Here is a 144,179-nt window from a genome sequence, read left to right as displayed (position 1 = left end):
GAAAATATTGATATATGCATATATACTATATGTACTATAAATATATTATGTACATATATGTATATATATTTGTAGTTAGAAGGGAAAAAAGGAAAGTGTGGGAGAAATATGAACATGCTGATTTTAGCTTTTACCCCTGAAGTTTGAAATATATACTTTAAATACAAAATATGATATAGAAATATAAGAATATTCAAATATACAAAGAGACTAATCAAAAAATGCTGAGTAGTAAAAATTATGAGAGATTGGAAATGAGAATTAACATCTTTATTGGAGTATAATTGCTTTACAATGGTGTGTTAGTAGTTTCTGCTTTATAACAAAGGGAAATGAGAATATTTTAATTTCATCGTTGCTAACAGTAAGGATTCAACAATACTCTCAACAATTAAAGAATTGGGCATCATAAAATGTTATATTTGTAAGGTTAGGCTTTAGGGCAAAAAGTAAACACCATAAAACTATCATAAGGAATACCAAAATGAAACAAGATGAAGAAAATACAGACCACAAATTGAAAGATTGTGTACAATGTGATAGAATTAAAACCAGACATATCTGTCATATTAGGAAACTCTGATGTGTTAAATGCACTTCTAAAAAGAAAAAGATATTGTTTGACAAAACAAAATAAATCCTGTGTATATTCAAGATATATTTAAAATTATTTAAAAATCTGCATGTTTGTCTATGGACAAAGGAATACCATGTATTATATTTCGAATGTGCTGCTGGATTTATTTGTTAGTAATTTAATTAGGATTTTTGAATTTGTATTTAATTATGTTACACTTTATTAATTTGCCATACTTGTAGGTAAAGTATATCTATCAGCCATTTTATAGAGTTCAACCAATATAATTGAGATTGTATTATACTTAATCTGCATTTATTAAGTTTGTCAAGCTTTTGAGTTGAGTTTGGGCTAGTTTTGTAAACAAGGATTTTTTTATGCTTTGGAACAGTATCAGTAGGAAAGGAATTATTTATAATCACATTCGTAGAGATTATGCAAATAAGTCATGGCCAGATGTTATTTTTGGAGGCAGATCGTTTTTTTTTATTTTTTTTACATCTTTATTAGAGTATAATTGCTTTACAATGGTGTGTTAGTTTCTGCTTTATAACAAAGTGAATCAGTTATACATATACATATGTTCCCACATCTCTTCCCTCTTGTGTCTCCCTCCCTCCCACCCTCCCTATCCCACCCCTCCAGGCGGTTACAAAGCACCAAGTTGATCTCCCTGGGCTATGCGGCTGCTTCCCACTAGCTATCTACGTTACATTTAGTAGTGTGTATATGTCCATGCCTCTTTCTCGCTTTGTCCCAGCTTACCCTTCCCCCTCCCCATATCCTCCAGTCCATTCTCTAGTAGGTCTGTGTCTTTATTCCTGTCTTACCCCTAGGCTCTTCATGACATTTTTTTTTCTTAAATTCCATATATATGTGTTAGCATACAGTATTTGTCTTTCTCTTTCTGACTTACTTCACTCTGTATGACAGACTCTAAGTCTATCCACCTCATTACAAATAGCTCAATTTCGTTTCTTTTTATGGCTGAGTAATATTCCATTGTATATATGTGCCACATCTTCTTTATCCATTCATCCGGTGATGGACACTTAGGTCATTTCCATCTCCGGGCTATTGTAAATAGAGCTGCAATGAATATTTTGGTACATGACTCTTTTGGAATTACGGTTTCCTCTGGGTATATGCCCAGTAGTGGCATTGCTGGGTCATATGGTAGTTCTATTTGTAGTTTTTTAAGGAACCTCCATACTGTTCTCCATAGTGGCTGTACAATTCACATTCCCACCAGCAGTGCAAGAGTGTTCCTTATTCTCCACACCCTCTCCAGCAGTTGTTGTTTCTAGATTTTTTGATGATGGCCATTCTGACTGGTGTGAAATGATATCTCATTGTAGTTTTGATTTGCATTTCTCTAATGATTAATGATGTTGAGCATTCTTTCATGTGTTTGTTGGCAGTCTGTATATGTTCTTTGGAGAAATGTCTATTTAGGTCTTCTGCCCAGTTTTGGATTGGGTTGCTTGTTTCTTTGTTATTGAGCTGCATGAGCTGCTTATAAATTTTGGAGATTAATCCTTTGTCAGTTGCTTCATTTGAAAATACTTTCTCCCATTCTGAGGGTTGTCTTTTGGTCTTGTTTATGGTATCCTTTGCTATGCAAAAGCTTTGAAGTTTCATTAGGTCCCATTTGTTTATTTTTGTTTTTATTTCCATTTCTCTAGGAGGTGGGTCAAAAAGGATCTTGCTGTGATTTATGTCATAGAGTGTTCTGCCTATGTTTTCCTCTAAGAGTTTGATAGTTTCTGGCCTTACATTTAGGTCTTTAATCCATTTTGAGCTTATTTTTGTGTATGGTGTTAGGGAGTGATCTAATCTCATACTTTTACATGTACCTGTCCAGTTTTCCCAGCACCGCTTATTGAAGAGGCTGTCCTTTCACCACATTACATTCCTGCCTCCTTTATCAAAGATAAGGTGACCATATGTGCGTGGGTTTATCTCTGGTCTTTCTGTCCTGTTCCATTGATCTGTCTTTCTGTTTTTGTGCCAGTACCATACTGTCTTGATTACTGTAGCGTTGTAGTATAGTCTGAAGTCAGGGAGCCTGATTCCTCCAGTTCCGTTTTTCGTTCTCAAGATTGCTTTGACTAGTCGGAGTCTTTTGTGTTTCCATACAAATTGTGAAATTTTTCGTTCTAATTCTGTGAAAAATGCCAGTGGTAGTTTGATAGGGATTGTATTGAATCTGTAGATTGCTTTGGGTAGTAGAGTCATTTTCACAATGTTGATTCTTCCAATCCAAGAACATGGTATATCTCTCCATCTATTTGTATCATCTTTACTTTCTTTCATCAGTGTCTTATAATTTTCTGCATACAGGTCTTTTTGTCTCCTTAGGTAGGTTTACTCCTAGATATTTTATTCTTTTTGTTGCAGTGGTAAATGGGAGTGTTTTCTTGATTTCACTTTCAGATTTTTCATCATTAATGTACAGGAATGCCAGAGATTTCTGTGCATTAATTTTGTATCCTGCTACTTTACCAAATTCATTGATAAGCTCTAGTAGTTTTCTGGTAGCATCTTTAGGCTTCTCTATGTATACTATCATGTCATCTGCAAACAGTGACAGTGTTACTTCTTCTTTTCCGATTTGGATTCCTTCTATTTCCTTTTCTTCTCTGATTGCTGTGGCTAAAACTTCCAAAACTATGTTGAATGAGAGTGGTGAGAGTGGGCAACCTTGTCTTGTTCCTGATCTTAGTGGAAATGCTTTCAGTTTTTCACCATTGAGGACAATGTTGGCTGTGGGTTTGTCATATATGGTCTTTATTATGTTGGGGAAAGTTCCCTCTATGCCTACTTTCTGCAGAGTTTTTATCATAAATCGGTGTTGGATTTTGTCAAAAGCTTTCTCTGCATCTATTGAGATGATCATATGGTTTTTCTCCTTCAATTTGTTAATATGGTTTATCACATTGATTGATTTGTATATATTGAAGAATCCTTGCATTCCTGGAATAAACCCCACTTAATCATGGTGTATGATCCTTTTAATGTGCAGTTGGATTCTGTTTGCTAGTATTTTGTTGAGGATTTTTGCATCTATGTTCATCAGTGTTATTGGCCTGTAGTTTTATTTCTTTGTGACATTCTTGTCTGGTTTTGGTATCAGGGTGATGGTGGCCTTGTAGAATGAGTTGGGGAGTGTTCCTCCCTCTGCTATATTTTGGAAGAGTTTGAGAAGGATAGGTGTTAGCTCTTCTCTAAATGTTTGATAGAATTCGCCTGTGAAGCCATCTGGTCCTGGGCTTTTGCTTGTTGGAAGATTTTTAATCACAGTTTCAATTTCAGTGCTTGTGATTGGTCTGTTCATATTTTCTGTTTCTTCCTGATTCAGTCTTGGCAGGTTGTGCATTTCTAAGAATTTGTCCATTTTATCGGCATAGAGTTGCTTGTAGTAATCTCTTATGATCTTTTGTATTTCTGCAGTGTCAGTGGTTACTTCTCCTTTTTCATTTCTAATTCTATTGATTTGAGTCTTCTCCCTTTTTCTCTTGATGAGTCTGGCTAATAGTTTATCAATTTTGTTTACCTTCTCAAAAAACCAGCTTTTAGTTTTATTGATCTTTGCTATCGTTTTCTTCATTTCTTTTTCATTTATTTCTGATCTGATTTTTATGATTTCTTTCCTTCTGCTAACTTTGGGGTTTTTTTGTTCTTCTTTCTCTAATTGCTTTAGGTGCAAGGTTAGGTTCTTTATTTGAGATGTTTCTTGTTTCTTAAGGTAGGATTGTATTGCTATAAACTTCCCTCTTAAAACTGCTTTTGCTGCATCCCATAGGTTTTGGGTCATTGTGTCTCCATTGTCATTTGTTTCTAGTTTTTTTTTTTATTTCATCTTTGATTTCTTCATTGATCACTTCGTTATTATGTAGTGTATTGTTTAGCCTCCATGTATTTGTATTTTTTACAGATCTTTTCCTGTAATTGATATCTAGTCTCATAACATTGTGGTCGGAAAAGATACTTGATACAATTTCAGTTTTCTTAAATTTACCAAGGCTTGATTTGTGACCCAAGATATGATCTATCTTGGAGAATGTTCCATGAGCACTTGAGAAAAATGTGTATTCTGTTGTTTCTGGATGGAATGTCCTATAAATATCAATTAAGTCCATCTTGTTTAATGTATCATTTAAAGCTTGTGTTTCCTTATTTATTTTCATTTTGGATGATCTGTCCATTGGTGAAAGTGGGGTGTTAAAGTCCCCTACTATGAATGTGTTATTGTCAATTTCCTCTCATATGGCTGTTAGTATTTGCCTTATGTATTGAGGTGTTCCTATGTTGGGTGCATAAATATTTACAATTGTTATATCTTCTTCTTAGATCGATCCCTTGATCATTTTGTAGAGTCCTTCTTTGTCTCTTGTAATAGTCTTCATTTTAAAGTCTATTTTGTGGGCTTCCCTGGTGGCGCAGTTGTTGAGAGTCTGCTTGCCGATGAGGGGGATGCGGGTTCATGCCCTGGTGCGGGAGGATCCCACGTGCCACGGAGCGGCTGGGCCCGTGAGCCATAGCCGCTGAGCCTGCGCGTCCGGAGCCTGTGCTCCGCGACGGGAGAGGCTACAGCAGTGAGAGGCCCGTGTACCGCAAAAAAGACAAATAAAATAAAGTCTATTTTGTCTGATATGAGAATTGCTACTCCAGTCTTCTTTTGGTTTCCATTTGCATGGAATATCTTTTTCCATCCCCTTACTCTCATTCTATATGTGTCTCTAGGTCTGAAGTGGGTCTCTTGTAGATAGCATATATATGGGTCTTGTTTTTGTATCCATTTAGCCAATCTGTGTCTTTTGGTGGGAGCATTTAGTCCATTTACATTTAAGGTAATTATCGATATGTATGTTCCTATTCCCATTTTCTTAATTGTTTTGTGTTCGTTATTGTAGGTCTTTTCCTTCTCTTGTGTTTCTTGCCTAGAGAAGTTCCTTTAGCATTTGTTGCAAAGCTGTTTTGGTGGTGCTGAACTCTCTCAGCTTTTGCTTGTCTGTAAAGGTTTTAATTTCTCCATCAAATCTAAGTGAGATCCTTGCTGGGTAGAGTAATCTTGGTTGCAGGTTTTTCTCCTTCATCAGTTTACATATGTCCTGCCAATCCCTTCTGGCTTGCAGAGTTTCTGCTGAAAGATCAGCTGTTAACCTTATGGGTTTTCCCTTGTGTGTTATTTGTTGTTTTTCCCTTGCAGCTTTTAATATGTTTTCTTTGTATTTAATTTTTGACAGTTTCATTAATATGTGTCTTGGCATATTTCTCCTTGGATTTACCCTGTATGGGACTCTCTGTGCTTCCTGGGCTTGATTAACTATTTCCTTTCCCATATTAGGGAAGTTTTCAACTATAATCTCTTCAAATATTTTCTCAGTCCCTTTCTTTCTTTCTTCTTCTTCTGGAACCCCTATAATTCGAATGTTGGTGCGTTTCATGTTGTCCCAGAGGTCTCTGAGACTGTCCTCAGTTCTTTTCATTCTTTTTTCTTTATTCTGCTCTGCAGTATTTATTTCCACTATTTTATCTTCCAGGTCACTTATCCATTCTTCTGCCTCAGTTATTCTGCTATTGATCCCATCTAGAGTATTTTTCATTTAATTTATTGTGTTGTTCATCATTGTTTGTTTCATCTTTAGTTCTTCTAGGTCCTTGTTAAATGTTTCTTGCATTTTGTCTATTCTATTTCCAAGATTTTGGATCATCTTTACTATCATTATTCTGAATTCTTTTTCAGGTAGACTGCCTATTTCCTCTTCATTTGTTAGGTCTGGTGGATCTTGCTCCTTCATCTGCTGTGTGTTTTTCTGTCTTCTCATTTTGCTTATCTTACTTTGCTTGGGGTCTCCTTTTTGCAGGCTGCAGGTTCATAGTTCCCATTGTTTTTGGTGTCTGTCCCCAGTGGCTAAGGTTGGTTCAGTGGGTTGTGTAGGCTTCCTGCTGGAGGGGACTAGTGCCTGTGTTCTGGTGGATGAGGCTGGATCTTGTCTTTCTGGTGGGCAGGTCCACGTCTGGTGGTGTGTTTTGGGGTGTCTGAGGACTTATTATGATTTTAGGCAGCCTCTCTGCTAATGGGTGGGGTTGTGTTCCTATCTTGCTAGTTGTTTGGCATAGGATGTCCAGCACTGTAGCTTGCTGGTCGTTGAGTGAAGCTGAGTGCTGGTGTTGAGTTGGAGATCTCTGGGAGATTTTCGCCGTTTGATATTATGTGGAGCTGGGAGGTCTCTTGTGCACCAGTGTCCTGAAGTTGGCTCTCCCAACTTAGAGGCACAGCACTGACTCCTGGCTGTAGCAACAAGAGCCTTTCATCCACATGGCTCAGAATTAAAGGGAGAAAAAGTAGAAAGAAATAATTAGTAGAGGTAGAAAGAAAGAAAGAAAGAGAGGAGGGAGAGAGGGAAGGAGCAAGGAAGGAAGGAGGGAAGGAAGGAAAAAAAAGAAGGAAGATAAAGTAAAATAAAGTAAGATAAAATATAATAAAGTTATTAAAATAAAAATTAATTATTAAGAAAAAAAATTAAAAAAAAAACGGACAGATAGAACCCTAGGACAAATGGTGGAAGCAAAGCTATACAGACAAAATCTCTCATGGAAGCATACACATACACACTCACAAAAAGAGGAAAAGGGGAAAAAAAGGGAAAAAAATCATAAATCTTTCTCTCAAAGTCCACCTCCTTAATTTGGGATATTCGTTGTCTATTCATGTATTCCACAGATGCAGGGTACATCAAGTTGATTGTGGAGCTTTAATCTGCTGCTTCTGAGGCTGCTGGGAGAGATTTCCCTTTCTCTTCTTTGTTTTCACAGCTCCCAGGGGCTCAGCTTTGGATTTGGCCCCGCCTCTGCGTGTAGGTCGCTGGAGGGCGTCTGTTCTTCGCTCAGACAGGACGGGGTTAAAGGAGCCGCAGATGCTGCGGCTCCGGCGCACTCAGGCAGGCGTGGGGGAGGGCGGGGCAAGGCGTGCGGGGTGGGCCTGAGGCGGCAGAGGCCGGCGTGACGTTGCACCAGCTTGAGGCGCGCCGTGCGTTCTCCCGGGGGAGTTGTTCCTGCATCCCGGGCCCCTGGCAGTGGCAGGCTGCACAGGCTCCCCAGAAGCGGGGTGTGGATAGTGACCTGTGCTCGCACACAGGCTTCTTGGTGGCGGCAGCAGCAGCCTTAGCGTCTCATGCCTGTCTCTGGGGCCCGCGCTTTTAGCCGCGGCTTGCGCCCGTCTCTGGAGCTCCTTTAAGCAGCGCTCTTCATCCCCTCTCCTCGAGCACCGTGAAACAAAGAGGGAAGAGAAAGTCTCTTGCCTCTTCGGCAGGTCCAGACTTTTCCCTGGACTCCCTTCCGGCTAGCCGTGGCGCACTAACTCCCTGCGGGCTGTGTTCACGCCGGCAACCTCAGTCCTCACCCTGCGCTCCGACCGAAGCCCAAGCCTCAGCTCCCAGCCCCGCCCGCCCCGGCAGGTGAGCAGACAAGCCTCTCGGACTGGTGAGTGCCGGTCGGCACCGACCCTCTGTGTGGGAATCTCTCCGCTTTTCCCTCCGCAACCCTCTGGCTGCGCTCTCCCCTGCGGCTCCGAAGCTTTTCCCGTCCGCCACCCGCAGTCTCTGCCCGCGAAGGGGCTTCCTAGTGTTTGGAAACCTTTCCTCCTTCACAGCTCCCTCACACTGGTGCAGGTCCCGTCCCTATCCTTTTGTCTCTGTTTATTCTTTTTTCTTTTGCCCTACCCAGGTACGTGGGGACTTTCTTGCCTTTTGGGAGGTCTGAGGTCTTCTGCCAGCGTTCAGTAGGTGTTCTTTAGGAGTTGTTCCACGTGTAGATGTATTTCTGGTGTATCTGTGGGGAGGAAGGTGGTCTCCATGTCTTACTCTTCCGCCATCTTCCCCTCGTCCCCTTGGAAGCAGATCTTTAAAAAATTTTTCTAAAATTTTACATGTTCATTACTCTACAGCTATTTAAGTTTTCTATCAATTCTTTAGTCAATTTGGACTTTTTATAGTTTCTCTGGTATTCATCCATTTCATAGAGGTTTTTCAAAGTTACTATCACAGTTATATATATAGCATTCTCATACCTTTGAAAATATCTGCCATGTCTATATAGTCATTTATATATTCTGGATATCATTTATTCGATTTTCTCTCCATTTTCCTTAACTATATTTGCCAAAATTGGTATATTCTGTAATTTTTATAGAACTTGGTCTTGGATTTAATTATTGATAAAATGTTCTCTAATTTACTGATTGCTGATTTGATCTCCTAATTATTTCTGATTTTATTTTTGTTTTATTGTTTTCTTTCTACTTTACATTGAATGTTCAGTTGATTTTTTATTCTCCATTAATTAAAATATTTAAAACTATAAATTTGTTTTCACTATATCTCATAAATAATGATGAGTAGTGTTTAAAAAATCATCTTCTGTAAATAATCTTAGTAAATGCCAATTTTGATTTCTTCATAGAGTGTGGAGTTGTTTCAAGGAGTATGATTTTTCCCCTTCCTGTTCAGTATTAAAAGTAAAGTTTTATCATGAACTGCTAGTTTTAATACATTTAATTCAAATAACATGGCCTACAAAATCGATTTTTTTGTGCTAACTGATGTTTCATGTACTGTCTGAAAGCTGATTTTTAAAAAAATAATTAGAAGTCAGTGGGCACTAGCAAAGAAAGTATGTTTACTTTTTATAGGTAACAAAACTTATAATATAAACCTTTCAATTAAACTTGTTAAATATATCAGTAATACTTTCTATGTCTTCACTTTTTCATCTAGCTCTCTGATAATGCTTTTTTGTTAATCTCTCTTCTTTTTGTCACCTAACACTGTGTATGCTCCTATTAAACAACTGATGAACAAAAACAGTATTTTCCTGACCTGAGGCTAAGCAGAAAGAGGGCAGAGCTCTGTGGATCTCCCTTCAGACTTCCAGCTTAAGTAGTTTATTTGCCATGTCTACTAAATGGCAACACCAGTACCATGTGGAATCTACTACTTCTCTAAGGGGCTTGAAATTGTCTACAGCTGTATTTTGGAAATGAGAAAAATATTCATGGAGCATGTACATGAAAAAACAGAACAGGATTTTCAATATACATTTGAGGGGGAGGAAAAGGTTTCTATTAAACCTGTTTGTTTTTATAAACTTCTGAACCTGGAATTTGACACCTGGAGAAATGTGGAGGGTGCAGGGGGAGTGAAAGGGGTGATAATTCAGATGCCGTGGATTACTACCTGAATATTTATCAATATTGTTTCCTTTTCTTCCTAACCTGGAAGAAGTTTATATTTTATTTTCTTTCCTGATGGGGACTTCCCAGGTGTAATTTCTTTGTCTTCTTTAGGTGAAATTTGCCCTTCTCTTTCTCCCACAGTAGAAAGGCTGCAGGGCTGGGGAGCACTAGATTACTGAAAGAGCAGAGTGGATGGTGAGTTATTTATAAAATATATCTCCCTTACATTGATTTTTAATTTTTAAGATCAAACTAATGACAAGGCAAGGAAACCCTTATTATCATTACCAGACAAAATGTAAATGTTATTATCTCTGGCGGTGTCAAAACAAAATTGCAGTGGTTAGAGACTGATCCGAAAAAGGAGGCAGGGATGATGCAAGTTAATGCTTCTTTTAATAAAGCTGGGGTCAAAAGATTCTGCCTGTGTTTGATGTGACATGTAATGAAGATATAAGTCTGTCATTTGTGGTTGCACAGAGCAGTAGAGAAATTAGAATAGTGATATAATTTTAAGAGATGGATGAGTAGATTGAAGTCAAGAAATAACTTAAAGGTAGCAGATCAAGAAATAGGGATCAAATTATATTAGAGTAATGGATGATCACCAGAAGGTCTAAAAAAGTTTTTTGTTTGGTTTTTCAAGTGATTCCTTTTGGGGAGTTAAGGGATAGGGTAGCAAATTATTGATATAAACTAAGATCTTCTGTGTATTTGTTTAAAAATTTTAAAAGCAAAATAGAAAAACAAGCTACCCTTTATAAATTGTTTCTTCTTCTGTCTGACTCAAATATCTTAAATGAAAATCATTGAAACAAATGTAACAATAGTAATAATAAAAATAAAATAACAGGGCAACTCTTCCACTAGGAGGTAAACAGGACTGTGGTACCAAGAGTTTCTTGACTGTTTTTCAAACCCTCTGGTCAACCTTTTCCTATGTTTGTAAACACCCTCCCTCTCAACTTCATGTAGCTAACTCTTATTTAGCCTTCAAATCTTAGCTTCATCTGAAAACTTCATCTGATACTGCTAATTTGGCCCCTAACAAAACTTGAAAATCTTTTTTAAGGTTCTCTAGCAAAAGCAATTGAATTTGATTTTTAATTCACAGAGAAATTGTGGTATATCAGTTATTAATACCTCAATTCTGTTCATTTGGTATGTATGTATGTATCTACCATTCATACAACAAATATTTATTGGGCATCTGTGTGTACTATGGTCTTTCTCATCAGAGTTTAATACATTGGGTTGAGAAAATAAATATAAATAGGCAAACAGATACATTTGTTATAAATATTAGCAAGGATGCTTTGAGAGGAGGAATGTCTACTTTACATTGATTTGTCACTGAAGCCTTCTCTGTGGGAGTGAGTTTTGTGTTGAGGCCTGAAAAATGAGAAGTAGCCACCTATATGTGGAGTATTAAGATGAGTATTGAAATAGGTAGAGGGAACAGTGTCAGCAAAGACCTTATCCTTGAAAAGAAGTAGTCATAATCAAGAAGCTGAAGGAAAATCAAGTTGACTGGGTCATAGTGAATAAAGTGAGCCTTGATGATGAGTGTAACGGAAGTACAGGTAGTGATCTGTGCTCACAGGGCCCTGGGAAGGCACTGTAGACATCTGATATAATCTTCAATGTGATGGGGAGCTGTCCTGGGGTCAAACCAGAAATAATAATCCAACCTGCATATTAACAAATCATTCTGGCTTTCCTGTGGGGAATGAAGTGAGAGTGGGGTAAGAGTGGAATCTTACAGATCAATTATGACTGTACTGCTTAGAGTAGAAGAGAGATCATGTCAGCTTAATTTAAAGAGATGGATAGAAACTAGATGGGTTCAACACACATGATAGAGGAATGATCTCTCAGATTTATCCTCCTACATTTCACTCAGAATAAAATGTAGTTCCCCCTCTCTCCTCTCAGTGCCTAAACTCTTCCTATCTTCTAAATTTTGCCCTATCTCATATTTAGTACTACTTTTTATCTGTTATCTCTTCTCTATCACGTCTTCTTCAGCCACAGCTTCACTGATCTTTTTCCTTCAGCATATACACGTATCAGGTCTCATCTTTCCACAAACTTCTTCCCCTTGTAGTGCACTCCTCCTTCCTTCCCTCCAGAATCTTACTCTTCTCTGCTTTCTACCAATCAGGCTTCTGACTAAAATTATGTTCCCTAGGCCCTTGCTTCATCCCTAGATGTCAAGTTCAATGTATCATTTTTATTTAATATCTTACTTGATCCCTCTATGACAACATGAACCATTTATCTCTTGTATTTTGCTTTATTTCCATGATGCCTATGGCAAAGTTCTTTTGCCATTTCCACCCCCCTGTATTTTTCATGGATAAATACATCATTTATGGTGTCCCTTCACCTCCCTGCCCTTAACTACTAATACCCCATTGTGTTTGATCTTTTCTTCCTTTCTTCTCTCATTCTGTGAAATCTCTCTGGATTGTCTCCATAATTCTTAGGTAGCCACTAAGACTACTTATTGTTGATGGATTCCAAACTATCATTTCTTTTCCATTATTCTTTATAGTCACTGACTACCATCCCTTGTTTTTCTTCCCCACAGCTTAGTAATATGCACTTTCTCTTTTCTCTGCACTTTGATCAAACTAAATATCTAAGACTCCCACAAAGATAATAGTGGGTGGAAAATTCATGTTAGCACAGAGCCACCCAAGGTATGTGTAGCAACAGAAGCAAATGAATTAAGGTTAAATTGTTTGCTTCTTACTTCCTGTAGGAGCTTGAGCTGATTGCAGATATTGGCAGTTGGCTGGACACTACAAATGCAAGTTCCCCCTAAAGAAAATGTTGAGACTTTGTAAGTTAGTTGATGTCAACTTCTCTAAAATAACTTTTATTTGCTTTTTAACAACTTGAATTTTTAAATTTCTTATTTAAAGATCTTTGGAAGTTTTAGTTTTGGGTTTTAGAAATAGATGAAATAGCTATCTAGGTGCTAAAAGAATTCTGTCTTTCATCAGGAAATCTTCTTGGACCTCTTGATAATTAGTCTCTTTCGTTACCTTGTAAACGCAAGGTAAAGGCAAAACCCTAAAGGCAATGATTGATAGATTTTTTCAGAGCAAACATCTTTATGCCAAAAACATGAGAAATGAAACTAAAAAACAAATGGAATAATTTAAAAATATATTGGCACAATATGTAACAGATAAATATTTTTACCTTAGTTTATGAGGTACTCTTAGAAATAAAAAAGGAAAGAAAAACAATCTGATCAAAAATAGGCCAGTGATACAAACAGACGGTTTATATAAAGAACACCAATATTCTGTGAATATATAGAAAACATTTAAATAAAGACTAAACAAAGGCACAGAAGGAGACAGTACAGCAAAAAGAAAAATAGCACAGCATCTCCTGTTCGACTGCCTGAGTATAGAGCTCAAATCCCTCACTTACCTCTTTCATACTTTTAGGTAAAAAACATTACCTCTCAAAGCCTAGTGTCCTCCTATTTTTTTCAAGTTGAGGGGAAATTCATATAAGATCAAATGAAACATTTTAAGGTGAACAATTAAGTGGCATTTACTGTTTACAATGTTGTGCAACCATCACGTCTATCTAGTTCCAAAACATTTCATCACCCCGAAGAAAGCCCTGCACCCGTTAATTAGTTAATCCCCATTACCTTCTACCCCTAACCCATGGTAACCACCAATCTCTATGTGCCAAAATATTAGTAACAGTTATTTCTGGGTCCTGGGATTAGTTACAATGTTATTTGTGTTTTTTCCCTTACAAGTTTTCAAATGTATACTTATTATTTATGATTTTTAATAAGGAAAAAGACATATTGTCTGAAAAAATCTTACTAACCTTAAGAAAACACTTTCTCTCAGAATCTACATGTTACCCTTTTAAAACAATCAACTTTTACTTTTTTTTTTTTTTTTTTACCATTTCACTTTATCTGGAGAAATAATTCTCCAGTGGTATGTGTTGTAGTGAGTTATGGTGAAAAGAAGAGGAGAAGAAAGTCTCTTGTCAACTTATATAGTATCTCTCTATATATTTTGCTGGAGCTAAAACTGTTCAGCAGAATGCTCTTCAGGAAAGTTTTTTGAAAAATAAATGGAAGTAACCACAGCAGCCAGGTATAGGAACTTAAATGGGACAAGGCTAACAGGAATGCCAGGAAAAAGGTTATGATACTTAACAATGGAAAAACTAATAAATTGTAGCTTAAGTTAATAAACGTAGGCTAAATTAGTTATAACTGCAATTTTAAAAGTCTGTTCAGTATGTAAGTATGTAAGGTGGTACTGAGGAAAGTAAACAATTCCTGCTACAACATCACATTTTAAATTTGAGATCAATGACTGCAAGAGGAAAATAGATATTGCTGGCCTCTGTTTACAAATTTTTGATTAGGAAAATTACATATCCTGGTGAGGTATTCTATTAAGAATGAGAATTCCTTTAAATGTTACTATTCTTAGTTCTCTTTTATTCCTCAAAATATTGTCATTTTTTAAACAGGAAGCTTACTAATATACTTGTGTAACCTGTGTATTTATTTGTTTTGAAGTTTAAATAACTCTGTTTTCCGAATTTTACAACCATTTCTACAGTAACTTGTCAATATAGACATTAAGTGGTACTTAAATGATAGGCATGAAATGTACACTATGTTTAACATGGCTGAGTTAACAATACTGGAAATCTTTGAATTTTGATAATCTCCAGCATTCTATACTTAGTAATTTTTTGGCTACTTGAAATATAGTTAATTTCTTCTACCAGAAGTACATTAGAATGTAAATTAGTTAATACTTTATCTCATGTTAATGTGGTATGTCAAAAATGAACAGAGTTTGAACCTAAAAGCCTGAAAAAATTACAATGTGGCATAGTACAAATCTCAGAATTGTCTCTTTGTAAGATTTTCACCTTTCGATACTGTGTGGCTATTTAAAACATATGATTTAGATTAGTAACATAATATTTTTGCTAATACGGCTCTGATTCCGTAAGCAGTAATAGATAGGCCTGAATTCTATCAACCTAAGGAAGGTTTAGAGAGGTATATACATTTGTTGTCAATGTCTATGTCATTATTTTTAACCACCCCACATGGCACCAGTGACCCTAACGTACTTGTATTTTTGTGGAACTGCTCGTACTCTCTCAGATCTCTAAGACTTTTTGTGTATATAAATATATATGTGTGTGTGTATATATATTTATATACAAATATATGCATGTGAGTATATGTATATATACATATATTTTCCTCTTTATTCTGTATCCTGTTACACTCTTTATATTTTTTGTCCTCCTCTTCTTAGTATTGCTTGTCCTTTTTGTCTGATTAAATTTTTATCTGTTCAACTACTTTTTTCTCATGCCTTTTTCTCTTTTAATTGTGTTACTTGGAAATGGCATAAAGCTATGTTATGTTTTTTATGCCAATATGAATGTACTTGATTTTTAATGGGAAATTTTAGTCTATTTTTAATGTAGTGCAATAAATAATAAAACTGATTTTATTTTTCAATAATTTTTAAATGTTCATCATTTATTTTTCTTATTTCTTATTTTTTTCCTTTAGCCAACTTTTGGTGAAGTGATCAAATTGTTATTCATTCCCTTCACCCCTCTTGTCATTTTGGAAGTTTTATTTTACTTTTTCATTTTATTTCTGATTATATTCTCCTTCCTGGTACTCATAGTCAAATACACAGTTTACTAACATATTAAAACAATGCCCTTTCCACCTACTCATAGATTCCATTTTCTTACTGCTTCTTTCCATCAAGTCCCAAAATACTTTTACCTCTTCCTCTTCTGCTTGCCACTATCAAAGATTTTGCTGAGACATTTTGGAATTTTTGTTCTAGATTATAATTAGTTTCTGCCTATATTGTTTTCTCCCTATTTCAAAAATTCTTAATTAGTATTTATAAATTGTATACATAGATTATTAATCACATCCATATCTATCTATGTATCACCTATCAAATCTATGTTTATTGATAATACTACTTATTTTCCTTCCCATCATTTCCTATTTTGAAAATTCCATTCTGAATTATTACTGTCTGGAAAGAGTATTTTCTTTTTTTTTTTTTTTTACGTCTTTATTGGAGTATAATTGCTTTACAATGGTGTGTTAGTTTCTGCTTTATAACAAAGTGAATCAGTTATACATATACATATGTTCCCATATCTCAAGAGTATTTTCTTAAATAGTTTCTTTGGAAGAGGCATATGAGTGTTATATTCTTTACTTCTTTGTGTATCCACAAAGAAGTACCTGACAGGGAAATGCTGTCTTGGATGAACACAGAATTCTTAGTTTAAACTCTTTTTTTTTTTTTTCTCAGTGGTCCGCTGAGGTGGTGAGAGCCCAATGACATTCTCTCTCTCTCTCTCTCTCTCTCTTTTTTTTTTTTTCATTCTAAGTAACTAATTCTTTTGGCTTGAGAGTTTGTAAGAGGTTTCTCCTTGTCTGTACTAAGTTATGCCTTGGTGAGTGCCTTTTCGCATAGATTCTGTCCAGAATGTATTGAGCCTATCTGCAGTCCAGGTTCTTCTACAGCTCAGGGACATTTTTTCATTCCTTTATTAGTTTAATTATTGCCTCTCTTCCTTCTGTTCCTTTTTATTTCCTCTAAATTTTCATGGTTCTAATATTTAGCCTCACAAATTCATTCTCCACATCTTTTATAATTTCTGCTCATTTATCAGGCCATCACTTTGGCAATTAACAATATCATACACTATTCAGTCAGTAAAATCACTAATTTTATTATATTTGAAAAAGCGTGCTTTTTAGTTCCAAAAATTCTATATTTGGTGCAGTCCTTGAATCTTCTTAATGTTCTTACTCTTTCTTTTCAGGTTTTATCCTTCTCTATGATAGAGCTAGTTCTGAGTGCACTGCCTTTTCTTTTTTTCCCTGATGTCTACTACCCGTTGGTACATTATTGTTTAACTTTATCAGAAATGGCAGCTCATCTCTAGTTTCTGGGATATACCCTCTCAGCAGTGCTGTGGTGGCTGAACTCTGTTCCTGTGACCTGGCCCTGCAGCAAGAAGAACCTCTCAGTCTCCTAGGGGTTCTGCATGTGGAAACCTCTCTGCTCCCTGGTCTTTTCACACTCTTCAGGCTTAGAAGTAGAGAGGTAGAGAACACCCAGGTCAATTTCTTCAGCTCTTTAGGGAGAAGTGAGGCAAAGCACAGGTGAGGGAACAAACATTGCCTTTTCACAGGGTGACAATAGGGGAATTCATAGGTCTCTGAGCATCCACCTCTATTCCTAAAGAGCTCTTGGCAGACTTCCTGGGGAGACATTTCTCTTCCACTTATTTCTCAGTCAGGATTCCATGGAGCTGGGGCCTCACTTACATCCTCTTGACCTTGCCTACCTGCTATCTACAGCCAGAGGTAGTAACTGAGGAGAAGGAGGTAAGAGTTGATGTGACCAGGATAGACTTAGTCAAACCGTCACCTTTTTAGAATCCCCTGTGCACTTTTGGGTTTAGCTCTTTACCCCTGAACTGACATGTGCTAACTATAATGTTGGACTTAACCTAAAACGTTTGCATATTAAATCATGAATTTTCTTGAGTTCAAATTATAAGCTGACTACAGAGGCTTGAGGAGGCCTGCCAGGAATGCAGCTTCTGCATTCTAGGAGCAAGACAGATTCTGGGAACAATTAACAGCACAGTCTAAAAAAAAAAGGACATGAGAAATGTGTTCTGCTAATTATTTTCTTTAATGACTCAAACACACACTTATTGAGTACCTACTATTTACTAATGAAAGGTTATTAAACACACATTAATAAACCTCATCGAGGCACCATTTGGAAGAGGGTGATGACCTGCACTTCTCAGTGTGATTTTCAGAATTGTGATTGTAAATGCTGGATCCATCTCTTCTTGGAAATGCACATAATGTTTATTATTGTTGTCATTGATAAAGACCATAAGGTTATTGCCTAAAAATAACTGGGTTTACATACCCATTTTATTACACAGTGCTTAAATATATACATTATGTATTCATTCCAAAAATATTATGTAACTATTTGCCAAATACCCTACAATAGTGAAAAGCCAGACCCTTTTGTTTACCTCATGGGTAAACACAATGTAGATGTATATCACAATGTGTGTATCTTTCACAATGTAGATGTATGTCAAATCATCATGTCATGTATTTTGAGTGTTACAATTTTATTTGTCAACTCTACTTCAATAAAACTGAAAAAAATAATTTAAATTATTACAAAGTTTAACCTGATACATGCTACTAAGGAACACACAGAGACAGAAAAACCAAAGATAACCTATTTTAAAAATGGTCAGGAAAAGTATCTTTGAGGCGTATGTAAACTGAGACCGAGAAATGATGAGAAGTAGCAGGTTAGGCAGATGTGGAAAGAGTGATGTTAATAGAGAGAACAAACATACAAAGCTCCAAAGATGAGAAAGAACTTCGGCAGTTTAAAAAAAAGATAAAAAAAAAAAGACAAAACAGAGTTTCAGGGACGTGGTATATAGCAGGAAGAGTGGGAAATAGAAGAGACTGTAGTCCAGGCATTGATATACCTTTCAAGCATAGTAATAAGTAAGGATTTTATTCTATGTGCAATGAAAATCCCATAAAAATGTCAAGTGTGGGATTCATATAATCAGATATACATTTTTAAATAAACTTTTTGTTATTAAGTAGAAACAGATTGGCAGCATCATGAGAGTGAGTTTGGTCCAAGAAGTGGGGAGATTGGGGTAAGGAATCAAGATCAGATTGGCTTAAATCCTTTACTTCAGATTTGTATTTTGGCCCAGAATTCCTTGGAGACTTTCAGGCCTATCATCTTAAATTGGCTTCCTCTCACCTTTTCTTTGTATTGAAAAATTAGGAGACTATGTAATAGTCCAGACAAGAGATGCTGAAAGCCAGACTTAGGTAGTAACAATGAGTATGGACACCAGTGGGCTAAATGTACATTAATTTTGCAGGTTAAATTGACAGAATCATCTAAGGTATTAGACACGAGGTTGAGCACATGATAGATTTCAAAGATGATATACAGTTATTTCCAGACCTAGCAGCAGGATAGATGGTTATGCCATTTTCTCAGATACGAGAAAATTGGGTGTAACCTGTTGAGCCGAATCAAGAATTCATGTTTTATACTTATTAAGTTTAAAAGTTTGTGACATTTAAGGGATAGATCAAGTAAGTGTGTGCATTTGTAAGCCTGCAGCTCACAGAGAGATCCAGCCTTGAAGTATACATCTGGGAGCCATTAGAATAAAGATGATCTTTAAATCCATGGGGATGGATTAATCTAATCATGCTACTTTTCTACTGAGCATCTTTTATGGAGTAGATATTACTGTAGGCCTGGGGTATATAGTAGTGAGTAGTATATAGATTTGTGCAAGTTTCATCACAGTGGGAGGTAGACGACAGTGTAGAGCAAGGCCGGGAATTGAATCTGAGTAACACATTATAGAAATCTGGTTGAGGAGGATTACTGAGCATAGGAGACTAAAAGGAGTTGGTTAGTGGGTAACAGAAAATTCAAGAGAGTTCCGAAAGAGGAGGTTTTCAGAAAGGAGAGAGTTGTTAACTGTGTTGAGTATTGCTAAGCAGTCAGTAGGCTAAACAAAAGAAAGAGTTCACAGCTTGTCAATGGAGATTGCTGGTGCCCTGAGAAAACTCGTGATAGTAATGGTAGGGCTGCCAGGTTGGAGCAGGGTAGGGAGTGAATGAGTGGGGAGGAGCAGAGGCCCTGAGCGGAGACATTTAGACTTTTTTTTTTTTAAACTAAAAGATTTCTGGAAGCATCATCTCCCATTTTGGGGAAAAAAATTAACCTGATCATCCTGTCTAAAATATCATTTAGAAACTTTTAAAATTTACTTTTATACTGAGAAAGGACAGATGAGAAACGTAGAGACCCTTTTTTCACAGGAGATCCATTAAACATTTTCATAATATTTACAGAATTTTGGAGGGTTTCCAGATAAAGAAGGATAGGATTTGCTCACATTACGTTAGATAGTTTTTATGGTGTTGCAAAATTATGATTAATCAGTGATATCTCTCTAAACTGTAGTGATTTAGACATGTTTATTGTAACAATCCCTAAGACAGAACAGATTCACATTTAAAAATACTCAACATCTAATGGTGTTGTGTACATGTTTAAGATAATTGCAGTGTTCTATAGTATTTTCTCTGTGAGGCACTTTAGACTGACTGTTGTCCATGTATTAAAGACTTCCTTTGCTTAATGGTGAGCTGTAGTGTTAGATTACCAAGTAAGAGTGGGAGTGCATTTAACCAGTCCATAATCCGCCCTGATGCTCTGTGTGGATAATCACAGTAAACGTGCCTTACCACGGCAGCACTGTGCAAGCCACTGCAGTGCTTAATTTTGACAATTTTTGTTTTTGTTTAATGATATATATCTTTGGAGTGGTTAAACAATGTTTAAGTTGGGGTGATAACTAGTTCAGCGTTGTATATGGCTTACAATAACAGAATTAGGATGCGATAAACATGCTAGACAGAGAAAAATTTTTTTCTGGTGAAGGTAAATACACACCCAAGAAATATTGCCAAAGGTTACAGTTAAAGCTGTAGTATTTGATATTGTACCTACACTTAAGTTGGATATTTTAAAATTATTGCAGTATTCCTACAGCTGACATGTTCATTTTCCCCTTACATTGATAAACTGGAAAATGTATAGTGATATCTTCCACAATATTTTCTAGGTGAGGCAAGTTGACATACAACATGTGGGTTGGAATAACCTGGAGTTGCTTTGCCCAAGGAATTGATGGGAATAAATTTTCAGAATTCTTTTTTTAAAAAATATTTATTTATTTGGCCATGCCAGGTCTTAGTTGCAGCATGCGGAATCTTTAGTTGTGGCACGTGGGATCTAGTTCCCTGACCAGGGATCAAACCCGGGCCCCCTGCATTGGGAGCATGGCGTCTTAGCCACTGGACCACCAGGGAAGTCCCAGTTTTCAGAATTCTTGATCAAAATGCTAGCTCTATATTTGCAGGGTAAATGGAGCTAGAATGAGTTAAGAAAAGCTTAGCTTCCTATTTAATTTTAAACTTTTAAAATAAGATAGTATGTGCTTTTTAGGTTTTCAGCTTGTTTTCATGTATTGAGAAAATACGTACAATTCCTAACCTATGTATTGACTTCATTCCCTAAATTCATTTATGGTATTATTTGGAACTGGGGATAGGTTTGTCAGCAAGAATGGCTTAAATAGAGTAGTTATACTCTAGGTCAGCTTACAAAGTTTCATTGAACTCTTACAATAAGAGAGATTTTCTTCCCTTGTACAATAAAATATAAGCACACTGGAGTGAAAAAAAGCAACATGAAACATAGCTTCTTATGTCACAGAGCATATGCCTGATTGGAAAAGAATGACCCATACATAAATACACCAGTAGCAGTACAAATGCCAAGTGAGTGACATGTTGAAATTATGTTTGTGGCTTGAGTGGCGAGAGCAATATGATCATAGAATTTAGAGTAAGTTTTGAGAGTAGGTATATTTTGAAATGAACCTTTGAATAATGAGGAGAATTCAGGTACATAAGAGGAATGGTGAGCATTGCAGGTGGCTGGAAAGAAACAAACGTTAATGAAGATAAATAAGAGGCTTGGCTTGGTAGGCTTATGAATTAGATTTGTAGGCAAAGCTATGAGAAAGTGAAATATGCAGAGAGCTAGAAAAGGCCAGTGACCTCCCTGCCCTTCCCCTACCCTTCCAGTGAACTGAACTGGGGGTCCCTTATTTCTCTAGGCCTATTTTGGTTGTGTCCTCAACTATGTCAGGCAGAACTTCCACCTGAAATCAGGTGTTGATGTGACTCTTTCCTTAGAACACTTGCAGTGGACCTAAAACACATACTTGGCTTTGAGAATAGCCTTGCCTACTTCTTAGCTGCCTGAGAAACCTGACACTAAGAAGAGTGAAATGCTTCCTTTTCAGGAGCAGCTGCCCAGCTACCTCACCTTTACAGTTATGACGTGATTTTGGTTGTTTACTTGCTTGTTTTTAATGTAGCTCTCTATTTAAAACAAAATGGCTACATAGTCTTCTCTGCAAAATTGGAGATTAGTAGTTTAAATTTAACATGTTAGGGAATATTGTTCAAGGCACTAAGAGAAGGCTGAGGACTTTCATCTGTCCTTGCTTTAGCTAACATCCGTACAAGAGGTAAGATACATAACTGCATTCACAGTTGCATCCTCTTACATGTTTGAGGCATCATAGCTGCTCTAAGTGACCATGAGCTTATTGCACTAACTTATTTTATGACACTGAGATATCATTCTGCTAAATGTCAGCGCATCCCTTCTGTGAATGCATGTGACAGTGTATCTCCCCAGGAACATATTCTTCGTTTCGTTCATACTTGAATTTTTAATAATCCCAACCAGATGGACATCTGCCTTCTTCTCTAAATAGCAATGCTATAGAGTTTGCTTATCCTGGGACTTTTTAACATTTGTGATGAACTCTTTAATGATCAGTAGCAAAGAGATCCCGGAGTTCATCTTGTCAATTAGTAGTACAGCTTCTGGCTAGTGTTAGGTCGAAAATAATTGATTTATATTTCAATTCTATACCATACATGTGTTCTCAAACAAAGGTATTTGTTAATCTTACTGCAAAGAGGCTTTCCAAAAAACACTCTCTAAATTGCATCTGTTTATAAAGCGAGTCAGGAAAGTAGATGTTTACATTTTATTCATGTGGATGATTAAGAGGATCGTTCTTATCCTAATTATAGCTTCTTGTTATAGTATTTGCAAATGTACTAACATACATGATTTTCTCCTATGATTCTGTGTATCTCTAAGATAGAAATTTAAATGAAGTTGGATTATAAATGAAAGTAGGTGTAACATATATTGGGACACCATCAAATATTAGCAAATGAATACTTGGCTGTAGATTTTTACCTCTGATTTGCTTGCTGTCATAGACCCATTAAGATTTGTTTGACCACTAGTGTAGTGAAAAAAATATTGACTAAGAGGCAGTAGATCTGGGTTCTAGTTTTAATTTTGCCACTATGTAAGTATGCAACCTTCAGTAAGTCATTAATTTACTTCTTTCATTTGCTTTTGCAATCAGTCTTTAATCTGTAAGGTGATTTACTATACAATTCCACGAATTGAAATTTCGTCTATTTCCTTTCCTCTATACTGGCATTTCCAGGGACCTCAATGAGCAAGTGGCATGTGCTAGTCTTCAATAGATCTTACTTGAATATATTAAGTTTTATCATTTACATTTTTAAATGTTTTTGAACCAAGATATAGTTCTCTGGGCATTTCCATATCAATGTCTTTTAACTCCACTTGCTGAATAATAGCCTTTGTCAACCTTTATAAGAATTTATGACCATAACTGGAAAAAATGTACATTTGGATTTTTCCATTCACCCTTGTAAATAAATTATGCTTAAATTCTAAAGAAGAATGTTTTAGGTGTTTTGGGGCCTGAGAGGTGCTGGTGGAGCAATGAGATACTGTGTCATCCATCTCCTTCTGTGTACTCTGCTCTCTATTCTGATTAAACATGATCGTTAGCAATTTTGATGAAGAAACAAATGGTGAAGTTATCAGATTTATCCATAAATATGCCAAATGAAAGAACCAAACAATACACTTGAGAATCGTGATTTATCTCCAGAGCATTTCCAGGAAATACCAACAGAATATACAAAAGAGAAAAATATGTCAAGGCCTGAATTTTGGTAGAACAACAAAATCAACAGGACAAACCCAGATTTATAAAGCCAATTTTAAAAAAGCTTCACAAGGAAAAACAGTAAGATGCTCTTAATTATCCACAAAATAGGCTGCATTAACATAAATAGACTATTTCAATGTCAGAAGGGGATATTCTTACTTGTGCCACATCTGGAGAATTTCATTTCATTCTGTGTTTAATTCTTGAACTCAATAAACTTTTGTATAACATCATATCTAAAAAGAGAAGTTCCCAACCTTGGTTGCCCTTTAAAAGTACCTTTGAAGCTTTCTAAAATAAACTGTGGTAGAACTCTACACTAGGTGATTTTGATACAGAAGTAGTTCTGGGATATATACCAAACAGCTGCATTATTTTTATGCAGATACATAGCCTACATAGCCAGCATCAGCTGGTATAGGGGGAAGACATAATTGTCAAAGAGACCTGGATAGGAATATAAAATTAATTAGCTTGGCCTTATATGATAATGCTAATTATAAGACTTAACAAATAGTGAATAATTTCAATGAGTTAAATTGTTTACGTATATTATTGCATTAATCATTATAAAAAATTTTTTTCTAATGATAACTGAGCTTCAATGATATGAAATAATTTTCCCCAAATGGTGTATTTAACAAGTGGCTTCTTTGATTTCAAAGATTCTTTTCTCATTTTAGTTATTGCATTATATCACTAGTAGATGACCTGGGATAATGGAAGGAATCGCAGTTCTGAGCCACATTGGAAGTAGGCCTGAAGCAGGGACTCTTAGGCATTGGGTCACAAAGGACACTGGAGCCCTACTGGGTACGGGGAGTCAGAAGGAATCACAGTTGCAGCCACAGAGCCCTAGTGGGAACAGGGTGGCCAGGGCAGAGCTGGAGAGGAAGGCCCAGCAGCAGAATGGTACCCACTTGTCCTTATAGTAGAAGTCTTATAGGAAAAAGGAAATGTAAAGGAAAATCCTTTTCTCATTTTGCCTATTCTGGGCACCAGAATCAAAACTTCAGTTACTAGGTAGAGTTACTTGTGTTGGGGTATCCAGTTATTCCTAAGGGCTGGTCCTTAACACCACAGCTAAGGAGATGCATGGTTCCAGCCTGGCTTTTCTTTTGTGTCTCAAGTCGATCTGGTCCTACATCATCTGTGCTGGAATTTCTGTTTTGCGCTTTATGGTCCACACTATTAACTAAAAGTGTTCTGTCTGCTTCATGACCATGTGTGCGTGTGTGAGCACATGCACAATTCTGCATACCCTCTTCTGACCTCGGGACTCTCTCTACACCTTGTTTGAAACTATTATAGCCATGAACACGGTTTAAAAAAAAAACTATTTTGGGTGTCAGCACTCGTCCTGAGATCAAGACAGTTCCCCATATGGCAGCAGAGCATTCTTCAAATCAGTGGAAACAGTAACTCACCTTACCTCCCGGAAACCAGATCGGTGCAGAGGTGACTGTGTTGTTATCAGAGAGCTGGAACAGGACTTGGAAATCAGGATGGGTTGGCAAAGCAATTCGATGCCACATTAGCTTAGTCAGGACAGGAGAGGCTCAGAACGACATTGTTGATGCTGCAGTGGCAGTAGCTGGTTAGTTCAGCTTGTTGTCATAGGACTAACAGGGAAGGAAAAGCCTGTGGAGGGGGGAGGTTTACACACTTTTTCAACATTCAAATGGTAATTGGCTCCATGAAGACACGGGTGAACTTGCTTTGACCAAGTGACTCTAAGCTTCTGTTTGAGCTAAAAGATCATGGACTTTAACGGGAATCTTGATTTCTCCACTGATATGTATGACCCAGGAAATAAAAGTTACACAGAGGACATGAAAGCACATAGAAGACATATTATTTTTCTTCAAATAGCTTTTATTCTCGGTATATTTAATATTAGAAAACACTTTGTTCATTCAGGAATTGTATTTTCACAGTACACCACTTTCTTTTATGTAGTAATATGTAATTGAATTATGAAGAAAAATACATAAAATTTGCTTTTAAGAAAGTGAAACATTTCTGATTAGTAAGTGTTATCATAGTGGTGGGAAACTATTTCAGAGAAAGAATGACTGAAAAACAAAACCAAACACAAAAACAAAACAAAAATGAGGAATGGGCACAAGTAATTGTATATATATATTTATTAGAAAGTAACAAAAATAACCGTGAGGTCCTGATATACTGGAGCCATTTTGCAGGGAACTTTTGATAAAATTTGAATTAATGTATGAAGACACACTAGAAGGAAATGTCTATTGTGGCATTTGAAATATAAGATTTATGGTTCTCAAAATGCTGCTGAAGCCAAACAAATATACTTATTCATTATTCATTTTTTTGCTGGTTGCTATGTTAATGTTGAGTGTCAGTAAAAGATTCTGATGCAAAGGCCTTGATTATGCCTTCGATGAGTTTAGTGACTTGTTGAGGCAAACTCAGTTCATACTTGAATGCAATGTTTTCCTCAATAAATTCATGTCATAATGAATATAGAGGCCATAGAGATAATGATTGATTCTTCTTTTGTGCACAATGTGCTATTGATTTTTCTTTGTTGGCATAAATTAACTTACCCCTTTAACTTCCCAAGACAAAATAAGCTAACCCACCTTCTTTTTCACTGGTGCCATATTAGAATGATGTATATCCACTGACAGCTTTTTTTAAAAATATATATTGCTACAATAATTTTATTAAATACTCACAAATTACTAATAAAAGTACTTAAATCACTGAAGTTGGTGGTAAGTGCAATATTTATATTTGACAATTCCAAGGAAGATAAACTTCCCCATAAGATAAGAATGCTAATCTGTGTCTAAATTGTGTGTGTGTGTTTGTGTGTATGTGTTGAAATATAAGGAGAAAAAAACATCTTAGACTTAGTGAAGTTCTGAATACCTTATAATATGAAAGTTGTGCTTTAGTGGGTTTTGAAATTGGATTTAGAGACTATTAAGGCAAAAGATCAATAGAGATGGATTATTTTATATAGAGAGCAGGCATGTTATCATTGCTTAAAGGATTACCCATACTGTGCTGCTAACTTTTCAACAAAGTATCCTGGTATCATTGAAATAGAAAAGTACATTCTTAAAATTTCAAATCATATAATTGATAGTTCTTGCTATTCTTTGACCCTTTAACAAGTAAAATTACATGAACTCAAGGTGAGGGTTTCCATCTGTTTCCAAGTGGTCTTTTATCATTCTAATAATAAATATAAGGTATCGGGGATTCTAGAATAATAATGAAAATAGCGTTTTCACCTGGTTATTGCCAATTTCTAGGAGTCCCATTAACATTGTAAGCTATGTGAATGGTCACTTATGGAAGTCTCTAGTGTATAACACCCCCATAGGAGTATTTTGCAGTTGTGATTATTTTTTAACAGAAAGTGATGATTTTCAATTTATTTTAAAAATCTGATTTCACTGTATATAGGGCACAATATCATAACATTTATTTTCTTTTATCTTTGAGGCAATTATTCGCTAAGCAGAGGACATGAAAATATCTGGAATACGTTTAACATGACCTCTTGCACATGTAGATTCATAATTTCTCTCTATCTCCTCCATCTCCTTTGTGTAGCTCAAAAATAATGTTATTACAAAGTTTGTAACTGCCATCGATTTCCTCTTCTTTGTCTCCATCTAGCATTCAATGCATTGTCAACTGCCTTTTGGTAAATTCTTTTCCTGTATATTTTATACTGGCCCACAACAGGCCAAGCAGAACAGACAGATGGTATTCATTCTCTATTCAAAACTATTTTTCTGGTAAATATAAATTCTAATACCCATACAAGGTTGCAGTCTTTCTGCAGGGATACAAAGAGAGTAAAGCACATTGAATTTACCTTGACTGTTGGCGTTTCTCTTGATTAGATGTATACTGGGCTCATGTGGAAGGTTTTGGGAATCTCGTGCTATAAATATTAAGTACTTCTCCCAATGAAGAATTATGGGGGAAAGCTTGCAGCTTCTATATCTGATCTCTAGAAAAGATTATCTACCTTACTATAAGACTCTGAGTAGAATTCCATTAATTTTTTTTATAAAATAGCTTTGTGTTTTCTCTTTGGAATACTTAACAAATATAACTCAAATATTTCATTTTCTTACTTTTCATTTGAGATTTTTTTAAATCAAATTCAATATAATATTTCCAAACATCAAAAGCAAAATGATAGCATAACTAATGGGAGAAGAACAGAAAAACATTTTTAGAATTAGAGAACATTAAATAACTACTGATTAAAAGAAAATTAACCAAGTTCCCTGTAGAGACTTCAAATATTTTTGTCAAAGAAAAAATATTTTGTTGGCTATTTTAATAATTTAAAAATATTTTTAGTATTTAATCACAGCTATATTTAGTATGTGTACATATCTGCATGTACATATTATGACAGTTATAAAATATTTAGTTTAACTTGACTTCTCTCAGCTTAAATCGTCATTCTAATTTCTTTCTTTCCTCCAAGTTTTCCTGTGCTTTCTGAAGCCTGATTTGTGGTGGCTCACCTATCTTTTTTCATTGTTTGTCTGTTAAGTTACCATTGCTTGAAACCTTTGCATCTTAAACAAAAACAATTTCTATTATTTCCTGATGAGGCAGATTCTTTGTGCTCTGTTTCAGAACTTGTACCACACCAGTTCTGAGATCCTTATACTTCATCTAGGTTTTTCCTCAACTGCATTCTCCTCTTTTCTGGGTAAAGAGAGCTAGGAAAGGTACTCAGTTCTTTCATCCTTGTCTTCCTCTACAATGCCTTTTAAAGTCCCAAATCTACAGATAACATGCTCTCTGAACAAGTCCCTATATCCTTATAATTTCTAATTTTAAGAACTGCCCTTGATACTAAGTTTGGCTACCATAGTTGTATTTTTTATTAATTCCCTGAATTCCTACAGAGTAATAAACTGAGCACTTAAAGTGTGCCTGGCACTGTCTCAGGTAAGTTAACTTCTCTGGACTAGTCAGTTGTAGCAAAGGAACAAGGCAGATATCACAGTACTGCTGCATAGTTAGGAAGTGAGGATAAATCTCCAAGAGAAGGGGAAAGTTAAGCAGACAGTCCTATAAATGTCTAACCCAGGAGTTTTCCCTTGGCTTTGTTAATGGAGTGTGTCAAACTATTTATTTATTGTTTCATTTTTATTATTGATTCTAATACATTTTTTTCTGTTGACCATGGATTATTAGACAAATATCTAACTATAGAAACAGGGTCAAGGTAATTCTATCCTCTTAGCATTGTTGTTTGGCCTTCTTGCCTCACTCCATATACTCTGGTGGATCTCAGCAGCTCTAATAATCTCGTCCAGATTTTTCCCCAAATCTGAACTTCCAGCACAAATTTCTCCCAGGTGATAGGCCCATATATCCTGATATTCCTTTGTTTCCCTCATGTCCCACATCAAACTCGCCATGTAGTCCTATAAATTCTACTTTTGAAAATCTCTCCTCCCACTTCCATTTCCAACCTCATTCCCTATGCTTTAGTAAACAATTTAATTATCCTTTGTCTGTACTATCGAAAAGGTTTAACAATCACTGCCCCTGATTCCATTCTTATGGGCTTCTACTTTACCTTATACATTAAGACATCTTTTTCCATCACAGAAATGGTCTCTACTTAAATCCACTGTTACTTGGATACAGGCTCAAATCCAAATTAAGTCCAACACAATTTCATTCTCAAATATCTCTCCAGTCTTGACTGTTGCTCTAACTGCCTTTATAAATCTCACTCTATCTATACTAGATGTAAATAGTTCTGATATATGAAACTTCTCTGCTGCTGATATAACTGCTCTCTTTTCTTGAAGAGAGTCCTTGCTCTTTTTCCTTCTGATGGCAGGAATAATTTTAACGACTCTTCTCCTACTAAGAGCTATAACATAAGGTATCAAATATAATGCTATGTAATATTATCTCATATAAAGCTGATGCTCTTGTTATCTCCATTTTTACTATTGAAGAGACTGAAACATAGAGAGGTTAAATAACGTGTCCGAGGTCAGAAGCAGGGAGCATGTCAGAGCTGACATCTGTAATAAAAGTAATGTATGCTGTTATCACTGAAGGACTTGTCCACATTAATTTAGTGCGGAGATGTGAAGAATTTAAAATGAAGAGCTTAACCCCCAATGAAGTGTATAAACTGAGTATAAACCAAATGCAAGGAAGTACTAGAAGAAGCAATTATTATTATTTGTGCATTTGTTTGGGTCTTAATCCTTGGCTTAGAGACCCACAAACTTTGTGGCTTAATTTAAAATAGATAGAATAATAGACTCAGTTGGGTAGGCAGTACATGATAACACAGAAGTATGTGACAGAATGCAGAGACACAGCTCTGATAAAGGAACAATAGTTACTGTCTCAATCATCTCCTTTGTTAGAACAGAAGCTCCAAACCCGGTATTGTAGGCCATACATAACTCTCCTAGATGGGAGTCTTCCACCTAAAATACCTACATGGTGGTTCTGGACCAATTTCAGAAATAAGAACAGTTCTTTTTCATATGGGAAAGGTAGGAGTCTGTCCCTCATAGAGAGAATGACGTGTATTTCTGTTTTACCAAGTGGACAGGCAGATTGTGATATTTTACTTTTAGCTAAATTAATCCCATCGTTATTTCACTTTTTTTCTGAGAAAGAAAAAAATAGGAAAGTGGTGTTTTCTGTTTCTAATAAGTAGTTTCTTAGAACACAATGAAAGAAACCTTGAGTAAGATTTGAAAATGAACTTTAAATATTTCATATATATTATCTTTCTTTAAAATTCATGATGTTTTCTTGGCACCTATCATAGTAGAAAAAGGTTTCTTTTTTATTTTTGACAGAACACTAAATTGCAACTTTGAGGGTATTTTTGTAAAGCCAGATAGCACCATTATCTAGTAGAAAATGTATTCTTGTTATATTTATGCCACTCTTGGAATGTAAAGGATCACCATAATACATCTGAGAGAAATAAATAGAACTATGAATACAATTTTTTTTTTTAATTGATTACCTCTAAGCACAGGCATTGCAGCCTTCTGGCTGGACTTGCAATGCTCTCCTTTCAAGTCAATACATAGCTCTCCAGATCTACTTATTTCTATAAAATGGTCAATGCATTGTTGAGCAGACTCTGAGTTTTGAAGACAGAGAGGCAGTATGGCATTTCAATTGGAATTGTTTTGACTGGAGGGTTTGGTGATTAAGCTGGTTACTTGTGGAAATATATTGATTTCATGATGTATTTTCAGGAAGTGATTTTTCTTTTCTGAAACACTGTGTCATCATGTGCTACTTAGAATTTCTTCTCTTCCCAAAGGGACATGGCACAGCTTTCAACGACTGAAATGAAGTTGTAACAATGGAAAAAGTAAATATTTTGTCAGTGTTATATTCAACCCCCTAAATGTTAATAGAGAATCTGCAAATATGAGTTTGTGTTTTTCTTGATTCTTAAGGGCTTATGAAGTAAGCATATTTCAGCTTATTATGCGTTAGCCATACTATGCAGAAAAGCATACTGTGGTATATTACAATTTTAAATTACAGACAGCACATGAAATGTATAAAATACTTAGTTTTATACTTGGCATAGAATGTTGCTTACATTTTAGATTAGATTTTTTCCCTTTTTTTCCACATTTCTCTGCTTTAGAAATCGTTCTTTAAAATTGACTATTTTAAATGAATAGTTTCATGATCTCTTTTTGAATACTTACCTTTGGAAAGAAACCAACATATATTGAACCTGTATTATATGTCAGGCACTTTAAGATTACATTTCATTTAATAGTCATAGGAATTATTTGAAGTGGACATCATTACTCTTTTGCAGACAAGAAAAAAAAGATAAGACTCAAAAATGTTACATGGGACTTCCCTGGTGGCGCAGTGGTTAAGAATCCACCTGCCAACGCAGGAGACATTGCTTTGATCCCTGGTCCAGGAAGTCCCACATGCCACGGAGCAACTAAGCCCGTGTGCCACAACTACTGAACCTGCACACCACAACTACTGAAGCCCGTGTGCCCTAGAGCCCACGTGCCACAACTACTGAGCCTGTGTGCTGTAACTACTGAAGCCCGCATGCCTAGAGCCCATGTTTCACAACAAGAGAAGCCACCACAATGAGAAGCCCATGCACCACAACGCAGAGTAGCCCCCACTCGCTGCAACTAGAGAAAGTCCGCGCGCAGCAGCAAAGACCCAACGCAGCCAAAAATAAAAAAATTTTAAAAGAAACATTACATGTCAAGACTCATCCAAATAATAAGTACAATAATATAATGGTAAAATATGACATATTTGGGGGCACATTCAATACCCAGTCTAATCCTTTTCTCTTTTATCTTCATTAAATGGAGACTAGACATTTAAAATACTTTATTTTTCAGCCTTGCTTGCAGCTAGGGGTGGCCTAATGACCCAGTTCTGGTCAATGGGATGCAAAAGGAAGTTTCTGTAGAAGGTGTCCTCCTTATCTTTATTTTTCTCTTCTGTCTGAAAACAGATTTCATACCTGGAATTATGCAGTCATTCTGAGATCACATGAAAATTGCCAATCGGGAAGACAAATAATTCTGCAATATTAGGTCTTCCTGGAATAGTTACATGAGATCTTGGTTGTCCAGCCAAGGACTTGATATTGCATAAGAAAAACAAATTGCTTATTTTTTGAAAGATCATGTTTATATGACTTTTTGTTACTTTAAGCCCAACAAGTCTTTGCTAAGTGTTAAGCCCACTTCTATTGTTGGTTTCTGTGGAGGGTAGGGGAGGGTTCAGAGAATGTATCCCCAAAGAAATTTTAGTCCACATTTAAAGAATTGTTAAGGAAATTAGATAATAGTTTAAATGAATCAAATTAACAAATTACCAAGCCTCTGTTGTGGGCTGGTCACTTAGATAGCGAAGCACAGGATGTGATTGAGTTAACGTGTTTTTTGTGTTTGTTTGTTTGAACTTCCTGTCTTAGCTCCGGTGTAGTTGAAGAGGTGAGGTTTTTGATTTTTAACTGACTCCAGGCAGCTAGGTCTGGCTTAGAAGAGAAGGCACACCATGTCTTGACTTTTCTCTGAGCATTCATTTTTATGATTTCTCTAATTTATGTAACATTTCTCTCTCCCCCATCTCCTTCTGTCTCTTCTCCCTCCCCATCCTTTCCTTCTTCTTTTCTACATAATCAGGATTTGTTGATTCTAGTTTATGTTCGTTTGCTGTCCTTTCCTCCCTTTAAAAATGTGTGAATTTCAGGTTTGGATTCATGGCTTTTTGGTAATCTCTATATTTTGTGTAATTTAATATTATTCTTTTTTTAAAATATAAAACGTAGAGCCAACTCTTCTGGATAGAGTAAGTGACCACCAGGAGATACAGGGTTATGAATCTGGTTATTCTTGCCTGTAATTTGTGAATTGTAGTTTTTTCAGAGAATAATCCTATCTGACAATATGTGAACACTAGAGGAAGTAGGCAACTAAGAAGGAATGATTAGATAATTAACTTTTTCAGAAAGATGCAGGATTACAGTTTTCAGTAAACAAACACAGCCTCCTATCTGGACAAAGGCTAGGTTAAAAATTCACTACTTTCTAGGACGGTAGTAATTTTTTACACCATTTTCATCTCTTCCTCATAAATTGTACAAAGATGGGAGGGTCATGGTTCATCTTCCAGTTTCTCTTTCGATTATAGCAATTTTAAGGCAAATCAAAAATAAGACCAAAGAAGCTGACAGGGCCCTTTAAAATACCTTCTTTTCCATTTAAATGCAGTCTAAGAGTCCAAAACAGAAAGCCTGGGCTTTTGAAACACAACTGGACCAGGTGTGTGGAGACATTTTGAAGGCTGAATTAGGTATGAATGTTTATTAACGGGCTGATGGCTTTGGGGTTAGGGTATGATTTTATTAGATAACAATGAGGTCAGTTATGGAGCAAAAATGTAATGTTATGCTTGTAAACTTGTTTGATAGATAAATAATTGCAATGACATAATATCTGAACAAAGGAATTCAGTTGGCATTTTGCCAGGCATCTGAACGAACAATAAGCTCCATGTTGGTTTTCCTTTTCTCCCCCCTAAGAATTATTTAGATAGGTGTGGTGGAATGGAGAGCAATCTGGGAGAAAATATTTGAAAAGTGAAAAGAAGCAATTATTATCTATTTTCACTATTGTGAAGCTATAAGAGAGTCTGTTGTTTGATTAGGAACAATCAGAAGAATTACAGTAAATTATTTTAATGTTTTTCAGTATTAAGTGAAATTGGGATTTTTTGGGAAATACTAAAACATTTTGAAAATAAAAAAATTAATTCAACAAGTGCAGTGTATAGTGTGAAGATTTTTACCTCCTCAAAAATGTTATAGTTCATTATATTACAATGGAGAATTGAGGTTAACTTCGTTACTGTGTGTCAATTAATGATACTTGTCTTTATTTCTCCCATGTGCCTAGTGATATTTTATGCCTTGTAATTCACAGCAGTCATGGAACTGCGATTACCTTTCATTCTCAATTGTTCCTATCACAATTTTAGTAGTAAGTATATTGCTTTTAAACACAATTCTTGTACTACCAAATTTTTAAAAGACCAGTTTACAGAGTTTTAAAATGAAATATAAGTTAATAGGATGTCCAAAAATAAGGCTTTTTAGGAAAAATATAAATTAGAAAACAATTTTCAAATTGATATTTGATTATTAACCTACAATGTACCAAGGCAAGGATTGTAATAATTATCATACTTTTATTAATCAAACAACCTATTTACAAATATGTTTCCTGAGAAAATGCAATAAATAAGAATGTTTATGGAGAACAACTGATTAGGTAGCTATAAAGGATGATATCAATTGAAAAGATAAGAAAATTACTTTATTGCATAAGGCATGTGAGAAGCCAGCCATGGAGTCAGCATATAGTACTGTATAGTACCCCACTAAAAAGCCTACAAAAGGCATTGGTCATGAAAGGCAAGAAGATATACAATCTTTTTGATGGCTAAAATAAAATGAGGAAAATACAGCTTGGAAATAATGTTCAGAATTCTTTTCATGTACGAATGTATGATAGTTTGCTGAGAACTCAGTCATGGCTGAGAAATCATGATTCTTTTATAATGCTTTCTTTCTTTCATGCTTTAAGCAACACTAATTTACATATTTATATCTTCAAATCTCAGCTTGTGCAATTCTAAAGCAGAGCTAACACTTCCCTTTTAACCTGAAATCATGAAATCAAAGCAGCATCTGGGTAGGAACCAGCTTTAGAATTGAATTAGTCTACTTTTTTTTTTTCATTGTGAATATTTTTGCTCACTGTAATTTTATTAGCTCATAATGAGTCAGTCAACTTTAGTCTACTTCTTGGTCTGATGACCAAATTCCCATTATTATTCTCCTGCTAAGGTGATTTACAATTGAACTCCTTTATTGATGGGGAAGTCTGTCCTATCTTTGAACTTCACAGACTGTTGTAGGAAGAATGTCTCTATCTTAACCAAACATATACTTTTATACATACTTTCCTATAAAACCTAGTTCCACATCATGGGGACATCGAGAACATATTTGGTCCCTCCTCCAGACAATAATCCTTCAAATAGTTAAAGAATATAATTTCTTCCACACTCCCGCATTCTGATTTTCTCAAAATTTTAAACTTTATATTTTAGAATAATTACATTGATATTTATACAACAACCTTGCTGGGATTTTATAGGAATTACATAATCCTGTATATCAATTTGTGAAGAACTTATATCTTTACTATGTTGATTCTTCCAATCCAGGAACACATATGTCTTACTACTTATTTAGATCTCCTTTGATTTCATCAGTTTTTTTCAGTTTTCAGCATACAAGTCCTGTATATGTATTGTGAGATTTACACATAACTATTTCATTTTTTGAGTGATTGTAGATGATGTGATGTTTTTAATTTCAGAATCTATGTTTTCATTGCAAGTATATAGAAATATAGTTGATTTTTATATATGTCTGCACCAATAGTCGAGTTCTCTGCAAAGAGTAAGTTTTATATCTTTCTTTCTGCTTTTTGTGACTTTTATTTCCTCTTCTTGCCTTATTGCCCTAGAACTTCAAGCCCTACATTGAATGAGAGTGGTGAGAAAGGACATATTTGCCTTATTCTCAATGTTAGTGGGAAAGCATTCACTGTTTCATCATTTAAGATAATGTTAATAGATTCTTTTGTAGATGATTTTATCATGTGAGGAAGTTCACCTCTTTTCCTATTTTTCTGAGAATTTCTGTTGTGAATAAATGTAGAATTTTATCATTTACTTTTTCTGTATCAGTTAATATAATAATGTATTTTTCTTCTTTATCTTGTTAATAAAATAAATAACATTGACTGGTTTTCCAATATTGAACTTACTACTCATCCCTGAAATAAACCTCTTGGTCAGTATTTTTCTTACACATTTCTGAATTCTATTTGTTGGTACTTTGGAGTTTAACGAATAAGATTTTTGTACTATTATTAAGGCTCACTTTTTTTTTTTTTTTTTGGTGCACTCATGACTTTTATTTGGTTTGCATTGTCGGGGTAGTATTTTTTCTTTTTTAAATCTTTATTGGAGTATAATTGCTTTACAATGGTGTGTTAGTTTCTGCTTTATAACAAAGTGAATCAGTTATACATACACATATGTTCCCATATCTCTTCCCTCTTGCATCTCCCTCCTTCCCACCCTCCCTATCCCACCCCTCTAGGTGGTCACAAAGCACCGAGCTGATCTCCCGTGCTATGCGGCTGCTTCCCACTAGCTATCTATTTTACATTTGGTAGTGTATATATATCCATGCCACACTCTTGCTTTGTCACAGCTTACCCTTCCCCCTCCCCATATCCTCAAGTCCATTCTCTAGTAGGTCTGAGTAGGTCTTTATTCCTGTCTTACCCCTAGGTTCTTCATGACATTCTTTTTTCTTAAATTCCGTATATATGTGTTAGCATACGGTATTTGTCTTTCTCTTTCTGACTTACTTCACTCTGTATGACAGACTCTAGGTCCATCCACCTCATTACAAATAGCTCAATTTTGTTTCTTTTTATGGCTGAGTAATATTCCATTGTATATATGTGCCACATCTTCCTTATCCATTCATCCGATGATGGACACTTAGGTTGTTTCCATCTCTGGGCTATTGTAAATACAGCTGCAATGAACATTTTGGTACATGACTCTTTTTGAATTATGGTTTTCTCAGGGTATATGCCCAGTAGTGGGATTGCTGGGTCATATGGTAGTTCTGTTTTTAGTTTTTTAAGGAACCTCCATACTGTTCTCCATAGTGGCTGTACCAATTCACATTCCCACCAGCAGTGCAAGAGTGTTCCCTATTCTCTACACCCTCTCCATCATTTATTGTTTCTAGATTTTTTGATGATGGCCATTCTGACTGTTGTGAGATGATATCTCATTGTAGTTTTGATTTGAATTTCTCTAATGATTAATGATGTTGAGCATTCTTTCATGTGTTTGTTGGCAGTCTGTATATATTCTTTGGAGAAATGTCTAGGTCTTCTGCCCATTTTTGGATTGGGTTGTTTGTTTTTTTGTTATTGAGCTGCATGAGCTCCTTATAAATTTTGGAGATTAATCCTTTGTCAGTTGCTTCATTTGCAAATATTTTCTCCCATTCTGAGGGTTGTCTTTTGGTCTTGTTTAGGTTTCCTTTGCTATGCAAAAGCTTTGAAGTTTCATTAGGTCCCATTTGTTTATTTTTGTTTCCATTTCTGTAGGAGGTGGGTCAAAAAGGATCTTGCTGTGACTTATGTCATAGAGTGTTCTGCCTATGTTTTCCTCTAAGAGTTTGATAGTTTCTGGCCTTACATTTAGGTCTTTAATCCATTTTGAGCTTAGTTTTGTGTATGGTGTTAGGAGTGATCTAATCTCATACTTTTACATGTACCTGTCCAGTTTTCCCAGCACCACTTATTGAAGAGGCTGTCCTTTCTCCACTGTACATTCCTGCCTCCTTTATGAAAGATAAGGTGACCATATGTGCGTGGGTTTATCTCTGGGCCTTCTGTCCTGTTCCATTGATCTGTGTGTCTCTTTTTGTGCCAGTACCATACTGTCTTGATTACTGTAGCTTTGTAGTATAGTCTGAAATCAGGGAGCCTGATTCCTCCAGTTCCGTTTTTTGTTCTCAAGATTGCTTTGGCTAGTCGGGGTCTTTTGTGTTTGCATACAAATTGTGAAATTTTTTGTTCTAATTCTGTGAAAAATGCCAGTGGTAGTTTGATAGGGATTACATTGAATCTGTAGATTGCTTTGGGTAGTAGAGTCATTTTCACAATGTTGAGCATTCAGCACCACCAAACTAGCTTTACAACAAATGCTAAAGGAACTTCTCTAGGCAAGAAACACAAGAGAAGGAAAAGACCTACAATAACGAACACAAAACAATTAAGAAAATGGGAATAAGAACATACATATCGATAATTACCTTATATGTAAGTGGACTAAATGCTCCCACCAAAAGACACAGATTGGCTGAATGGATACAAAAACAAGACCCATATATATGCTGTCTACAAGAGACCCACTTCAGACCTAGAGACACATACAGACTGAAAGTAAGGGGCTGGGAAAAGATATTCCATGCAAATGGAAACCAAAAGAAAGCTGGAGTAGCAATTCTCATATCAGACAAAATAGACTTTAAAATAAAGTCTATTAGAAGAGACAAAGAAGGACACTACATAATGATCAAGGGATGGATCCAAGAAGAATATATAACAATTGTAAATATTTATGCACCCAACATAGGAGCACCTCAATACATAAGGCAAATACTAACAGCCATAAGAGGGGAAATCGACAGTAACATATTCATAGTATGGGACTTTAACACCCCACTTTCAGCAATGGACAGATCATCCAAAATGAAAATAAATAAGGAAACACAAGCTTTAAATGATACATTAAACAAGATGGACTTAATTGATATTTATAGGACATTCCATCCAGAAACAACAGAATACACATTTTTCTCAAGTGCTCATGGAACATTCTCCAAGATAGATCATATCTTGGGTCACAAATGCTCACATTTTAATCAGCATCCTTTTTTTTGTGAAAAGCTCTATATTCTATTTTAGGAACGTATTATGGAGTACAAATATTTTAGTTCTTCATTTATATTACACTGATGCTAAAGCAAACTCATGGAGAAATAAGTAAATGGATTTAAAGAAAAACTATCTATTAGGTAGTAAATATCTAATAGGTGAATATCAGATAGTCATGAGTATGTAAATGAAAGCAGTTTTCCCCAATTACTGGACAAGAGGAAAAAGGTCAACTTTATGTATACAGCATCCTTTTGTGGATGTGGATATGAGTATTTGATTGATTTATTTCTTGTTGCTAGCTTTGTATATAGGACTTATAATGTACCAAGTGCTATTTAAAAATACTAATTCATTTAATCATATATATAATCTGTAAGATATTATTATTATTCCTGCTTTTTATATTATTAACTAAATTAGTAACAGGAAAGGAAAACAAAATTGAACCCTAAGTATTTACTCATCACTTTTTCTTTGCTGCCATAAAATTACTTAGATATTTATGCTAATAGAAAAAATGTTGAGGGTGGGTTTTTTTTGTTGTTGTGTGTTTTTTTGTTTTTGGTTTCAAGAAAAGTTTTATTACCTTTACAAAGCATCATCGTTTTACAAGACAAAATTTTAAATAGGCTTGCATTTCCTGAAAATAAAACAGCAATATGAAAAAGGGACATAGAACCTAAGGTGATCATTCTCAATTCATTCAATAAATTTTCTCGATCCATTTTTATTAAAACTTTGGTGTCACTCAAAAAATAAGGCTGGGTAATAAAAGTAAGGGATATGGGAGGAATACTAGTGGAAATAGATGTTGGAATCATACTTTAGAAGCAATTGAAAATGATATTTTAAAAGAGAAACAATGAAATTAATATATTTTGATATCTATCATGCTAAACAAGGAGTTAACTTATATGTGGCTTCAGAAAGAATAATCTTTTGTTCAGTCATTCCATAAACTTAGTAAACATCTGTTGTGTGCCAGGTACTTTGTGTGGTTTGGGAACAGAATTGGGGCTGTGACAGGGTTTTACCTTAAAAATGCTCTAAGGGAAGAAAGACATGTGAAAAGAAGAACCATAATGCAATGTGGTAACTCCCGTAATAGAATACCATGCACAAAGTGATGTGTTTTGGCCAAAGGGAAATAGTTACGGGGAATCAGATTTTTGCCAAATATATTAACACTCTTTAAAAAATAGAGCTATTTCTTTACAAAAGGAACAGGCTGAGGAGTAGTAGTCCATAAGTATGAAAACATTCAACCAGCACATTGCTAATCATGTAAAAAGTATTGGAGGTTGATTTCCTCCACTGGTTGGGATTCAAGACTAGGAGACTTCACCTCTATGACCTCTCGACTCCAAGATTCTGAGGGGAGATTATGAAGTGTTGTACACACTTGTCAGATCATAGAGAAATGTCTTAAGTAAAAAGCGTTTTAACAAGTGTTTATCAAAACCTCTTATGGGCCTCTCTCTCTAGTTGCTGCTGTGGGAAATACAGATAGCTTAAAATTGCATAATATTCAGGTTGAAAAGTATCCTTACTCATTTAACAAACAAGTATACTGCATTTCCACTAGACACTAGATGTTTTGCTATTTTTATTACTTATGAATAGCTATCACTTTTTGAGATCCTAGGGCACTCCACTGGCACTGTACCATGCTATTACTTAACCCTTTCAGGGTGGCTGTATAGTAGAGATAGTCTCCATTACAGATAGGGTGATCACATTGATATTCAGAAAAGTTTAAAAAATCACCCAAGATTACCCAGCTGGTAACTGGCACAGCTAGGTTTTAAACTCAATTCTACTAATTCCAAAACACATAGTGCTTGGCGACAAGATAGATGATCCGTTAGAAAACAATCTAAACCACACTAAGCATTTGTGCAATTACCGTGGATGATTCATATATTGGTTACTAATACCAGATAATATTTTTTCTTACAAACTTAAATTATAATTTCATATATTCTAATACTTTCTAACATGTCTTAAGCCCTTGATATGCTCCAGGCATTATTCTAGAGCACTTGCACTTAATCATCACCATAAACCTATGAGGAATTTCCTTGCTCACCATCTAAATTTTAGAGAAAATGTTATCCTTAGTCTCATAGCATTATTCCAACCATGAAAACTATCTGTTTCTTTGAACCCCCCTCCTTCACATACACACTACCATGATGTGTATATTCTTCCAGATAATTTATTAAATTTTGCTATTCATTGTCTCTATTCTTGAAGGCATGAAGCATGTAAAATGCACCACCATGTTATTATCCACATTTAAATAGTATTTTGTTCCTTGGAAATTATATGCATTAAGAAGAAACACTTCAGTCTATTGCCTGAACTTGCCATATTAAGCTTAAATAACTTAGCATATGATTCTCATGACTTGTGATTAACTCTATCATATTTTTAGCCTTATATTTGCTCATTACCTGGATAGCTATTTAATAAAAATTATCCTGAAATTATTCAATCACTATTTATCACCACAAAGCTATTTTCCTACAGAATCAACACAAATATATTTGACTATTCCTGAACTTAATATTGGACTTGTAACTTTGATGACTGAATCTATCAAAATCTTAAATGCATATTTGGATTTTTTTAATGAAAGAAGAACTATAAAATTTCTGGAATTTTAATAAGTATTTTGTTATTAAAACTTTCCAAATTTTACATTTATATACATCATATTTGTACTCTAACTGCAGTATGGCATTTTATAATGGAAAGGATTTTAATATCAGTGAGCTCAAAGAAGTTTAGTAAAATTAAACAAATATAGATATTTTATCATATTTGGTAAAATAGGAATAATGTATCTGGGTTGAAGGTTTGGAGCAGAATTAAAACACAATACACGTAAAAAGTTGTTGGCAAAGTAGGCAACCAGTAAATACCTTCTGTTATATTATGGACGAAACTGGTCAGACATTTCAGCCCTGCAGAATGGCATAAACAGTGACCTATATGACATTTATATATATATATATAGTTTCTGTTTCTCTGGAGAACCCTGACTAATACACTAATAAAAGTAAAAATACACTCTGATACTTGTGTGGTCATATGTTGACTAGAAGTTGGTAAACACATAAAACATATGTTTTCTAAAGTGATTTTTACCCAAGGCACTAATGTTACAAGATAGGAAAAAATATTTTCTTCATTACAGTAAGCCAGTTAGGCCCCTGGAAGGATTACTGGTGCTAGAAAACAAATCAAGACCCTGGGCACTTACCTAATCTATGTCCTGCTCTGTTCATCTGCTTCATCATTTTCTCTCTGCAATCCAACTTATTTTGTCCCCCAAGCACACAGCAGTAAACAGGCTTGATTTCATTGTTCACATGCTCCTTCAATCCAAATGGCCCATCCTGGGTTAGGTTCCAGTTTATATCCAGTGGGTTGCAAGATATATTGTCATATTCCCTGCTGCTACTGTTGTGGGTTAGGTAGTGAAAGAGGTAGTTTTGAAGTGGGCAAACCCTGCAATCAATGGCCACTTACATTTCAGTGCACCCCTGAAAGCCCAGCCTCCATATGTCCATTACCTAAATGCATACATGTCTAAAACCTACGAGGTTGAGGTTTGACCCTTATGATCTTTCCATGGCATGCGCCTAGGTAAAGCACACCAGTAAATTTCATTTGAATTATCTGTGTGAATACTGCGGTTTAGAGCAACTAATACTTTATTGATGTTTCTTTCACCCTCTCTTTTTCTCTGACTTCAGTATCATCTACTGCTCTATGAAATATTTGTTTGTTCTCTCTTTTGAACAATTTTATCCACTACTGCAAATACGCATATGGAGTCATTTCTTGGCTTTGGAGATATGTTCTGTTGGTTATCACATTGTTTCTTCATGTCTGACTTTATACAAATAATCTGAGGTTACTAGGAACCATTGTATCTCAGAACTTTGCCCAATATGCTCATTTCTTTTTACCATGTAAGATGCAATTATGAAAAACCCATGTCTCAGCATTTTCAGAGTTTCATTTTAACTCTAAGGTCTCCGAGGAAAGAATAAGTTTACTGCACTGAACTTGAAAGGGGGAATACTAGGTTAAATGGTTGAGAAAGAATTAAACCTGTAGCCTTTTTCATATGTTGGATCCAGTAGTAGACTTCCTTCGTTACCAGAAGATAATAGCCCAAGCTGAGTGAATCGAAAATTTGGTTTCCTGGGGACTGCTGTTTTTTCTTGATGGAACCCTGTATCTGGGTCAATCAAATATCTAATTTAAATGTTTTTATCATAAAGATATTATTCAGTGCTCTGACTCTGGTGTGCAGAGTGTGTCCAGCTCGGAGTGTATGCTTGTCTGATAACCCTTAGAGCTGACTCTGAAAAAGCCAAGAATGTGTGGAGCAGGCAGGGGAGGCTATTGGTGTTTCTGATCTCTAATCCACTAAGCTGCTATTAGGTTTTAGATCAGTTTCTTTAACACCACAAGCATCCCACCAGAGTGCCAAGCATGGCCTCTACCACACACTACACTAATGGCAAAGCACAGAGTTAGAGACTGGTGATGCATATTTATATGTCCAGGGACCAGAGATTATCAAATAATGAATCTGTCCCTTAATTAATAGTCAGTATAACCCTTTCATATTTCCAAGTTTATTTTTAATGCTCTCTGTAATTGTATTTTAAAATGATGACAGTAAATTTGAGTAGAACTAGAGCTAAAATATTAGTATGTGTGGACTCCTGTATGCTTTCTGCATTTACCTATTACAAGGGTGGGATTCAGTGACTCCTTAGAAAGCAGCAAAAGATCTGCCTAGTACACAAATCACAACTTAAACATTCAGACCCAGAGGTGTGATGAGGCTTTTTATGTGTCAGGGTTTGCAGCACTACTAGTCTAGTTTGTTGACTCCTGTATATTCTTGTCGGTTTTCCCCTCATTTTTGATCTATAAGATCTATACTGATTGTTAGTATGTGAGCCTTGAAAAGACTTTGGTTTTATTGAAAATTTAGGATTGAAAATCAGATGTGATTTGGGAAATGTATTTGGAGATAGAATATACTGTTTTTCTCAGGAAACATAAGTTCAGTAAGCTTCTTTGAACCATATGTTGTTATTTTTAAGAACTTATTTAGTACTTTCTAATTCAGTTCATTCTTCTTATGCTATTAAGAAGAGTCTCCTTTGTTTTCAATTTTCTTGATTAGTGTTAATAATTGGCATAGTCTTGGGCCATAATTTTAGCAACAATTGAATGCACAATATGATATAAATATTGAGATTGTTAGTGAAATAGATCGATTTTTATCAACTCTAAGCATTTAGTTTTAAGTTCATAATGCTTTATTCAGGTTTTACAAGTTAGTACCAATTTAGAAATTATTTGCAAATCAATTTAATAAGGAAACCAAGTTCATATTTTAATGTACTTACTATAATTATAAAATAAAAGAAGTTGGCAAACCCATATGTCATCATAACAACATATTAGACATAGTTGCATAAAATATTGCTTCAGAGACATAATTTACTGTGAAAGATCAATGGTGAGAGCATGAAAGCTTGGCAAATATATGGCTTTAATTAATAATCAATAATAATGATAACAACAATAATAAATTTTCCTTCACAGTTGTCATTCCCAAAGGTATGTAGAAGCCTAAGTAAAAATAAGAAAGAATAGATTCACTTTAGAGAAGGCAATACTCTTTGTTCATATATGCTTTCAAAATTTCAAAGAAATGAAAGCAAATAAGATCATTTTATGTACAGGAATAGCATCATGTTTATATATGAAAAATTTAAAACATCTCTACATACATCAATAATAATCTGTTCACATGTTAATCATATCAGGATAGTTAAAATGGCATAAATTAATGTTCAAGATAACTAAAAGTGAATTTACCTTTTGTGGTTCTATACAAAAGAAAAAGAACAGATACACTGTGGCATGTTATTTTTACATTTGAAAAAACCAAGTTGATTTTTTAAAATGCTGAAAATTCTTTTTTGCTCTTTCTGCCTAACTATTCATTATTTCAATAAATTTGCTCTAATTCATAGAATCATATAAACTCCTAGTGAGTCGGAAGCAATGGATCTTTTGATTTGAAAGAGTTTACACTTTTATTAAATAATTCTTAATTATTCTGGAAGATTAAGATTCACAGACAACTCTAAAGATTTAAGTTAAATTAAATTTTAAATTAATTTAAATTTGAAATTAAATTAAATATATTTGCTATCCTGCCAGCTAAAAATACATCTGATAACTTATTTTTGTATATCCTTCCAGACTATATTCAAAGAACTTTTTCATTTTTCAACCAAAAATATAGGTACAGTACACATATTGTTTTATAATTTGTATTACCATTATATTGGAAACATTTTATTAAAATATAATTCTATAAGATTCTGAAACACACGGAAATTATATTTTGAATAGTATATTGTAATTCAATACAGTAGATTTTTCACTGTGTGACACTTTTATTACTGAATATGTAAGATAGTGTTATTTTAGTCACTATTATGAATTCCATATAAAAATCTAAATTAAAATAATTTTATTTGGTGTTTTTGGTAACTTTACACAGAATGTAAAATAGCAGTAAAATGTTTTTTACTAGTTAGTAAAATAAACACTAATTAGCATATTTCTTTTAGAAGTAATAGGTAAGAGAATATTTCTTTGAATCTGCCTGTTGGTTTTATCAATATTAAGGTCTTTTCTTTTTCTTAGACTCTATCACTATCAGAAATATTAGGAGAAGAACGTAACCAAAAGTGTTTTTCTATGTGGTGCTTGAGGATATGACTACTAAGAACTTTGAAATGTGTATTGAGCCTTTAACCGTTTAAGATTTGAATATTTGAGGTTAAAATGAAGAAATCCTAAATTTTAAAAAATAATGAAAATAATCTTAAAAAATGTGTTAATGAGTTCAAATGCAATGTTTCATTAATTATATCTTCACTCATTTAATAAACAAATATTGCTAATATCCCTATAGCATGCCAAACACTGGAAATAAGCCTTTAAAAAAAGATGGCTATGTTTTCTGTTGAGACAGAATCTGAGAGAGGCATACAGAAAGGAGAACTGAAATTTGTAACATTGTGAAAGGGAAGAACAGGGTCATTTAAACTAGATACAAGTAAGATTAAAGGAATCAGTCCTGGAGGAAGAAGCTCTGATGGTGGATTAGAGATATATGCTAGGCAAAAATGTGGAAAGGAAAGCATGTGTTAGGGAGAGAGCTTCAAGTGTGGAGGCCCAAACAACAAAGGATTTATTTATCGAACTCCAAGATGGTAGAAAGACCAAACGACTGAGTGTAAGATGATGGCTCTTTATTGTTGAAGTGGAGTTCCAAACCGGGGCCAGATCACATGAGGCCTTATAAACTGTGTAAAGGGTGTTGACTTTATCAGAGGGGCTCTAAAGGTCATTAGAGAGTCTGAAGGGAAGTGACATGGTCAGGTTTGCATGTTATAACAGTGACATGGGATTCAAAATGGAGGGTAGATTGGAGTGAGACAAATTAAAGGAAGAAAGATTAGGTTGATTCAACAACCCAGTATATAAAAAGCAATAATTTGCAGTGTTATAGTGGCATTAAAGGTAGAAATAACTAGATCAGTTTGCATGCTGGGGGAGGGTAGATAAGAAGGATTCCAGATGGCACCCAGGTGTTTTCATCTAATCTCCTACATAGATGGTGATGTCTTTTTTTTTTTTTTTTGCGGTATGCGAGCCTCCCACTGTTGTGGCCTCTCCCGTTGCGGAGCACAGGCTCCGGACGCGCAGGTTCAGTGGCCATGGCTCACGGGCCCAGCTGCTTCGCGGCACGAACCCGTGTCCCCTGCATTGTCAGGTGGACTCTCAACCACTGCGCCACCAGGGAAGCCCCATGGTGATGTCTTTTATATAAAATTCTAAAAGGAGAAAGGACCAGAAAATTGCATAAAGTTTCAATAGTATATTCATGGCATCATATTGGACTGAAATAGCTATTTAATTGCAGCAAACTTTTGTCATATCAAAATATTGTTATTAACTTAATTATTTAATTGTTGGTAGAGTTAATTTTGTTTAATTTGTAACTCATTTTGATTTACAAATGATTTATTGACTAGCAGAGATGAAGCTGTGGAAGAGAGACTGCTCAATAGGAGTTGTGGCTGCAAAGGAATGCAGATTCCACCTCCACTCAGCCAGGCAGGTGCCACAGGGGATTCTGAAGGTGGGGTAGGGCGGAATAAATATGCTGGCCTTTCTCTTTGCCTGCCTTCTGCTCTGCTTTGGCAGAACTGTTAGGAAAGCCACGGGGCAAGAGGGCCTAGGTGATATAGCTCATTAACATAGATCAGTTTCCTAGGGCTCAGAGATCACAGAAAATAGAAATGGGAAAAGGGTCATAAGATGAAAACAAGCGTACGAGCAAAGACGTATCTGCTTACACGCTGAAAGGAAAAATTTTCCTTCTACTCTTCTAGGTTCTTTGCTGGTCTAGTAATTAAATTGACATAAGACAGATTAACAGGAGAAAAATAAATTTAATTTCATATATATGGGAGTCCCATAAAAATATGAAACCCAAAGATAGACAACTGGGGCTTATATGCCATCCTGAGCTAAGGAATGAGATTGGGGTCTGGGGCTTCAGAGGGCAGGAGGGCAATTCACAGGATGATAAAAAGAGCAGATGTTTGGTAATCATATGTTTGCAAATAGATCTTTCAGATAAAAAGTTATCTCTGGTAATAGCTCTCTTTCTGGACCAGGCCCATAACTAAATCCTTTTAAGCAGTTAGAAAGGTAAAATATTTTCTTGACTCTGCTGGGTCATAACTGCCTTCAGCTCAAAATAATCCACTTGCCAAAGTGGCATATTTTGGGGTGACATATTCTGCTCCCCTTCAATACCAGCCACATATTCATTTTTTAATAGTGTACTGAAAATGGTTTCAGTTACTAAGAGTAAAAAGCAATACTATGACTTAAGCAATTTATAGTTAAGTTGACAAGTAGCCACACAAATATTTAAAATACACTAAGGATTAAAGAATGCTTAAAAAATACGTGCAGAGGTGCTAATGGGATGTGCAAAACATGTCAGAATGGGGATCAACACTCAACGTGATTTGCCTTGGGCATTACATAATCACAGGGAAAAAACACTATACACTCCTAAAGACAGAAATTATTTAACCAATAGTATAAAATATGGCGGAGTCTCTACACCAATTTTCCCAGAGAAGCAGCGATGTGTTTAATGCATTTTTATTGCTACTAGCCACTATTTTTTCTCCTTATACTTAAAGTTGTCATTGTTAAGATAGAACCTATTTGCAATGCAGTGTGCAGACAGAATATCACCTCTGCCTGTCTGAGCCTTGCTCTCTATTCAAAGTACTTAATTTTGACTCATCCATTTAGATGCTTTGTCAAGTGCAAATTGTTAAGTTCTACGTAGGAAGAAGGCTGCGGGGGAATGGTTTATTCCCTGCCAAGTTTTAAATAAATGATCACAAATGGATATTTTCTAATTAGTAATGTCCCATTTCTCACAAAATCATTGAGTAATAACTACCTAGTCTTAACATATGTTCACAGTTGATAGATGCTGTAAGTTACAATCTAATGTGTATGATCCTCGGTGAGCTACTCATGCTGGCAAGACTGACTCATTAAATAAACATATAATCAGCATATAGAGAGTGTTTAGACAAAAATTATCTCTGATACCTTATTTTGAATTTCTGATACCTTCACTTCTAAGAATTTAGCATTTCAGGTGCAGAGCTGGAGTTATGAGGTTTAACCTGCAGAGCATAACAATATGTAATATGTGCTGATATGTAATACTTACTTCATTGCTACTTTGTGAAAACAAAATTTCCTAGCTGAGAATTTGCAGTAAATATTCATTTCAGTCTTAGAACAACAACAAATATCTTACATGTGAACAGTGTCTTATGATTAATAAAAGGCTATACCAGGTACTTTATCATTTAGTCTTCACAGCTCTGAGAAGCAGTTATCTTAATTCTGTTTTCAAGATGAGAATAATGATGTTAAGTGACTTGTCCCAAATCACACAGGCTTCAACTTCCAAGGTTATTTTCTTGCAGTTACCCCAGCTACCCTAATTCATGTCCTTACATCATGAGTGAACTAATAATAAAATTGATACTGATAGAAATAAGGAACTGAAATAAAAGTAACTTCAAAATATGTTTTGTCTGTGGTTAGAATTCACAGCTCTGTTATATTGGAAAGCATACTTGGAGTTAGAAAAAACCTGAGTTCAAATCACAGATCTGCCACTTAGTGGATGGTGGACATTGAGGAACTCTGTTAACCTTTGTCAGTCAGGTTTTCTCATCTCAGTGACAAAAATCATAATATCTATCTGCCAGAGTTATTTTGAGGATAAAGTGAAATAATACAGGAACGTGCCTAAAGTGAAACCCACTCAATATTTAGTACATCTCTTTGATGTCCTTTTTCACTGTAAATGTTCATAAAATTGTCTACTGGCAGGCTTTATGAATTATCGAATTAGCCTAATTAGGGACAAGGATAGTTAACAAAATTGATCCCAGAGACTGATGGTCTTTCTATACCTTGGAGCCATTTCCACCTTTTCTGTAATATGGAACGAGCAGTTCCAAGGACAGTACGTTCCAAATTATCTTTCTGGTATTTGAAAACATCAGGAAATGTTACCACCTAAGCTGTAGGATTTTCTGAAACTGTAGGAAAGAAACTAACATGACCATGATCCCTAACATGGCTAAAAGAACAGTCTCCACTCAAACTCCACGTAGGAAGAATGTAAAGTGGTGTTGTGATATTAATGCTTCAGTAGCAATAACTGCATAAGTTGATTTTATTACAATGGACTGATATTTTAATCAGTCTTGTAGTAGAACAAGGTAGACAGAGATGCTGATTACGCTAACTATCAAAAACCATTACATTGCAAGCAAGGAGATGGTGAGAAGAATTTGCATTACCTTTTCTTTCTGATTTTATTCATTTCTTATTTTCCTCCATATTTGCATTGGGATCAATATTTGCTGAGCTTGTAATGAAATTAGAAGAATCATTAGCTATTAGGAGAATTAGCTTGGGTTGCAAGAAAAGAATAGAAAACTAATGAATGATCTGACTTGTCACCAAACATCTATAACTCCTCTGAATTCTTTATATAATATAAAATCTAAAATGTAAGTAAGAAATAATTAAGGCATATACACATATATTTTATCATTTCAGCAAATATTTTTGAAGCCCCTTAATATGTGTATAGCAATGAGCATTGGTTGTCACTTCTCTGCATCATAATATCTCTGCGTTTGATAACAAAATGTAGAAAAAGGGACTTCGAGCTTGACTTGACTTGATATATGTGTGTTATTTAGGCTGAGGTCTAGTCATCTATGTATGATTGAATCCAAAGTAATCAAACTGAGACATCACTTATTGGGCACCAGTGATTAGAAATGTATTATTCTAGCCACTGTGGAGGATACAATATGTGCTGAGAGAGGCAAACAGAAAGAGAGAAACCAAGTAACTTAAGGTAAAGAAGAGGAATGCCCCTAGGCTAAAAATGGTCAGTGAGAAAAAGAGCTTGTCTATGAGAGGGCAAATAAGGAACTCGTTTTGGAGGCTCTAGGAGTTGCACAGAGTCTACTAATACATTCATGAGAAGAATGACCACACCCCCCAGTTTGCTGGGACAGATCCAGCACAATTACTACTAACACCCTCTTTCATTTTCAAAATTATCCTTTCTTACACCAAAATTTTTATTATAACTTGAGCTATAGAGAAGTTTTGAAATGTGTTTCTTTTCAGTGTTTAAAGGACTGCTGTCTTTTCTGCACAGCAACAAAAAAGATTTTTTATTTTGGGGCCAATATTATTAAGATTTTTATAATAACTAAACATTTTAAAGTAAAATCAATCATGGAAAGTATTAGCAATATTATTGCCTTTTGCTGCATATATGAATTTTAAAATATTTTCTTCCTTTCTCACAATCAAGATAAACAGAAAAATCAGTTTTCAATTTGTGGAGTTTAGAATGTTAAATAAGATCTCTATGTAAAGCAATAATCATATTTTTGTGACTAGAAATATAGCTAAAATGAACATTCCAGATATGTGATGCATTCCTGCTCAATCATGATTTGTAAAATTAGACAGGCACCCTTTATAAAAATTAAACCTCTGAATAGGAATCAAAAAATTTGAGATGGTTCTGTGTGTCCTTGGGCCATAACTTTTATTCTCTAAATTTAAGTTTCCTCATCTTTGAAATGACAGGGTTAACATAGATGATCCTTAAGGTCTCTCCCAGCTCTAATAGCCTACTAGTTGAAATTCAAATAGGTTAATGTAAATTTTACTCTTGGTAGTGAAACTTCCTGAGGTGATTGCTTAAAATAATTGAGAAAGTAAAGGATAAAAGTCTTCAAAAGAAATTTTAGAAATATGTCTGAAAAATGCAGTGATAGACTGGAACCAGTAGACAACTTTCTTTGTTGGGACATATTTAATATGCACTAATATATACTTCTTGTTACTTTACTCTTAAACATTAAATTGCATCAAATTACTTGAGCTGCTTGTTAATACCCAAATTCTGAAACACACTTCTAGAAATTTTGAATGCAGTCATAATGCTATACAAGCAGTGTTTTCTTTTTTCTCAAGTAATAGGTCCAAAATATTCTACTGCCTTAGACTGTGTCTTTCTAGAAAGAGATTCTGAGCTGAGGATTTGAATGCAAGTGATTTATTAAACATATGCTTCCAGGAGAAACCACTGGGAAGTGGGGGGAGTGGGGAAGCAGGGCAGGGAAGGGCACCCCCAAGTAAAGATGGAACTTCAAGACAAGTCTCAGACCTAGCATAATCCACAGGGGAATTCTGGAGTACACCAGAGAGTTTTCCCAGCAAAGGACCTGGACTTTTGTATTCTCACACCAGTCAGTCATTGGCTGTGAATCAGTAGGAATATGGGGGAGGAGTGAGAATGAAAATGTGTATAAACTTTTCTGCATTTCCAGTTCATCCAACTGGCAGGGCACTTTCAGTGCCCAAGAGTGATACTTTGAAGACATTTCCAGGTGATGCATTTTAGCAGCAAAACAAGCAGAAGCTGAGAGGTGGGGCACAGTGCCAGTAAAGGGATGTGAAGTTTTCTAGGTGGCACATCAAGAATGTCCACTGCAGCTGTTTATCTCCCAAACTCTTTTCATGGTCAAACTAATGTGAGAAACCTTACATTGCTATACCTCCTTCTGAGATTGATGATGCATGATAGCATATTATAGTTCTTAAGTAGTAATGCAATAAAGAAACTTTTTGTTTCCTTTTTCCAATCCAGTATTTCCGAAATGAATTTGACTGATTTATCATATAACTACCATATGAAAGTTGGTAATTTCTAAAATAAAACCATAAGAATTCTGAGTTAAAGAGGGAAATTTTACTAAATCATAGCTTTTTGGTCCAAGTGGCATCTAGTAGCAGCCTCTGAAGTAGACTAGCTACCCACTAAAATACTTATTAAGGCATGTATATACACACACTTATATCAACGGTAAGGGATGACTGTCAACATATTGTATTAAACTGTGAGGGATTTCCTCCAACTAAAGACCTTGAGGGAATGGGATTGAAAAATAAAATTGTTAGTTTATATGGTTTCTGCCTGCAATTTGTTAGCAGAGATATTCTGCCTTTTGGCTCCTACATTCAAGATCTATACCAGTAGTAAAAGTAATTGACTGTTTCTCTTCTGGGGGTGTGCCACTTATTGAAGCAAAGTGTAAACCTTAACCCTTCCCCATCTCATCCTTCAGTATAAATTTGCTTTTCATGTTTAGTCAAAATCTGCAACACTGAGGGGAAAACCTGGACAGGAAGACAGAATAGTTGATGGTGATGCATTACGTCCTGGGAGTGTAATAATACTTAAATCTACTACTTATTTTCATTTATGTGGTATGCCCAGTGTTAGGAACTTTACATGTGTCTTTTCATATAATTTACACAACCAACACAATCATCCTGGGAAGTGAGTGATTAGAAAACAGATTTAACAAGGTTAGGGAACTTTCCCAAAGCCATAAAACTAGAAAGTGATAGGGTGGTGATTCAAAAGTAGGCCTTTCTATATTCTCACTAGACCATGCTAATTGTAGTTAAGGCAGTCAAGATTAGCTTTGTCACTAATGTATAATAAAGATTTTGGTAATGCAAGTGGCCTGCCTATTTAGAGAAACAAAGCTAGAGGGAAGAGAGCAAGATAAGTCTGAAAGACCTGCCTTCAATAAGAGTATTTTAAACAAAGTAATTTCATTTTAAAATCTAGAGTCTCATTTTGTTTTTTCAGTTAGCCATCTGAAGGAGCAGGAAATTAAGAGATAACAGGGTCAATAGTATTCATATACATTGTTTGTTGGCAAACGCAGGTTTTGGGTATAGCTCTCACCTTTCAAGGAGAGTTGTACAAACAAACATGGCACTATGAATTCATGTTGTAGAACATCAGTAAAAGAATATCTTCCTGAAGACTCATAAATCCCTGAAAATGATTTCCTGTAAGAACTAGAAGGAAATTTTAAAACCCTGTTTGGTATCTTTAATAGGAAATAAGAAAGAATGGCTTCTATGATAAAGAAACAAATCAGGGACTTCCCTGGTGGCGCAGAGGTTGAGAATCCGCCTGCCAACGCAGGGAACATGGGTTCGAGCCCTGGTCCGGGATGATCCCACATGCCGCGGAGCAACTGAGCCCGCGCGCCTAGAGCCCGTGCTCCACAACAAGAGAGGCCACCGCAATGAGAAGCCCGCGCACCGCAAAGAAGAGTAGCCTCCACTCGCCGCAACTAGAGAAAGCCCAAACATAGCCTCAACACAGCCCCCGCCAAAATAAAAATAAATAAATTAAAAAAAAAAAAAAAAAAAAAAAGGAAGAAACAAATCACATGGAAGGAATAGGTAAAGATATAAAGCCCACAGCATTTTGTGAAAAGAGAGATAGTAACATAGAAATGTTTGCAGGGAAGCTAAAAATGCAAGAGCAGAATTGACACTGTCAAATGGTACCAGTGTTGTAGAAGAAAATAACTGAGTCACTCTTCCAAAGTCATTTTTCCAGAATATTCAGAGGAAAACAAGATTAAAACAATGACAGAGAAAATGACACATAAGGATTCCGAAAGCAAAGGTTTAATATAAGAGTTGTTTGTTTCCCTGGAGATAATACCAGAATAATCACAGAAGCAGGAATATAAAACTGATTTATTCCTGACCCATTACAGAACTCAGGATACAGATAAAAATAACAATGTTGCTACAAGAAAAACACACAAACACACATAAAGAGATCTACATCTAGAAAAATACTTGAAACATTTTCAATTTTAATGATAAAGAAATTCTTATATACATTGAAGTAGAAAATTCTGCTTTTCTCCAGAATACAAGTCATACTGAATTCAATCTTCTCTTTTACAACTTAATATCAAATTGGATATAAAAAGTTTATAGAGCTTTAACAGAGAAAAGTTTTCAATTCAATACATTTTATATCCAGCTGAGATATATTTAAAATGTGAATGCAATAATAAAAATTTTCACTTAATACTTAGGTTCAGACAGAATGCCATTTTCACTTCTTAAAAATGTTATTTAGAATCATATTCCCATTGACTATGGAAACTCAAAATAATAACTCAAGACTTTGGAAATTTACAGAGAAAAGCTGAGTAGAGTTTTCACACATAACAAACAGATCACCAACCCACATTATGATATTTGGGAAAATCACCATTTTACCAAGCCATGTCTATTTATACTGACCATTTGATTCAACCTGTAAGAAAACTGAGTAGTTGCCTCCTCCATTCATGGATGAAACTTTAAAGTAGAAATCCAATGAATTATTATCACTTATGACAGGCATAAACTGGACTATTGTTGAACCCCCCCCCCAAATTCTTTAGGAATGAACTCTCCTACAGATAGTTTTCCACCATTCAGAAATCCAAATAAATGTGATTACAATTATGCTTAAGCATTGGGAATTATTAAGCACACACACAACTGTTTCTAAGGCATACAAAAAGAAACACATTAATTGTTAACACTTTTGTCTTTTGAGTGGTGGGAATATGTGTAACATTTTCACTCTTTTTTTTCAAATTTTCTGTAATGATTAGGTTTAATCTAAATTACAAATAAATCTCACATTAAAACAAAAAGCAAACAACTACAAAAAACTTACTTTCCAAAAATCCAAAATTTAAAAAAAAAGCAGTTTTGGATATTTGGATTTATGGTATTGTCATAAGTAATTTGGTAAAGTTGGTTTTCCTTTTCCCAGTTTTCATCCAGTGAAGTAGGTGTGCTTCTCTGGGCAGGGAGGATTCTAAAGATGTCCTTCCAAGATTCCCAACTCCTGCTCATTCAATCAAACACTAGTCTAGGTACTGCTGTGAAGGGACTTTGAAAATGTAAGTAAGGTTACAACCAGTTGACTTTAAGATAGGGAGATTTTCCTGGATTATCTAGGTGGGCACAATGTACCCACATGAGTCCTTCAAGAATAGAAGACTATGGGGCTTCCCTGGTAGCACAGTGGTTGAGAGGGTTCGTGGCCCAGTCTGGGAGGATCCCGCATGCCGCAGAGCGGCTGCGCCCGTGGGCCATGGCCGCTGAGCCTGCATGTCCGGAGCCTGTGCTCCGCAAATGGGAGAAGCCACAACAGTTAGAGGCCTGCATGCCGCAAAAAAAAAAAAGAAAAAAAAAATGGTAAAAAAAAAAAAGAAGACTGTGGCAGAAGAGGAAGGCAGAGACTTATTTAAAGCAGGAAGAAGCAGGAGAAATAAGATTAGAATTCTCTACATCTTTGCCGGCTTTTAAGATGGAGGAGGCCATAAGCCAAAGAATGCGGGCAGCCTCTCTACAACATGAGAACAACCACTGGCCTATGTCCAGTAAGGAAAAAGGGACTTCAGTACTACAGCTGCACAGACTGACTTCTGCAGAACATTCTGCTTGAACGTGGAAGCAGATTCACCCCTAGAGCATCCAAATAAATAAAACAGCCTGTTTGATACCTTGACTGTGCCACTGTAAGCTCTTACAGTCACACTCAATCATACTATATTCAAACTTTCGGACTACAGAACTGTGAATAATAAAATGGGTGCTTTTTTAAAAATATACTTTTTATTCTTAGAGCAGTTTCAGGTTCAAAGCAAAATGGAGCGGAAGGTATCCCCTGCTCCACAAATGCATAGCTTCCCCCATTATCAACATCTTCCACTAGAGTGGTGCATTTGTTATGATTGATGAACCTGCACTGACACATCATAATCACACAAAGTCTAAAGTTTACATGAGGATTCACTCTTGGTGTGTAACTTCTGTGGATTTGGACAAATTTATAATGACATCTATCTACCATTATAGTACCTTATACAATAGTAATGTGTAATGTTAAAACTGCCCTAAAACTCCTCTATAGTCTACTTATTCATCCCTCAACTCCCTAACCCCTGGCAATGGGTCTTTTTTTAAGTTGTGAGAATTTGTTGTAGCGGCAATAGAAAATTAATACAGGTCCCAATCTCTACTTGAAAGCTGGCAGCTTATAGTCTTTTACTTGATTCAGTCCTTCTATTTTTAATTTATGGGTGCTTCTTCATGGGACTTGCTAAAGAATTTAAGGTTAAGCTGATAAACTAACTTAAATTAAGGCAAAATATATTTAAATAAGGGTGTTTGTACCCTGACCTAAAATGGTGACTGTTGCAGGGAAATTCAGGTATATTATTCACTTGGCAAACATTTTACACAAGCAACTCTTTTATCATCTCTTATGTACTAACACATATGCACTACCATGCATTTGCTTGAAGAGCCAACACTGATTGTCATAGTTGTTCTACTTGGACCAGGATGACATGGTGTTTTTATATCTGAAATTGTCTAATTCTCTGGAAAGTGAAATTTTAACTGTTGTGAGATGATCAATATGTATTACAGATATACATGTTTATTGAAAACCTTATTAACAGGGATTCCCATTGCCAAATATCTTTGTTTCCTAAAACTCACTTCTAGGTTACTTTAAAAAATCACTTCACCAGTATATTTGGAATGTGGTTTTACATGTAGAGATTTATGTATTGTGAAAATAGAAGTATGGCTAGAAAAAGTTAAAGATACAATAAATGGGTCCCATAGGAAAATGCTTACAGTCTTGGATTTATGGACATTATATTTTCTGGTCTTTCAAACTAATTGACTGATTAGTGCTGCCACTTGCATTCCTTTAATCTGTTAAAATGCAGCTGCCCATAAAAACAGTGACTAGATTCAGACTAACATAATTATCCAATTCATTTAGCATCTGTTCAGAAGGTTAGCCTACAATATTAAAATTCGACAAAATTATCACTAATTTCACAAGGATTTTCACAAATTCTCAATTTGCATATGTACATTTTCGGTATGTGATTAACTAGACCAAACCTGTTCCAGGCTTCTACTTTGAAGTCCATATTTTCAATTAATAATGTGATTCTAAGTGCATCATTGAGTTGAGTTTTTAATATAAACTCCAATAATTCAGACAAACTTTTACTTAGTTCCCCAAACCACTTGAAAACTTTAAGCCAGCTAAATGGTTAGGGAATCTTTTCAGTGGTTGCCTCTACTGATACATAATGTTATCACTTTCCTGAGGAAGAGATGGAGCCTCATAGAGAACCCAAACACTGTGATCCTTAACTGATTTTGTCCCCCTACCTCCTTAGGTCTGTCCCCAGTCCTGAGTCTGATTTGAAGATCTGAGTGGCACAAGCTAATTTTAAAGGATCGACATTACTACACATCAAAACAGTAAGTACTGTAAGACTACCTTGAATCAGTCATGCAGCGATGAAGGTGAAGTATATGTAATTCAAATTTTAACTAGATTTGAAGAGGCAATGAGCAGGTATTGGTCAAGAGGGGCAATACAGCATCTCTCCTGTGGAAGAAAGAACTGGAGATGGATATTTTCCAGTGCCAAGGAGGGACAGTGAGCAGATTTTCAGTTATAAGATATGGTGGTAGGTGGAAGATAACTGAAATCTTGAGATGTGTGTTCATCAGACCTTATTGCTTCTGCCTCATTTCCTGCTTGACCATGAAGGAATAAGGATCCAGATAACCCCAAAACTATGTCATGGTTGTCAGAAGCCTACTCGTTAAAAAAAATGGACAACGGCCTTTTAAAAAATATTATGTTTTATGGCTAAAATTAAAGGAAAACACTGTACTGAGGATGATAAACCTATCAGTATTAAAAATGTATGTGGCTCTCGCATATGGCAATACTAGGTGAAAAAACAAGCAGAGAGTCAAGATGAGGAAATTAGCCATTAGGCATATTTTCTAGGTACTCTGACAATTATGCACTTAATGAAACTTTTCTGACTTCTGATTTACATTCTTTATAAGAGAGTCAACACCTTCAGAAACTGTCTGTTAAAATAGATAAAAATAACTCTGCAGTTTTATCATCACTTCCTGGATCTGATTTGTAATTCTCATGACAGCTGTTTCTTTTTTGTTGCTTCCTGACAATAGTGCTTGTCAGAGCCTTGAATTCTTAAGTTCTAAATCAAGAAACTCAAAGATAAATTGTCCTTCTGGATACTGTGCTGAGTTAACATGAAATGACTACATAACTTAAGTGTTTGTTGCACTGTGTTTGGTCACCAGATACAATTGAGGATACTTTCAGTGTTGCCAACGTTATATTAAAAAATAAATTATTCTTTTTCTAAGGTATGTGTAACCCAGCTCTTTTCAATTATGTAATGAACTGCTTCCCTTAAGGTTACTTGACTTGTCCAAATATTAATATTTCTCTCACAGAACGCTGTGATGCTCTTAATTATAGTCTTTCCAGTCAGGTCTTGCTCAAGCTCTGTAGGCTGAGTGTGGAATTCATTAATGAGTTGCTCTTCATTGTGTAGATTGCCTTTATACTCCTAAGAAGGTGGCATTATTATTACGTTTTTCATTTAAAGGCGATTGAGTATGTAAGGCTCATTGCTGAATTATACATAGCAGTAGGTAAAAGGAACTTAAAATGGCTCTCTCAAATTAATATAAAGTTCCACTGAAACGATGTCTATGTAATGGCAAAAAAAAACCAGATTAAATGATTTCATGAAATGTTTTCTGTTCTTTGACTAAAAATCACCTAGTTTGATTTATTTCTACTGCTTCTTTTAAACTAATATATGTGAAGGACTATAATTATGCTTATGTTTCTCAATGAAATCTTTTATTTTGAGATAACTATAGATACACATGCAATTGTAAGAAATAATACAGTAAAATCCATGTATTCTTTACCCAGTTTCCCCCATAGTAACATCTTGCAAAACTATTGTACAACATTCCAACCAGGATATTGACTTTGATACAGTCAAGATTAAGAAGCGTTTCTATCTCAAGGATCCATTGGTTGCTTTTTTATAACCACACCTATTTCTCTCCCACCTCACCCCCTTCTTACCCCCTAGCAACCACTAATTCATTCTCCATTTCTATATTTTTGTCATTTCAAGAACGTTATATATATGCAGTCATATATAAATGTAATCTTTTGGAATTGACATTTTTCATTCAGCATAATTTCCTGGTGATTCGCCACATTGTTGTGTGTATTAGTAGTTCATCCTTTTTTTGTTTGTTTGTTTTTTTTTGTTCATCCTTTTTATTGCTGCTTAGTATTCCATGTTATGGCTGTACAACAGTTTGTTTAACTATTCACCCATTAAGGGCGTCAGGGCTGTTTCTACTTTTGAGTGATACAAATAAATAACAAGTAAAGCTGTTGTAAACATGCATGTCCATGTATCTGTGTGACCAAAAGCCTTCATTTCTCTTAGGTAAATTCCTAGAAGTGCAGTAGCTGGGTTTTATGATAGTTGAATGTTTTATTTCTAAGAAAACTACCGAAATGTTTTTCACGGTGACTGTACCATTTTATACTCTCAGCAGCACTGTGTGAGTGATCCAGTTTATCTGCATTCTTGTCAGGTTTTGGTATTGCCGCTGTTTTTACGCTGGCCATAACACAGGCTGATAGGTTGGTAGTGGTACGTCATTGTGGTTGTAATTTGCATTTTATAATGGCTAATGATATTGAACATGTTTTCATGGGCTAATTTTCCATCTGTATATCTCTTTTGGTTTCCTTATGTCTTTTGCCCATGATCTAGTTGGATTGTTTGCTTCTTTCACTGTTGAGTTTTGAGAGGACAGCCTGAGTTCTAAAATTTAAATCTAAATATAAATTTTAGAGCCACTTTCAGCTTGTGGTTAGAAAAATCAAATATGTGAGGTAAACACAAGCAAATCAAAAATATCAAGACTGACAAAATCACTTAGTGCAAAAAGAATAACTCTAGTCCAGGGGTCACATCATTTGGGAAGTACAGTTTGCCATGATCAAATGCTATAAATGACTTTAAGTAGATATACATGAGTTGGAAATCATTACATGAATTATGAAGTAATTGGGACAACTTTATAAAACTTCTGAACCAGGTGAAAAAGGGAATATATACACTACAGAAAATTTAGAAACACAAAGAAGGATAAAGAAAACAAAAAGTTACCAGTATTTCTACCACACGAAGATAACTACTATGGAATCAGTTTATTTATTCCAGATTTTACACCCAAATTATACGTATGTAAGTTGGAATCATACTCTATACACAATTTTGTATAATAAGTTCCATATTTTAACTTATGTTACTCTCTATGCCCTTAAATATTTTTCAAACATAAATTTAATGGCAATAATTTATTTAATCATTCACCTATTTTTGGACCTATTTTGGACATTTGGGATTTTGATGAATAAACCACATTTGGTCTTTATGTCAACTTTCACATTAAATCTCCAGTTGATCTACAGTTGTTTTATTTTTGTATGGCATAAAGTAAGAATCAAAATTTACTTTTTTTCATATGATTTTCAATTGACCATCCTTTCACTACTGTACTGCCTTAATTCAGGTGAACATAAAGATGTGGGTCTATTTCTAGACTTTATAACATTCCATTTATTTGTCTACCTTTGTGCCAATATTACATTGCTCTTATTGCTGTAGCATTACAATCAGTCTTAACACTCAGTAGTTTAAATTCTCCAACTTTGTCTTCTTTAAGATTGATTCATCTACAAATTTTAGAATCAGCTGGTCAATTTCTACAAAACCCTGAAATTTTTGACTTGGATTTCATTAAATTTGTAGATCGATTTGAGAAGACTGACTTATTTACAACTTGAGTTTTCAAATAACTAATATAGTATGATATATCCATTTATTTAGATGTTTGTTAATTGTTCTCCATAATATTTGAAGAATTTTGCCAAGTGCTTCTTCTACATTTATTAAGATGATCATTAAATTGCTCTCCCTTTTTCAGTCAGTATGACACAATATATAGATTGATTTTCAAATGCTGAGCCCACCTTGAATTCCTATAATCAACAATGTTTGTGATATGTTGATATAATCATTATTAGTTATCAATGGAACTAATTTGCTAATATTTTGATTATAATTTATTACCTTCATGTTCATGAGAGAAGATGGACTATAGCTTTGTCAAGTTTTGGTATCAGTATTATTCTGACCTCATGAAACAAATTGTGAAATATCCCTTCTTTCTCCATTTTTCAAAAGAGTTTGTATAGGATCTATAATATTAGTGTTATCTCTTTCTTAACTTTTTGTTTGAAGGATTTTTTCTTTGTTAGAAAAATTTTAATAACAAATACAATTTATGAGAGATACGGGAGCATGCAAATATTTTTTCTTTTACCAGTTTTGATATATTGTGTTTCTAAGGAATTTGTCTGTTTTCCCTATATTGCTGAAGTAATGCCTTTTCTGTCTGTAGCGTTGCTGGTAGTGTGCCTCTCTCTCTCTCTCTCTCTCTCTCTCTCTGTTATTCTTATTTAGTCTTAAGTTTTTGCCTTTAGATTTTCTTTATTGTATACTTCTATTTCATTTTCTCCTGGCATTACCATTATTATTCCAGTTTATTTGGGTTAGTTTTACTGTAGTTTCTTGAGAAACAAGGTTGGATATTGATTTTTAACCTTTCTTATTAAATATGTCCTTAAAACTATATTTCTCTCTAAGCCCTGTTTTAGCTACATTCCATCCATTCTGATATGTTCCTTATTATTATCATTAAGTTTAAAATATTTTCTAATTCTTATTCTGATTTCTTTTTGTTCAATAGATTTTCTAAAAATATATAATATTCCAGCAGGTTGGACTTCTTAATGAATTTTTAACTGATGTTCAGATTAACTCTGTTGTGGTCAGAGAGTACTAAAACATTTTAATTTTGAAATTTGTCGAGACTTGTATCCTCATCTAGTATATGGTTAATGTTGTTAAGAGTTCCGTGAATCCTTAAAAAGGGTGTGAATTCTGTCATTGTTGGGTGCAGTGTTCTAGTTATATTTTTATAAATTGCTTTATAGGTAATATATTTATTTTCAAACAGAATTCCAAAGGGCAATATTTCATAAAAAAAATCTATATCCTTTTCCTTTAACTATGTGAAATTGAATGATGAAAGGATTTATCCATCATCCTTAATTTAATGTGAGAATATCATTGACTCCATTTCTTAGAAGAAATTCCTCCCTTTATATCCTAAAGACGTCTTTGCAACAATTTAATTCAGATCTTTGCATCATTTGATAAGGTAGTGTTAAATCTGAGAAAATAGGGCTATAGGTTGGACTCCATTTAGAAAATGCTATTTTGAGAATAAACCCAAAAGTGTCATTCTTTAAAAAAGAGAGAGAGAAAGAAAAAGAAAGCTAAAAAAAAATTATAAAGAGAAATCTTTCTTCCATCTCGTTGTCACTCTTGATAGTGCAATCTAGATTGAGGTGCAGAGTTGAAAGAGAAATAATCCATATTTACCCTTTGTTGTGCAATTGCACAGAAAAGTGGAAATAGAGATGTCATCACCTCTTTGCAAGAACATGACCTTGCTCCTTCTCTACTTGATTGCTAACTAAATTCTAAAAGCACATTGGTAGCGATCTGAGAGCTTGCCATTATCTTCTGTTAAATGTTCTGCGTGTCATAGTGTAATTCAGAAGGCTCATGTGATCACTCTCACCTGATAATTCTGAATGTATTAAGCCTGTTTATGCCACCATTTTCTGAGCTTCTCTTCTTTTTCCTACTTCATTTTCCTTTTTGCCACAATTCTCCCTCACACATCTGACACTTTTCCTTCTCTTTGTTACTCAGTGAAATGGAGCATGCTTATGCTTCCCTATGGAAGGTGCTCCCCCTGCCCCCAACCCTGATACAGTCAATTGTAATCTATTGCTACATTATATGAATTCCATTATTTTTCCACTGTGTTAACTTCAAGTGCCTTAAGCTGAGTTTTTGTACCATGGGACCAAAAGAACTAGAGTTTGTGAAAGTGAACTTATCATCAAAGTTATATATCTATAATTTAATAGATTGTTTATTCATTCAGGTGTCTGTAAGATTTCCCAGGGAATTTCACAAGTTATGTCATTTTAATAAAACCCATCATATCTAATGTTCAAGGGACAATAAACTAGATTCTATTTAGAACAATCAGCAATGACAAACACTGGAAAGATAAGACATTCTAAAATGAATAAGAATTCAATGAAGTTTTTTAAGACATCACTTTCTAACTTGCCTCATTTGCATCTCTTTGGACTCTTTCACATTACTGTATTTACCTGAGTTTTAACAGTGCTTCATGTTCCTGAAATTGAAGACATTTAAAATTTATTTTGGTATGAAGTCCAATAGCAGGCCTTATTTAAGATAATAGTTAACTAAAACCCTGGTGTAAACCATAAAATCAAGCTCTAAAACTACATTTTCTTTCCCAAAAAACAAAGAGAGGCCATGGGAACTTATAGAATATTGTAGGAAAGTTTCATAAGTTCATTCCCTTCTGGGGTCTTAATCATATATCCCAAATACTATCCATAGGATGGCTTCACAGATCATCATGATTCACAGTCTGAAGGTTCACTATTTGGGATCTCCCTATTAAGTGCATTGGCTTTTAAAAATCAGCCATGACAACTGCTATTTTCTCCAGTGTTAAAAGATGAATGCTACTTTACTTAAGTAAAGACGAAATATTTAATCCCTTCACCCCTTAAAAATGACTGTCTATTATCAAAAAGGCATAGAGAAAATTCAAATCATAGTTACACTAGAACATGGAGAGAGTTTAATCCCATTTATATGACAGTACTAACTTAACTGCAAGGTCAGGTACTATCTTTAAAATCTGTTTTGATAATACTCACCACTGCTTTTCTGCCTATTACCAATATTGTAGCCAAAGTATTTACGATCCTTCAAAAGAAGGGCTTCTATTCCCTTTCCTTTTTCTTTTTCCCTGTCTTCTCTTCCTTTTCTGTTTCCCTTTCTCTTTTTAGAAAGAGATTTAGATTTAAACTTTTAGGTTGTTTATCATAGCTGGCAGTAAGTTAGTCTGGTGATTAAGTGGCAGAGAGAAAAAATTTAGGCATAATAAACCATTTTCCTATACTCATTTCCTTTGTAGATTAGTTTTTGCTGTCAGTCTATTTGTGCATGACGATAGAGCAGAATGGAAAGGAGCACGAGACTGGATGAACTGGCTTTGATCCATCTCTGATATTATTTAGTTGAGTAACATTATCTGTCTATGAAGCTCCTTGTCTTCCAAAATGGGGACAATTCCTACCTCACTGGGTTGGTGTAAACATTGAAAAAATATTGTATGCAAAATTTAAAAAGACAGTTATTACTATCATATTTTATAAGTGGTTAAAACTAAGGTTAGAGCAGCAGTAGAAGAAAGAGAACCAATTCAATGTTATTCATTAATTTGTTAACATCCAAATAATGTAATAAGAATTTTTTACAGATTAGTGATTATAAGTTTAATACTACTAATTGTATATATATGTGTGTGTGTATAAATATCTTAATTATATATAGTTGAATGTACCATATTCACTTAAATTGCTAATCGTTTCTGAAAGGAGAAAGATACCTCCAAAATCAAAATTACTGTAATGTGGCAATTTACCTTGAGCCTTGTTTTCTCCAGTGCTGTAGTCTATTTTGGTAAGTGCACAAAGATGACTAAAGTGAATGTGTGACAAATCTTATGTGAAAGTAGGGCAGGCTATTCTCAACTGAGAATAAGGCAGGCTGCATTGCCTACAGGTTAGAACATATGATGCCACATCAGATTGCCACAGCTTCATCACTTACTAGCTGGGTGAATTTGACAAGCTATTTAAACATTATGAGTCTCAGGTTCTGCATCTGTAGGATGGGGACAAAAATAATATCTATCTCTTAGAGTTGTTATGAAGATTAATGAGTTATTAAATGTGTAGCACTTAGAACAGTTTCTATCAAACAGTAAATACTTAATACATTTTAATTATTACCATTCTCAGATTTTTCAGCCTTGGTTGTCACTGATGCTTTAGAATATATGACTCTTTTACTCTATTCTCTACCAACCTGTCTCTTTCCTCTCCAAGGCTCTTACTGTCCGCTCATCTTCCTGTTTCCACCTTTTCCTTGGCTGAAAACAGATGAAATCTTGATTGTCCTAGCTGAAAAGCAGGACTCCCTTACCTCACCAGGCCACAAGTGGGAGCTGAACTGTTTCGGTATGAATGATGGAATTGAATGGATATGAGCAAACTTCATGTCTCATTGTTATTTGTGGTGTCAGATATGTTTGTAGACTCCTTCCATTTGAAATGTCCTCTTAGGTTAAATTAAAGGTTGAAAATGATACTCACGGTCCTCTGCCTCAAGCACATTATAAATATTGTAACTTCTGAGGAAGCTTCTCTGGGTGCTGTATAACTGCCTAGATGTTTTGGACAGCCATAGTTTGCAAGGCATACAGTGACTGTTTTAATAACACCCATCCCTGCCTTACGGCTACTTCCAATATCCCCTACCCTTTCATATACATTGTTTTTCCTCAAGCATATGTTACATTCTAAGCTATTATATATTTTGCTTGTTTATTTAATTTTTAAAATTTCCATCTCTACCCACTGAAATGTAATCTTCATGAGAACAGTGATTTATGTCTGTTTTCTTCACTAATATATTCCCAGAGCCCCAGAAAGGCATCTGGCACATAACAGGTATATCAGGTTAACAATGCCTCTAATTGACAAAAGTCAGTTTATTTTTCACAAGAACTTTACACTTTCTTTGCTTCATCTCGTATAAGAGTATTATTCATTCATTCACTTACCATTACTCAATCTTTCCTAATGGGTGTGTAATTGATACCTCAAATTCATGCCCAAAACTGAACTCTTAATTTTCCCTGTGAAATTTTACTCCACTCACATCTTTCCAATCTGAGTAAAATTCAAGCTATTCTTCCAGTTGCTTAGATCAAAAAACTCTAGGGTCATTTTTGACTTTTTTTTTCTCATACTATATATCCCTTCCAAAAGCAAATGCTGTTGACTCTACCTTCAAAATATGTCTGGATTTTAAACATCTGTCATCACCTCTATTGCTATCATAGTGGAGGCCAGCATCTTCTCTTGTCTGGGTTATTGCAAAACATACCTAACTGGTCTCCCAGCTTCCATTCTTTTTCCCTAGACAGACTCAGCCGTGAGATTAATCTGTTTTAGTCAGAACAAAACACAAAGCCCTTCGAGCATTTACAAGATCCATTTCAGTGCTTGGATCATCTCCTAATAAATTCACCACTCACCTAACTTTCAGCTACATTGGACCCTCTTCTATTCTTGGATCTTACCAAACACGCTCCATCTCAGGGCTATTTTGTTGTCTTCTCCTTTGGCATGGCATGCTCTTCTTCCAGACATTGAAGGAAATTTCTTCAGATTCAGCGAGTAGATATTACATATAATTTGACCTATGGCTTTTAGATAATATATTTGCAAAGTGAAATGGAAATTCCCTTTATATTTTTATGGTCTTGCAGCAATAATATGCTTGAATGCTGCTTAGGTTAGACATTATTCAAGCCCTAAAACTGCACTAGAGAAAGCTGTAAATGATTATGCAAAAAAAAAAAAAAAAAACAACAAACTCAAATGGCCAGATATGTCATGTGTAAAATATGGCAAGTATAAGGGAAATCCATATTTACTTGTTTTACTAACTGGATCTATGTTTCTCACATTTGAAACGATGTCTACCAGCTTCTAAAATTACATACTAGCTCCTCTAGATTGATTTCCTCTTTCTTTATCAATTATTGGACAATTGGCTACCAAAGTATAGAATTTATGAACTGCTTTATACAGTTATTTGCCAAATGAAAATCAGTATCTGTGGAAGATGATGTTTTGCTGCTGGTGTTGATATGGACAGACTAACAATCTCAGGGTCTATGAGACCTTTATGATTGGTAGTGCAGTATATTATTGAGGGTACTCTCTAGGGCCAGAGAGCCTGGATTTGACATCCATTTAACCACTTACTAGCTGTATACCCGTGCAAGTTGTTTAAACTCTCTCAGTTTTTTCATCTATTAAATGAGGATAATAATAGTAACTTCCTTAGGGATTTTTAAGAAAATCACAAGTGAGTTAATAAATGCAGGTCTCTTGCAACAGTGCTGACCTACATAGATATGTACTCAGAAAAATGGTATTTATTATTATGTCTGCTTCTCTTTCCTTTTAAATAATATTTTTTGGTGGGGAAAACATCATAGATGCATACGAGAGTCTGATGGATTGTTGGTTTCTCTCATAAAAACTGTACTCAGATATATACACACAAAATTTTACATACAATTTACACAGGTTTGCAGAGGCCCCTGAAGATCACCAAAGAGGCCCCTATTAGATCACCAGATGTCTCTATATCCCTGGTTAAAGTTTTGCTTAAGGTGATAAATTTTAATCCAGTCACATCAGTAATCATGTTAAATATGAATAGTCTAAACACAAGAGTTAAAATACAGAGATTTCCATATTGGCTAAAAAAGCAAGATCCAATTATATGCCATCTAAAGGAAACCCATTTAAAAAATCAAGCTATTAATCACTTAAATGAAAAAGGATGAAAAAAATTACACCATATGTATGGGAAAGGTTAACTCAACAGGTCTGGATTGTTTAGACCCTGCACATTCCAAAGAAACGCTTGTTTTCATTATTGGCCTTTGGCTGGCTTCTGGGAAATGAGCTCTTGGAATGTTCTGTTTGAAAAAAAGGGTATTTTTGTGGGCCTACAACTTTGGGCTATGCTGAATTAGTTGGTTTAGATAGTTTGTGCTAACAGTGTGATTTGTGGTGAATATCTACTTTTGCTCTGGGGTTCTGGATCTTGAGGAATTAAGGTCAGTCATATAGGTACCATATGCCCATATGACAAATACCCAATAAAGTCCTGGAAAACTTGGTTAGGATAAGCTTTTTGTACATATTGCTAGACATCATTGCTGAAGGAATTAAGAGTGTCCTATGTGAATCCACTGGGAAGGGTCACTTGGAAACTTGTACCTGGTTCCCTCTGGACTTCACTTTATGTACCTTTCCCTCTCTGATTTTACTCTACATCCTTTCAGTAATAAATCATAACCATCATCACAAAAACTTGTGAGTCTGTGTGTCCCTAACATCATTGGGCCTTAGGGTACTCTTATGAACCTTTAACAATCCATGCAAACACTAACCAAAAGAAAGTTGGATTTTCTGTATAATATCAGAGAAAGTAAACTTTAGAACAATACCATTTATTAGGGATAACAAAAGTTAGTACATAATGAACAAGAGGCAGTTCTCCAAGAAGACATAACAATATTAGATGTGTATATACCTAACATCTGAGTTTCAAAATAAATGAAGTAAAAGTTGACAGACCTAAAAACAGAAATAGAAAAATCCACAATTACAGTTGGAAATTTTAACACTCCCCTCCTAGTTGAAGGATATAAAGTTAATAAATGAAAATCTATTTCACTTCTATATAATAAATGTAAACAATGGGAATTTGAAATTTTAAAAATCTTTAAAAATTGCAGTATCTGTATGCTGAATACTTCAAAATACTGAAGAAATAAATAAAAATACCTAAATAAATGAAGAGATGTTACTGTGTTCCTGAACACTTGTTCCTTGATTGGAAGACTCAGTATTGTTAAGATAGCAGTTTATCTCAATTTTGTGTACAGATTCAATACAATCCCAATGAACATTATAGCAGGTTGGTTTTTGTTTTGTCTTTCTGGAGTAATCAACAAGCCGATCCTAAAATTTATATGGAAAAGCAAGGGACTGAAATAGCTAGAACAATTTTGACACAGAAAAATAATTTGAAGGATTTACATCTCCCAATATTAATTGCTTAATATAACGGTACCTATTTGAGACACTGCCTCCCTGCAGTAGGACATCTGAGAAGTGCATTTTCATGACTGCCAAGATGAAATCATGCATTTGTCTCCATTTCTTCTCAAAACTTCACTGAAAGGATTATAAATAAATAAAAGGACAAAACCCCACAGAAACAAAGAGATGGGAGGGAAGGATGATTTATGTCAGCAACATTTTGGAACTGGAAAGCAGGTGATAATTAACCTAGCAGACAAGAGAAAGCTAAAATTTGGACCAGTATGTGTATAAAGCTCACAAGAAACAACATAACTATTTTCATGGTAACTCAGATGTTGAAGGGAATAGGTAGCAATAAAAACAGAAGTGCAGGGTAGATTGAAAACAGGAAAAATGAATATAAATATTTAAAAAGAGCACTTAAATTCACCCATCCTTTCCCTATACCAAATAGTCATGAGACCTCCTCCTCTGAGCCTCAGCAGTAGGCTATAGATTACCTGCTGAAGAACCTGAAACAGATGGACTGACATTGGACTTGGGGATATCGGGAACAATTTGAGGGTGGAGATAACAGAAGTCTACTTACTGAGAGGTGAGAACCAACCTCCAACATTCTCTTCTCAGGTCCCAGAATTCTAGCAAACATGCTGAACACTTGCCCAATCCCAACTTGCAGCTGAGGAATTTCTTTCAGATGAAAGCGACTGGTTTCAAAAGAAAAGGCCCCCAAAGAAAGAACCAAGTCTCTCCTAATTACTCCCCAGTTAGGCTCATCAATTTCCAAGCCCCATGAATGCATATGGAGTCCTAACCTGCTTTTCAGATCCTCACTCTTACGTATGATCTGACAGCAAAGATCATTACACCATCGAAGAAAATCTCTAATACAAAAGACAGAGAAGAAAACAAGCAAACTAAAACATCATGGAAGTAAAAAATGAAAGTAGCAGAAGAACACTTTAAGAAGATTAATAATTCAGAAAAGAGAATACATTACATCCATGAAACAACATATACATACATATTTACACATAGAACATTCAGAGAACAAAAGAAATTCGTTTAAATTATCACATAGCAGAAACTAACATTTCCAAAAGAATATTTAAGAAAAATTTCCCAGATAAAAGAGTGGGAAAAACAAATGAAAAGTGGGAAAGAAAAAAAACCACACTGTGGTATTGGTAAAAGTATGGACACATAAATCAATAGTATAGAATAAAGAGGGCTCATAGACCCTCACTAATATAGTTAAGTAATTTTTGACAAAAGGTAAAAGTGATAAAATGAAAAAGCAATAGTATATTTAACCAATGGTATTGGAAAAATTAGACAACTACTTTTCAAAAATAGAATTTCAATGCATAACTCATACCTTACACAAAAATTAAAGTTCAAAATGAATGATGTCTAAAGAAAAACATCAAATATGAAGCTTCTAGAAAAAATGTAGGTGAAAATTTGGGTGCATTTGTGTAATACAAATAGATTTAAAGTACAACACCCAATGCATGATCTATTTTAAAAAGTGGTAAATGAGATTTTATTACAAAAATTTTGCTTTGTGGAAGTCACTATTAAGAGAATGAAAAGGTCAGTTACAGATTGGGAAACATTTTCAAATGATATGTCTGACAAAGAATTATATCCAGAATATATGAAGAACTCTTAAAAACAACAATAAGAAAACAAATAACCCAAACAAAAATAAATGAAGAAACGTTCTGAACAGAAATTTCACCAAAGAAGATATGTGACTGGATGATAAAGACATGAAAAGATGCTCAACATTATTTGCCTTTAGGGTACCAGAAATTAAAACCAGGAGCTACCACTACACACCCATTAGAATGGCAAAACAAAACAACCAAACAAAGAAGCAAACCCCTATCATTATCAAGTGCTGGCCAGGATGCCAGACAACTGGCATTCATTGATAGTAGGAATGCAAAATGATATAGCTATTTTGGAAAACAGTGTGAGGAGTTTACTATAAAATTAAACAAAATTAACCATACAATCTTGCACTCCTACTCCTGGTATTGATGAAAACAAAATAAAAATATATACTGTCAAAAATTTTTATGTGTGGGCTTCCCTGGTGGCGCAGTGGTTGGGAGTCCGCCTGCCGATGCAGGGGACACAGGTTTGTGCCCCGGTCCGGGAAGATCCCGCATGCCGCGGAGCGGCTGGGCCCGTGAGCCGTGGCCGCTGAGCCTGCGCGTCCGGAGCCTGTGCTCCGCAATGGGAGAGGCCACAACAGTGAGAGGCCCACATAAAGAAAAAAAAAAAAAAAAATTTATGTGTGGAGTTTATAGCAGCATTATTCATAATCACCAAAAGCTAGAAACAACCAAGATGTCCTTCTACAGGTGAATGGATAATGAATTATGAAATATCCATGCATTGGAAGACACTTCAGAAATAAAAAGGAAAGTGCTATCAATTTACAACCAGATAGTTGCCTGTTAAGTAAATGAAAGAAACAGGACCTGGTAGGCTACATGATAGGTATGATTCCATTTTATGACAATTTGGAAAAGTCAAAATTGTAAGCATGGGAGATATGTAGTGCTACAAAAGAACAGCACAAAGATATGTAGTGCTACAAAAGAACAGCACAAAGGAATTTAGGGAGTGTCAAAAATTAGTATAATGGTTCTGTGTGGCACTGTGGTAGTAAACACAGAACTCTATGTAGTTGTCAAACCCCATAGAACTGTACACCAAAAAGAGGGAATTTTAATGTCTGAAAAAGTTTAAAAAATAAACCAGGATATTGGGGAAACCAAAACAGAATGCAAATTGTGGCAGTGAATCTAATTGTATTTCAAATAAATGATATTAGCACCAGAAAAGAGTGGGAAAGAAAGGAGTGGACCCAGTAACTTTAAAAAAAAAAAGTATTTTCACTGGATACTGTAAGACTAATGATAAAAAGAATAGTATACAAATACTGAACTCTAGTTGGTAAAATTTGTTTCTCCCAAAGGTATATGTTATCAATTCTGAAACTACTTTACCTAGACAACAAATAAGTAAATATTTGTAGGTAATAAAATTCAGGTATTGCACTATTGGAGAAATGTTACAAATAAGAAAAGGAGGAATTCTACATAAACCTAGTGTATATATTCATAAATATCCACACGTAGATAGGTAAAACAATTCCATAGATGCTTGTGTATGCATGCATGCTTGTGTATACTTGCTTATGCATACACACACACACACAGAAATAGCTAGAAACAGCAATATATATGTGTGTGTGTGTATATATATATATGTTTGTGTATGTATGATATATATGTTTGTATGTGGGTCTATATATAAATATAGACACACACATATATATGTAATTTCCTAGCTCTGTTCACTAAGATTGTCTAGAAGCAGTGATAACACAGTAGCAATGAATAAGCCTAATATCCTGATCTTGGTTTCTAAAAATCATTCTCCAATTTAAAAAATGGTCTTCTTGGAGAAATAAATGAATCCAAGGCTGGGATAGGCAAATTGCTAGATGATCCTGGAGCATCTTATAATATTAGTTATGAGGAAGTTCTCAAAAACCAAAAGTATAGGGGCATATTAAAGAGACACAGGAGTAGATCTGAAAGAGTTCCCATTAGCCAAAGTTGAAAAAAATTGAACAACTAAATAAATAACCACAGTTGAATTTTTCCAATTGTTATACTTATTATATAAATTTACAGAATTTTATATAATAAAATAAATATCCATCTTATTGATATAAATGGATATTGAAAAAACAAATAGATTGGAAAGAAGGAACAGCTCTTCCTTTCAGTTTAAATCTTCTTAATAAATGTAGATGAATGAGGGAAATAGAAAATCACTATTAGAATATCATTGCAGTAATTGATGCTGGCAAGATCCGCAGATAAATGGTAAAATTAGTGGACAAAAGTTTAAGGAGAAACAGGATATTTGCATACCTTCTGTCTTAGTCAGGGTCATACAGAGAAACAGAACCAATAGGTCTTATCTGCAAGCTGGAGACCCAGGAAAGCCAGTAGTATAATTCAGCTTGAGTCCAAAGGCCTGAGAACCAGGGGAGAAGACAGTGTAAATCACTGTCCAGTGGCTGGAGATGATACGAGACGTCCCAGCTCAATCAGTGAGGCAGGAAAAAATGAATTTTTTCTTCCTTTGTCTTTTGTTCTATTCAGGCCCTCAATAGGTTGGTTGATATTCACACATACTGGGGAGAGCAAACTGCTTTATTGAGTCCACCAATCCAAACACTAGTCACCTAGAAACACCTTTACATATATACCCCAAAATAATGTTTAATCTGATCACACCATGGCCAGTCAAGCTGACACATAAAATTAACCATTATAGCTGCAAAATGTTTCCCCCCAAATATTTACTCAGTGCGAAGGGAAAAATTAACTTAAAATAGAGAAACCAGGCAGGTATCACATTAACCAAGTGGTTAAAGTTAACACCGCAATAGTAAGATATATGAACATTATGTACCCCTGATATGATACAGTGACTTCTCTCAAGGGCACATAACCTCTGTGGTATGCTTGACAAAAATTTATAACTTCAATTTTATGATGAGAACACTTTAGAGAAACCCAAATTGAGAGACAGTTTGCAGAATGCCTGACCCATGTCCTTCAAAAGTGTCAAGGACATGAAAGACAAGGAAATATTGTCACAGATTGAAGGAGATGAAAAAAAATGACAATTAATTGCAGTGGCGTTCTTGGTCAGATTCTTGAACTGAAAAAAGCATTGGATAAAGTCTGTAATAATTAATAGGATAGTGCCAATATTAAGTTTTTGGTGTTGATAATTGCATGATGGTTATGTAAGATGTTAACATTAGGGGAAGCTGAGTGAAGGTTATTTGAAAACTTTCCATACCATCTTTGCAACTCTTCTGTAAGTCTAAAATTATTTCAAAAAGAAAAGTGTTTTAAAAATCCTTGCCTAGGTCCTATCATTTTTTGTCCCTTTCAAGATCTTTTGACACGTTTAAGAACTAGAGGTTTATCCATATGACAAAGGACCTCACCTGGAGATGAGAGAACAAGTTATTTTCAAGTTGGCTGTACTTTTCATTTCCCTTCTTTTCTAATATTTCTCTTTATTTTTTTTATCAGTTTTATAATCCCTATGAAATTCCAGTTGGAGGTAAATCAAATAAGCTGATCTCACAATGTGTCTTTTATTTATTTTATTTTTAACATATTATCATCATATCAGTATTAATTTTAGTGCTATACTAAGACCTAGGGCACTTGATACCTTGGTAGTCATTTTTCTAACCAGTGTTGTATGAATACTAAAAAGGAGAAAACAAACATCTACATTTACATAATCTCCTAATTTGCAGTTAAAAGTCCTGTACCCAATTCTAATGTGAACGAGGAGGGTATTTTCTCCATACCACCAAAACGCAATTTTCGGAGGCTAGCTGAGTGTCCTACAATTCAATTTAATTCTGACATTATCTACCTGGAGATAGTGGCAGATCCCACAGGTTATGGGCTCAGTCCTACAAGACTGCCCACCCCTCCACTTCAGAGGCCAGTTTAAGTCTAGGTTGTCACCTATACTTCTAACAGGCTACAGACTGGAGGTTCCAACACACCCTCCTTGGGTTTGATTAATTTTCTAGAGTGGCTCACAGAACTCAGAGAAACACTGTACTTACTACATCACCAGTTTATTATACAAGGATATAACTCAGGAACAGCCAGGTGGAAGAAATGCACAGCGTAAGGAATGGGGAAAGGACGTGGAGATTCCATGCTCTCCCAGGGCCCACTCTCCCCAAATCTCCACATGTTCACCAGACTGGAAACTCTCTGAACCCTATCCTTTTGAGTTTTTATGGAGACTCCATTACATAGGCATGATTAATTAAATCATTGACCATTTGGTGATTGATTCAACCTCTACTGCCTTTCCCCTCCCTGGAGGTGGAGGGGTGGGTGGGACTGAAAGTTTCAACCCTATAAACACAGAGTTGGGTCTTTAGGCACTCAGTCCCTATTCTTAGTTTAACTATTGCCTCCCAAAAGTCATCTCATAAACATAAAAAATGACACTTTTATCACTCTCATCACATAGAAAATTTCAGTAGTTTTAGGAGCTCTGTGACAGAAACAGGACAAAGACCAAAAATACCTTTCTTTTTTTTTTTTTGCGGTACCTGGGCCTCTCACTGTTATGGCCTCTCCTGTTGCGGAGCACAGGCTCCGGATGCGCAGGCCCAGCGGCCATGGCTCAGGGGCCTAGCTGCTCCGCGGCATGTGGGATCTTCCCAGACCAGGGCACAAACCCGCGTCCCCTGCATTGGCAGGCGGCCTCTCAACCACTGCGCCACCAGGGAAGCCCTTTTTTAAAAAAAATTATTTATTTATTTATTTATAATACCTTTCTTATTATAAACCACACTGTCACAACAATGTAATTAAATGATTTGATTGACAATGCTGTGTGCTGAATTTAGGTCATGCATTCAATCAGTTTGCACACCTGTAAAATGAGAGGGTGGGATACATAAACTCTATGGTCCTTTCAGTCTTAAACTTATGTCAAACATTATATATGAATGTTACTGGAGATGGTTGCATTGATTTACTTTGTTTAATTTATTTGGGCTTAGAACTTCTCAAACTTAACAGGTAATTTTGTATATTTGCAAATTATTCTTAGTCAAGCACTTTGCAGATATCCTCATCAGATGAGTGAACCTATTATTCTTAGTTTTCCTATTTATGTTACTGGTCCCATGGGTCCAGACATATTTTGTTTATCATCAATGATGACACTACCATTTTCACGCAGTTCTGTTCTCATGCAGCTACTTCAAGGATATATTCTGGAGCCAGTTTGCCTTTGGCTTCATGTTTTATACACCATCTGGAAACTTCAGCTGGTACAGAATTTTAACCCTCACTATTTTTTTTTTTTTTTTTTTTTTTTTTTTTTTTTTTGTGGTACGCAGGCCTCTCACTGCCGCGGCCTCTCCCGTCGCGGAGCACAGGCTCCGGACGCGCAGGCTCAGCGGCCATGGCTCACGGGCCCAGCCGCTCCGCGGCACGTGGGATCCTCCCGGACCGGGGCACGAACCCGCATCCCCTGCATCGGCAGGCGGACTCCCAACCACTGCGCCACCAGGGTAGCCCAACCCTCACTATTTAAAAGTAATTGTTCATGTAGTCTATGCAATTACCACCAATATCAAGGAAATATCTTTATCACACATTTCCCATTTGAGAAGGAGGAAGTGTAGAATGGATACTTTTAAACAACTCTATGTGTTCCTTCATCTAAAACATTCTTCTAGGAGCAACAGATTTACATTTCTGATAATAATGAATAATTGGCTTTTGAATGATTCCCGTAGTGTCCCCACTGAAAAATTCATTTTGAATGTGAAAAAGTAATTTGTCAGCAACAAAAATTGTAAATGTTTTTCTTTTCTTAACTTGGCTAGAAGAGGACATAAAAAAAATAAAAGAAGACATTGATACTACATGTAAACCCTATGATTGAAATATTAAAATTACATGTGCAGGGCACAGTGATTAGATTTCTGTAATCAGTGCCTGAATGTGCATTCAGATATCGCCCCTTACTAGCTGTGTGATATTGGACAATTAGCTTAACATATGTAAAGCATTGGTGGCTAAAGGGGCTTTTACAAGAATTAAGTGAGATCTTTGACTTCAAAGCTTTTAGCACAATCCCAGCACATGAGAACCTAAGTATTAACTAGTATTGTTGTAGCTGGGATGCTTAAGATGATGATAATTAATGAGGATGCTACCAAGCCATTTATTAACATATTGCCTTTGAGGTAGTTACTGTCTTGCTTTTGGAGAGGTGGTAACCTGTCACTTTGTCGCCTGATTCACAATTTGAATAACAGCTGTTTCAAGTAATTTAACTTGTTTAAGGAAATGTACTGAAACAATTCAAATTATACATCCAAGAGTCAACAAGAAATGATCACAAAAGAGACATAAGTCTTTCTCCATCTCTCTCTCTCTCTTTCTCTCTCTCTGTCTTTCTCTCTCTCTCTCTCTCTGTGTGTGTGTGTGTGTGTGTGGTTCTGAGTATTTGTGGTGGAGCAAGAAATATTGATTAACTTTAGTAGTTAAGAAGGTATCTATTTTATTATTTTTTACTCAGAATATATCTCCCCAAACTGGAAGCACCTAATTATTTAGTTGATACATTATTTCTCAAAGCTAGTGATCCAATAAAAGGAAAGTACACTTTCTAATTCCTTGGTGTATCTGAGCATCTATTCCTACCTCATTGGCTCAGGACAGCCCTCAGGTGCACATATGACACTTTATTGACACTAGTGACCTATAAGCCATAGATGCAACTTCTAAATTATGCAGTTCATTGTTTAGATTGCTGGAATTGTGCCTTACTCTTGTTTTCAGTTATATCAGAAGTCCTGCTTTTACATTTGAGATTTGATTCTGTCTCTGTGGGCTTATTGTTTGTGGTAAAAAGAAGGCCACTCGTGCTTAGAAACTTCAGGAATCAATCTTGAGTGTTTGAAATATTTGCTTAAACATTACTTGCTTAATCAGGCTTTTAGCTGATTGCTACACAGTTCAGTGTTTGCTTTATGTAGTTCTAGAGGGTACTGTTATAAAGCACTCTAAAGATTGCTGCAGAAATGTACATTATTATCCATAGGTCTTATTTCATTTGGTCATACTCTCCTATATGCATTGGAGCACAGTAAGAAATATTTAAGACATTTCTTTTCAAACCTCCAAGAAAAAATAGGAGCTTCCAAGATAATTTTCTGAAAGAACTCATTATAGGTATTTGAAATTGTAGTTAAAGTATTTGTGTCATACCTTCACTTAAGTCACAACTTTAAAATCTATTAACAATCATTTTGAAGTACTACTGATGTGTCCTTGAAAATGAATCAAAATATGACAAAATAACCAACAAATCAACCACAGGTATCTCAATATTTGTGATAATTACATATGAGAGAAGGACTCTAAAATTTAAAAGTCTGATTAGCTATTAACACCTTATCAGTCAAATCATTTGAAAATATTTTCTCCTATTCTGTAGGTTGTCTTTTCATTTTGTCAATGGTTTCCTTTGTTGTTTGAAAGCTTTTAAGTTTAATTAGGTCCCATTTGTTTATTTTTGCTTTTATTTCCTTTGCTCTAGAAGATGGATCCAAAAGAATATTGCTATGATTTATGTCAAAGAGTGTTCTGCCTATGTTTTCCTCTAGGAGTTTTATGGTTTCTGGTCTTACATTTCAGTCTTTAATCCATTTTGAGTTTATTTTTGTATATCAGGTTACAGAATGTTCTAATCTCGTTGTTTTACATGTGGCCATCCAGTTTTTTGAGCACCACTTATTGAAGAGACTGTCTTTTCTCCATTGTATATTCTTGCCTCCTTTGTCATAGATTAATTGACCATAAGTGCATGGGTTTGTTTCTGGGCTCTCTATTCTGTTCCTTTGATCTATGCATCTGTTTTTGTGCCAGTACCATACTGTTTGATTACTGTAGGTTTGTAGTATAGTCTGAAGTCAGGAAGCATAATCCATCTAGCTTTGTTCTTCTTGTTTTCAGTATTTGGGGTCTTTTGTGTTTCTGTACAAATTTTGAAATTATTTGTTCTAGTTCTGTGAAAAATGCCACTGGTATTTTGATAGGGATTGCACTGAGTCTGTAGATCACCTTGTGTAGTATGGTCATTGTAACAACATTAATTCTTCCAATCCAAGAATGTGGTATATCTTTCCATCTGTTTGTGTCCTCTTCAATTTCTTTCATCATCTTATAGTTTTCTGAGTACAGGTCTTTAACCTCCTTAGGTAGGTTCATTCCTAGGTATTTTATTCTTTTTGATGTGATGGTAAATGGGATTGTTTCCTTAATTTCTCTTTCTTATAGTTTTGTGTTACCATATAGAAATGCAACAGATTTCTCTATATTAATTTTGTATCCTTCAACTTTACTGAATTCACTGATGAGGTCTAGTAGTTTTCTGGTAATGCCTTTAGCATTTTCTATGTATAGCATCATGTCATCTGCAAGCAGTGACACTTTTATTTCTTCCTTTCCAATTCGGATTCCTTTATCTCTTTTTTCTTGTCTGATTGCTGTGGCTAGGACTTCCAATACTCTGTTGAATAAAAGTGGCAAGGGTGGGCATCCTTTGTCTTATTCCTAATCACAGAGGAAATGCTTTCAGCTTTTCACTATTGAGTATGATGTTAGCTGTGGGTTTATCACATATGGTCTTTATTATGTTGAGGTAGGTTCCCTCTACACCCACTTTCTTGAAGAGATTTTATCATAAATGGATGCTGAACTTTGCCAAAAGCTTTTTCTGCATCTATTGAGATGATCATATGGTTTTTATTCTTCAGCTTGTTAATGGGTATCACATTGACTGATTTGCAGATATTGAAAAATCCTTGCATCCCTGAGATAAATCCCACTTGATCAAAGTTTATAATCCTTTTAATGTATTGTTGGATTCGGCTTGCTAATATTTTGTTGAGGATTTTTGCACCTATATTTGTTCATCGGTGATACTGACCTGTAATTTTCTTTTTTTGTGTGATATCTTTGTCTGGATTTGGTATCAGGGTGATACGGGCCTCATAGCATCATTTCAGAAGTGCTCCTTCCTCTGCAGTTTTTGGAATAGTTTGAGAAGGATAAGTGTTAACTCTTTTCTAAATGTTTGGTAGAATTCACCTGTGAAGCCATTGGGTCCTGGACTTCTGTTTGTTGTGAGTTTTTAAATTACTGATTCAATTTCATTACTGGTATTTGGTCTGTTCATATTTTCTATTTCTTCCTGGTTTAGTCTTGGGAGATTGTACAATACTAAGAATTTGTCCATTTCTTCTAGGTTAACCATTTTGTTGGCATAGGGTTGTTTGTAGTAATCTCTTATGATCTTTTGTATTTCTGTGGTGTCAGTTGTAATTTCTCCTTTTTCATTTCTGATTTTATTGATTTGGGCCTTCTCCCATTTTTCTTGATGAGTCTGGCTAAAGGTTTACCAATTTTGTTTATCTTTTCAAAGAACCAGATTTTCATTTCATTTATCTTTTCTATTGAGTTTTTAGTCTTTATTTCATTTATTTCTGCTCTGATCTTTATGATTTCTTTCCTTTGACTAACTTTGAGTTTTGTTTGTTTTTCTTTCTCTAGTTCCTTTAGGTGTAAGCTTATGTTGTTTATTTGAAATTTTCTTGTTTCTTGAGGTAAGCTTGTATATAAATATTTACAGAGCTCATATAATTCAACATCAAAAAAAAGATTAAAAAATGGGCAGAAGACTTGAATAGACATTTTCCCAAAGAGGACATGTAGATGGCCAACAGGCACATGAAAAGATTCTCAGCATCACTAATCATCAGAGAAATGCAAATAAAAACTAAAATGAGACATCACCTCACACCTGTCAGAATGACCATCATGAAAAAGAACACAAACAACAAATGTCGAGGATGTGGAGAAAAGGGAACCCTCATACACTGTTGGTGGGAATGTAAATTGGTACAGCCACTGTGGAAAAAAGTATGGAGGTTTCTCAAAAAACTAAACATAGGACTACAATATGACCCAGCAATTCCACTCCTGGGTATATATTCAAAAAAATCATAAAATACTAATTTGAAAAGATACATGCACCCCAATGTTCATAGCAGCATTATTTACAATTGCCAAGATATGGAAGCAACCTAAGTGTCTATCAGCAGATGAATGGATAAAGAAGTAATACACACACACACACACACACACACACACACACACACACACACGATGGAATACTACTCAGCCATAAAAAGGAAGGAAATTTTGCCATTTGCAGCAACATGGATGGACTTGCAGAGTATTATGCTAAGTGAAATAAGTCAGGCAGAGAAAGATAAATACAATATGCTATCACTTATATGTGAGATCCAAAAAACAATCTAGTAAATATAGCAAAAAAGAAACAGACTCATAGATATAGAAAACAAATCAGTTTTTTGGTATTAAGAGGTACAAACTATTAGGTATAAAATAAGCTACAAGGACATATTGTCCAATACAGGGAATATAGCTAATATTCTATAATAACTATAAATGGAGTATAACCTTTAAAAGTTATGAATCAGGGACTTCCCTGGTGGGCCAGTGGTTAAGACTTCGCCTTCCAATGCAGGGGGTGCGGGTTCGATCCCTGGTCAGGGAGCTAAGATCCCACTTGCCTCATGGCCAAAAAACCAAAACATAAAACAGAAGCAATATTGTAACAAATTCAATAAAAACTTTAAAAATGGTCTATATAAAAAAAAAATCTTTAAAATAAATAAATAAAAAGTTATGAATCACTGTATTGTACATCTGTAACTTATATTGTTCAGCAACTATACTTAAACTAAAAAAAATTTTTTTAAGTCTGATCGGCACTTTCAGTCCTCATGTGTAATAATGAACAAGGTAATAGATGCAAGCGTATACTATAAAATTACTTGAAGTCATCAATACATACGTATGGGTTAAAGTTTATTAATATAATAATCTCTTCTATTAATTAAAGCTAAAGTAACAAATTGAAATAATTTATTTACATATATCCAGTGTATATGCAAGTTTATTATTTCATTTTAGTAAATAATTTTTTCCTCACTAGATTGTAAGCTCCATGAAGATAAGAATTTTTATCTAATGTATTCAATGTTGTATCTACAGTATCCAGAACAGTTCCTGTCACGTAGTAGATGCACATTAAATACCTGTTCCATGAATGAATGATCTAATAATTAAATGATCTAAAAATCGAAGCTTTTTGCTTGCTGCAAACCCAGGGCTACTATGAAATCAGCTCACAGCAGATGTTCAATAAATGGTGCCCCGCTTGGAGTCTGCCCACGGGTAGACGCAGGCACAATGCAGACCTCCAAGTGGCAGTTTACTGAACACAGATGGTTAATTCTCATGAAAATTTGCCAGATTTTATAGAGTTCATATTAATAAAAAAAGTTTTTTTCTTTTCAAGGTGATGATATATCTAACAGATAAAATAAATTACTCTGACAAGAATAAGCCCAGGCTTACTGAAGAATCGAGTAAAATATTATTCCTCAGTTCTCAGGCACTATTTCACCAAAAGTTACAGGTTGTTTAGGAAAAGTTGTTCTATCAGAATTTTCATACCAGACGTGTAATATCATTTTGTTTGTAAATATAACCTCTTTCTGTGAAAGATGTGCTAAATGCCCTCAAGTTAATCATTGATCAGAGGGTACAGCTCTTATTTCAGAATGCTAAAAAAATACCATTTCATACTGAGAAAGCAACTAATATTTTGGTGTTTAAATAAATATGTGGCTTCCTATATAAAATTAATTTTAAATGATCACTCTTGCCTTCAAGAATATAGAGAAAATATACCCAATAATATATATGAATTCTCAAAAACTATTTTCTGCCTGAAAAATATTATAAAAATGTTTGACTCATTTCCTATACTTATTCTTCTTATATCAGACCAATACCTTTTTTTTAGGTACACTGAAAGTCTTTGCCATGTGAATGCTGCCCCGTTGTCTTTTTCCCTATATAAATATTGTTTCTATTTTTATACTTCTATTTCTACAGAATCTCTCAGATCCGTTTTTCCTATCTATTCCACTTGTTTTTGACCCAGTTCACACCCTGTTCCATAGGCTACTTTAGTAACCTCCTGGCTCATCTTCACTGTCTATCTATCTCTAGATCTATAAACATCATCATTTCTCACCGGACCCTCAGGCTTCAACACTCCACATTTTCATTCTTCTTCTATGTTAATCTTGTCTACACTACACCCAAGATGATCTTTTAAAAAGTAAGTCACATCTTGTTAGTTCTTGGATAACATCTTTCTAGTGAGTTCCCTTTGTGCTGAGAATGAAATCCAAACTCCTCACCAAGGCCCGGATGGTTAGGAATATGAGACCTCTGCCTTCTTGCAGTTAATGCCCTGTCCCTCTTTCCTTATAATCCAGTTTAGACTACAATAAGGCTAACAACACCCATTTTACAGATAAGCAAATGAAAGCCTAGAGAGGTTAAGTTTATCTGAGATTACATAACTAATCAATGGCAAAATGAGGGCTCATCTCAGGTCTATTTGACTCCAGAGCATTCCCTCTCAAACAGTGCTACAAAACTCTGATTTCTTCCTCTGTAGAACTTTCCTTGATACACTCCAGACAGACTGAACTTTTACTACAACTTATAAAAGACTGCTAATTATAAATGCATTTTTTCCCTGCAAACTGTGGGCTTCACAAGGCATTTCCTACTACATTTTTGATACAATGTCTAGCACATAGGTGATGGCTATCAGTTTTTGAATAATTAATGTATTATCTGGGCTATAATTAATTAACAGAAAGCAGAATCACTATAGATATGTTGCAAAGATTTAAATAAAATAAATTTCCCTAAATGCTAATAATTAATCATAATAGACAATTGAGTAGTGCAAAATGCTTTCATTTTTTTTTCATTTTCTAACAGTCGCCTTTATTATTTTAGCATGTTCACTTAAAAGAAGAGCAAAACAGAATTCTAGAAAATACTTGTTCCAGAAGCAAAAGCATAAAAACAATCAATATTTAGTACATGGCAAATTAAATGCTATGAGAGATTTTAATAAATGGAAAGATCATAGGCTGCCTCTGAAGGTATTTTGGTTTTCTTGTCACTCCAGTTGGTCAAAAAAATATAAACATGTGACAAATACATAAAAAAACATAATTTTACTGACATCCAGGATTCAAGGAAGTAGGAAGAAATTTCATAAAATATGTTAGTCTCGTATGCTTGGACAAAATAATCTTCATGTGATAGTTTAATGTTTCAGCAGAGGAGGAGGGTATTCTAGGCAAAGTAATTGTCATGTTAATATCTGGCTCAAAGAGAAATCTTAAAATTTAATTTTAGTAGGGATTGATTATTCATTTCAAAAGCAATGTTTGTCCGCTAGATGGTGAAGGCAAAGATGGCTGGATGAGGGAGGGCATTTGGGTCAGCAATATCCAGTAAAAATCCTTTATCTCACTATTGAGGAGTTGTGATTTGATTAGAGGCAAAATGGAGGGACTAGAAATTAGTAGGTGTGGCTCTAGTTTCATTATATTGTTAGCCCAGGAGTCTCTTCCAGTGTTCCTCTTCCTCACCAATTCACTTCTGTCTTTAAGTGAAATTTACCACAGGCATTTTTAACCAAATAGATCCTGTCTATATTAAGAGTAAAGATATTCCCATATATTTACACTATAAATGCTTCCAAAAATACTGATATATAATAATACAATTTAGATAACTGAAACATTTTCACTTCTCCTAATTTTTATATATACTTCATCAGTCCACTTAGCTGATTTAAGGTGACGAGTATGTTGTCTACTAACTATAAATGGATTAGAAGTTCTTCAGGTTAGTCTGAATCCTCTAATATTTTACCAATCAAAGTGTGTTTCTCTGAGCAGCAATCAGCTTTACCTGGAGTTTGTTAGAAATACAGAATCACAGCCTCACCTAGCCCAGATGATTTGCATTGACATTAAAGTAAAAGATGCTCTGTTCTAGACAGGGCATCTTTAGCCATTTGTGGTGAAAGACCAGTAGTGTGTTTCCCCCAGGCCACCCATTCCCAACAATTGTGGACTTTTTGTAAAATGCCATAAAATTTAATTTCTAGAAAAATTAAATGGCAAACAATGACAATCATATTTTAAAGTGTCAGGCTTTTCCATGTGTATGTGCATACATTTAATTTTGTAATCTTACTTTCCTTCCTTCTTAAACATGTATGAATGAATATGAAAAAAATACCATATAAGAGAAACTTTAAAATAATGGATAACGTAACAATGCATAACTATATTAAACATAATACCATTTATGGAGTGTTTCTTTGTGCCAGGCATTCATTGTGTTCTATATTTTCACATATTATATCATTTCATCCTCACGATTCTTTCAGAGTAGGTCCTGTTCATGTGCCCATTTTACAGATGAGCAGTTTCTTTTGAGTTAAACAATTTGCCCAAGGTCTCACAGCAAGAAAGTAGTGAATCCTATATTTGAATCCAAGTTCTATATGACTTGAAAGCCTGAAATTTTGCCTTCCCTAATGCCTCAGTCTGATCTTTCCAAAGAAGAGAGAAGTTCAGAGAAAAACTTGTATGCTGCATTATTTCTAGAAATCCCAAGTGTTAACAAGAAAGTCAAAAGAATATTGCTACATGAATCCTTTCCCTCCACCATCTAGGCTCATTTTTGTTATCCTCACTGTATTACAGTTGGTCGCAGGGATCTTGTTAAACAGAAATAAAACTACTGATTTTGGGGAGTGGGAGGGATGCAGAGTGAGGGGTGGAATGAGGACGGTTCATCAATAGTTAGAATAAACACTATAAATTAATGCTCAAAGGAGGAAAAATCTTATCTTGAGCTTTTATAATTAATGCCATTGCCAAAAAGCTTCTGTAAAGTGTAGAAAAATGTAAAACAAAAGAAATTTGAGGAGACCATATACAACCTGGGAGCGGAGTTATTTGAGTAAAAGTGTATGCTTTCAGCAAAAAATGGCACAAAAATTATTAACAGACTCCACATTTAGCACTTATTTCTGATTTAATATTGAATTGAAATGGGCTTCTTATATCTTTTTTTTAAACATCTTTATTGGAGTATAATTGCTTTACAGTGTTGTGTTAGTTTCTGCTGTATAACAAACTGAATCAGCTCTATGAATATGTATATCCCCATATCCCCTCACTCTTATGTCTCCCTCCCACCCTCCTTATCCCACCCCTCTAGGTGGTTGCAAAGCACTGAGCTGATCTCCCTGTGCTATGCGGCTGCTACCCACTAGCTATCTATTTTACGTTTGGTAGTGGATATATGTCAGTGCTACTCTCTTACTTCGTCACAGCTCTTCCCTCTCCCTGTGTCCTCAAGTCCATTCTCTACGTCTGTGTCTTTATTCCTGTCCTGCCCCTAGGTTCATCAGAACTTTTTTTTTTTTTTAGTTTCCATATATATGTGTTAGCATATGGTGTTTTTTTTTCTCTTTTTGACTTACTTACTTCACTCTGTATGACAGACTCTAGGTCCATCCACCTCACTACAAATAACTCAATTTTGTTTCTTTTCATGGCTGAGTAATATTCCATTGTATATATGTGCCACATCTTCTTTATCCATTCATCTGTCAATTGACACTTAGGTTGCTTGCATGCCCTGGCTATTGTAAATAGTGCTGCAATGAACATTGTGGTACATGTCTCTTTTTGAATTATGGTTTTCTCAGGGTATATGCCCACTAGTGGGATTGCTGGGTCTTATGGTAGTTCTAGTTTTAGTTTTTTAAGGAACCTCCATACTGTTCTCCATAGTGCCTGTACCAATTTACATTCCCATCAACAGTGCAAGAGGGTTCCCTTTTCTCCACACCCTCTCTGGCATTAATTGTTTGTAGATTTTTAAAAATTTATTTATTTATTTATTTATGGCTGTGTTGGGTCTTTGTTGCTGCACGTGGGCTTTCTCTAGTTGCAGTGAGCGGGGGCTACTCTTCCTTGTGGTGCACGGGCTTCTCATTGCAGTGGTTTCTCTTGTTGCAGAGCACAGGCTCTAGGCACGCAGCCTTCGGTAGTTGTGGCTTGTGAGCTCTAGAGCACCGGCTCAATAGTTGTAGCGCATGGGCTTAGTTGCTCTGTGGCATGTGGGATCTTCCCACACCACGGCTCGAACCCATGTCCCCTGCATTGGCAGGCGGATTCTTAACCCCTGCACCACCAGGGAAGCCCCATGTTTGTAGATTTTTTGGTGATGGCCATTCTGACCAATGTGAGGTGACACCTCATTGTAGTTTTGATTTACATTTCTCTAATGATTAGTGATGTTAAGCATCTTTTCATGTGTTTCTTGGCAGTCTGTATGTCTTCTTTGGAGAAATATCTATTTAGGTCTTCTGCCCATTTTTGTATTGAGGTGTTTGTTTTTTTGATATTGAGCTGCATGAGGTGCTTATATATTTTGGAGATTAATCCTTTGTCAGTTGCTTCATTTGCAAATATTTTCTCCCATTCTGAGGGTTGTCTTTGTGTCTTTTTTATGGTTTCCTTCACTGTGCAAAAGCTTTTAAGTTTCATCAGGTCCCATTTGTTTATTTCCATTTCTCTAGGGGGTGGGTCAAAGAGGATCTTGCTGCGATTTATGTCATAGAGTGTTCTGCCTATGTTCCCCTGTAAGAGTTTTATAGTGCCTGGCCTTACATTTAGGTCTTTAATCCATTTTGAGTTTATTTTTGTGTATGGTGTTAGGAAGTGTTCTAATTTCATTCTTCTACATGTAGCTGTCCAGTTTTCCCAGCACTTATTGAACAGGCTGTCTTTTCTCCATTGTATACTCTTGCTTCCTTTATCAAAGGTAAGGTGACGATATGTGCGTGGGTTTGCTCTGGGCTTTCTATCCTGTTCCATTGGTCTATATTTCTGTTTTTGTGCCAGTACAATACTGTCTTGATGATTGTAACTTTGTATTATAGGCTGAAGTCCAGGACCCTGATTCCTCCAGTTCCTGTTTTCTTTCTCAAGATTGTTTTGCTATTCGGGGTCTTTTGTGTTTCCATACAAACTGTGAAATTTTTTGTTCTAGTTCTGTGAAAAATGCCATTGGTAGTTTGATAGGGATTGCATTGAATCTGTAGACTGCCTTGGGTAGTATAGTCATTTTCACGGTGTTGATTCTTCCAATTCAAGAACATAGTATATCTCTCCATCTGTTATATTACCTTTAATTTCTTTCATCATTGTCTTATAGCTTTCTGCATACAGTTCCTTTGTCTCCTTAGGTAGGTTTATTCCTAGGTATTTTATTCTTTTTGTTGCAGTGGTAAATGGGAGTGTTTCCTTAATTTCTCTTTCATATTTTTTGTCATTAGTGTATAGGAATGCAAGAGATTTCTGTGCATTAATTTTGTATCCTACTGTTCTACCAAATTCATTGATTAGCTCTAGTAGTTTTCTGGTAGCATCTTTAGGATTCTCTATGTATAGTATCATGGCGTCTGCAAACAGTGACAGTTTTACTTCTTCATTTCTGGTTTGGATTCCTTTTATTTCTTTTTCTTCTCTGATTGCTGTGGCTAAAACTTCCAAAACTATGTTGAATAATAGTGGTGAGAGTGGGCAACCTTATCTTGTTCCTGATCTTAGAGGAAATGCTTTCAGTTTTTCACCATTGAGAATGATGTTGGCTTTGGGTTTGTCATATATGGCCTTTATTATGTTGAGGTAGTTTCCCTCTTTGCCTACTTTCTAGAGAGTTTTTATCATAAATGGGTGTTGAATTTTGTCAGAAGCTTTTTCTGCATCTATTGAGATGATCAACTTCTTATATCTTTAAAGCTACAATCAGATTGAATTATTTTAAATGACTTATTCCAACATCATTTGAGGGGAATTGCTCTCTGGTGAGGATTATACAGGCAGGCCCTCTATAGCTGTTCTCTTAGTGACATGGCTCACTGGCATCTCCTCTCAGACTTGAGAATTGAGCTAACAACTATAATAAATCTATTCTTAGCAACACCTCTGGTAGAGGGTTTGCTAGAAGCTGATGCAGTCTGAAATGTGATTGTTGATGCTGTTCATCCAAGACAGTCACCATCTCACCTGTCATGGATAACTGTCACTGAGCTATAATTTTACATATAGCTCATTTTATTTTTCTACTGTCATTCCTTTTCTTTGTGGAATAAAAATATTATACAACATTTAGTAGACTAGAATTAGTGATCTATCTGCTTTTTAAATGGTATGTTAATAAATAAATGTGTAGAGACCAACATTTCATTCAAGAAGTAAGCTAATAAGAGTCACTACTGTGATAGTACTCCTACCATTTATTAATTCAAGAATCGTTTGATTTACATTACCCAAATCCTGCAATTACCTAGACAACTACAACACAGACAGTATTTTCTTACATGTTATTTCGACTCTAACAATTAAATTAGAAATGTAGTATATTAATTCTCAGAGCCCTCATCCCTTACTTTTTTTCTAACTTTGTTAATTAATTATTAATTCAAAGATGGTCTGGTTCAAGGAATATTGCACCACCCTGACCAATGGATATTTATGCAATATGAATGAGGTGCTGAAATTTTTAAGAATGAGGTGCTAAAATTTTTGTAAATGGGTATTTACAAATATGAATAAAGTGTGGAAAGCTTTGAACATTCAGGGTTATGGAAATCTGTAAGTTTGTTGGTGTTGATTAGTCAATAGAGAAAGTACAAAAGGTAGAGGTGGTGGGTTAAGTACCTTGAAAATTACATAACTTATAACTGGAAAGTAACTTAGAGGTAATTTAGTTTCAAACTCCTCAGTCTTCAGGTTTGGAAACAAATGCAGAAAGATGAAGTGGTCTATGAACTAGCTAGTCCAATATTCTTTCTTCTCTTCTTTGATTGGCACTATTCATCTTGACAACAACAAAAGTCTAATTAGAACCATATTGTACTTAGGGAACTTGGTTGTAGTTTCTGAGAATATAGGATTTATTCTGAGGGTGTGCAGTGTCTAGGGTTTTCTTTGTTCCTTCTTTTGCTTTCTCATTTGTTTAAAAAACTTTGTTTTTCCAGTAATATATGAAATCAGGCTGTCTGTCTCTCTATACAGCTGTATCACTATTTTGAGGTCTTTTTAAAATTTTTAATGTTTTCTTTTATGTGCATGTCTGGTGCAGCCAGTACTTGAGGCTATATCTTAATGGAAGCACCATATTATGAATCATTACAAGTCAGAGAAGTTAGGAGATACTACAGAACCAAAAATAGAGATGTATTTTAAAAAGCAGTGCTGAAGGTGTCACAGAAAGCTATTGTTCACAGCCAAAATAAATAACTGTTTCGGAACAGAGGAAATTAGTGACTGAGAGCACTGAGGAATGCAGATGAAAGCTATGTGGAACCCTGGGAATAGCACCGACCCAGCCCTGACTTCACTATTAACTAACAATGTGACTTTACGCATGTCACTTCAAATCACCAGTCCTCAGCTTTCTCACCTCCACAAAGAAGAGACTGGATTGGAAAGTCTCTATGTTCCCTCCCTCTAAAATTTGGATTTCAGGTCTCAAGTTTTCTTTTCTTCAACTTTATATACTGGATGGGACCTGGAAATAAATTAATTATTTTTAGGTCACTGGCACCCATCAGATGTCTGGGTATAGTAAAAGACAAACTGTTGCTGGAAGAGTTCACATACGGATTTTGAACATAAGTACACATAGTCATGAGTAAACATACTTTAAACCATAATTGGGAAGAAAAGTAAGAAAGCTGCCTAATCATGTTAAATATCATAAACGAATGGCTGGATTGTTATTTTTAACCAGAATTTGAGAGCAAAGAAATACTAGAGTCTATAAATTATTTGAAGCACAAAGAAACTGGTTTTTGTCGTTGCCCTCAAACTTAAAAAAGAAACAAATACAGCTTGCAAAATGGATCTTGATTTATTCAGTACAGAGAACAATACAAAAAGTGATGGAGAGAATCAATATTTCCTTCTTCTCCAATTATGTTTTGCCTTAATGTCACATCTGGGACAGCTGTGGCCATCTGGCTTCACTGCATAGGGCCTGAAATTTAACCAGATACAACATTTTAATATTTTACAGTGTACAATCTTTATATAATCATAATGATATTGAGTGGAGGTTATTATTAACTCCATTTAATAGGTGAAGAAGTAGGAAATTTTATCAATTTTCTCAGTGTCAAATAGAATGTAAATGATGGAACAAAACCTTAAATCTCTGTCTTCTAACTCCAGATCCCTGGTGTAAGCTCCCTAAATTTCCTTGGCATTAAAATTCACTTACATCTGAAAAACAAGACCAAAATCAGCTGCCTGGTCTTAATACAGTGAAAATGCTCTTGGGCTTCCCTGGTGGCGCAGTGGTTGAGAGTCCGCCTGCTGATGCAGGGGACACAGGTTCGTGCCCCGGTGCAGGAAGATCCCACATGCCACGGAGCGGCTGGGCCCGTGAGCCATGGCCGCTGAACCTGTGCGTCCGGAGCCTGTGTTCCGCAACGGGAGAGGCCACAACAGTGAGAGGCCCGCGTACCGCTAAAAAAAAAAAAAATGCTCTTGCTCTTAGAGCACCAGAGTCGTTTAGTTTTGTTCCTACTACATGAACTAGAAAGGCAGTACTACATACCTTAGTGACAGTGAGGTAAAATGACTTGTGGCACTATGCTTCCGGAGTGAAATGAAATTATAGAGCTGGAATCTCAGCCATCAAGTATTTTAAGGGACAGTGAGATTACTCTGCTTTAACCCTCTTTGGCACAAGGGTATGTGCCAAAATATTTTTTAAAAATATAAAGGATATTTCTACCAATCATGCATATTCTTTCTATTCAGTCTTGCATTTACATAAATCTATTTCTGAAGGAAGAGTCTTGATGATAATTTAAGTGACTGAATTAATTAAAATTTAATATGGTATTTTTTTTTACTTGAAAGGAGTTTAGAAGCTATTCCAAATTTATCTAATCCATAAATTCACATTTATAGAATCTATTAAGATACATTCTGGCTATATAATAATTTTCCATTTTGGATCGAGAAACATGAACTATAATTGGTATAGCACACTGATTTAAAACTTTATAAACTCCTTTCTCTCTTGGACCTAGTTGACAGAGAAGCACATTCATTTAATCTTTATTAGAAACTGGAGTTGGCTTCCAGTATCAACATTCTTACAGTTCATCTCATTCCTTAATGTGATTTTTCTAGAGAGATCAGAGGTCTTGACTTGTGTAAAATAGCAATTACTGTATTTTTCACAGTTGTATGGGTCTTTATAGATTATAAAATGTCACATATCATGACGACCTTCCAACTAGTCAGTCGAGGGGTATTTATTTTTTGTCCATATTTGGAGTTTCAAACAAAACAAGCAAAAACAAATAAATAAACTTCCACCACCACCACCAATACAGAGCACTCTGAATTTGAGACCATAATACAGTTGAAAAGCCTCAGAAAGAACACTAGAAAACATGTCTTCTATACCCAGTACTCTCTGTACCCCTCTTTTGATCCAGCCTCCTAGAGACCATATCTTGGTATCTGTGATAGATATCTATGGTGTCTTTGGAGCTAGAAAGATTGAGTGTTTATAATTTTCTCTAAGCTTTGTTTTTCTCATCTAAACAATGAAGTTAAGATTTAGAGTGTATTAAAGAAACAAAATATCTTATAGCACTTGGAACAAAATGTGGAGTATAATATACTTTCAGTAACTTATAAGTTACTAACATTGTTTATGATTGCATGGTTAATGTGAGGTGCATTACAGTATAATGGAGAGACTTGCTCCAGAATTTGGAGTTTCTGAAATGCTGTCCAGGAAGCACTTTATAGGCTGAGTTACATGCGTAAATTTTGCAGACTCCTTAGAGAACAGGTCTCAGGATAAATAAGCAAGGTTGACTTATCTCTGGTGGAGAGAATATGAAAGGCAAATGAAAATAATTTATTGCTATTCCAAATATAAATTCTTATGCTAACTTGTACGTGGTTCTTTAGTTGCTTAGAACTAATTAACAAACCCTACACACCATTTTGTTTTTTTCTGAGGGACCATCAATACAGTAAGTACACATATTGAAAAAAAAAAAAAATCTATAGATAGAAAACAAAAATTATGTAGAAACAATAGAACCTGTAATAATGACCAATAATCTTTATTTGTAAAAAAAATTTTTTTAAAGATTTTTGTGGTTTTGATGTGGACCATTTTTAAAGTCTTTATTGAAATTGTTACAATATTGCTTCTGTTTTATGTTTTGGTTTTATGGCCCCAAGGCACGTGGGATCTTAGCTCCCCGACCAGGGATCAAACCCGCACCCCCTGCATTGGCAGGTGAAGTCTTAACCACTGGACCACCAGGGAAATTCCAATGACCAATAATCTTTAATTTGTTACATTAGACTAGCTAGGCTTACATTAGTCTATTTTAATACTATTATTTTTCACTTGATCTTATTTCAACCCTACTCTTTTTTTTTTTTTTTTTTGGCGGTACGCGGGCCTCTCACTGTTGGGGCCTCTCCCGTTGTGGAGCACAGGCTCCAGACGCACAGGCTCAGCGGCCATGGCTCACGGGCCCAGCCGCTCCGCGGCATGTGGGATCTTCCTGGACTAGGGCACGAACCCGCGTCCCCTGCATCGGCAGGCGGACTCTGAACCACTGCGCCACCAGGGAAGCCCAACCCTCCTTATTTTTTTTTTTTTTTTTTTTTTTTTTTTTTGCGGTATGCAGGCCTGTCATTGTTGTGGCCTCTCCCGTTGCAGAGCACAGGCTCCGGACACGCAGGCCCAGCGGCCATGGCTCACGGGCCCAGCCGCTCTGTGGCATGTGGGATCTTCCCAGACCGGGGCACGAACCCATGTCCCCTGCATCGGCAGGCAGACTCTCAACCACTGCACCACCAGGGAAGCCCCCCAACCCTCCTTATTTTTAATCCATGAGTCTGAAGACACACATTGGAAGGGTAAGATTGTACTGATAAAGAGGTTAATAGGAACCACAGAGCACAGATAATTTTTCATTATTTAACTCCAAAGAATCTGTTAGCCCACTATACTCATGCTATCATTTGGAAAATATATTCCTTTTAATATACATAATGCCAGATCCAATAATTTTAAAAGTGTATATTCTTATATATAAATGTTTAAATTTTCTGTCTGTACTAATTATCAGAAAATTAAGACATTTCCTTAATTTTAAAAATGTAAACTATTGATGTTATATTATTATCTAATTTAGGAACCCTGTGAGAAAGAATGGAAAGCTGTTGTGTTAAAAATCTGGTCCCCCTGGATTATAGGTTCTTTGGAGATAGAGATTGAACTATAATTTATCATTATAGTTCAAATGTCCAACGTAACACCTGTTATATGCATAGTCGTGGATTAATATTTGTTGGATTTATCCTATTAAGATAACCACCTCCATATGATATGATGTCTTTTTATGAGTAATTCAAGATCTCAAATGCGAACAGTAGAAACTTCTGAAAACAGTTATTTAAGAGTTTACTGATTAGGGAAGCCCAACGGTCAGGTCTAAAGGTCACACAGCCTGGAATAATGCTCATATCACACTTGCTGGGTCTACCAGCCACTGTAGATGCAGACCCCAGTGCCATCATAATTGCCGCTGACCTAGGTGGCAGAATTTCCATTTCACTGCCCTGAAACCTGCATGCTTCTATGGCTCCTATCTTCCCCAAATGGGTTCTACTCGGTTTCTGCTTCTTCATATTGCCCACTTCTGAATTAAAGTCTCAAGTAGTTGAGTCTGAATTGCAGAGCCTAGGTCATATACCAGTACCTTGGGTACAAATAGAGGTTGAGAAACTGGCATTCTGGCTTCTGCTTGAGTTGGAAGTATGTAGGATGCATGAAAGGGGGATTTTTCTCAAAATAATTGAAAAAGTGCTATATTACAGGAAACATCACACATTTCTGCCACAAGTCCTTGCCTCTCCACCCTCACTCCATACCTCCTGGCTCCCTATGTTTTAGTCATAATTGTCTTTTTTTTTAATATCTTACCAAAAGGATTTTTTAAAATTAATTTTTATTGGAGTATACAAAGAGAAAGATCAAGATAATTTTCAGCTTTTGACATTCAAAATATAACAGGTAAACAGTCTTGCAAACCACACTGTTGTAGTGAGAAAGGATTTGGATATCTCAATTCATAGATTTTCCCTATGGTATAGTGGTAAAAACGCACTTAAAAATGAGGTTATTATTCTATGGCCTCTAAGGCCTTCATATAATAGTAAGATACAGCAGGGGAGAGGAATAAAATAAAGCAAACTGTATTCTGGCTCTAGAGAATGGAAGAGAGAAGAGGGAAATCAAGAGGGGAGGGGAAAGAATCCTGTATCCTGATTTTCTTGTCCTCAGCAATTAGAGAAGTAGTTTAAAGAAACTAAGGGTAACACTGAGAGAAAAGAGAAGGTATTCTCAAGTAGCCACTTGGAATTCTGTGCAAATAGGCTTCCCTGAGGCAAATAAAAAAGAAAAGTAGCACAGGTGATCAGGCAAAAGGAGATTCTCTGTTTTAGGTTTTCCAAAGCTGTTCTTAGTGTCTACATGTGGATACTGAGCTAAGAGCCAGTGGACCTACCGTGGAAGGTAAAATGACTCCAAAACAGGCTAGGGAAACAGGATACATTAAGTACAAATTAAAACAAATAGTAATAATAGATAATACTAAAATATAGTAATAATATTAATTTTTAAAATAGTAATAATAGATAATATTTATTGAGCACTTAACTAAGTGCCAGGCATGGTTCTAAGCACTTTAGGCTTTTCTCATTTACTCGTAACAACTCACTGAAGTATAACCTCCATTTCGCAGATAATGCACCTGAAACCGGGAAGGTTAAGTGTCTTGCCCAAAGCAACACAACTAGAAATTGTGTCAATAAATGTGCACTACATTTATTCAGGTGATATATTTTTTTTCTTTTTTATATACATATATCCCCATATCTCCTCCCTCTTGCGTCTTTCTCCCACCCTCCCTATCCCACCCCTCTAGGTGGTCACAAAGCACTGAGCTGATCTCCCTGTGCTATGCGGCTGCTTCCCACTAGCGATTTTACATTTGGTAGTGTATATATAAGTCCATGCCGCTCTCTCACTTCATCCCTGCTTACCCTTCCCCCTCCCCGTGTCCTCAAGTCCATTCTCTATGTCTGCATCTTTATTCCTGTCCTGCCTCTAGGTTCTTGAGAACCTTTTTTTTTAAGAGTCCATATATATGTGTTAGGATACAGTATTTGTTTTTCTCTTTCTCACTTACTTCACTCTGTATTTTTTTTTAATTTTTTAAAATTTTTGACAAGAGTTTTCAAATTTGAGATCACTGCAGTTCTTTCAGGGCGAACCCTAGTGCCTTACTGCTTTCAGATAACTCTAGTAATTTCCTCTCCTATTTTACCTATATATTCTCAGTGATAGCTTTCTTTTCAATTCTAAGAAGGAAAAGATAAGAACATCTTGAATATCTCTATATTTGAGGGTCTCAAAAGAGTTCTCTAGATTTTTCCCATTCACCATTATGACTTCAAAAGGGAAGGGGGGCGTTACTTGGAGTTGCGCAGTACAGTTACAAGTTCTTTGGCTTTTTTTCTTGACCAACACTTTTTAAAATATTTCCGGTGCTAAGTGTTGCCTCTTCATTTTTTTCTGTTTGTGCTTATTTCTTTAGAAATAGGAGAAAGTTTTTCTGATAAGACTTTATACTGCCATCATTAAATGAAAGTTAGATTTTTTTTCCAATGGGAAAGATTAAGCGAGTTTAAATAGTGATGAATATGCTTTGATAGATAGGGAGAGATGAAGTTACAACTTAGGGAATATTTGATTACAATAATAATAAAGAATATACATAATTCAAAATTATAATAAGCAACATGATTTTTGGAGATAGTTAGCTTATCTTGACTAATACAGGAACTGTATTTGTGGGGAACTGGACCTAAAGGAGGGGGAAGGGGCAGATATGTAAATGGCTAAGTGGTTCATGGTAGATCCTAGGAGGAAACAAACTGGGTAAATGGCTAAATATCCATGAAATATAATGGTAATACCTTTCCTAAAACTATCACCTGTGAAAATTAGAAAGCAAACCAAATGCTTACTGAGCTTGTAGCTCTAGGTAAAAAAAAAAATTTAGTAATGATTTACATTGGTTTTTATAGGCTTCAATTAGAAGATAAGTAAAAGAAAATATGAGTTTAAAAATAAGAATTGATCAGATAGGGAGTAGAAATGAAAAGAACTAAAGAGTATTCAAGAACTTGGAGTTAAAAGACTTTGGAAAGAAAACTTCTAGATGTAGTAATAGATGAGGTTCTAATAGATTTTGAGTAATAAAGACCCAGTAGGACTTCTTCAGAAAGAGTGACTCAGCCTGTGGCAAAGAATGGATAAAGGTTTTGTCCTGTTCACACAAGTCTATTAGCCACCAAGCAGCTGCAACAAGTTGAAAGAAAAGTTATGGAGAAAAGACTGTATAACTCTGTGTAGGAAAATAACATTTGGGTGGTGGTTACTGATACAGGGCACTTTCTGAAAGCAAATGTATCAGAAGCTTACTGATTTTTGCAGGGATTTGTATTGGTAGAAAGAAAATTAGGGCCACATTTTAAAATGCCTGATATTGATAGTTGAACCTTAAAATAATCCAAAATCAGGGAGGAGGATGCAAAGCAGCATCTTCCTCATCAGTAGATAAAGGAAACTTTCCAGAGCATGTGTCAGGAGAAAAATGGATGCAGTAAACCACACAGAGAGCAGAATCATGACCAATTCAAGGAACTGCCCAACCCCCAGAGTAGAAGTTTTTTTACAGTGTTTATACAGAGGAATTTCAGAATAGCTGTGTTTTGGTGACTTGCCTGGACTCTTATTCCTCCCTTTTCCAGAAGGGAATGAGTGTTGTCTCTTCTTTGCCATTTTAGCTCATAGACTGATGCAATCAAAGAGCCACATCCAGACCAGATACTGGACCATGCATTAACCAGAGACCCTTGACTTAGAGCTGGAGGTATTAACTGGGCCTTTGACTCATTGGAGAGAAAATGTCGTTTTCATTTGGAAAAATGAGAGGGACAGACATTTGTGAATGAGAAGAGTGGATTGTGGCAATAATATTGCTATGAATTCAGCAAACTGATTTCGTTCTCTTCCTGGGTACATGGCCAAACCACGTTTTCCAGGTCCTTTAGAGTAGGTTTGGAACATGACTGAGCTTAAGCTATCGGAAACTGAATGGAAGTTGCATTGTTATCTCTAGGCCTTACCCAGACATGTCTCTCACCTATAATTAGGCACCTCCCACCTCTACTGACCCCAGTGAATTGTGACATGAGCAGACAAAAACGTTTAGTGTGTCAAGTCACAGATTTGGGAATTATTTATTATATTATACAGTTCCTATAATTATTAAATGATAGTCTAAAAAATTGCCTAATCCAAGACCTAGCCCTTCATAAGTCTTCAAAACTGTTAATTATTTGATATCAAATACTTTAAAATTCTAAGATTAGAGTATCATGAATGACATTTAAAATTAATGCACATAAAGAGGATGGAAATTAGTTATTGGGTGTGCTAGAAACAGGATAACTTTTCTAATTGTTAAAGAAATAGTGTAGAATAAATGCAGAGCATTTTTATTTTCCCAGAAGTCAAAATTTAAAGCAATGGGTGGAAATCACAAAGAGCTATGATTTGATTTAACTAAGAAAACACTTAAGACAATAAGAGGCCGTCTCCATTGTGGCAGCCAGCTCAATCTAAATAGCTACATTCTGGAATAGACATCTCTCAAATACTTTCCAACACTGTCTTGAAATTCTGTTCCAGATTTTAAATAGTTTATGCAATTTTTAAGAAAAATACATAAATATTGCATATATGTTACACACTTTCTACAGAAGAAAGAAGTTAAATAAGGAAATATTAAATTCTCAAAAGTTAGTGTGAGGGAATATGTCCCAGAAAGCATTATAAGAAAAAAAAACTACTGGACATATGACATAGTATTTTAAATGTGTTTCAAAAAATAGAACTTGAAAAACGTTTTAATGGAATTATAATTGATAACAGAATAAATTATAAGTGAATTTTTAAAAAGTGGAATTTTATTGAAAATTATTAGAAGTTTTAAAAATAATTATTAAAAAATCAAAATTATTAAAAATGTCAAAATACAAAATCTGTTCTCAAAAAATAAAACTCAGATCTAGCAATATTTCACTATTAATGGAATTAGAGCTCTGTCTTCAATTGTTCTAATTACTATAGGAAGTTGCATAATCTACTACCATCCTTGCAAATCCAGTCTTATTGTTAACAGAAAGTTCTCATTCAAATTTTATTCTTTTCAGTTTAATTGTTGTGTCTGTGTATTCTCTGATAATGACTGAAGTACTTTATAATTCAAAAAAGCACAAATTTAAAAGTTTCCTTTTTTAAAGAGAAAAATCCTAACAACTATGATTTTCTCACCATTGCCAATATTCTCTAAATACACTACACATTGTGAGCACTATTAACTTTCATATATTGAAACACATACGTCTGCATTTATAAATAAGTCTAGGTGATGTACTGTTTAAGAGGATTAATCCTTTATTGACAACTGATAGAAGAGGTCACCAAAAAATAAAAAAGCAGGCTAGCACATGGACACACCCAAGACACAGGATATAAATTTCCTCTAAAGTATTCCCAGTATTGGTCTCAGAAATATGATAAATAGTTTTTATTGTAACATATATGTCATATCACGTAATCTTTAGAATATAGTGCACATATCTATAAGTGCTGATATATGAAACACTGAACCAGGTATTTGTTACCATTTCCAGCTTTGGAACATTGAAAAGGTAGTAAAAAGGATTTAACATATTCTTAAGAGAAACATTTAAACAGGACACAGTGATAACTACCCAAGTTATAAAGCAACTGAACTCCAATGGCTATTAATTTTGCTAAGAAACAAGGAACAACTGAAGAACATAAATTAAATTGCAGCCAACTAATGCAAAGAGCAAAAGGGACAATTTGTCCTACAGAGTTTTGCAGAACATTTGTGAAAACCCTCTACAGCATTACCTTACATTATTACATTGTATTGAATATTGATTATTCTAGAGCAAAAATACTAGCTGAGAATTATGGATGTAATATTCCAAGATGAAAATAAGGCTATACATTACTAAGCAGTCTGTTTATATTGCTGATTTAATGACCTCCATCATTATTTATACTCTTCTGGAGGCAAAGCATTCTCTTCTGAACCTTGAGCCTCCTCCTTCACTATAAAATTGGATATTATCTTTGTGGCTGATTGTGAAAAAATAATTCCAAATTCAACCTATAAGAAATAGGCTTTGAGGAACCAGAAAAAAATAGTCTGCAGTTTGTATGCTCTTGTTTCTTGTCCATTTTCACCAGTACTGTGTGCTGGGACACAAAACAAATTATTAAAATAAAGCACCCAGAGACAACATAGGGAATTTTAATATGGCTTTACTGTATGTGGATTACCAAGAAGTGATTTCATTTAGATAATTTCACACTAATTAAAACACTTGCTATGACTTTAAGTTTATGCAGTGAATTAATTTACTTTTTTTGACTGATATTATTTTATATTTGTATAACCCAAGAAATTAACTTTAAAACTATTAGGAATATAGAAATATTCAGTAAGCATCTGATTAAATGATTAATTAACAAAAATTGATAGATTTTCTATAAACAAAATTCTAGGGAAAATATAATGGGAAAATGTTCTATTCATAATAGGTCAAATGATCAGAAATAAATTTATAAAGGAAAATAATAGAGTGTAATTTGTAAAAAGGATTGAGTGTGTGATGAAAATGTTACCTAAGTCAGGGAGGAAAGGTGTATCACTCAATAACTATAACAATAACTGGATAGAACTTTTCAAGATGGGGTAAATCTCTACTTACTTTTTTTAAACCACAAATAAATTAACAAATCAAAGACTAATGTCAAATATAAAGAAACCTTAGAACTAGATAAAAATAAAGGGTAAATTTTTTTTAATAATATTGAGGCAGCAAAGACCATTTTAAGTTAGTTTCAAACAACAGAAACGTTCATAAAATATTGACAAATTTGATTACAAATGAAACATTTTTCCAAGAGAAAAAATATCACAAACAAGGCCCAGATATCAAATGTGAAAAAGTATATGTACAAAATGTATTACAAAGGATCAATCTCTCTACCTTGTGAAGAATTATTATATTCATTAGGAAAGGAATCTATAGCTCAATATAAAAATGGACAAGGGGCACACAGAAGCAGTGTGTAGCTTTTAATTTATCGTTTAATTTATTTTTTTCAATAAGTAATATATTCACAGGGATCAAATCCAAATGATACACGATGCTAAACTTTGAAAAGTCATTTCTATCCCTGTGTCCATGTACACACCATACCTCTGCCCTCTGAAAGAAGCAAATTTTATTAGTCCTTAAAATGTATCTGTTCAGTTTTTATCATGTAGACATAAGAAAATGCAAATATATTTAAAAATACCATATAATATCCATGCTTCTATACCATACTTTCTTTTTCTGATGTAAAAATATAATGTGAAATTTTTCTTTTATTTTACATAGGCGGCATTTTCATTCTTTAGAGAGATTTACATATTCCACTATATAAATATACTACTGTTTACTTAACTTTTATATAGATGGGCCTTTGGCTTGTGTTCATATTTTGCTATTATGAACAGGAATTCTATGAAGAAAGATGTACATAAATCATTTTCTATGTTTATTGGTGTATTGGTAAGATATATTTCCCAAAGTGGAATTCCTGAGTCAAAGAGTAAATGTAATTACAATTTTAAAAGATACTGTCACATTTCCCTTCGTTAGAAGTTGAACTATTTCACACTCCTGCCATCAATCCCATCAATATAAGAGTACCTCTTTTCTCAAAGGCGTGCAAATAGAGTGTTGTCAAACGTTTAGCTCTTGGACAGTCTGTAGAGATGATATATATAGTGTAATTCTCCTTAATATGAATGAGATTGACTATCTTTATATCTTTTAGTGTCATTTGCTTTTCTTTTGTGTGTGCATTTACCTATATGTACATATATGAATATATTATGCATTTGTTTTGTTTATTTTGCTTTTTTCTCTTAAATTTGTAGACGATTTTAATTTCCATGTAGTTAAAGACTAAAATTTTCTTCTGTGGCTCCTGGGTGGTTTTTAGTAGCTCCTGGGGCATGGTTGGAAAAGGCCTTCCAATTCCAAAGCCATAAAATAATTACCTCTGTTTTCTTTAACTACATTAAGGTTTCATTTTTTCAAGCACTTTAATTATTGACAGTTTTGTAGATTTATACCCGTGGTTTGGTATGAGATATGGATCCAGTTTTCATCCTCTTCTAAATGGCTCTCCATTTGTCTAACATTATTGAGTAATAAGTTCATATTTAACACCAATAACTTTTGGTACAAAGGGCTTTTTGGTAGCAAACTGGTGCACAACCTTGATTATACTTTTAAAAAGTATATTTAAAACAACGATAGAATGCACTTTATATTAAAAATTTGATAATAGATGATACTGCTGATTGTGAGGGACAATAGGTATTTTCATACTTAACTGATGGAGGGTAGAGTAGTGTAGCCTAGTCGGTGAGCAGTTTGGTATTTATATCAAACAATTTATGTGAACATACATTTTGTTTTTTGTTTGTCTCTTTTTGTCTTTTTCCTTTTGGCCTTGCCACGCGGCTTGTGGGATCTTAGTTCCTTGACCAGGGATTAAACCTGTGCCCCCGCAGTGAAAGCACCAAGTCCTAACCACTGGGAAACCGGGGAATTCCCTATGCACATACATTTTGATACAGCAATTCTACTTGTAGAATCAATATAATCACATATATATGTAAAAACAACATGCTTTACCATTAACAAGAGATTCATTAACTCTAGTAAGATACTTTCATTCAATGCTATGCCAAGAGCTGTTGGAACATAAATGAAGTGGCTCTATATGTATTGGCATAAAATTATTTCCAAGAAATATTAAACAATAAATAAATATTCAGAATAATATGTATATAGAATGCTAAAGTTCATGTAAGCAGAATTATATATGTTTATAAGTATATATGCTTTTAAATATATAAAGCATATGATGTTACGAATATAAATATGATTAACCATATAGGTTATTATTATTACTATTATTATTATTAGGCTTGTTGCCATAAATATGAAGACTATGAAAGGCAACAAAGAAACTGGGTCTGATGTTTACCTCTGAGAAGAAGATTGCAGAATTAGGCCCTGCATAGAACAGAGGTATATCTTTCTTAAAATAAACTTTTTATTTTAAAATAGTTTTAACTTTACTAAAAAAAATTGCAAAGGTAGTACAGAGAATTCCCATGTATCCCACAATCAGTTTCTTCTATTTTTAACATCTTAACTGTATGGTACATTTCTTGAAATTGATGAACCAATATTGATACATTTTTACTAACTGAAGTCATGCTTTATTCAAATTTCTTGTTTTTCCTTAATGGTCTTTTTCTGTTCCAAGATCCCATCCAGGATAACACAATACATTTACTTGTCATGACTCTTTAGGCCCCTCTTGACTCTGGGTGTTTCTCAGACTTCCCTTGACCTTCAGCACTTTTGAGGAATACTGGTTTGGTATATTGCAGGATGTCCCTCTGTTTGGGCTTGTCTGATGGTTTTTCCTATGATTAGACTAAGATTTGGGTTTTGGGAGAGGAAGACCACAGACATATATTTCCACTGTCATCACATCACATACTATCATACTATCAGAATACATATTATCAACATGACTATCGTTGTTGATATTAACCTTGATCACTGGGCAAAGGTAGTGTTTGCCATGTTTCTTCACTGTAAATTTATTTTTTCCCCCTCTTCGTACTTAGGTCTTTAGAAATAAGTCATAATGTTCAGCCTACACTTAAGGAATGAAGAGTTATGCTCCACATCCTTGGGTGTGAGAGTGCTTATATACAATGCTTATGAACAGGTGATTTGTCTAATCTCCCCCAGTCATGTGCTTAGTCATAGCTGCATAGACTCATGGATATTTACTTTATACTTGGGTTGTAATTTAATACTATTAACTGTTCAAATTGTTTCAGCTTTCAACATTGGGGATTTTTTTAGTTGGAACTGTGCCGCATTAACATACCCCAAAGTGGGTTTGTTTGTCTGTTTGTTGAGTTCTTCCTTACTTTCTGGCTCTACAAGGTGCTGCAGGCTAATCTTGTTTTCTACCTCAGTCCCAGAATCAGCTATTTCTCCAAGGATTCCTGACTTTTTTTTATTGGAGAAGGTGTTAAAAACCAATATTGGAGAAAGTGCTCCTTACCATTGGGCTGGTTTTACTTCTAGGGCCTCTTAATAAAAAGGACAAAGAAATATATGTATACTAATCTGTGTACATACATGTACCTATAAAGATGTCTATATGTAAGCATTTGAATCTACATCAAGGTATATGAAGCTAAATATGAATTCTTGGGGAGTCTCCAACTTTAATTCATTACAACATGGATCGTTCTAGTTCCCTCCCCGTACTTATCTGTAACTTTCCACTCCAAACAATAAGTCTTTTTCCCATCACCCACCATCCATTTCCTTAATTATTCAATTCATATATGCATGTATAGCAATGTCAGTATTATTAATCTGTACCCTCACGGCAACAACTTTATCAACTAGAGTTCAGTTATTATGCACAATGCTTTTTGCCTTTAGTCTTATAGACTCCACTCATTTCCAAAGTTAATAGGTGAGCACCTTTCCCTCCCACACTTTCAGTGTTATGTTGGCTGCTCTGCGACTTTTATAGCTCCATATAAAATCTAGTTATAGTTTGTCAGTTTCCACAAAATAACTTGCTGGGATTTTTATCAGAAATATACTTTTAATTGTATATAGTTTTGCAATTTCCTATTTAATTTTTTCACCCTGAGCATGTATTCCTCTAAATCAATCAACAAAAATTCTAGTTCAAGGAGATCATACCTGAGTACTAGTCTCAATTTTACAAAATTTGATTATATGGTATTTAATTAGATAAAAGTTCCTCTCTCAACTTAAAAGAGACATCTTATGTATAAAAGAAAAAAATCAAATAATAATGATGAAATAGTCAAAATTTAATTGAAATTCTAAATGTGTATCTATATATTTGTATATCGTGCTTTTGTCATGGGATTAGCAATGGAGAAGAATAAAATCCATGATTCCTAACCTATATGCATTGATAATCTAAGAAAAGAATTATAAATATACAGTACATGAACATTCAAACTCTATGAGCACAGGGATCTCATCTGTCTTTTTCATCCCTTAATTCTCAGGACCTACTTGTTCCCAGAACATGTTTTCTGAATGGAATATAGTATCAAAAATTACAGGTTTTCTCTTAAAGATACTTTCTTTTTTGTGTGTGTGGTACATGGGCCTCTCACTTTTGTAGCCTCTCCCGTTGTGGAGCACAGGCTCCGGACGCACAGGCTCAGCGTCCATGGCTCACGGGCCCAGCCGCTCCGCGCGGCATGTGGGATCTTCCAGGACCAGGGCACGAACCCATGTCCCCTGAATCGGCAGGCAGACTCTCAACCACTGCGCCACCAGGGAAGCCCAAGATACTTTCTTTGTAACATGGTACGAGTCTGTATATGCTATTTTCTGTTATTTTAAGAGGATAACATTTCAACATAATTTTTTTTAATGTATGCAGTCACTTCATAACTTTTTAATCTCTACTTTCCATACCAAGTGAGTCAAAACATGACTAACTTTTATCTCATGGTATGGCATAAACAGTATTGAAACAGAAAGACCTTATCTTCAAAAAGGGTTTGAAGAAGACTGATAAGGTTATTGACTGTAAAGAGGGAAGTGGTTTCTGATAGGTAAATTAGGAAATTCATTGTTGGAACATTGGAGAAGAGGTCTTAGGTGTATAAAGAAAGTATGGTAAACCATAGAAAACTCAGTGACATATGCGAAAAGAAAAGTGAGTTTAATAGTGATATGTGGACAACTGTTACCTTTTTAGTTTTACATCCAAACACTATTCTAAATTTAAGGGTAGCCCTCATTGTGTAAGTTGTGGTCAGAAGTAAACTCTCCCATTATTAGAAGCCCTCAAAACTAAATATTTTGTCTTAAATAACTATTGGGAAATAAGATACAGGTACATAATTCAAGTTTCTATGCTTCTCTTTGGGGCTTTGAATCTTGAGGGAATAAGCCAAAGACACAAGGTCATTTGAAACATCATCCATGGAGGTGATAGCAGTGGCGATGGTCTAGTGGTGGAAGCAGAGAAGTGGCGAACTGTCTGATAGTGGTGTCATCAATACTGTGTTAAATGAAATATTCTTGGGTATAATTTTGGATGAGTTCTCTGATGACTAACCTCTTTGGTCCCTAACCATTTTACAAGCCTGGTTCTCTAGCCTTCCTGTCAAGTTTGTGAACCTTGAAATATCATTTCAACCCCTTATTTTCTGCTTCAATTAGTTTGTTGATTACTGTTGCTTGCAACGAAGAACGCTGACTGAAACAAAACTCTAAAACACTGAAAAGGGAAGACAAGGAAATCACTTTAAAAAATCCCTTCTGAGGATATACTGCAATGCTCACTAGAAAACCTCGCTGTGGATAAATGTATCAAAACACACTTTTTTTGATAGATTGATAAATCTATCAAAAAAATCAAAGCACTCAGTTCATTACTCAATCATTTGAAGTACAACCTGTTAAATGGTATCTTTATTTAGAATATGATGTTAGGGACAAAGTATGACCCTAAGATTGGCTTTAGGGAGAGGAGAGAATGTGGGGCTACAATAAAGGAAGTTAGATAATTGACAGCAAAGGTGCTTTACAGAAATATCAATATAGAATTTCAGTAGCAAGAATGAAGAATTATACATAGTTTATACTGCTTTTGGAAAAGTTTCAATGTGCAATTAAAGGGGAAGGAAAAGAAATGGAATAGTCTATTATTTTTGAAATTAAAATCCTAAGAAAATGGGATCCTTATGTGGTTGAAAACAGATACAGCTGGGGGAAAAAAAAACAGATACAGCTGAATAAGCTATAAGAAAAAGAAGCAATTTTTTTCTTTAAATTTGTCTTTCTTAATTGTGTGATTGTGTGGAGTCTCTATGCCCGTTTTGTTCCTGTCTTCTCTGTAGTTATTTGTGCCCTTCCTTCACACAATTGTCTTTTTCTCCCATACCTCTTTTTCCAGTAATTAAATTTCTCCATTGTTAGTCCTCTTCTGATCCACAGGTTCCTGTGGCCAGTTTCTCAGTACTTACCCTCCTCACCTATTTCCGGTGGGCATGTCCTGTTCTAATGAAAAAACCCCAGTGTGTGGCTCTAAAACAACTCTGTTGGACTCATTACCTCCTGCAGTGAGCAAAATCAGTGCATATGGGCACTGCTTAGTTCTTCTATAGACTAAAGACTTCAATACGGTTAGGACACAGTTTGCTGCCCAAAGGAGGAGTTTACAATGCTGTTTGATCCTACTGAATAAATGTTCAAGAAAAGAAATGTAAGCACACGTACATGTTTACACTCCATTTGAAATGCTCTCCTTTTCTCCCCACCTGCATCTCGCTCTGTAAGTAACCAGTGGTCTTCAGCATATGATGCTCAAGTAAAGTCCTTATTTTCCCATGAAGATCTGTAAGACTTTTTCCAGCTTAGTTGAGAGTGACCTTCACAAACAAGATGTAGTATATAATATAAGTTTATTACTTATGGTATCTACATGGTATGAAGAATTGAATAGGTAGTTGTACCATGCAGAAAAACAAGTGACCAATGACAATTAGTCATTTTATATCCATCAGAATGTAAGAATTAATATGTCAAATGAAAGCAAGTGTAGCTGTAGAAAGGAGAGAAGGTATATATTGTATTTAATTGTAATTTTATATTCTCATGTTTGTTGAAGTTTTAAAAAATATCCTATGAAGTGACTTTAAAATTTCTTTGTTCTCTTTCTGCTTGGATTGGTTTTCTTCTTTTTTTTAAAAAAAAATTTATTTCCATTTATTTTTGGCTGCGTTGGGTCTTTGTTGCGGCACGTGGTCTTTCTCTAGCTGCAGCCAGCGGGGGCTACTCTTTGTTGCGGTGCACAGGCTTTTCATTGCGGTGGCTTCTCTTGTTGCAGAGCATGGGCTCTAGGCACGTGCATGGGTTTGGTAGTTGTGGCTCGCAGGTTTAGTTGCTCCATGGCATGTGGGATCTTCCCAGACCAGGGATCAAACCCATGTCCCCTGCATTGGCAGGCGGATTCTTATCCACTGCGCCAGCAGGGAAGCCCTTCTTCATCTTTTTGATGGTGTTCGAAGTGTTCTCTAAAGGTTTTATTTTAATAGTAATACAAATGAATTTTCCTATTTATAAATTTATTATTTTCATTTTCTATGTGATGTATTTTGAGGAACCGAAGGTTTTAATTTTAACATAGTCATATATATTAATCTTGTCCTTTATGGTTTGCAAATTTTGTTTCTTGCTTAAGAAATCCTTCCATATTCAGATATTTTCATGTATTTTCTTCTAAATATTTTTAAAAATTTAACATTTATAAATTCAATCCATATGGAGTGGATTTCTGGGTATAGTATATGTAGATGTCCATTTTCATTTTTTCTAAATAAAAAATTATGTCACCATCATTAAAAATCCCTTATTTTTCTACTCACCTGCAATATTAGATAAGTTATAAATCAGTTTGGTTTATAATCTATTTCAAATTTCCATAGATCTTCCTTTGATCTATTTTTCTATCCTTGTACTCAGAATACCTGAGTGCTCTGATTCAGTAGCACTTTATAATAATTTTTGATGTCTAGTAAGACATATTGCACCACTTTTTTCTTGTTCAAGATGGGGTTGGCAATTATTGGACTATATTCTTCCATGTTCATTATAAAGAAGAAGTTTATCAAGTTTCATAAAATATAAAAACTACCTAGGGCCAGATAGTAGATAGTCTAGTCTTCGTAGACCATATGGTCTCTGTTATAACTACTCAACTCAGCTATTGTAGTGTAAAAGTAATAATAGACAGTGCATAAGTAAATGGAAGTGTCTGTGTTCTGAAGAAAAAAAAAAAAGAAGTGCTATTTACAAAAACAGGTGGAGGGTTGGATTTGGCCTGAGGTTACAGTGTGTGCTGATGGCATTAACATGTAGGCTTGGATCCCTAAACAATGTATTACTTAGTTTTCCCTTTTTTTTCTTTTTCACTTTGTATAAATGCAATCGTAATATATTTATTCTCCTGAGACTTATATCTCTCAACATTGTTTTTCTTTCATCATATTAGTGCCTGAACCTGTAGCCAGTTCAGTCTCTTTGATGTAATATTTTATTTAAATGCTGTTACATTTTTCTAATAGATAGGCATCATTTGATCTGTATATGTTTTCATAATACTAAGTATTTTTTCTTTCCTATTTCTATCTGCCCAACTAGTCTTCAAAATGCTAAATTGGGCCAAATTGTGACCCACTACCAGTATTCCAAAGACATGAAACATAGTCTCAGATGAGATTTTCTGTTGCGTTAAAAGTGCTTCATGACATGTGAAAAAGAATGCTAGAATCTTGGATAAAATTTAGAGATTAAGGTAAAGATTAGGTTATTTTATTTTGGTCCTCATTTCCTTAAGTAAAAATGTAGAAATATTTGAGTGTAACCTTGACGTGTCTCCTACTTTTGGAGGTGTTTGGGAATTTTGTTCCCAATATATCCCAAGTATATTAAATGGGACACAGTATTTATTTTCATAAGGGTTGACCAGACTCAAAAATTCTAGAGGATCCTGGTATACTGGCTGGGACTCTTTTGGATGAAACAGAGGCATATGGATGAAATTTTCAATAATCAAATGCATTATGTAGAGAAACATATGAGAGGAATCATGCACTGCAAATCTGGGGCACACAAAATGGTTCTTTTACCTTGGTGAGAGCACCAGGTGCTGCTTTGGGAGACACACTCAGAAAAAAGGATGTTTACCCTCTGCCTCATTGAAAAAAAGACCATCAAATCCTTATTATCCTGTTGCACAGACACTTTCCCAATTGAATGAGTCCCTGGGGAGATTGCCAAATGAAAGGCTGTGTCACCACAGTAAAAGGCAGTCATTAGTATCAAGTCTTATTCTATCCCCAGATAATGGTTGACTACCTCCTCTTACCTTTAAGAGTTTAAGACCTTCTCCTACTAGCTCTACTCTCTGTACTTGCCCAGCTTTCTATATTAGAGCTTTCTCTCCATCAGTCTCATCTGCTTTCAGGCTAATCTTGTTAAAGATTGTCAAAATGTTTTATATTACCTTACCCATCTGACCAGGATCCCAGTATAAATCCTCCTAATTTTTTTAGACTGAATATGTACTGCAGTGAGTAAAAAATAATACTTAAGAGAAAAAGAGTTATAAAGTTATATCTGGAGACACATAGTTAATGAAGTGTGTTGTGTACCTTTATATTGAATCCATCTGTATTTGTCTGTGTAGGTACAAAGTAATCTTCTAATGTCAGTTTATTTAGCTTATTTTCAGTTTATTTAATTTCACCTCCATTCAAACTAAGGCTTGAGTGGTAATCTTGTGCTAGTTACAGATTTTCTTTATACAAAGATGGCATATGCATCACATAATTGTTTCATTGATCCACTCCAAGTTTCAGTGAATATATTTGTTCTACTATCATGGATGATTCTCTTGTGACAGAAGAACCTATATTAAAAATAGATTGTAAAACACCTTTTTTGAAATTTCTTTCTCAAAATTTTGTTCACCTTTCTTTATCACCTTTCCCTGAACCCTATTTTTTTTTTTACCACCACTCTACTTTCTGCTTTGTATATTATGCTAATATATTCTAGTTATCATATTGTATGGAATTTTGATTAGGAATTGTTTATTTGTATATCTTCACTTTTCAGTAAACTCCTTTTCTGAGAATAAATTCCTTATTTAGCAATTCCAACAAGAAGAAAATACTTGAATTCTCATCTCAATGAAGTTGAAACGCATTTTTAAATTGTCCAGTAAGAACAGAACTCTTATCTACCCTAAATTGAATCTTGAAGTTTTTTTCACACTTTACCCTCTGTTGTATGTGAGATCAAGCCTTTTCTATTTACTCAAAATGGCTGACTAGGCTAAACATAGTGAATACCCTTGAGTGTCCCCAGGGCATATGTGCCCTCCAACGCATGATTCTTCTGCCAAAAAGTGACTAAACCGAATTGAGTCTGGAAATGATCTGCTGCCACATTTGACATACTTCTCTTTCAGATAACAATAAAATATACTTTGGGGAATCCTGTAGTAAGTTATGTTTAAAAAAAAAAAAAAAACAGCTGGGCTTCCCAGGTGGCGCTGTGGTTGAGAGTCTGCCTGCCGATGCAGGGGACACGGGTTCGTGCCCCGGTCCGCGAAGATCCCACATGCCGCAGAGCGGCTGGGCCCGTGAGCCATGGCCGCTGAGCCTGCGCATCCGGAGCCTGTGCTCCACAACGGGAGAGGCCACAACAGTAAGAGGCCCGCGTACCGCAAAAAAAAAAAAAATAAATTTAAAAAAAAAAAAAAAGCTTATAGAAAAAAAGAACCCCTTATACCTTCAGAAGTATTTAAAATGTTAAGTTTACTTCTCTAGTTTCTTAAATCAAGTATTGTATGTGTTTTTGAATTTTCAAGTTCATATATTTTGGAATCAGTGTTTTTCATAAGTTAAAACTGATGCTTAGATAAATGAGCATACGATGAACAAACAAAATAAGCATGACCTCAAAGTAATACTTTTGAAATCCTGCATTTCAGAAAAAAAGATTGTGTGAATGCCATCTTTTCACACCTTAAAAAACTAAACTTGAAGACTGCTGATGTGTTCAGATTGCAAAGGCTCGATTGAAAGTGATTTTGCTGGTCCTTCCCCCATCCAAGCCATTTTTCACCCTTCTCTACCCTGCTCTGTTCACCAGAAGGCTCACACCTACAGGGCTTTTCACCTGGGTTCCCTTGCTTTCTGGCTTCCTGTTGATGTCAGGGATAGCAGGCACTGGCAGGGGATCCCAGGGAAGGAGGGAGACATGAGTATTGTTTTTCCTCCTTCCCCCATGATTTTGGCGGTATTTTCTGGTGATAACTGGATTTCTATAACTACTGGCACCAGAAGAATGATGTCACAGGATTAAAGGTTGAAAGGAAAAAAGATGGAGAGCAGAGGGAAGAAGAGGCCTCTTAGTGGTGGTATGGTCAAAGAGGCGTTTTGGGGGTAAAACAAAATATTTCATTAGAATTGCCCCCTAGCCTATATGACTTTCTTGTATCGGTCACAAAAAAATCCCCATTCAAGAGGATGATTTTCAAGAAGGCAGCTCTCTCAGAGGATATGGTACAAAAAGGCTCTTTTCCTGGTCTAGACCGATGCAGTCTGTCATGAGGGCTCAGCTTGGTGAGAGAAACATGACCTGGATTTTGATCCCCATTCATCACCTCCGCAGTGAGCCTTTGTGTATTGCATTCTTACACCACTGCACCCTGGCTGCTCTGTGTCTAACATGGCTTTTACCAAATTGATTGCTGTGTGACATGAAATCTGTACCCTCTCTTCCATTTCCTCTACGAAATATTTAATAAACACCATATTGTTCAAAAACATATAAGTATCTGTAAGTCTATTTTTTTTCTTCAAAAGGAGCTCAAAGAGGGTAATGGGGTGATAGCTGACATTTAGATTAAATAATATATAAGTAATTATGTAGACAGCTAAATCTCCAGAGTATAGAACACAAATTCTCTTATTGATGAATATGAACTGAAGCCTCAAAGCTGTGGATACTCCCTGATATTGTAAGCAGAGCTACTAGACACATTCCCATATGACTAGTGCACATTAGATCTGATGTCATCTCTGGTCTAAAAAGCTGTGACCAGGGAGATGGTGTCCCTTGGTATAAACAAAGCCACCTAGAACTCACGTCTTCAGTAGGAACTGGAGGTAAGGCGAGACTCTTGCTTTAGAAGGAACTACAAGCAGAGGGGCAATCAATTATCTCTACCCCGTGTTGAAAGTAAAATCCCTAATAATCTCCTCACAGCCTTCCCTTTCTTTCTTGCTCCCTGTATTGACTGACTGATGCTTTTATGAACTCTTCATATTACATAATCTCAAAGCTTCACAGTCCCTATGACTTAGAACACTTCTGAGCCCTTCTTCCTCCAGATTTAATTTCTTGCAGATGTATATCTATAGAATCTTTGTAGTGTACACTTGCCATTTTCCCCCTTTTCTTTCTGAAAATATCCAAGTTCAAATTTTCTTTCCTTCTCACATTCAGTACTGCAATATACTTACCGAGCCTAATCTAATTTCTGTATTTCTACTTCATTTTTCTGTCTTTTAATCTAAACCCAAATATAACTGTTCATATAAATGGCACAGGTTCTAAGGACCATGCCAGACCTACCTAGTTTGATGTTCACAAGCTAGTGTGTTTCATATAAACCTCTAGGTGAGTCTCATTCAACAGCACACATGCTGGTGATCATATACTACTGCTGCACTGTGTCCCATGCATCATTCTCAGATAAATCATCCTTAATCTCAGATTCTGGGCTAAACAGCATTTAATGCCTTTCTTTTTGAGAGCTAATGAAGTTCAGGTTTTAAGGCACTTCATAATCTGGTTCCAGCTCATAGATAAGGAATGATCCTCTTGCACTTACCCTGTGTTTCCCTCAAACAGAAAGACTTGCCAACGCTCAAATAATCTCTAGGAAATTCCCACCTATTTCCTTTTATACTGTCTTCCCTTATTTGTTGTCTAAGAAATGTAATACCATCCACTCAAAATATAGTGTTGTCAACTTCTGTATTAGTTCTGTCCTACCAAAGGCAAGCCCCACCAAAGGTAAAGTCATGCTTTGATATAGTTTGCACTATGTTGTAGAATGTGGTATGGGTAAAAAAAAATAATATGGGATTAAAAACTGCATTCTACCTCTGGTTTGTCACCTAATATTGAACAAGTCATTTAATTTCTTACAGTTTTTTTCCTCTAGTCCATAAATGGATAAGAAACACGTACACTGTCTACTGCATAGAGCAATTGGGGAAGATCGGATTAGATCTTCTTTCACACCAAGAATCCAAATGCCTGGGTTCTAATTCCAGGTCTGTCACCTCCAAGGTCTAACCTTGTGGAAACTACTTAAACTTTCTAATCCTCAGTTCCTTCATCTGTAGTGTGCATCATAACAACTCCCATGTCAAAAGATTATGTTGAAAATTAGATGAGATGATACATGAAAAGCATATAGAACAGTATCTGCCAACTAACTGGTGCCTAGTAAATGATACTGTAGTAAGGGTTTATAATTTTCTTTTCAACCCTCTTTGGCATCTGGCATAGTAAATACAGACTGAATAAATATTTCTCAAAGTAAAAATGTTGAGTGAATGATTGGATAATTTATTTAACTCTGATATGTGACTGAGTAATGGATTTGGCCTGAACTGGAGGCTAACATGATTATTAGGTACAGTAGAAAAATAAGATAGGAAAAACAGAGCATATGTCCAGAGATGCAGTCCAGTATGAAATCCAGATACAAAGAATTATGAAAACTACAGACTGTTTGAATTTGATACAGTAGTCAACTGAAAATCATTATGACTAGTTGAGAAGGGAAGCAAGATAGATATAGAAATGATTCAAAATATATATTTTTGCAGCAAGAAACTGGATGGATTGGAAACAGGAAGACACGCATATAGGCAATAGGCTTTCATAGTTAATATCACCTTTTGCATATACAACTTTCAAAATAACTTAATGGATTTCATTATCAGAATAGTTACAAATAATTGTAATTAAGCTAATTTCTTTTTATCTTGCATTGTCTTGGTGAGTTGCATATAAGAAAGAAGATTTTGGGGCTTCCCTGGTGGCACAGTAGTTAAGAATCCACCTGCCAGTGCAGGAGACACGGGTTTGAGCCCTGGTCTGGGAAGATCCTACATGCTGTGGAGCAACTAAGCCCATGCGCCACAACTACTGAGCCTGTGCTCTATAGCCCACAAGCCACAACTACTGAGCCAGCATGCCACAACTACTGAAAGCACGTGCGCCTAGAGCCCGTCTCTACAACAAGAGAAGCCACTGCAATAAGAAGCACGCACACTGCAATGAAGAGTAGTCCCTGCTCACCGCAACTAGAGAAAGCCTGCACGCAGCAATGAAGACCCAATGCAGCCAAAAATAAATAAATTTATTAAAAAAATAAATAAAGTGGAACCGCAAGTTCATCTTCAAAAAAAAGAAAGAAGATTTTGTTAAACTGATGTAGTTTTATGAAAGAAATATAAATTTCATGTTAGAAATTTATGTTTTATATGCTTTAATATAATTCTTTCTTGCTGGGTCATCATAAAATTTATAGTATGATGCATTGAAAATCCTTCTTATTAGTACATCTCAATAATTAGAAAATATTAATCAGTAAGTTACTACTTTTGAGTACAACAGTAAAAAGATTTGCTTTATAGCAAAACGATCAGAATACTACTCAGTGGTGTTGTAAGAAAATGTGAGGAGTGTAAGGATTTGGTGAAATACACCTAACCAAAAATTATTTATACTGAAAATAAAATCTATAATTTTAAAGAGTTTACAATATATATTTTATTGAGTTATTTGAATGCATTATTATTCTTTATTCTAGTAATACATATGTAACCATCATTCCCAGAAAAAATTAATTTGCTTTTTAAATTAAAATTTACAATTTTGGAATCACATATTGATGAGAGAATTGTATGCCTTCAAAAGGGCAAAGTGGTAAGTTGTTTTCCACAAATCAGTTCTCACAAATTCTGACACTCACATCTCCTAAAGAAAGTCTTTTCAGGAAATCAAATATTGATATGACCAAACATTTTAACCTACAAGTAATAATTTCATTGATACTTTTAAGTAAAAACTACATACCCAGAAATAATTGATAATTGTGTCAAAAGCCATCACTAATTCTTTCAAATTTTAATGTTTCCAGCAGTCTTCTTAATACTTAAGATTCCAGGATGTCTATTAAATAAATATGTGCTTCATAAACATAGTTAATATAATTTTCACAATTATTTAGTTCTCTGTTGAGACTTGTGGCTATAAGTTTGTCTGTATATTTGTTTCTCCCCATTTTTCTCTATTTCTCTCTGTCTCCTCTCTCTCACTCTCTCCACACACACACACACAGAAACACACACACACACACACACGACGGAAACACAAATATTCATACATAATTTGAATATCATACTGGACTTTTTAAATAATATTTTTAAATCACTCTCAAAATAGTTTAGGTCAAATTTTCTTTTTTGGTTAGGAAGTGCACTACCACTATCCATTTCAAATGATGCTATGCTCAGAGACGAGATGAATAAAAAATTGGTAAGAATTGCTAACCATAGTAAGGCCTTTGTCCTTGCCTATATTCTTAGACTTCCTCTGATTTCTGTAGTATTTTGCTCATCTCAGATAATTCTATTTTAAGGTCAGTGTATCTAGTCAAATTTCCTAATCTGTATGTGTGCCTAAGTCAGCTATTAAAAAGAGTTGGGAAAACTGCAATAAAAAGCTAATTATTAACAATGGCTTAAGAAGGTTCCCCTCCACTCTTGGCCTATGCTTTTTGCAGGACTCTGGAGTTTTCTACTGGTGTACTCTGATCCAGTGGATCTTCTTATTTGGGGGTGCAATAACCAATACAGAATACATGGGTGGGTCAAGACTCCCTAAAATTGTATGTAAAATTTTGTCTTTATGCTTATATTAATATTTTCAGAAACAACTTTCATCAAATACAATAACCTCTTTGTGATCCAGAGTAAGGTGAAGAACCACAGTCTAGCAGAAAGGAAGAAACTAGGACATCTGGCAAAACAGGGACACAGCCCTCCACAGACCCATATTTCCTTGAAAATTGCCCGTTTTTTCTTAGAAATCATACAATTTTTACTTTCTGTTCCATAATATCTCTGTGTTTATTTAATATAATATATATATTTTTAAATTACCTCATGAAAGTTATTGGGTGAACCTCTGTTATTTACATAAATTAAGCTGGACAATTTCTATCTCCTTCTGAGTTCTGTTAAAGAATGGCCCAATATTGAACCCTTTCTGGCTCTTTAGTAGTCTGCTGACCTGTGGGAGATCATAAAATTTTTCATTGTGCTCCTGGGCACCTCGAAGAATGGGGTGAGGTTTGCACCATACATTCAGGGTTTCTAGGTTCCTTAATGTCTCTTTTTTGTGAACACATTGCTTCCCATTATTCCTTTAACCCTACTCTCAATTAATGTGATTAAGAAAATATCTAGCTAATTAACTTACAGAAATTAAAAGAAAATAATTATCTAGAAATCTGTAGTCATTTTCTCTGACAAATTCACTCCCTGGAAGAATACTTAACAGATTATACATGTCATGTGAAGAATAATAATTAGTATGTCATTCAGTTCACTTCCAAAAACATTTTAGGGCAGATTATTATATGAGACAGTGCTCCCAAGTATGGAAAGAGAAAGTTGAGTAAGACACAGTTAATGACTTGAGGGAATAGGCTGTCTAGAAAGAGAAACTGGTATGGAACCAAGTAATGATCATACTATGCCATAGCTAATGGTCCATATTCTGTTTTTCTTGATTCTTACTTTTGCCTCAGTAGTAGTTTTTCTTTTGTCTATTCAGAATGACTCTCTTTTGGGAGAAGTTTTTCTCTCCTCTTTATCTACAGTGGAGAGCCTAGCAAAAACCCCCAGAAATTTGTCATATGTGATCTCTTCTTTCTGCTCATAACTTATTTGACCAAGTTTGGACAGTTGACTCAAGCTGAGCTGAATAGATGTTTCCTTGCAAGTTGTTAGAACTGCAAGGTTCAGAAGTGGCTGTAAGTGGCTTATGACCAAGTTAAGTCATGTAAATTTGGAAGCAGTGGTTCATACTCTTACAGCCCAATGACTAGAGAAAGTCAGACACAAAGAAAGAGTGGAATATGTACACAAAATAGGAGATCAGAGAAAGAAAGTTCTGATGGATTTATTTTTTAGCTCTACTGTTTAGTTACATTCTTCAGAAGGCAGGAAGACTATGGCACCAAACCAGTGGCCTTTCCATCATGTCATTCTACCTCTGTCCTTGTGACCAAGGCAAGAAAATTAACTTTTTGTACACCAGTTTCCTCATCTATAAAAAGGAAATTAGTAATAGTATATTACTCCATAGTAATACTATATATTACTATAATAATTATAGTATATTATCCCAATGGTAATACTATGGGGTTTTTCCAAAGATTAAATAAGCTAATATATGTAATGAGCTTAGAGCAGATTTTGGCACATGGTAAGCACTTGATAAATGGGAACTGATATCATTATTGCTTTTACCATTGGATTTCATGGGATAACTTTCACTAATTAAAGTGAACTACCTCTTTTATTTCCTTGAGATTGTTTCTGTAACAAAAAGCTCCAAAAATTGCCCTTTCTATAGAGTTTTATCTTGGCATTGGTGTTTTTAATTTAATAGGCACCATGGGAGACAGCTCAGGCTGATGGAAAAAATTAACCTTGGCAAAATAGTTCTCTGAGATTCATTTTTTCTCTTTGTTAAATGCAGGTATTAATAACTATCGTGTAACATTGTTTTAGGATTAAGTGATTTACAGTGTCTGTCACTTGGCATATTGTGAATAAGCATCTACTATTATGATGTTTATTATTTCCATAGATTTATTCTTTTTTTTTTTTTTTTTTTTTTTTTGCGGTACGCGGGCCTCTCACTGTTGTGGCCTCTCCCGTTGTGGAGCACAGGCTCCCGACGTGCAGGCTCAGCGGCCATGGCTCACTGGCCTAGCTGCTCCGCGGCATGTGGGATACTCCCGGACCGGGGCACGAACCCATGTACCCTGCATTGGCAGGCAGACTCTCAACCACTGCGCCACCAGGGAAGCCCTATAGATTTATTCTTATTCTTGCTGTATTATTAACTGGTTACTAACTTTATTGTTGCCTGATTTGCCTGAATTTTGAGTTATTTCACTTAGAAACTGAGGCAGAGTTTTGTGTTTGGGGCTCTTTAGTTAGTAATTTTAGGTCTCAAAAATAAGTACTGCAATAAAAGAATTAACTAATTTTATCCATTATGCGTATTAAATGTCTAACGTTTTTGCCAATTTTCCAAGAATGACAGTTAAAGTAGGATTAATATTGATAGCTATTTAATCATTTCCTTACAGTTCCTACTCTTAATACATTTCTAATTCAATATATTAAATTAAATAAGTTAGTAATTGTTATTAAAATTTTAAACTTCTTCTAGATAAGAATTAAGATATTATGGTAATCAAATAGACATTAATAATAGTTTCCATTTTCTCTCTGTTTCTTAGATTCTTCTTTTCATGCCACTTCTATTTGTCATTCTAGTTTCATCTTTCTGGTTGCATATTTACATTCAGGATTGCATTATTTTATTAGATATTAAATCATCACCTGAATTAACATATATTAAAGTATACTTTTATAATTTTTAATTAAATGATTCATACAGTTTTTTTGTACCATAAATCTAATAAGCCCAATTTAATAGAGTCCCTTTTGGTTTCTTATGATGTTTTTCTGTACCCGTTAGTCTCATTCATATACAGATGGATACTGAAAAGAGAGACACGATTATTTATTTTTCTATTAATGTAATAGCCCCAATACAATTAAGATTTACCAAACGAGATGCCTTCCAGTAAGAGATGCATCAACAATCGTCGCCAATTGCTTCCTTAACATGTACTCACTTTCTTTTTGCAAAGACTTTTTCAAACCTTCCCATCCTCTCAACTTCCTGACAGAGAAGCGCCTCTTGTACAGACAAGGTGGAGGCCGTCAGAAGGCCAAATGCCTGATATTACCTCCACTGGGCAAGTAAATCCACTCTCTTAAACTTACCCATCATTTTCTCCTTCTCTGTTGAAAAAATAGTCTCTTTCCCATCATTATTTTGCAACCTGAGTCCTCACACCTCTCTCCACTTTGATTATCCCTTCTCTCACTTCTGCATTCAGCTCATTTGTTTCTTTTCAACAATCTTTACACATAATCAAATATTTCTAATCCAAGCATTTTTAAAGATATCAACAAAAGGATTAGTAAAAACAGTGAATACAATAGTCCTTCCAGCTGCTACTTGATCTCGCCCTACCTTTACATAGTCAACTTTTTGTAAGAGTGACATATATTTCCTATCTCCATTTTGTCACCTATCACTGAATCCTTAGCCCTTCCAGTTTGATTTATATCTCTCATTCCATTCTAACGTGATCTGTAATGGCAATGCCATTAGGTCTAATGGACGTTTTTCAGTATCAATCTTATGTTAACTTTCAAAAGCATTTGACATTATTGACCTTGGCCTTCATCTCTAAACACTTTATTACCTTGGCTTACTTGATATAACACTACTTTAGCATTTCTTTTTCTATTTCTTTATGTGTACCTCTCTCTCTCTCATAGGCTTATCTTCTACAAGCCCCTAAAAGTTGAAGTTCTTCAAGTAGTTTCCTTGTACATTCTCTCTTTTCACTCCATATCTTGTACCCACTTAATTGCATCCATGCCCATGGCTTAAATTTTCACCTTTATATATTTATTTATTTTTGGCTGTGTTGGGTCTTCATTGCTGTGCACGGGCTTTCTTCATTGTGGTGCGCAGGCTTCTTGTTATGGTGGCTTCTCTTGTTGCAGCACACAGACTCAGTAGTTGTGTCTCATGGGCGAGCGCAGGCTCCATAGTTGTGGCACATGGGCTTAGTTGTTCCACGGCATGTGGGATCTTCCCGGACCAGGGCTCGAACCCGTGTCCCCTGCATTGGCAGGCAGATTCTTAACCACTGTGCCACCAGGGAAGTCCACATTTTCACCTTTATGAAGGGGGCAGGGAGTGGGGGGGAGCTCAAATCTTTTTCTATCCAGACTGTGTCTTTTCAGAGCATTAGACCCATGTATCCAACTGCCTACATGATGGTTCTACTGAATATCTGCAGAGTAATTCAAATCAAACTTTTCAAAATTGAACTTTATGATATTTCCCCCTTGGTTCTAAGCACCATTCCCCATCAAGGGGCCATTCTGAATATGACCTCCTTCTCCCTTTCCATCTATGTGTATTATACAAAGTCATACTAATGTTACCCCCTAAGTAGCTCTTGAGTAAACTCACTTTTATGCCTCTCCCTTACCAAAATTATGGTCCAAACTACAATATAGTAGTTTCACATATACTCATAATATAGTAGTTTCTCATTTTCTCATATAAAGCACAGAATAGCCCCCTAACTTCACTCTCTGGATCATCTCATGTCACCCTCACTATGCACTCCATAGACCAGCAAGAGTGATTTTTCCAAAATATAAGGTTGGTCTTATCATCCACATGCTTAAAATAACTCTAAGAGCCAGATGAAGAACCAAATTCTTGATACAGCTTAGCTTTGTAAATCCCTCCCTACCTCCCTTGTCTTACTTTATAACTTGCTTTTAGCAAGGCTGGTTTATATGTAGTTTTCCAGGATGTACCTATACTCTTTTATGGCACAGACTGTTACCCTCTGACATTTCTCTTAACCTTAGTTTTTACCTGGTTATTTCCAGTCCTTCCCTGAATCATAGCTTAATCAGATCATCTTCAGGGAGTGCTTCCCTATCCTCACTGACTAGGTCAATTTTCTTTATTGTAAACTTGGAGAATACTTAGTAACTCTTCTTTTTTAGTGTTTGTTACATCTAAAGTTTTGAATTTAAGTATTCAACTCTTGCATTAGACTCTAAACTCTGTGAGAACAGGTTCTGTGTCTCTTTGTTCTCATCATGGAAGCCCCCATACTTAGTACACTGCCTGGCACTTAGTAGGAACTCAAGGAATATTCACTGGACGGCAAAAATGAATGAATTATGAGTATTATACTTAGAAGAATTGAAATTCTGATACTGAAAGGAATCTTATGACTGCTAATTTGACAGAAATTTAAATTAAGAACAATTATCAGCTCTAAAAGTGTGATACTGTATCACTATTTGATTTTTGTTAAGACTAAATCTAAAACAATAGTATCACTTACATATAACATGTTAGAAAAATGGTATGTGATAAAGACAAAGTGGAAGAACTTCTAAGAAAGGCAGTGAAATGATAAATGAGTTAGAGGAACTGACTCAAGTGGGAAAAATAATAATGATCAGCCCAGTATTGAATTTGAAGTAGCATTCTTCATAGACCAGACAGAACTTGTTTTCTATGTCATGATCTCCACTCTTACTATTTTAATTGTGATACATTTAATTAGACTGTTCTTTTCCAAAGAAAGTAAATAATTATATTTCAAAGGCATGGCTCAGAGGTGGTTTAAAGAAATATGATAATAATCTATGTTTATTGAAAGCATGCAAACACCAGTTGAGGATAAAAAGTATTAGATAGAAGAATTAGTTCTAAGATTAATAGAGTGAAATTAAACTTGGGAAATTTTCAATCAAGCATAAAATTCCTATCCAAGATACTGTTTTTTCTAAAATGAGTGAATTCTCATAATATCCATTATGCAACAATTTAAAGAAATAGCCAGACTGGGGTGGTTTTGAAGATGGGGCATTATAAATAAAATAAAAATAAAGCAAATATTGGAAGTGTAATGCAGTATAATATAATAATCTTTTCTTTCAAACATGAGTTTCCTATAATTTTCAAGCTTTTGGTCGTTATAAATATTTATTATATTTCAAGTTAAGTTTGATTCCATCTTTTAAATTTTTTTACATTAGAAAATTAGAAGCATCTAATGGCAAAAATAAAATTTACTGTATTTTTAAGAATGAAAAAAATAAAGCTGTGTTCATTAAGAGAGATTTGTAATCTTCACTGCTAACACAAATGTCTCAATATTATTTTAAAATTTTATGTGGGGAATTTTATATTTATCAATATTTGAGTATTCTTGATATCTGCATTCACATATTCTTTTTCTGTTTGTCAGGTTCAGTTCAAAGTCTCATCCTTTTTTCCCATATGATGATAGAATAGAATCACTTTGAAACACATAGATGAACAAATATGCCATGAAGAGAAATTAACTTCCTTGACTTCTTCTTGGACACGAGACTATGTTTCCCAGAATTGTAGCTAAGTATGGACATGTGACTAAGTTCACACGAGTAGAATATGAGAGAAAGGGAGATGTACAGTTTCCACCTTACATTTTGAGAGAAAATCTAGAGCCCTTTCCCTTGTTCCATAGGCAAGAATGATAGTGACTCAGATGGCCTTTGAAGGCCTCTGTGAACATGGCAGAATTGCCCTCCTGGACCCTAAACAGACTTATGGGTCAGAGCTGTCCATAGACACTGAATACTTCTAAATGTTCTTTGCTTGAGGAATGACCTGGGTATTTTCACAGAGCAGCTAAGTGTTTTACCCTCATTAATACATATGTGAGTAAAAAAAAACAAAAAACAAAAAAGTTTGAAATTTTATTCATTGTGTATCAATTATAATCAAAACAAAACAAAAATATTCCAAAAACATAGTTGCATTTTGGGTTTGAGTTGAATAACAGGTTATGGAAAGATCATGAAAGTTCTGGGTGGTCTGTGGTTTTGCTGACATTTCCAAATGTCACACAGGTATGGTGTCTTCCCTTATTGCCTTTTGGAATTAAATACTTGAACATGAAATAAAGATGTCACTTGAAATTTGAAGTCTCCACTTGAAGCTGGGCTCTTGGGACAAGTATCCGGAGATTGCCTAAGAGTGACACCAGATGGATTTTGTTGTAAGAACTCCCTAATCTTGTGTCAATATAAATTAATTCTCCTGCAACAGCACTGGGTTTAAGATCAGCAATAGAACACTTTTTGTGAGAGAATGTACTGAAAGAATGAGTTATAAGCCTGTGTCCCACTTACAGTTATTAAATTTTCTGATCTTAGTAACTTCATTAGAGGTTTACTGTTTCTATTTAGCTCTCATTTTACCTTGAAGGAGAGAGGTGTTAAATGTTCTTTTGTCTGTGTTGAATGCTTCCTTGGTGCCATTTTGTGGTATTTGCAGCCCTCTTTGACATTATCTAATGGACTGACATTTTAAATATTTGCAGTGCTCAGTGGGTACTAATTCAGCAAAGGTGAACCACAAGCTTCTTTCACTGTGGCACAGCAAGTGATGTGTGTCTGTTTAATCACAGCAGCTGAAATGAAATCAAAAGGTACTATGTTGGTGAAGTACTAAAACTGCTGTCACAGCAGACACACCTGGAGGGGTCCTTAAAGGAAAAAGCTAAGTAGTGAAGAACGTACTTAAGCCACAAGCTTATCTGAACCCGTTAACCCAATGCAGCAGGAAAGTCTCTCCTAGCATGTAAAGTTTCCATATTTCTAATACATTCTTTACTGGTGCAGATTAATCATTTGGGGGCCTCTCAGCAATTCTTGATTTTCTTTTGACCCTAAGTGGAAATTTTACATTCTATGCTTTCTCAGAGGTGAGAATCCAAATATTCTGAAAAGATAAAAAATAGAAATCATTTGACATATTCACTACCATATATTTTGGGGACTTGAGCCAAAAAGAATTTTAGAGGGTATGAAATGGTACTACTAACTTTTTGGCTGTTGAGATTGTATACTTCATGTATTATTTACAGATTCTACAGCGACCAGTATTAAAACATCAGTGAATGGAATGACTTTAAAATTTTGTCTTAAACCTTTTTTTTTTGTCTCAACAAAGCATGGACTTTATGTATTATCCCCAGTATTTTAAAGTAGTCCATCAAATAACCATTTGTTAAAAAAAAAAAAAGCAAAAAAAAAAAAAGTAATAACCATTTGTATTTTTTGTTAACTTGAATATCTTCAACCCTCAGGGTCCTGCAAGCAAGGAAGAGTTTGCATTAAGATTTTTACCCAAATTCCCCTGACTTACGTCAATCCCACGTATACCTACAGAAACTCAGCATCGCTATCTTCCATCCTAGTCTTTCTGAAGGGGTTTAGGGTATCATATCAAACCTATCTATGCAAGTGTGTCACATATATTAGTATGGAAAATACTAAACGCCAGCTTCCTGTAGTTCAACTTACTATGTGTTTAAACTACATTTAAGAGATAAATAGGACGTAAAGCTTAAAAAGTTTGGTTAAGTATAAGGTGGATAAGTCAATATATGTTATAATTTAGGTATATAAGGCTAATTAGTATGACAGTAGGGAGTCATTGAATAATTCGGAAGACAACTCAGTGATTTTTGTCCTGCAATTTGCTCCATTTACTTCTTGGCCTAATATATGACATTCTTGGTTGTCAGGCAAGTAACTCAACTTTCTCCTATATACCTTTTCTTTGCAGTTAAGAAAAACAATTATCATAATAGCAAAATAAAATAAAATAAAACCATGGAATATATGGGAGAGAAAAATAATTGCTTTGGGATTATTTACAAATGTCCTTCCTCTCCAGTGTCCCAGAGGGCAACTGATTTCACGTCAGTTGAAATCCTCATCGTCATTTCCCCACTATGCTTTTAAAAGACAGCACTGAGGCTTTCATAAACAGATTCAAAGAGTGTGTGGTAAAGAACTGGGCCTGTGGAGTAGGAGGAGAAGGAGAAATATTGAGGGTAAAAGATTGTTACTATACTCAGGGGCTGAAATAAAATACTTAGCTGGGGCTTCCCTGGTGGCGCAGTGGTTGAGAGTCCACCTGCCAATGCAGGGGATATGGGTTCGTGCCCCGGTCTGGGAAGATCCCATATGCCGCAGAGCAGCTGGGCCCGTGAGCCATGGCTGCTGAGCCTGCGTATCCGGACCCTGTGCTCCGCAACGGGAGAGCCCACAGCGGTGACAGGCCCGTGTACCACCACCCCCAAAAAAATTAGCTGCACAAGCTGTAATAAAAGAAATACTTATTGAGCATGAACTACAGGTGTGGTGCTGTTCTAGGCATGTGGATGAAAGAAAGAAGGATCCATACCCTTTTGAAGCTTTCATTCTAGCAGAAGGAGACTGAATAGATACAATAATAAGTAAACTATGTAGTTTGTTAGAAGATTAACATTTTCAGGATAAAAGAATAAGATGGGTGGAGAGTGAGGACGACATGGTTGGTAATGGGGGACTTAGTGCAAGTTTAAATATAGTGGTAAGAGTTGGCCTTATTGAGCAGGAGGGATTTGCAGGGCCTCGCTGACTAATATGGATTGGAGGAGGAGGTTTTTAAGAAAGAGGAGCTGAGAGTGTTTGTGAGCAGTACATGGGAAACAAAGGTGTAGGGGAAAGGAAGTTATGTTAAAAATATTTAATAGGTTGCTTCCATATCTTGACTATTATAAGTAGTGCTGCTGTGAACATTGGGCTGCATGTATCTTTTTGAATTAGTGTTTTCATTTTCCTCAGATATATACCCAGCAGTGGAATTGCAGGATCGTATAGTAGTTCTATTTTGAGTTTTCTGAAGAATGTTCATACTGTGTTTCATAGTGGCTGCACCACTGTACCTTCCCACCAGCAGTGTACTCGGATTCCCTTTTCTCTGTATCCTCACCAACATCTGTTGTAGAGTTTTTGATGGTAGCCATTCTGACAGGTGTGAGGTGACACCTCATTGTGGTTTTACTTTGCATTTCTCTGATGATTAGTGATGTTGAACATATTTTTATGTGCCTGTTGATACCTGTATATCTTCTTAGGAAGAATGTCTATTCAATTCTTCTGCCTGTTTTTTAATTGGGTTTTTGTTTTTTTGATATTGAGTTGTATGAGCTGTTTATATGTTTTGGGTTGTTGGTCGTTGTTGGTCATATCACTTGCAAATATTTTTTCTCAGTCCGTAGGATGTCTTTTCATTTTGTGAATAGTTTCCTTTGCTCTGCCAAAGCTTTTAAGTTTAATTAGGTCCCATTTGTTTATTTTCATTTTTGTTTCCTTTGCCTGAGGAGACAGATCCAAAAAAAATATTGCTATGATTTATGTCAAAGAATGTTCTGCCTATGTTTTCTTCTAGGAGTTTTATGGTTTTCATCTTATATTCAGACCTTTAATCCATTTTTAGTTTATTTGTGTATATAGTATAGGAAAATGTTCTAATATTATTCTTTTACATGTAGCTGCCCAGTTTCTCCAGCACCACTTATTGAAGAGACTGTGTTTTATCATTGTATATACTTGCCTCCTTTGTCATAAATTAATTGATCATTGCACCCTTAGTGTCCATCAGTGGATGAATGGATAAAAAAGATGTAATACATATATATATATACATACACACATATATACACACACATACACACACACACACACACACACACACAATGGAATATTACTCAGCCATAAGAAAGAATGAAATTCTGCCATTTGCAACAACATGGATGAACCTAGAGGGTATTATGTTCAGTGTTCTAATTTTTTTTAATTTAAAAAAATTTTTAATGTAGTTGAGTACATAATTGTCTATTTCGTTGTTTTAATAATTTGTACATATTTTAATAATTCTTTTGTGTAGTTAATATTGAACTAAAACAACATAAAAAACACCTTTGAGTAGAGAAGGCACATTCTAAAAGGACTAAATGTGGTAATAGAAGTCAAAATGGTAGTCACTACTGGCGTTGGATACGTTAACTCACCGGGAAAGGGGTAAAGAGCTTTCCAAGATGTTGGAAGTGTTTTTATCTTAATCTGGTTGCTGGCACACACGCCTGTGTGTGTGGTATGTGTGTGTGTGTGTGTGTGTACACTTGTGTGTCTGTAAATATTGAGGAGCATTGTGTACCTTTCATCCAGGTACATGGAACATCTTGAACACTCTGGAGAAGGGGACACAAGGAAAGAGAAGTTAGGCCAATCATCACAACATTTATCCCTATTCATTTCCCTTTCCTCTTCATTGGTTGTCATTGCCCTCTAAAGGGCCTTCACATGTACGGGGTCCTTAGAAAATCTCTTCATAATTAGCTGTTTCAGTATTTTTTTTATAACCTCTCTCCTAAATAAGACATCTCTACCATGTTACAGACTTCTATTTCCAACTGCTAAGCATGTTTCTTTGGATCCTCTACAGCATCTTCATAGTGATACTGACCAGCGTTCTTGGCCTTTCCCAATCAATAGAAATTGACTAGAAGTTAGACAAGAAATTCAGGCAAGGTTTTACTGGGGCCCATGCTGCGGCAGGGGGCATCAAGAACAAGTAACAGGTTCCCTTGCTCGTTCCCCAAAGAGGGGCGAGCTGGTTCCTTAAATGAGGTGAGGGTAGGGATGTGTCCAGGGGTTGGGCCAGAAGGATGGCTTAGGTGTTCTGCCCACCGCTTTGTGGTGTTGAGTGAAGGGGGCATACACAGTACCCTGCCTGCTTTTGCTCCCAACACCCGACACCTGGTTTTTGCTCCTGGCTCTTCAGAAGTGGCAGGTTTTTTTTTTTTTTTTTGGTCTTTTTGTATATTTTGGCCCAGAACTTGCCCCTACTGTGCATACATGCACTTACTTTTAGTCCTATGTAGTTTCTTTGTATTTTGTTTCTCGAGGAGAGGTTTGTCCAGGTGCAAGCATTGCAGCACTGCAGCAAAGGGTCTCATGTCCCAGCCTGTCTCAATAGCACTAAGAATCTAATAAAACACTTTGGGAACAGACAGATAAATTTTCTTACCTTCAAACCTGCACTTTCTAGAACTGTAAGGACGTATATGTTGACCATCACATAGTTGAATACCTCTTCTATGTTCCTACCTAGGGGTCACGTATGTTCCTTTGAGTACTTCAGAGAGGAGTAATTCTGCATCTTCTGAACCAGATCACCTTTAGATCTAAGGGTTAGAATATTCTTTATGTTAACACCAAAAACTGTAATCTCAGATTCCACATCATACCCTTTATATATTCAAAGTACATGGCATATATTTGAGTTTAATACAGTCATTTGGACAAATACTTACTAAGTGACTACTGTTTAAAAGAAACAGTTTGTTGAATGTTAATTTTATTTTTTATATAATTGAATTTATATTTTGCTTCTGTATAACACAATATCTAACTAAAATAAATAGATAAAAATCTAAAACAGATTGAAAAAATCTAAATGCTAACAAAAATATGAAGGCAACTTTGAGTTAAATAATAATTGCACCTAATATAATGAGTCATTCTTTGTTTGCGCAAAGACAAGGCCATTTGCTGCATAATGCAAAGCAAGTCTGTTATCCCTCAGGGAGGACACAGCACTTGATCTACTTTTTCCATGATATATTACCTTTCAGAAGCTTTTCTTTCACATAAGTAATCACTTGCAGGACAGTAAGAATATCTTATGAAGGAAGAGAAAGAGGAAAATAGGTGAAAGCACATGCTAGAAAAAACAGAAACCCTAAAAATTCAACCACTTAAGTTTACCAGACTCGAAGAATTTATTAACAGTGACAAAAAATCGATAAAATGAAAGTCCTATGCAAGGAATAGAAAAAGATTATAAGAAAAAAAATTCTTTCTTACTAGTTCTAAAATATTTCCTTAAGAAGACCATCACAGAGTATGTTGACCATGTTGCATTTTTCCTACTGCTATACTATTTTTCAATTACAGAATACAACAACTCTTCAGTGAAAAAAACAAAAAGGATTGAGAAACAATTTTTTTAGGCATTACAGACATGTTCTAAATATCAAAAGCCCAGTCACTTATGCATTTTAATAGGTAAAATGACATTATGACTGTATACTATGCCAAATATAAAATAGACAATATTATTTTCCTTAAATTTCCACATCCTCTGATTTATGTCAGGTTCAGAAAATGACATAGTATCAAGGCCAAGAAGTATCCATAAGTGAAATTTCCCTGTGGACCACTAGAAATGGAACTGCATCTTTTCAATTCATGTACTTCTTCAGAACTCTATGTTAACTTGAATCTGACTATAATATCTGAAGTTTGATGGTTGCTCCTATTTGTAAAATGGTTACAGAAGAATAAAATAGTGAGATTTGGCAAATCATGTTGATTTTCTTGTACCGTTTTTTATTGAATGAAAGTCTTTACAGGTATAGTGTATTGTTTCACAGTTTCTTATTGTACAGATGATAAGACAGGATAGAGATGGAACATTAGTGGAAAAGTTTATGTTGGAAATAATGTATCTCTATTGGAATTGTGCTGTTGGGGCCTTTAATAACTTAGCTACATTTCTGAGCTGACATACATCAACCAAGGTTCATTTTGTTCTCTGCACCCTATCAGCAATTATTTTCCTTAACCTTAAGTTTCACATTCAATATACACATTAAACCTATCATCTTGGGATACTCAGAGCATATTTTCTCCATTTCTACTGTAAATATAACGTGGCCCTTCAATCTATGGACTAGAACATGTGTAAAAGAAGGTTTATTTGGAGAGAAAGAGAGAGAGACTGTCAGTTAAGGATTCTCCACTGACTATTCTGGAGTTCATTGGCTTTAATTAAAGTAGTAGAGGTGCCTGAGAATTTCCAACAGAGACTGAAATTAAGAAGCACTAAACCAGAAATCTATAGAGCCGTGTGGCTGACAGGGTCTTGGTGCTCCAGCCTGGTGTCAGGCCTGAGCCTCTGAGGTGGGAGAGCCGAGTTCAGGACATTGGACTACCAGAGACCTCCTGGCCCCACGTAATATCAATCAGTGAAAGCTCTCCCAGAGATATCCGTCCCAGCGCTAAGACACAGCTCCACCCAACGGCCAGCAGCTCCAGTGCAGGATGCCCCATGCTAAACAGCCAGTAAGACAGGAACACAGCGCCACCCATTAGCAGAGAGGCTGCCTAAAATACTAAATTCACAGACACCCCAAAACACACCACTGGACACGGCCCTTCCCACTGGAAAGACAAGATCCAGCCACCCACCAGAACACAGGCACCAGTCCCCTCCACCAGGAAGCCTACACAAACCACTGAACCAACTTCACTCACTGGGGGCAGACACCGTAAACAATGGGAACTACGAATCTGCAGCCTGCACAAAGGAGACCCCAAACACAGTAAGTTAAACAAATTAAAAAATAAGACAGAGAAATATGCAGTAGATGAAAGAGTAAGGTAAAAACCCACCAGACCAAACAAATGAAAAAGAAATAGGCAGTCTACCCGAAAAAGAATTCACAGTAATGATAGTAAAGATGATCCAAAATCTTGGAAATAGAATGGAGAAAATACAAGAAACATTTAACAAGGACCTAGAAGAACTAAAGAGCAAATGATGAACAACACAATAAATGAAATTTAAAATTCTCTAGAAGGAATCAAAAGCAGAATAACTGAGGCAGAAGAAGAGATAAGTGACCTGGAAGATAAAATAGTGGAAACAACTACTGCAGAGCAGAATAAAGAAAAAAGAATGAAAAGAATTTAGGACAGTCTTAGAGACCTCTGGGACAACATTAAATGCACCAACATTCAAATTATAGGGGTCCCAGAAGAAGAAGAGAAAAAGAAAGGGTCTGAGAAAATATTTGAAGAGACTATAGTTGAAAACTTCCCTAATGTGGGAAAGGAAATAGTCAATCAAGTCCAGGAAGTGCAGAGAGTCCCATACAGGATAAATCCAAGGAGAAACATGCCAAGACACATATTAGTCAAACTATCAAAAATTAAATAAAAAGAAAAAGTATTAAAAGCAGCAAGGGAAAAGCAACAAATAACATACAAGGGTATCCCCGTAAGGTTAACAGCTGATCTTTCAGCAGAAACTCAGCAAGCCAGAAGGGAGTGGAAGGACATATTTAAAGTGATGAAAGGGAAAAACCTACAACCAAGATTACCCAGCAAGGATCTCATTCAGATTAAACAGAGAAATTAAAACCTTTACAGACAAGCAAAAGCTAAGATAATTCAGCACCACCAAACCAACTTTACACCAAATGCTAAAGGAACTTCCCTAGGCAGGGAACACAAGGGAAGGAAAAGACGTACAATAACAAACCGAAAACAATAAGAAAATGGTAATAGGAACATGCATATTGATAATTAACTTCAATGTAAATGGACTAACTGCTCCAACCAAAAGACATGGACTGGCTGAATGGATACAAAAACAAGACCCGTATACATGCTGTCTACAAGAGACCCACTTCAGACCTAGGGACACATACAGACTGAAAGTGAGGGAATGGAAAAAGATATTCCATGCAAATGGAAATCAAAAGAAAGCTGGAGTAGCAATTCTCAGATCTTTAAATTCTCATAGACTTTAAAATAAAGACTATTACAAGAGACAAAGAAGGATACTACATAATGACCAAAGGATCAATTCAAGAAGAATATATAACAACTGTAAATATTTATGCACCCAACATAGGAGCACCTCAGTACATAAGGCAAATGCTAACAGCCGTAAAAGGGGAGATCGACAGTAACACAATCATAGTAGGGAACTTTAACACCCCACTTTCACCAATGGACAGACCATCCAAAATGAAAATAAATAAGGAAACCCAAGCTTTAAATAACACAATAAGTAAATCTGCCTACTTACTGATGACTGAATAAATACACCTTACATGAAGACTTTTAAAATTAGGTTCAGTGTATTCATATCGTGGCATTGGTTGGTCCATTTGAGAAATTCTAATCCCTAGTACAGGTTATTTTAGTAACAATATATATACATATATGTTCACAAGAATCTTACATATTATTAACAGTAAAATATTTTTTGAGCAGAAATGTCTAAAACATGCTTTTAGCATGGTTCCAGAGTCATCATTTAAGCCTAAGTACTTAGTTGCAGTATTCTTTCATAGAAACATTTGAAAGATTATAAAAAGAACTTACTTTAAAAAACGCAAGATACTTAACATAAACTGAGTATCAGTAATACAAAAGAGAGTGTATAGAACACAGAATCATTCAAGATTCCTCCTCAGGTAATAAATTATAAAGTGGATGGGTTAGGATTGCACTGGACAAAAAGACTGGCAACAAAAAATGAAAAACTTCTCATTTTAGCTTTAGCTATTCAAATTGCTCATGGGGATTTGAATAAGATTTTAACATTAGGTAAAAGACAACATTTCTAAAAATTATTTATTTATTTATTGACTGTGTCGGCTCTTAGTTGCGACGCGGGATCTTCTGTTGCGGCACATGGGCTTTTCGTTGTGGTGTGTGGGGTTCTCTCTAGTTGTTGTTGTGCGCGGGCTTCTGTCTAGTTGTAGCGTGAGGGTTTTTTTTCTCTCTCTAGCTGTGGCGCATAGGCCCTGTAGTTGTTGTGTGTTTGGCCAGAGCGTGTGGGTTCCGTAGTTTGCGGCACACCGGCTCTCTAGTTGAGGCACGCAGGCTCAGTAGTTTTGGCACGAGGGCCTACCCCGTGGCATGTGGGATCTTAGTTCCCTGACCAGGGATTGAACCCACATCCCCTGCATTGGGAGGTGGATTCTTTACCACTGGACCACCAGGGAAGTCCCCAAAGACAACATAGTTTTCACCAACTCTTGCATCCACTGTTATTGTAGGACATATAGGCCTGTATAATGTCCTTCTGTTAATTTCTGGATGTCCCAGGAATTGTACCTCTGGTAGTCACACCTGAAATCTGTCATTTTCTTCAGCAATTTTTTTCTCTTTGACATTTATGTATTTTCTATTTAGTTTCAAAATTTGCTTGATAATAAATGCCAAAGAAATGCTACTGTTTAGTTATATAATATATGGTACAACTTTTATTAAAATTTTTTTTTGTTTGTTTTTTCTTTTCCTATCCCAGACCTCATGGTCCTCTGCAGGCTCAGACAGAAATGCATGGCGAGGTAGGCCTAGAGATCATTTTGATGCCATTTGGTGCCCAGAATCACCCTGCCCTTTTTGAAACTAATTCTTACCTAACTCTGACTTCTCTTAAAGAAGACAGTCTCCAAGGGGGTCCCTGTCATTTATGCGTATGCCTGCAGGAGGGAGCATTCCACTAGTTCACCCCAGCACCGTGAATTACAGCAAGGGACGGTAACCGCAGCAGAAACTCAATAATATCAGCTCGACTACTACTCAGTACTACTAGGTACTCTATAAATATGGTGCTAGTTGCCTTTGCTTTTTCAATCTCATCCTTTACCAGGTAACAATACCTTTTACCTCTAAATAAGGATTAGAACAGTCTTGCTCAAAGTCTCATGAAATTAAATTGTGGAAGAGTAATTAGAACCCAAATTTATTTGTTTTTAAAGCCCGTGTTCTTCAGTTATAACAGATTGCTTCCTGATGCTCAAATCTTGGAAACATAAGCCCCTATTGGAAAGATTTATGCTCAAATTAATTAAATTCTACAAATTGGGCTTCTATAAGCAAAAATAAAATATAATTAATTTGATTTTTGTTTGTTTTCTTTTGTTTATAACAGAACTAGGGTAACTAGATCTCTGAGCTAAAATCAGCTTTAAAGATTCATTTGGTACTACGTAGGGATCAGATATGGTGTGGCATGTTGTAGCTGCTTTCTGTCATGATCAAATGAGTATTAAGTTCATTAATTGACTAAAATAAATAAATTAGAACATAAACGGTCAAAAATAGAAAATACCTTTTTTTGGCTGTTTGTTCTCCACATTAAATTTGGAATTCTGTCAGATTTATTGCACTGAATCAACAGTGGGGGTACAAATATAAAATTGTTTTATTTTCTCTAAGATTCCCCTTAATCATGCTCTGGAGAATTTACCTTTTCTACCTCTAATGACATCTCAGGGAGATTCATAACTTCCTGGTCACTTTCAGATTTAAAAAAATATCATCCAGTTCTGTCCAGTTATATATTCTTATTTCATATTTTTTCCCACGGAGTCCCTCTTCCCTCCACATTTATGCTTTACTGTGACTCCGGGCTCCTGCCGTGGGGAAGTACACATGCCTGATTCTACTCTTTCCTATGTTGAGATGGAGAGAAGGAATTGGAGTGATAGCAGTGGTTGTCTCTGCCTATCGGTGGTGGAAAGACACTGCTGCTTTCACTCCAGCCAGGCCTGGTCTGCTTGCTCCTTGTAACTTTTATGGTGTGGTGATCTCCATGTAGGTGACATGCCTTGTTTTCTTGTGGACAGTGTTGTCGTTTATAGAACCTCAAACATCATAGAGTCCCTCCTAAGGCAGAGTCAGCCCAGTCTTTCTCAGTCCCTGGCAGTAGACCATGCTCCCAACCCCAGATATTAGTGGGAAAACTTCCTTGGAAGCCACCTAGGCAATTTCTTGTTATGCCCATTCTTTTACCTGTGTGCTCCTTCAGATGGAGCCACAGAAACCATTACTGTGCTTTCCAGGTTTCCAAGAACCATTGAAGACTATGGGGATATTATGGGATTCTCATTCTAGGCATGGAACACTACAGTCTTTATTTGCCTTCATAATGTGGCAAATAGATTGCTTCCTGATGCTCAAATCTTGGAAACATAAGCCCCTATTGGAAAGATTTATGCTCAAATTAATTAAATTCTACAAATTGGGCTTCTATAAGCAAAAATAAAATATAATTAATTTGATTTTTTTTTGTTTATAACAGTTACCAGAACCAAACTTATGTACCAGAACCAAAATGTAAAGAAGTAGTAGTCATGCCTTCTCAAGGATGACCTTACCACACTCTATTCTGATGTCAGTAAATGTCACTTGATTCCTTAGCAGTAAGCATCCAGGCAGGGAAAGGGGCTCCTATCTCCCTTCCTGCTGGCCCCTTTCTTAGGGCCTCCTCTCACTACATGGAGGGTGTTGAAGGGAGGTAGAGATACCCAGCCTCTACAGGGAAAAGAAAGGACCACTGCATGCCTATCAACTCTAAGGATAATGAAATGATCTTTCCTTTACAAAACGGGGGGCGGGGGGCGTGCACGGGGAAGGAGGTAATTGCAGAGTTAGCAAAGCCAAATATTACAACATCTTCAAAGGATCTGGAGAGTTATCTTGCACCTGTTGTTTTTTCTTTTTTCAAAATGTCAAAATCATGAAGCTTCTTTGTCTTCACTTTTGGGTTAAATGTCTATGCAACAGAAATGTGCACTCAGCATCACATTACAAAAGCATCATTTGAGTATCAAAAAACTTACCTTGTGAAAAACTTGACATTATGCCTTTAAGACATCCTGAGTATGTCTCATCAGTAAATATAAGCCTTCCACTCTGCTTGACAGGTAGATTTCTAGTGGGAGATGAATGCATCTCAAACTCTCACAGCTCCGTGACAGAACTCTCTGTAGTCATTCAACTCACTCCCTTTGCTCTGACTGCAGACTCCACAAACAACATTTAAGATGCTGTTTTAAAAAAACTACATTTTTAAAAAAAAGTGGCTTTCTGTGTAGATTTTCCTGACCACAAATAATAAAAATTCAGTTTCATTGTATTTCTCAGAGTAATTTTCCCAACATTTTCTGTGTTTCTAATCTTAATTTAGGTTGCTTTGCTGTCTTTTTGTTAATTTATTTTCAGGTTGCTGAAAAGAATGTCCTCTTCATAAGTAACTACCATGTGGCAGGGTTGTTGTTACCCAATCAAACAAAGTAAGGTTGGCTTCTCAAAGGCAGTATGCAAAAAATGTGAATTAATAGTTGTTGCTACCACTGACACAGAGTGAAGAGCAGACTAAATGTGTCTTTCAAAGAAGTTCACTCATATTATTGGAGCTATCTATACATCAAGAGAAAGTTAGGCATGTGCCCTTATATAACTAAGTACTTATAAACAATCTTCTATTTAGTTTCCAATAAAATAATTTTATTTTAAAAATCTAGAATTTTTAAAGAACTTCATGAATATTAGAGGAAGTTGAAGCATATTTTTCTCCTCTCTGATTGACCATCATTTTGAAGGACCTTGGTCTATCAAATTCTAAAATAATTTCCATTAGTTTTTTAGCTTTAGATAATATAAAATTAATTTCTATAATGCTCTCTAACAATAACAATGAATGGAATTCCAAATATATCTGTCATAGACATACAACTTGCAAATGTGCTAAGGTAAAAAGGAAGGTGGTTCTTTATCCAGTTTATATTTTTTTATTATTATTTTTTAAATAGTAGTTTTTATTGTGTATGAAATTTGGAGTGAATTTTATTAATTAATTTATTATTTTTTGCTGTGTTGGGTCTTCGTTTCTGTGTGAGGGCTTTCTCTAGTTGTGGCAAGTGGGGGCCACTCCTCATCGCGGTGTGTAGGCCTCTCACTGTGGTGGCCTCTCTTTTTGCGGAGCACAGGCTCCAGACGCACAGGCTCAGCAGTTGTGGCTCACGGGCCCAGTTGCTCCACAGCACGCAGGATCCTCGCAGACCAGGGCTCGAACCCGCATCCCCTGCATTAGCAGGCAGACTCTCAGCCACTGCGCCACCAGGGAAGCCCCTCTTTATCCAGTTTAAATGGCACTGAGTATATGTTTTTCGTCAACCTCTTTACACAGGAAGATACAGTGATTTCATTAGTGTGGTCTTAGAGATTCACCTTTTGCTTGAAATCTCAAAGGATTTAGCAAGCAAGATCAGGTCAACAAATAAAACCCAATAAATGCAGTAGCACCCAAAAGCTAATTAGACAAGCAATAAGAACACACCAGTTATAAACTACTTAATCTAGACTTCAGTAAAGGAGGTAAGAGACATGAAAGCCAGTTGTGCTAATTCCTCCCCCACCTTTATCTAACACTCCCCCTCTGCTCTGCTTTTCCCTAATGATTCTAATGTAGTTATTAGTTACAATACTAGACAACATTGACTCTGTTCAAGGAGCACTTAATCTCTATTACACAGAGGTTGGAAGTCAAAAAACGATCATCCATATCAGTGATTTCTGCAGAAGACAGCTGCTGAACCGTCTAAGGCTGTTTAAGGATAAGAATGAGTTTCCAGCTATTTCACAAGTCAAACAGTATTGTGGAATCATATTAGAATCTTTAACAGCTAAAGGAAACACTAGATCACAGAATATTTATGTTTGTAAAAAGTATTATATCTTAAGACAACATCAGTCATTTAGTATCAATTATTTTCAATTAGATTTAAAGGTAGATGGAGAAAATTTTCTGTGGTCAGTGTTGTCTATCAATCAATAGGAAACAATAAGATAATTTTTACAATTATTTGTTGGCAGTTAATAATTTTTATGAACTTTGTCCCCATGTTTAGAAAAAGATATTATTTTTTAATTTCTTAGTTTGTAAATAGATGGAATTTTTTAAATGTTTACATAAAGCTAATTTGGGGGAATCAAAATGTAGTTAAAATTCAAGAGAAAGAGGTACCTATTTTAAAATCTCCCTTGAAATTCTTTTGTGATGTGAAAAATCTTTTTATTATGCAAATGTTACATTTATCTTCATATACCTTTCAGCTTCTCTTAAAGCAAAATATTTATAATTTAGCAAGTTCTTTAAAACAAAACATCAGCTTATACATTTCTTCAGCCTCTCTTTAACTCTTTTCCATCAAAAAGGAAAAAAAATATGGACAATACAATAATACAGTAATGCAAACGGCTTTTTTCCCCTTGTGTATCATTGCTTTTCTTTCCTAAATGCATGAGTGCTATTTACAAAGGTGGGGGCATTCTATTTTGGCAGCAATATGAACTTCTGATAAACAGCTGCAGGGCTTATGGCTTTAGCACAGCCACACTGTAATGGAACATTTCAACCAGACAAAGAAGTTTGAAGAAAATGGGAGAAAGCCTTCCTGACAGCACCGACATTTACCCACATACAAAAATGGTAGACAGAGTCACTCTGGCACCTTGACAATTCAGACACTGCACTCTGCAGTTTTGCCTTTCTGGCTGCTTCTTTCCCAAGTCCATATATAATAAGAATGAAAGTCATTCAAGTGGTAAATTACTCTTCCTGGAAAGAGGACTTCAGTTTGACCAGTATACAAATGAAATTTGAGGATGGAGACATAGAATTTTTTAGTAAGGAATTTTTTATGTGTTTAATCGACAGAGACTGACTCCTGTGGTTGTAAGGCATATATATTTTCTACATCTTGCACTCAGGAATTCCCTCTTTTCCCTCAATATTAGCTTAGTAGAAACTTCCTAGGAAAGTTTTGAATGTTCTATAGACAAGTTTCTATATTGGCTTTAGAAAACTGAGAAAACATAGCTCAATCATTTTAATTTTTTTTTGCAGAGAATGCTAAGTTCCCTTTGTATGGTTTTTATGGGGAAGAGAGCAATCAGTCACAACTAATATTCTAAGCCAGTTACCAACAATACAGTCTATCATGGAACAAAAATTCAATGTTGAAGAGTTAAATATTAGTAGTAATTTTAAACATTGACACCTAAGTTTAAAAATTTGGAAAACATTCAGGAAAACTGAAAAATAAATTTTAAATTACATAATGGTCTTACTTTCTAATGATGGCTACTATATCTTTTTCTTTATTTATGTACACATACACATATAAATGCACTGATACACTTTTCTCTTAAAAATGGGTCCATGTCAAACTCATTAAAGTTATGTTTTTGATTTAATGACATTTTCTATGTCATTAAATCTATAAAATCAGATTAATAGAGACATAAAATTCTTAATTTTATTTTTTCCTATTAAGTTTTGATGTCTTTCTCAACTATGCTTTGGAAAAAATTCCTGATATAATCCATAAAATATTTCAAAATAAAGCATAAAATCTGGTAATGTTGAAGAAAATTGCACCAGACAAGTTAGACAGGCAAGGAAAACTTTATTCAACATGATTGCAATAGTGGTGAAGACTATTGCAACAGAGGAGAAATACTGAGCTGAACTCCAGTGAAACATAAGGCAGGAAAAATTTAAAATCCTTTTATAAGCTAGTGGGCAGGTACTAGAGGATGTAGGAGGGGATTTAGCCAACGTGATTTGTTCATCAGTGTTTACCAATTGGCTTTTATCCTGTTTATTTTAGTGAATTTAAACTCCTGTCTCCACACAGACACTGGGAGATAGGGGCCTTATTTTTCTTGATGACTGCATTACAAAGGGATGACTTCAGGTCCTTGAGAAAGACATTCCTAGGCTGTAAAACTGCCCCAGCTGGTAGGAGATTTACATCACAAAAAGGCAGGGAAAGAATTTACAATTGCAAGTTTTCTAGAATAAATGCTCTAATAAAAGGGAGGTTAGGAGCCTATTGTCAGGAAGAAACCTAACTCAATTTTAGTAAAGCTAAGGGGAAAGGTAAGGCCATCTTGGTCAGTAACAATATATGTTGCTATGCGTACTTCATTTATGAATTTTGGTTATAGTTCATCTATTAAATTGGAAGCCTGCAACTGTTTGGGGTAAATGTAGACATGCGCAATGTCAGGAAGAAATGATGCAGTCAAGACCAGTATGGCTCAAATCCAATCAATTATGAGAAAGTATTTAAATTTCTACATAGAGTAAACATGTACTATCTGACATATGAAACAAATTAAACAGACAATAATAATGCTACAAGATGGTTGCTGGATTACTGAGCTTTTTCAAGGACTATTTAAAGAGAAGGAATTAACAAACACATTTATCATTATGAAAAATAACTATTTCACTAAAAAACAAAACTTTAATAAGAAAAAAATGGTTTGTGTGAATGAAGTCATAAATAAGCCATCAGGAGAATTTTTACAACTAATTTAAAAGAAAGCATTTCAAATAAACAATCTCAATGGCATTTCGTTGTTGTACGTTAGTAAAAATGAACAATTGTTTTCATTTTCCCTTTTTCTGAGAAACTTGGTAGTATAACATCCATCAACCATACATCCACTCCTTGTTAGTTCTAATTGGTTTAATCAAAACAAATCAAATTATAGGTAAAAGGAATCCTAAATGACATTTCCTCTGTCTACTCCTTTATCCAAATGTTCCTGATGTCATAATTGAATATCTTTGACTCTTGTTTCCCTAGACTGTTACACAGATCCTATGATTTAAAAGCTGGGCCCGCGAGCCGTGGCCACTGAGCCTGCGTGTCTGGAGCCTGTGCCCCGCAACGGGAGAGGCCGCAGCAGTGAGAGGCCTGTGTACCGCAAAAAAAAAAAAAAAAAGTAAAAATCTTGGTTATTTTAAGTTTAGATGACTTTTATTTAACCATTCTTAACATTCCTGCTCTATCTGAAGCTCTGCTAAAATCCTAGAAAAAAATATGTATATGTTTTATATATACATGTATATATATATACATACATATACACAAATATATATACAGATATGGATATATATATGTACAGAGAGACTAAGATATTGATAGAAAATGGTTATTTATACATGTACATATAAATACATATATTTATGTATATGTAAATATAATTATTTTTGTATCTATAGCTTCATCTGCCTCTGTATCTGTATTTGCATTTTGTATATATATTTGCATTTATAGCTTAATTTTGCCACAATCACTTCTTTCCAAAGCGTAGGATGTCAGTTTTTTTCTTCACAGTTATTTTTTGCTCCCTGCTTCTAGATATAATATTCAGGCTTTAAAAACGTTTTTAACCCCAACTAAAGCCATTTCATAAAAATAACTTTTAGTCCTGTTTCTTTACTGCATGTTTTATTTCAATTCTTGCTCCCATTTTCTTGCTGATGACAACAGGAGTCACTTCCTCATACCAGAATTTCAAAAAGGGACTGTAACCTATGGGTGAGATTTTTGTATTCCTGAACAATTGGAAGACGAACAATAAAGAGTAAAAGAATTCTAGGGACATAGAAAATTTTGTGTCTTATATTATTTTAGTCTAGTCTTGATTACTATCTTTCCTTTAAACTGTCTTAACACTTTAAATCTGAGATTTATGATGCAAGAAGCATAATGATAGAGCCATAATCATCTCAAAATCATTTTCACTTTCCCCTCAATAGGGGGTTGTAATTGCATGTAGTCACGGAAATTAGTGTTGGCCATAGGCCTAGAAGGGAAAAGAATGGCACAACTAGAAAAAGTTACACTGAGAACTGTTAAATTTGCTAATAAAATTTCAAATCCACTCCTCAATAGAAAATAATCTTTTCCTGGTATTGTATACTTTCTTACTTGAGTATCTACATAACGCATTTAGTATGAGAAGGATTTAGGGAAATGTATCCATTTAGTTCTATGAAAGAGGTGAAGAAATTAAAATTCACTTAGGGCCCTACTATAATTCATATATATGTTGTCACTGACAATTTCTTATGACTCCATCTATCTACACATTGTTTAAATACATATAAGACACTCTCCCAGCATACTCGGGCAAAAAATAGAGCTGCACCTCTGAGTGGACCATGGCAATAGCCTCAATACAAAGTTTGATTTTCAATCAGTATTTTCTTGAAAAGTCAAGCTTGATCATTCAACTATCATGATTAAAACTCTCCACAAGCCTCCTACTCTGTTACATAGATTGTGAGAACACCGACATTCCAGGCCCTGATTTAGTCTTCAGCTTCATTTCATACTACTAACCACTAACTCCCTGTTAGTCTATGCTTCCCCCATTCCAGATTTGTTGAACTTCTTCTGGTTCCTCAGAGTGCCCTGTTCTCTCTTCTCTTCTGGACTTTGTGTCTAAATCAGGCCAGTGGAGGATAGACAAGATCCATAAGGGCAGTAGGTATGATGGTCAAGCACATGAATGGAAGAGCCAGAATATCAGCATCTGAGTGCTAGCTCTGCCTCAAATATTACATAAGCAAGTTACTTTTTGCCCTCTTCTGCACTTATGTGCAACAATGGAGTTAACCGTATTCTACCTCATAGGTCTGCTGTCTACTATGAGAAAGTACAAGTAAAGCACTGAGAATAGCCCTTGGCACACAGCAAGAGTTCAATAAATGCTGGCTGTTATTATCATAAAGGACATGTTTTTCAAGGAGGAAAAAATTAGATGAGGGAGAAAGGGATGTGTTATTGCCAGATAGAGCACTGATGAGGATAAGCATGAGTTTACGATACTATGTGAAAAGGGTCATTTATTTGAAATGGAGTTTCTCCTGTGGCTTATTTACTCATACAAAGTTAAGAAGAAATTAACGTGATTCTAACTCTCCAAGCCTCATCAACATGATCATCCGGAATAAATTGTAATTTATTGTTCTACAGTTGACAGGGGAAGAACATTGTAAGATGAGCCTAAGGGTAATCAGATCTTCCTGAAATAGAGAAAATTAAAAGGTCAATTGTCCTTTGAAGCTTCCCAGTGCTCTTTTTTGTCCAACATGCAAATCCGCAGTGCTGCCTATAGAATAATCGTCACAAGTACTATCAGTTTAATAAAATACTTACTTTTATCTTTCTTATACATACATTATTCCAAGCTCACATCTAAGTCATTCTTCATGGTAAGAGCTAATCTCATTTCCTCATACCTGTCACTGAATCATGTTAAATATCTCACTAAGAATAATTACCTCACAGCTAAATTTCCCTGGCCTTTCTGGGTACAAAAAAAGGGAATGGCTTTATCCACTCAGAAACATTGTCATCTAGGATAGCCATTTTTATATTCTGCATAAGAGTATACATATTATTTTGACATAAGTAAACCATCAACTTGATTCCAACATAACATTTGAGATATTTAAGTTATTTGAGTCCATGTTACCATAATGTGACCTTCAGAAGTATGGTCTCATCTCAGGAACTTTATCAAACTTTTTCTATTATCTTGACTTTCATATAAAGAAAAATTTAAATATTTAGTTTCCTCTCTGTCTGTCCCTATTTCTGTCTCTGTCTGAAGAAGAAGAAGAAGGAGAAGGAAAAGGAGGAGAGGGAGAGGGGGAGGGAGAGGGAGAGGGAGAAGAAGAAGAAAGAAGAAGGAGGAGAAGGAGGATAAGGAGGAGAAGGAGGAGAAGGAGGAGAAGGAGGATAAGGAGAAGAAGGAGAAGAAGGAGAAAGGCAATACAAAAGCTAACTTTAATATAGAGTTGCATGTGCTGCTTGCTTAATGTGCTTGTGAATTCTTAATAAGGGATGTGTGCATATTCATGGTGATGTTTATTAATTCATAAAGCAGCTGCTC

This window comes from Phocoena phocoena, chromosome 12 (assembly GCF_963924675.1).
Source record: "Phocoena phocoena chromosome 12, mPhoPho1.1, whole genome shotgun sequence".
NCBI classification, from domain to species: Eukaryota; Metazoa; Chordata; class Mammalia; order Artiodactyla; family Phocoenidae; genus Phocoena; species Phocoena phocoena.
Note: the sequence above shows the minus strand (reverse complement) of the source record.